The following is a 144,179-nucleotide window of genomic DNA, read 5'->3' on the forward strand; positions in this document are numbered from 1 at the left end:
TGGTCACTGTGAGGGGATGGGGAAGGGGTGGTGTTGGTGCTTAAAGTCTGTCTTTCCTACCCTCTTCCAGTGCCTCTTTCAGTGATTTGAAGTTAAAAGCAAGTACTCTGAATGCTTATCTTGCTTTTGGTTCATAAGAAGATACTTTGTTGTGTGTATATAGTTTTTAAATTGGGGTCCATTCTATTTGGCCATATTGCTCTTAGAAAGATCTAAACTTAAGTTTTAAATGACTGTCTTGTAACTCTTATAAATGTACATATACGTGTGTGTGTGTGTGTATACACACATATATATATCTCTTGCTTTTGATTCCAGTGATTTTTAACCTCTTCAAATGTCTAACATGAATTTTATACCCATCCCTTCTAAATAAAATACTTCCTATGCAGTCAAAAAAATTTCCATTTGTGTAATTTGGATTGAATTTGTTCATTTACAAACAGGCCATTCACTGACTAATTGTACTGTGTAAATTTGTTTTCAAAGTGTAGTTTCCTGGACCATGACCATCTGTTATCAGAATCATTAAAGTGTGGTGAAATATATATACACACATATACACACACATATATGTACACACACACACATATATACACACAAATATATATATACATATACACACACATATATATACACACACATATATATACACATATACACACACATATATATACACACACATATATATACACAAATATATATACACATATACACACACATATATACACACACATATATATCACACAAATATATATACACATATACACATATATATACACACACACACATGTATATATGCAAATATATATATACACATATACACACACATATATATACACACACACATATATATACACAAATATATATACACATATACACACACATATATATACAAATATATATATACACAAATATATACATATACACACACATATATACACACACACATATATATACACAAATATATATACACATATACACACATATATATACACAAATATATATACACAAATATATATATACATATACACACACATATATACACAAATATATATATACATATACACACACATATATGTACACACACATATATATACACAAATATATATACACATATACACACACATATATATACAATATATAGATCCACAAATATACAATACACACACATATATATACACACACATATATACACAAATATATATACACATATACACACACATATATATACACAAATATATATAAACATATATATACATATACACACACATATATACACACACATATATACACAAATATATATATACACAAATATATATACATATACACACACATATATATACACACACATATATACACAAATATACACAAATATATATACATATGCACACACATATATATACACACACATATATACACAAATATATATATACACAAATATATATATACATATACACACACATATATATACACACACATATATATACACAAATATATATATACATATACACACACATATATATACACACACATATATATACACAAATATATATACACATATACACACACATATATATACACACATATATATACACAAATATATATACACATATACACACGTATATATACACATATATATACATATACACACACATATATACACACACACATATATATACACATATATACATATACACACACATATATATACACACACATATATACACAAATATATATACATATACACACACATATATATACACACACATATATATACACAAATATATATACACATATACATACACATATATACACACACATATATACACAAATATATATATACACAAATATATATATACATATACACACATATGTATGCATATATGTGTATATATATGTGTGTGTGCATGTGTGTGTGTGTGTGTATATAAATCCCAGTCCTCTCAATATCTAGATCTGGAATCTACATAGTTAATAAGTATCCAAGTTTGATAACTATTGATCCATGGGTATATAGTTCTTGATATTCATCCTCAAAGAAAAGGAATGTTCTAAATTCATTAAATTCTGAGATACCGGTTGGTTCCCTGTGATGATTAGTGGAGATATCATGCCTTATTTAAAGGTCTAGGGAACTTGGATTTGACCTCTTTTCATATGATTTCATGATGATGCTGAGGTAAAAAGAATGAGATTATCTCTCTTTTTTCCTTCTCTTCTGCTCATTAGCTGTTGAAACTGAGCAAATCCTATGGCTAACTCCTCCAATTTCTAGAGACCCCGACATCTCTTTCTATCTCTACCTTCTCTTCCTATCTTTCACGTCTAAGGATTTTATTAGCTCTACTCTAGGCATTAAAGGAAAAAAATCTTTCTCATTCTCTTTGGATGCTTTATTTCTGACACTCACAGGCATTTCTTAGACCAGCCTATTCTTTTCAGACCAGCCTTTTCTTTTCAAGTAAGACAAGATTCACAATTCAGTTTGGGGTTTATGGCAAACATAACAGTCTAATGACCACTTTTGTTCTGAGGTTCTTTTAGTCTAACTAGTTAGGAAAAAAGGAGAACTCCAAGGGTTCCAGTCTTGCTTATGAGATATTGTTGACATCTTAGCTGCCTATTTAAGCATTCTCTACCCCATTCCCTCCCTAAGAATATTTTAATAATGTTCAGGTAGGCATTCCTCACCCATGTGATTCAGAGGAGGGTGACCTCATCATTAGCTTTAGGAGTAGATCTTGATTTCTTTAACCCAGTGTTTAATTTTTTAAAATAAGTAAAAGGATAATGGAGATGCTGTTAACATTTTGCAGGAAAATTCTTTGTGAGACTATCTAGAACATTGCCAGTAGTTCTTTCCAAGCATCATGACAACCAAAAACACCTCTATACATTTCAAAAATTCCATGGGGTAGTAGTTTGTACCACCGGTACATCTTTTATAGCAGTCCTATTCTCCTTGCTGTTGATTAAGAATGAACTTACAACCCTGTTCTGGCCAATTAATACCTGAAAGAGAATCTGTTGGGGGAGAAAGAGTATTTGTAACTCTCTTTTAAAAAAAAAAAAAAAAAAAAATTGGCCGGGCACAGTGGCTTACACCTGTAATCCCAGCAATTTGGGAGGCCGAGGTGGGCGGATCACTAGGTTAGGAGTTTGAGACCAGCCTGGCCAACACGGTGAAACCCCATCTCTACTTCAAAATACAAAAAGTAGCCGGGTGTGGTGACACATGCCTGTAGACTCAACTACTTGGGAGGCTGAGGTGGGAGAATCACTTGAACCTGGAAGGCGGAGGTTGTAGTGAGCTGAGATCACACCGCTGCACTCCAACCCAGGCGACAGAGCGAGACTCCATCTCAAAATTAATTAATTAATTAATTAATTAATTAAAGTAACACCAGATAAGATAGTACCTTCTTTTACTTTTTTGGACTTTCTCGTGTATGGATATGCCACCAGGAACTATTGCAGTCATCTTGCTACTAGCCTGAGGATGATACCAGCACATGGAAGGGCAGAGAGCCAAAGAATCATGAAGAGTTGAACTTTAGAACTGTGGATGGAGCCTGGCCGACCACTAAACTTGTTAGTTGAGAAGACAAATGTCTTTATTATTTTATTTTTTTGGCTAGTTTGATTCCAGAATGTTTTTGCCCTTTATGTCTGTAAATACTACAACTGATACAGTTGAGATGTACCTTGGAATTTACAGGTCAACATTTTAGTTAACAATAAGTGTTGCTTTGCTTACCCGTGTCTCTTCTGTGCATACTATTCAATTGACTTACGTGGAGATGTGACAATGCCAGCAGGCAAGATTTGGGCTTTCCCTCATTCCTGAATGAACAAGATTATAACGTCACATGAATACAACCCTTTAATAGCTTCATTTTTATTGCCAATCAGCAAGCAGTCTTTCCATTGCTGAAAGAGAATATATAAATTTGCCTTATGACATTTAAAGAGAGGAGACTACCTGGAGTAGCCATTTCATTTACTAATTAATTCACTGATATATTCAGCAAACATTTATTGAGCATCTACTAGGTATCAGGCACTGTGCCCATAGCCAGGGCTACAACAATAAAGAAGTCAGAACAGATTTACATGGATACACATGGAAATATGTAAACAGCATTTGATTACAACTAGTTGATGTACTGTTCAGAGTATATTATGCCTGAGTTTTTCTGGATAATCATTTCCCCTGTGCTCAGGTAGATAGGGCCACACCCTAGCTCTGCCCTGATGGTGCCAGGACTGATCTATCAAATTATAAGAGCAATTATATGGGCAAAAATCTCAGCCCTAATAGATTTTGTATCTAGACAGGAAAATAGAAAGTAATTAAGTAATCAAATAAATATATGATTTCAAATTACAATAGTTATGAAGGAAACTGAGTACAATGGTAAATAATGGGAGAGGAAGAGGTAGTTGGATGGGGAGGCTGCAGGATATGAAGATGCCAGCCGTGTGAGAGCCACGGTGAAAATACTTGAGTACAGAGAAGAGAATGTGCATGGTCCCTGTAACATGAGAGAAGTTGGCATGCTGGAGAGACTGAAATAAAGCACAGTAGGCTTGGGGGAGAGTGGAACTTGATGAAAGGAAAAAGGTAGGTAGTCATTAGTTAATCTTAGAGCATGGATGTTTCTGGGTACCATTTTTCAAGATTACACCTTTAATAGTGGCATTCTAATCCACTTGATTTACATCTCTTTAGTAGGAGTGGAAGGAGAGGGGAAGTGAAGCAGAATGGTTTAAGAGTGTTTATAATGAGCCTGGCAGCCTGTGCTTGAATTCTGACTCAGCCACTTTGTTAACCATGTGACTTTAGGCATGCTATTTCTTCTCTCTGGGCCTCAGTTTCCTGATGTGTAAAATGAGGATAATCATAGTGTCTACTCTGCTATTCTGTAAAGCTGTTGCAAGCATTAAATTGGTCGATGTATGCCAGGTGCTTAGAATAATACCTAATGCAGAGCAAGTACTTAATAAGTGTTGGTTTTTCAAAAGGGAGGAAGGCGTTAGTGGAGGTGCAGCTAGTGTCCCAGGGATTCTTTGAGGGTATTTCATGCATGTGGACTTCATTAGTCATTTGGTCCATGAAAAAAGGAAAGATTGAGAGCTGCTTATTTCCTGCTATGGAGTAAGTGATGTGATAGCCAAGAACTGAATATGCCAGACATATATGACACAAACTAATGGTATTGACAGCTCTTTCATTTGGGTTTGTTTGTGTCAGGAGGATGCATCCCTGTTCCCTCTGAAGTCTGAATCAATTGAGACATAGTTTACAGAAGTAGATACAAATTTTGATTTACAGTGACAATGTCAATAAATATTACACTTTTTTTTCAAGTAATGATTTGTTTCTGTATATCTCTACTATGGCGAATGACCCCCTAAGGTGAGAAACGTTTTTAGATGACGATAAAAGCTTGGTTTGGGAATAGGGGGAAAAGAGTTAAGAGGAACAATTTCAAAGAGTTTTGTTTTAAAAGGGGGTAAAACAATGGGACAGAAGCTGGAAGAGGATGTGGGGGCTGAGATAGCTTTCTTTAAGAAATATGGGTTCTATTGTATAATATTTGGATGCTGAAGGCTATTATCTGGTGAGTAGCAAAATATTGGTGTTGCAGGAGACTGAAGTCAATCGTACCAGCAAAGTTCTTAGGTAGACAAGGAGGCTCCAGTGCCCTGATGAAGTGTTACTTTACTGGGCAGCCAGGACAAATTCGCCCATTATAGCAATAGGGGAAGTGGAATTTATAGAGAAGAGAGAATTTACTAAGGAAATATGGTTAGGTCCCTGAGAAATACAGAATATACAATTCAGAATTGTGGCCCTAAGTTTAATGTAAGATGAGTCAGTCAGTATTATTGCTATTTTTCTGTAGCCACATTTGGCTGCGAAAACAAAAGCTCCAGAGATTTATCTTTGAGTAGTGCTAGAATTTTGTCAATAGAGAGAAAGAAGAGAGACAGAAGGACACGGAGTTTTATTGACACATATTTAACTCCCTTGTGAACAGACGTTGGCCTCTAGAAGCTATGATGGGTAAGAGGAGAAGGAGGTAATAAACAGATTAAAGACGAATAGGTTATTTGTGTTAGAGGTCTTCATATGATCACAAAACTGATGGAATGGATGTAGTATTATCAGGAATCTGGAAAGGCAGAAGATAGTAAGAGATTGTTCATTTATTAGTGATACTAAGGTTTATAAAGTTAGACTTAAAATTTTGCTAAGAATTGATATAATGTAGACCACACAATCAATGAAAATGTAGATGACTAATTGAATTTCATAGGTTTTAAAAATTGAAAGCAAATTCCTGAGTAGTTCATGAGTCCAAGAATAAATAGTGATATTAATTAGAAAATGCCTATGTACAATACGGAAAACATTAAATATGAAAACTAACTGGATGCAGCTCAAGTAGCACATAGAGGGATGTGTATAGTCTTTTTTTAATACTTTATCTTCTAGGGTACATGTGTACAACGTGCAGGTTTGTTACATATGTATACATGTGCCATGTTGGTGTGCTGCACCCATTAACTCATGATTTATATTAGGTATATCTCCTAATGCTATCCCTCCCCCGCTCCCTACCCCACAACAGGCCCCGGTGTGTGATGATCCCCTTCCTGTATCAAAGTGAGCTCATTGTTCAATTCCCACCTATGAGTGAGAACATGTGGTGTTCGGTTTTCTGTTCTTGCGATAGTTTGCTGAGAATGATCGTTTCCAGCTGCATCCATGTCCCTACAAAGGACATGAACTCATCCTTTTTTATGGCTGCATAGTATTCCATGGTGTATATGTGCCACATTTTCTTAATCCAGTCTGTCATTGATGGACATTTGGGTTGGTTCCAAGTCTTTGCTATTGTGAATAGTGTCACAATAAACATATGTGTGCAGGTGTCTTTGGAGCAGCATGATTTATAATCCTTTGGGTATATACCCAGTAATGGGATGGCTGGGTCAAATGGTATTTCTAGTTCTAGATCCTTGAGGAATCACCACACTGTCTTCCACAATGGTTCCACTAGTTTACAGTCCCACCAACAGTGTAAAAGTGTTCCTATTTCTCCACATCCTCTCCAGCACCTGTTGTTTCCTGACTTTTTAATGATCGCCATTCTAACTGGCATGAGATGGTATCTCATTGTGGTTTTGATTTGCATTTCTCTGATGGCCAGTGATGATGAGCATTTTTTCATGTGTCTGTTGGCTGCATAAATATCTTCTTTTGAGAAGTGTCTGTTCATATCCTTTGCCCACTTTTTGATGGGGTTGTTTGTTTTTTCCTTGTAAATTTGTTTGAGTTCTTTGTAGGTTCTGGATATTAGCCCTTTGTCAGATGCATAGATTGCAAAAATTTTCTCCCATTCTGTAGGTTACCTGTTCACTCTGATGGTAGTTTCTTTTGCTGTGCAGAAACTCTTTAGTTTAGTTAGAACCCATTTGTCAAGTTTGGCTTTTGTTGCCATTGCTTTTGGTGTTTTAGACATGAAGTCCTTGCCCATGCCTATGTCCTGAATGGTATTGCCTAGGTTTTCTTCTAGGGTGTTTATGGTTTTAGGTCTAACATTTAAGTCTCTAATCCATCTTGAATTAATTTTGGTGTAAGGTGTAACGAAGGGATCCAGTTTCAACTTTCTACTTATGGCTAGCCAGTTTTCCCAGCACCATTTATTAAATAGGGAATCCTTTCCCCATTTCTTGTTTTTGTCAGGTTTGTCAAAGATCAGATAGTTGTAGATGTGTATTATTATTTCTGAGAGCTCTGCTCTATTCCATTGTTCTATATCTCTGTTTTGGTACCAGTACCATGCTGTTTTGATTACTGTAGCTTTGTAGTATAGTTTGAAGTCAGGTAGCATGATGCCTCCAGCTTTGTTCTTTTGACTTAGGATTGTCTTGGCAATGCGGGCTCTTTTTTGGTTCCATATGAACTTCAAAGTAGTTTTTTTTCCAATTCTATGAAGAAAGTCATTGGTAGCTTAATGGGGATGACGTTGAATCTATGAATTACCTTGGGCAGTATGGCCATTATCACGATATAGATTCTTCCTATCCATGAGCATGGAATGTTATTCCATTTGTTTGTGTCCTCTTTTATTTCATTGAGCAGTGGTTTGTAGTTCTCCTTGAAGAAGTCCTTCACATCCCTTGTAAGTTGGATTCCTAGGTATTTTATTCTCTTTGAAGCAATTGTGAATGGGAGTTCATTCATCATTTGGCTCTCTGTTTGTCTGTTATTGGTGTATAAGAATGCTTATGATTTTTGCACATTGATTTTGTATCCTGAGACTTTGTTGAAGTTGCTCATCAGCTTGAGGAGATTTTGGGCTGAGATGATGGGGTTTTCTAAATATACAATCATGTCATCTGCAAACAGGGACAATTTGACTTCCTCTTTTCCTAACTGAATACCCTTGATTTCTTTCTCTTGCCTGATTGCCCTGGCCAGAACTTCCAACACTATGTTGAATAGGAGTGGTGAGAAAGGGAATCCCTGTCTTGTGGTAGTTTTCAAAGGGAATGCTTCCAGGTTTTGCCCATTCAGTATGATACTGGGTGTGGGTTTCTCATAAGTAGCTCTTATTATTTTGAGATATATTCCATCAATACCGAATTTATTGAGAGTTTTTATCATGAAGGCTGTTGAATTTTGTCAAAGGCCTTTTCTGTATCTATTGAGATAATCATGTGGTTTTTGTCTTTGATTCTGTTTATATGCTGGGTTGCATTTATTGATTTGTGTATATTGAACCAGCCTTGCATCCCAGGGTTGAATCCCACTTGATCATGGTGGATACGCTTTTTGATGTGCTGCTGGATTCAGTTTGCCAGTATTTTATTGAGGATTTTTGCATTGATGTTCATCAGGGATATTGGTCTAAAATTCTCTTTTTTGTTGTTATGTCTCTGCCAGACTTTGGTATCAGGATGATGTTGGCCTCATAAAATGAGTTAGGGAGGATTCCCTCTTTTTCTATTGATTGGAATAGTTTCAAAAGGAATGGTATCAGCTCCTCCTTGTACCTCTGGTAGAATTCGGCTTTGAATCCATCTAGTCCTGGACTTTTTTTGGTTGGTAGGCTATTAATTATTGCCTCAATTTCAGAGTCTGTTATTGGTCTAATCAGGGATTCAACTTCTTCTTGGTTTAGTCTTGGGAGAGTGTATGTGTCTAGGAATTTATCCATTTCTTCTAGGTTTTCTAGTTTATTTTTGTAGAGGTGTTTATAGTATTCTCTGTTGGTAGTTTGTATTTCTGTGGGGTCGGTGGTGATATCCCCTTTATCATTTTTTATTGCATCTGTTTGATTCTTCTCTCTTTTCTTCTTTATTAGTGTTGCTAGCCGTCTATCAATTTTGTTGATCTTTTCAAAAAACTGGCTCCTGGATTCATTGATTTTTTGAAGAGTTTTATGTGTCTCTATGTCCTTCAGTTCTGCTCTGATCTTACTTATTTCTTGCCTTCTGCTAGCTTTTGAATGTGTTTTCTCTTGCTTCTCTAGTTCTTTTAATTGTGATGTTAGGGTGTCATTTTTAGATCTTTCTTGTTTTCTCTTGTGGGCATTTATTACTATAAATTTCCCTCTGCACACTGCTTTAAATAGAGGTACATGTATAGTCTTAAAACTTCCATGAGATGGGTGAGCTGAAAATAATGAGCAAGGTAATGAGTTAGAAAAGTAATATATAAGAAACCCAAATAAAGTAGAAGAAAATAATAAGGATAATAACAGGAATGTATTATGTAGAAACATATATAGAAGAGAGGATCAACCAAGCCAGATGCCTAATATGTAAAGAGATAGTTAAAATTGATAGATCTCAGATAAATTTATCAAGAAAAAAGAAAGAACAAAGAAAACACAATGGGAATGAAAAGGTTATGCAGTGACAGATGTGGTAGAGATGACAAGGGTAAGAGGATATTATAAACAATTTTGTGACAAAGCATTTGAAAATGTATGGTATATAGACAAAATGCTAGAAAAAGAGACATTACCAAATGTATTCAAGAAAAAATAGAAACCTGGATTTGTCTCATAAATATAAAAGAAAAAGAAATCTGCATTTGAAAGTCTTTCTATGAAGAAAACATATATCTCAGGTGGTTTTGTAATGGATTTTTATCAGTAGTTTAAGGGAGAGATAAATTTCCTACTTGCAGAATTCTTCAGTAAATATAAACAAACAAAAAACAAAATATTCTTCTTTTTGTGGTGCTAGCAGAACCACAATAGCAAAGAAAGCAAAGAGTAATATGAAAAAAAATGATAAGTACAGCCCAGCCCACACATACACATAGATGCAAAAATCCTAATATATAGAATGCAGATCTTCAAATATATCCACTAACTGGCCACTTCTCACTGCTTCTTTCATTACCATCCTGAGATAAGCCACCATCACCATTGCCTTGAATTAGTATTCTAATGACATCCCTGCTGTACCTTTGCTCCCAATTCAACACAGCCACCAGAGGGATCCTTCTGAAATGCACATCAGGTCCTATTCTTCAGCTACTCAGAGCTCTCCAGTGGTTCCACATCTCAATCAGTGAAACCTAAAGCCCTCACAATGGTCTTCAAGGCCCTAGAACAGAGGACGGTTAACTGTGACCCATGGGCCAATTCCAGCCTGCTATTTTTGTATGGCCCATGTTTAATAATTTTAATATTTTAATATTAAATTTAATAATTTAAAATTTTTATTTTAATATTTGAAAAAATAAAGAGAAGAAAATTTCATGATGTGAAAACTGTATGATATTCAAATGTTAGTGGTTTCAACTAAAGTCTTATTGGCACACATTGACATCCATTTGTTTATGTACTATCTAAGGCTGCATTGTGTAACAACCAGCAACACTGACACTTTTATTTGTTAAAAATGCAAGGCATGCGTCTGAAATTGCTGTCCTCTCTGCCTGGATTGCTCTTCCAGTTAACAGAATGGGCCAATCCCTCCCTAATTCTTTCAGATCACTTTATCACTGAGCCTTTCTTGGCCACCCGGTATAAAATCGAAACCATTCTGTCCTGACCTAGCTAGTCCCCATTCCATTTTCCCAATTTGTTTTTCTCCATTGTACTTGTCACCATCGAATATCCTTTCTATATTTTACTTATATATCTTGTTTGTTTTTTTGTCTCATGATGGGGAGTATTTTTCTTTTGTTGGCTGTTGGCCTGACATATAGAAAGTGCTCAATAAATGTTAGTAAATGAATAGATAAGTTGGTGATTAATAAAAATAGCCAGAATTATTGCATAGTCGTTATAAGTTAGACACTGTATTTTAAAATATTTGTCTTTAATTCGCAGAATAATAATGCAATGTGGGCATCACTAGCCCTATTTTCTGAAGCAAGTAGCTAAGGTTCAAAGAGGTTATGTAACATACCAAAATCTGAGAAGGAATACAGAAATTCAGGTCACTAGTGAGCATTGCAGACCTTAGAAGAACGGCATTAAGCATCGGAGAGATTATTTTGAGAAGATTCTGGGCTGACATTTTGCTGGTTTGAGGAGTGATTTAAACAGGGACAGGGGTCTTTATTCTATTTGCATTGTATAGCAATTCAAAAGAAATTCGAGTTTGAAAAAGGACCTCTGAATAAATCAGTCCCTAGGCAGGGATGACAAACATGCTTATCGTGTTTTGATAAGTGCCATCTGTCATGGTGATATCATAGATGACGACTATAAAATAAATATCACTTGGAGTTAAAAAAAAGCTATGGGGACAGAATGCATTGCAAAGACCTAATAACTAGTGCAAGTGAAATATTTTGTAGTATTAAAGTGAAACTAATAACAGTCATTATGGATCAACACTGCTGCACTGAGGGATAAATATTCCATTTGCTCTGAGGATTGAGGAGTCTAATTTTATAGTTGGTAATTTTATAGCTGTGCAAAGTTCTTTTATGAAGCCATGTAGCAATATTTAATGTTTCAGAATCAAATATTGTATTTATTTTTTCTCTTTCTTCTAGGGAAAATAAAGTTGCAACAGCTTTTTCCTGGAGTTTATCAAGGTTGACAAGTGAAATTTTATGAATATGATTTCTATATCATCTCTTAAGGTTGCTACAGTAAATATTCATAACGTAAGTCAAACAAGTACATGGAGTTATTTCAGTGACTGATGCTTACCTGTGGGTTCACATTAAAACCACCTGGAAACTTTATAAAAAAGGACTTAAGTCTGCCTGGCACCAGATATTTTAATAAATTTCCAACAACCAGCTTTTTGTTCCCTTTATCTTTTGTGATTTTATTGTTTCAATTTCATTTAGTTCAGCTCTGATCTTTGTTATTTATTTTCTTCTGCTGGGTTTGGATTTGGTTTGTTCTTGTTTCTCCAGTTCCATGAGGGTTTCTGTCTTGATGACCTGTCTAGTGCTGTCAGTGGAGTCTTGGAGTTCCCCACTATTATTGTGTTGCTGTGTATCTCATCTTTTAGGTCTGGTAGTAATTGTTTTATAAATTTGGAAGTGACAGTATTATGCACATAGATATGTAGAATTGTAGTATTTTCCTATTAGACTAGTCCTTTCATCATTATATAATGTTCCTCTTTATCTTTTTTAACTGTTGTTGCTTTAAAGTTTGTTTTGTCTGATATAAGAATAGCTACTCCTACTCATTTTAAGCATCTATTTGAATGGAATATCTTTTCCCACCACTTTAATTTAAGGCCCATGATATGGACCTTCGGGTTTCCCAGTGATGTATTTGGGGGCAGACATTCATCTTCTCAAACTTTTGGCACTCACAGATTTTGGCTGTCTTATGGAGCCTGCAGCAGCAAGCTGCTTTCTGCATAGGGTCTGTGGATTCTCTGGGCTTTTCTGGTATGTTCCTGCAGTAGTTCTTGGAGCAAAAGTTCATGATGTGAGTCTCCACATGCTGCTCTGTCTGTCCAAGCAGGAGCTGCAAGTTAGCCTTGCCCCCATCTGCCATTTTTCTCTGATTTTCAATTCATTATTTTATTCAGCCTTGTAATGAATTGTGATATGAATTACCAGAGACTAAGAATCAAAGTAAGGAATGCAGAGATTTCTCTACTTGGCTCTTCAAAGTGCCAAGAAAAGACCAATAATAGTCGCATGAATGGATTTTATTTCATTTCATCAGATATTAGGTGTTGAAAGGAACTGACTTACAGTGGTTCAGAGTACAGGTACTGTAGACAAACTGTGTAATTTGGGTTCCCAGGTCAGCCACTAATTAACTCTGTGTATTGTGATAAGTTGCATACCTTCTCTGTTCTGTAGTGTTCATAATGGGGTTAACAATAATTTCTAGTGTAAAATAATATATGTTTTCTGTAACAAATATTATTAGAGTTGTTTTGTGCTAAATGAAAGCTATAGCTGAAAGACTCAATGAGGATGATGAAAAGGTTTAGCTTTACAAGGAGTCTGTGGGTTCTGGATCCAAGAAGACTCTGCCACTCTTCCTGGGTAATCTCATTCACTCCAATTAAAAATCATTCTCATCTGTATGTAGACTGTCTTAAATCATTAGTCCCAGCCCAGATTGTCTCTTAAGTTCAGGTTCTATACTGTACTTACAAATTTCTCTGGGTCATCTCCAACGGGAGGTCTCTTAAAAACCTGCAATTCATCATGCCTAAACTCACATTTACTCGATCACATTCCAGTTTACTCTGCCCCTTCCCCTGTCAATATTGGATAATAGCCTCACCATCTGCCTCAGTAAAACCTACTCTTTCAAGCCCTCTTTACCATTCTTATCATGTCTGCTTTATTCCAGGCTTAGAACGCAGCCTGGCAGAGTAAAAAGAGTAATAAGTTACTTATCTTTTTACTTGTAAAATCATCATGTAAAATCTACCTTTGCTAGGCAGAGAAAAAAAGTGGAAAGAGTACAGACTACAAGATCTATTCCCACTCCGCTACTTACATGATGTGTGCCTTGGCAAAATTACTGAATCTTTGATCCTCAGTTTACTCATCTGTAAAATGGTGATCCTAATACCTACCTTGAGTGCAGGTTCCCAGGTCAGCCACTAATTAACTCTGTGTATTGTGATATGTTACATACCTTCTGCGTAATGGAGACAGAAGAAGTTCAAGAAATGTAAGCCTCCTTTTGAATCTGTTGATACATGCCATCTGATCTTGTAAGCAGTTTAGCTCAGCAGTCGAAGAACAGTTTAAAATAATTTTATTCTTTACTAGTATCTCTTGATGAGTGTTAGTATGAGATCTAACTTGCAATCCATTGGACTAAGCCTTAAAGTCTTCTTCTTCCATTCCTTAATTCCCTTTCAGTCACATCTTCCCCAGAGCCATTCCCATGTCTAACTTATCTCTTCAACTCCAAACCTGGTTCAATGTGATTAAAAACAAACATACAATCAGACCAAAAACAATAAAAAACAAACAAAAAACCTTTATTGATTTCATTGTCATCTCTTCTACTTCTTTTACATCCACTCATCCTCTCTCCCAGAAAGCAAGACTCCTTAGGCTTCCAGAGGCTAAAGGAGGAAAGCAAGTTGCTGTGTGTGTTGGTGGTGGGAGAGAAGGACAAGGGAAGAATCCAAGAGAGAAAATATAAAATTCTCTTTTTCTTGGAGTGGGTGGCAGCCTGTAAACCTTCAAAAGTCAACAAAGCAATGCGTATGCTGTCACAGGAGCCATTATTCAAACCATTAACATCTCTTGTCTGTTGCTATCGCCTCCTAACCTGATCTCCATCTCCCTCCAGTCTCTCAATGACCAATTCATCTTTTATACTACCACTAGAGTATTTTTTTTTCTGTAAAAAAAAGCTCTTGAGATAGCAATATTTCTCTGCCACTCCCAGCCCAGGCTCTCTACCAACTGTATGATAAAGTCCAAAGCCTCTAGCACAGTATATAAGCAAAATCTAGCCTTCTATATGTTTTTTTTTTTTTCAAATTGTCCAGTTCCGCTGATGCCCTTCCTGTCCCCACCCCTGCCTCTTAATCAAGATACTAACTAGTGAGAACACATTGTCCTGTTCCAGGTGTCAATCAATCTGCACATATTGTTGTCTTTGACTGGAAGATCATCCTGTCTTTTTCTTTATGTGTGTGTTTGTATATTCATACTTGAGGGCACTAAGTACTAGATTTTTCTCTTTTTTTGGTTATCCATAGGGAAGTCTACTTCTGATATTTTGTACAACACATTTGTTAGATGACAACTAGTTAACAAGTGTCTCTATGCCCCAGGTCACAACATACCTCCTAGAGCAGATCCAGGAGTAGAAATGTTGCTTTTCTTTGTCTTTCATATCCTGTATTCTTTCCACTACATCATGTTGCATTCTTAGTATCAGTTTCTATGTTAGGAATTAAGGATGAAATCATCTTGGAATGTTCATCTGCTTTGAAAATCCCTTAGTAAATATAATGTCTGCTTGACTTAAGTTATAACTAAAGCTTTCTGACATTCCCTAATGACATTAGGGAACAGAGTTCTATCGCTGGTCCCCTTTTGTGTTTTTCCATAACTGTGTCTCACCCTGTTAACCATGACTGAGACACAATTTTTGATATTTTTGCTGGTGCTTACATGCATCCCTTGCCGTGACCACTGAAAGTGTGTCAATAATTATGCTATGCTTTCTGACAACGAAAAAACCGGAATGACCTTGTGAGGCCTCAGGGAGGCAAGTGGATGAAACCCCAGCTGTGTCACAGAGTTCCAATTTACTGCCACTCTGTTGATTATATGCTTGCCTATTTCCTGAAATAGTGAAAAGCTGTCAACTTGTAAAGCAAATAGACCACATGGCCAATGGTGAGGGTTTGTAATGTGAGAATTTGGTGAAGTGAGCATTGAATATCTGCACTGATGCTCTAAACTGTGTGAGGAATGTTTATATCACTAAGGAATCATAAAGTAAGGTATTTTTTTTTTGAAGTCTTCCTATTTCAAGGTGAAGAGGTGAATGTGGCTGATACAACATCAGCTACCAGAAAGCAGACCAAGACATAAAGATACTATCACATCCAACATCACAGTATTTGGAAAGCCTATACTTATGGGATTCAGGTTTACCATGCTTTTTATCTTAGAGGGTGCTTTTATAAACTCTATTTAATTTGATCCTAGTGACAACTGTAATGTAAGGATAGTGGTAATTATCATCATTTTGTCCATGAGGAAACTGAGGCACAGAGTGGCGATGACTTGACCAAAGTCACTCAGCTTGTCAGTAGTAGAGCTCAGGTCTGTCATTTTACGGTATCACACTGCTGTCTTTCTCTTAAATAATGCATTCTTTATAAGACCAGAAGATTGAGAGAGAAGAGTGGAAAAGGGGAGTAGCCAGCTATGAAATTTCACTGTTAGCTAAATGCTGTGCTAGCTGCTTTTTATCTCCTTTTAACCTCTCAAAAACTCTATTAGGTCCTTGTCTTCCTGCAACTGAAGAGGTTGCCAGGAGTTAGGAGTTTCAGTGCTAAAACCAAAAACATGTGGTCAATGTATGTAAAATATTGTGAATTTCATTGAGTGGATATGAAATTTGAGGCTTGACATGATTGGGTAACTTGTACCCAGAAATGTATTATTTTTTGTTTTGTTTTGTTTTCGTTTTTGTTTTTTTGGTTGTTGTTTGTTTGTTTGTGACAGAGTCTTGCTCTTTCGCCAGGCTGGAGTGCAGTGGTGCAATCTCAGCTCACTGCAACCTCTGCCTCCCAGGTTCAATCGATTCCCTTGCCTCAGCCTCCCGAGTAGCTAGGACTACAGTCACGCACCACCATGCCCAGCTAATTTTTTGTGTTTTAGTAGAGATGGGGTTTCACCATGTTGTCCAGGATGGTCTCGATCTCCTGACCTCGTCATCCTCCCGCCTCAGCCTCCCAAAGTGCTGGGATTACAGGCGTGACCCATGCCCAGCCAAAATTTCACTGTTAGCTAAATGCTGTGCTAGCTGCTTTTTGTCTACTTTCAACCTCTCAAAAACCCTATTAGGTCCTTGTCTTTCTGCAACTGAAGAGATTGCCAGGAGTTAGTAGTTTCAGTGCTAAAACCAAAAAGATGTGGTCAACATACGTAAAATATTGTGAATTTAATTGAATGGATATGAAATTTCTGGCAATGTTTGTACATATGAACAAAATAATTTTACAATCATACTCTCAATAAATTCATGTTTTAAGTGCAGGTTTGGTGGAAATTAATATTCTATATTGGAAATATAATAATGAGAAGTAATTTTAGAAAAAAGATGGTTTAAAAATGCATTTAATTAAAACATGAAAATGTACATTATTTAGAATCTGACTTTTTATTACAGTTTACAACTTAATTTACAATAAGATAATAGAGGAAGACATAATATGAAAATTAAACTCTGAAAAGAGAAGGGCTTAAGAAGAGATAAAACTGAAAATGTACAAAGAAACGTCAAAAGGTTATTTTTAATATGAGCTTTAAAATTGTTGGTTGAAGAAAGGTTAGGAAAATGAAAAACCTTATTAAACAGTTACCTGAAAATATAAAAGAAGTCCTGGGCATAGTTACCAGAAAGGGAAAGTTCCGTGACTGAGGAATGATTTGATATCATAATATAGCTGAATCAAAGGATCAGAGAGGAGGCTGGTTGGAAATAAGAGTAATTCTCTGGAACCTGTTGACCTACCTGTTGGAGGATGGGAACAACCGGTGAGGATGGGTTTGGTTTTAAAACTGTTTTTCCAGTAATGAAGTTCTAATTTGCATGGCTACATCGTCAATTTCCATATCTCTGGTTAGAAAACTAAAAAGGCACAAAAGTCAAAAAAGTAATGGTGCATACAATTTGAAATCTTATACATGTAGGGCACAGCCAAAACCTACTTTTTCTTTTAGAGAGGCTGTATATTCAACCTAAACCCTCATTAGGAAAGTTTAACTATGAATGCTAACCCAAGGGCCCCTGACAATGCTGCCGCCAGGAGTCTGCAAGTGTCTCAAAATAGTAGTTTTGCCAGAGTAGTCTAGGCATTGGGATAATTTATACAAAACCTCTTTTCTGAAGGAATTCACGTAAGTGAGAGGAGACTGTCAATCTCTACCAGAAATCAAACTATGTGTAAACCCCAAAATAGTATTTAAACTTACAAATGACTTCAATAATACGTCAATTAATAATATAAAGCCTTATGAGTAAAAAGTACATTGCAAACTCAATTTCAACATGAGATCATGAAATATACAATATAATAGTAAGATGCTTAATATCCTCTTGTCTTTATCCTTGTTTCCTTAAGAGTTGTGGTTAAGACTATTACTCCTCACAATTTTATATATAAACTAATTTTTCTTATTTTCCCATTTTTTCTCCAACTAGTTGCTGGCAAGAGCCTAAATATAGACACTCCCTTAACCTAATTAAGAATGCATTAAGTTAATTAGGTCATGTATAATATACTTTCCATATCAATCAGCCTCAATCCTGGAGACTTATTTTCCCACAGTCAAATTTCTGGCATTTCCTTTACCTGTCATGTCTCTACAGAATCCCTGTCAGTTTTCTTCATCCTGTCAGAAAATGGAGGCCAACCTCCTCTACCTCTTCTTTATCTAAATGTTTACTCAACTTAATGTTACACAAGATTATAAGCATCTAATGTCCCTGCTTTCAAACAATTCCATTGTAAATTATCCAAGGTTTTCATTACCAGTAGGAATGTTGAAAGCACTCAATTAATACTTACTGACTGTGTTCTTATTAAATGCAGAAGTGCTCATCTTGTAAAATCTACCTTTAGCAGCCTGAGAAATTGACTGGACATATATAGGTGCTGTCTTCACCACCTGACAGTATGAAAACAATAAGGAGTGCAGCTATTCTGCTGAAGGATTACATATGAAAATATCACAAACTTGTAACATACTAATATCACACCATGAAGCAAATATAATGCCTGCAATGTAGCCAAAGTTGCATAAACAAATAATGAAATTCTGAATGGCTTCCCTCTGTGAGTTTAGAGTTTAGCAATTGCACTTAGCTATCACATGCATATTTTTTCTAAGGTATTATCACAACAATTTAAATTCCCTTCTTCAAATTCGAAGAAGATAATGTAACATCACTGTAGAGCATGCCTGGCAGAAAACGGGCACACGTAACTGCTGAGTGACCAATCACGACTAGGAAGAGATGTATCTTTCTTAAGATAATTTTTATAAAATTACACCCCATATCATTAATGAACTAGATAAATGAAAGTATGTCAGGCACAGGGTAGTCTGGTCTTCTTGAAGTCATTGAGCTACTTAAAACATTCCCTCAGGAGAAACAGATCAAGATGGCAGAATAGAAGGCTTCACCAAACACCCCCCACACAAAGATACAACGTTAACAACTACACACACACAAAAAGCACTTTCGTAAGAACCAAATACCATGTGAGAACACACAATACGTGGTTTTAACTTCATTTCACTGAAAGAGACACTGAAGAGGTAGGAAAAATAATGTAGAATCACAGGTGCTACCCTTCCCCAGTCACCTGCAGCAGTGGCATAGTGCAGAGAGCAATTCTGTATGCTGGGGATATGGAGACTGTAACAATTGTGAGGCATTGAATTCAGTGCTGCCCTCTTGGGCCAGAAGGGACCCCACTGCCTTGAAGGGAAGGACCCAGTCCTGGTAGGATACATCACCTGTTAACTGAAGAGACCTTGGGTCATGAATAACCAGTAGTGATGAACACCAAGTAAGCTCCTGGGGACTCCAATTCCAGACCTTGGCTCTTTAATAGCATTTCTGGAATGGCTCTGGGCCCAGAATGGAGCCCACTGCTCTGAAGGGTGCATCCCAGGCCAGGCAGCATTCACTGCAAGCTGACTGAAGAGACCTTGGGCATAAAGGGAAAATTGGTACCCTGGGAGAAAAAAAAGTTACCCTGGGAGAACTGCTTGTGGGCCTGTAGGTACTGGTGGTTACAGGGTGAGGCTTCTGTGACACTGGAAAGGGGCAGGAAGAGTAGAAAGGACTGCATCTCGTGCTTTTAGTGCCAGCACAGCGGCAGTACAATAGAACACCAGGTAGACTTCTCAGGTTTTTTACTCTAGTCCTTGACACCCAGAGGATGGCACATCTGGACCCACCTGGGGCTTGATGGAATTCACTGCCATGAAAGGAAGCACACAGGCCTGGCTGGCTTTAGTACCTGCTGATTGCAGAGTCATGGAGCCAGATTTGAGGCTTGTAGACAGGGAGTGATTACAGTGGACCTTGGGTGAGAATCACTACCATGCTGGCTTGAGGTCTGACCCAGTTTAGTCCCAGTGGTGGTGGCCTCAGGGGTGCTTGTGTCACTCCACCCTCAGCTCTAGGCAGTTCAGAAAAGAGAGAGGATACTGTGAGTTTGGGAGAAAGTAAGGGAATAGAACAAGAGTCTCTGCCTGGTAATCCAGAGTATTCTTTCAGATCTTACCCAAAACCATCAAGGTAGTACCTCTACGGGTCCGTAAAAACCACAGCATTTCTGGGATTAGGTGCCTTCTAAAGCAGATACAGCTTAGATCACGCCATAAAAGTCCTTTTGAATACCTGGAAAGTCTTTCCAACCAGAACAGGTACAAACAAGCCCATACTGTGAACACTACAATAAATATCTAACTCTTCAATGCCCAGACACATATGAATATCCACAAGCATCAAGATCATCCCGGAAATCATGACCTCACCAAATGAAATAAGGCACCAGGGTTCAATCCTGGAGAAACAGACATACGTGAACTTTCAAACAGAAAATTCAAAATGGTTGTCTTGACAAAACTCAAAGAAATTCAAGATAACACAGAACGAATTTAGAATTATATTAGATAAATCGAACAGAGATTGAAATAATTAAAAGAAATCAAGCAGAAATTCTTGAGTTAAAAAATGCAATTGGCCTACTGAGGAATGCATCAGTACTCTTTAATAGCAGAATTCATCAAGCAGAAGAAAGAATTGATGAGCTTGAAGGTAGGCTATTTCGAAATACACGTTTCGTGTAGGAGAGAAAAAAAAAAACAAAAAGAATAAAAAACAAGAAGCATACCTACAGGATCTAGAAAGTACCCTCAAAAGGCAAATCTAAGAGTAATTGGCCTTAAAGAGGAGGTAGAGTAAGAGAGGGGGTAGAACGTTTATTCAAAGGGATAATAACAGAGAACTTCTCAAACCTAGAGAAAGATATCAATATTCAAGTACAAGAAGGCTATAGAACACTAAGCAGATTAACCCAAAGAAGACTCCCTCAAGGAATGTATTAATTAAACTTCCAAATATCATGGATAAAGGGTCCTAAAAGCAGCAAGAGAAAAGAAACAAATGACATACAATGGAGCTCTAATACATCTGACTGCAGACTTTTCAGTGGAAACCTTACAGGCAGGAGACAGTGACATGACATATTTAACATGCTGAAGGAAAACTTTTACTCTAGAATAGCATATCCAGTGAAAACATCTTTCAAACCTGAAGGAGAAATAAAAACATTCCCAACTAAAAGCTGAGAGATTTCATCAATACCAGATCTGTCCTAGAAGAAATGCTAAAGGGACTAATTCAATCAGAAAGAAAAGGATGTTAATGAGCAATGAATAGTCATCTGAAGGTACAAAACTCACTGACAATAGTAAGTACACAGAAAAACACAGAATATTATGAAACTGTAACTGTGGTGTGTAAACAATTCTTATCCTACATAGAAAGACTAAATAATGAACCAATAAAAAATAATAAACACAGCAACTTTTCAAGACATGGACAATATAATGAGATATAAATAGGAACAGCAAAAGTCAAAATGCCTGGGAATGAAATCAAGGTGTAGAAGTTTTGTTAGTATTTTTTTGCTTATTTCTTTGATTATGCAAGCAGCATTAAGTTGTTATCACATTAAAATAATGGGTTATGAGATACTATTTGCAAGCCTCATGGTAACGTCAAAGCAAAAATTATACAAGGGATGCATAAGAAATAAAAATAAAAAACTGAATCTTACCACCAGAAAACAATATCAAAGATCAATGAAATAAAAATCAGGTTTTTCAACAAGTTAAACAAAGTTGACACACCTTTAGTAGGACTGACTAAGAAAAAATAAGACCCAAATAAACAAAATCATAGATGAAAAGGAAGACATTACAACTGATACTACAGGAATTCAAAGGATTAGTACTGGCTACTATGAGCAATTGTATGCTAATAAAGTAGAAAATCTAGAAAAAGTGGACAAATTTCTAGATACATACAACTTACCAAGATTTAACCATGAAAAAACCCAAAACTTGAACAAACCTATAAAACGTAACAAGAATGAAACCATAATAAAAAAGTCTCCCAGTAAAGAAAAGCTCAGAACCTGGTGGTTTCACTGCAGAATTGTATCAGACATTTAATGAAATAATACCAATCCTTCTCAAGGTACTCTAAAAACAGAGGGGATGGGAACACTTCCAAACTCATTCTATGAGGCCAATATTACCTTGTTATCAAAACAAAACAAAGACACCTCAAAAAAAGAAAACTTCAGGCCAATCTCTCTGAAAAATATTGCAAAAATCCTCAACAAAATAATAGCAAACTGAATTCAACAATACATTAAAAAGATAATTTATCATGATCAAGTAGGATTTATTCCTGGGATACAAGGATGGTTCAATATATACAGATCAATCAATGTGATACATCATATCAACAAAATGGAGGACACAAAACATGACTATTTCTTTTTTTTTTTTTTTTTTTTTTTTTTTTTGAGAGGGAGTTTTGCTCTGTCACCCAGGCTGGAGTGCAGTGGCACGATCTCGGCTCACTGCAAACTCACCTCCCGAGTTCATGCCATTCTCCTGCCTCAGCCTCCAGAGTAGCTGGGACTACAGGCACTTGCCACCACGCCCGGCTAATATTTTGTATTTTTAGTAGAGACGGGGTTTCACCGTGTTAGCCAGTATGGTCTCGATCTCCTGACCTCGTGATCCGCCAGCCTTGGCCTCCCAAAGTGCTGGGATTACAGGCGTGAGCCACCACGCCTGGCATGACTATTTCAATTAATGATGAAAAACATTTTATAAAATTCAGCGTGCTTTCATGATTAAAAAAAAAAACCCTCAGAAAACTGAGAAGAAACATACTTCAACATAAAAGCCATATACAATAAACTTGCAGCTAGCACTATACTAAATGACAAAAAACTGAAAGCCTTTCCTCTAATGTCTGGAATAATACAAGCACGCCTACTTTCCCCACTGGTATTCAACATAGTACTAGAAGTCCCAGAGGGAGGGAGGGAGGGAGGGAAGGAAGGAAGGAAGGAAGGAAGAAAGGAAGGAAGTAAGGGAGGGAGGGAGGGGGAAGGGAGGAGGGAGAGAGGGAGGGAGGGTTCAAATTGGAAAGGAAGAAGTCAAATTATCCTTGTTTGCAGATGGTATGATCTTATATTTGGAAAAAAACTAAAGACTGCCAGAAAATAGAACTGATCAACAAATTCAGTTGATAAACAATAAAGTTGCAGGATACAAGATTAACATACAAAATTCAGTATCATTTCTATATAGCAACAGTGAACAATCTGAAAAAAAGACAAAACCGTAATGCGATTTATAACAGCCACAAATAAAATCAAATACCTAGGAATTAACCAGAGAAATGGAATATCGCTACAATGAAAACTATAAAATACTGATGAAAGAAATTAAAGAGGACACCAAAAATGAAAGTTACTCAAAACCTTAAATATAGAGATACTATACGATTCAGCAAACCCACTGTAGGTATAGACTCAAAGAAAGGAAATCAGTATATTGAAGAGATATCTGCACTCCAATGTTTGTTGCAGCACTATTCACAATAGTCAAAATTTGGAAGCAACCTAAGTGTCCATCAACAGATGAATAAAGCAAATGTGGTAACCTATACACAATGAAATACTATTCAGCCATAAAAAAGAATGAGGTCCAGTCATATGCAACAACATGGATGGAACGGGAGGTCATTACATTAAGTGAAATAAGCCAAGCATAGAAAGGCAAACATCTCATGTTCTCACTTTAGGATCTAAAAGTCTAAACAATTGAACTCATGGATATAAAAAGTAGAAGGATGCTTACCAGAGACTGGAAAGGGTAGTGGAGGAATAGGGAGTATGTGGGGATGGTTAATGTGTACCAAAAATTAGTTATAATAAATGAATAAGACCTAGTATTTGCTGGGACAACAGGGTGACTATAGTCAATAATAACTTAACTATATATTTTTAAAGAGCTAAAAGAGTATAATTGGATTGTTTGTAACACAAAGGATACATGCCTGAGGGGATGGATATCCCATTTTCCATGATGTGACTATTACATATTGCATGCCTATATCAAAACTTCTCATGTACCCATACGTATATACACCTACTATGTATCCACAAAACTTAAATTTTTAAAAATCCCCTTGGCATGACTGAGCACTATGGTGTCTCAATGCAGCAGCAAATAAATTCCACATGTATCAGTCTGACATGTATACTCTCATGCTCACAATATTTTATAAGTAAAACTGTTCATAAAAAGAAGGGTGCACTGGAAAAGTTATAGACATCTATCTCTCCTGCTGGGATAAATAAAAAGATATGTAAATTTGAAAAAAATGGAAAATAAAGCATAATTCAAATTCTTACTTGCCCATAATTAAACATCATCTATGGGCACTGACTGAGCACTTGGTGCTGTCATTTTTATGTCCCTTCACTACTTGTCTTTCCAATGTAATCTCCCACTAGCCTATATATGTGGCAGGACAATTGTTAATTGTCATTCTTAAGTATCTACAGTAATTTTACACTACGGTTAGGAACTTTTTTGTGTGTATATGTGTTCTCTGCTCCTAAAATAATTAGATCTTGACACCAAATTAGTTAAAACCTGAGAATCAATTCTCTCCTGGTTTTTATTTGTTTGTTTGCTTGCTTTGTTTTTAGTTCATGTTCCTGGTTATGCTTAGGGTTCAAATGTTAAGCTTGGATTAGGTCATTTCGGTTGTCACGTGGATATTCTATTCAGAAGCTGAATACTGTTTTCTATTATTAGGATAAATTTTACTGTTTGCTTTCCCTCTTTTATCATCTAAAATTTTACTTGACTCCTGAGAAAACACAATACCCCAATTCTCTTAGTATTTTTCTACTCTATTAGGATGTAATAGAGTAGAATCTTCCACATTTCCCTAGAATTTTGTCTGTTTAAATTCAAATATGCCTCTTTGGCCTCCTCCTTCCGGAAAAGCTGTGACTCTTATTATAATTTACAACTTCTGGCTTTCAGTTTCCTAGAGACTTTTGTTAAGCTGGCAGGTGATAATGGCTGCCAAATGGTAATGATACAGAGTTGTGGCTCATGCATTAACTATTTCATAACTGTTTAATTCCCTTTTATTTTTAAGTTATGATAACTTTATTATCCCTAATTATCAATTTTTACATGTCTTTTAAATTACAAAGGCCATGAAGAAAACACATTTTAGAAAAGCGCTTTTCTTAGTTCTAGTTTTCTTTCTAAGATGATGTAGTGACAGCAAATTAATTTTTGTTTAGCTATTTCCTGTTTGTTTAGTAACAAAGAGGAGATACTGGAAGCTGTTCAAAAAAGGTAGAGAAATTCTGAAACCAAAAGAACTGAGCAGGTGGATGTATTTCCTCCTAGAGGGATAAGGAAAAAGACATAGAGTATGAAATTAAATGGGACGAGAAAGAAAAATAGCATATGCCAAATAATAAATTAAGAAAATAAAAAAGATGAGGGGTAGGTGAAAAAGACATGTGGGGCTTCTTGGAGAAGAGCTGAAGTCTAGGCCAGTTATCAAACCCTAGAGTGGACATCTAGAGGAGATGAAGATGGAGAGAGAGGAAGGAAGCAGGGTGGGTGGGGTATGGGAAAGAGAGAAAGAGAAGGAGAGGCAGAGGGAGGGAGAAGTAGGAATGGAGAGAAGATGGCACAGGGAGCAAGGAGGGAGAGAGTAAAAGGAAGAGGGGTGTTGAAAGAGGCGAGGTGGGAAGGGGAAGAGAGGGAAAGGGAGCAGAAGAAGGGGGGATATAGATGGAAGAAAAGGTTGGAAAGAAGAGAAACAGAGAGTAAGGGAAACAGTGAGGGATGTAGAGAGGGAAGAAGGGAAAGGAAATGAAAAAGAAAAAGGAGAGTGGGGAGAGAGAGAAAAGGGAAGGTATGAGAAGAAAAAGAAGGGAGAAAGAGGGAAGGAGAGAGGGGAAGAGGTTTTTGCTAGCTACTTTTGGTCCATTCGGTCTTTGGTTGGGCTCTACCAGCTGTATTCTTACCAACCATCCAGTGTATGACATAAGCAAATGTTTAAAGTTCAATTAAACATGCTCCTCATTCATGTTTAACTAGCTGAGTTGGAAGAGGACTGATGTTTCAATCAGAGTAAGTTTCTGCACCTGGTTTTTGGAAGGTCTTATACTACCCAAATATATTTGATGCAATTGCATTTGAGAGGAAGATTTAGTAACCATCAATTGTGATGAAAAATATTGTTTCTTATAGTCCTCTCAAACCTCAAATCCAAAATTTAGTGGCATATTTAAGGAGGGCATTTTGTATATATATTTTAAGTTCATGCCTCCTCTTTTACTAACTTTTTGTGTTTGAAATTCCAGCTGCTACTAAACAAAGCATTAATAAAATCATCATAATGTTAAGGACATTGCTACATATCTCTTTCCCTGGTGATGCACTCCTGGACTGAAATACTTGGATTATCTGCCGTAAAGAGCATCATTTGATTCAAATCAAGATACAGAGTCATGATTGAGTGACTCTACCTGAGGTCAAACTGTCTAGCTTTAGATCCCAGATCACCATTTGTTCTTTTATTGGATGAGGATGACTTCAGAAGATGGGCAATGGAGGAAGATACTTACAATTTTCGCCCAAGTTACTCATCATGAATGTAAAACCTGTTCTTGGGTGTAAATTCTCAGGACACAGGAATACATATTACATATGCTGGTATGACATGGCTTTCAGTTTTTGTTACACAAACACGAGCAAAAGACTAAATGCCATTTTTGTTGTTGTTGTTGTTTTTGAGACGGAGTCTTGCTCTGTCACCAGGCTGGAGTGTAGTGGCGAGATTTCAACTCACTGCAACCTCTGCCTCCCGGGTTCAAGCGATTCTCCTGCCTCAGCCTCCTGAGTAGCTGGGACTACAGGAGCATGCCACTATGCCCAGCTAATTTTTGTATTTTTAATAGAGGCAGGGTTTCACCATATTGGCCAGGCTGGTCTCGAACTCCTGACCTTGTGATCTGCCCACCTCGGCCTCCCAAAGTGCTGGGATTACAGGTGTGAGCCACCATGCCTGGCCAAGAAAATGACTTCTTGAACAAAGAAGCATAGGGCTATTATGGTTATCAAAGCATATCTTTTTATTGCTTTCCGTGGCTGTGCTGTTCATTAAGCAGAAGTGTTATTATCACATAGTATCCACTTTATAGATTAAAAAAATAAAAGCCCAAAGATATTATTTACATCTCAGTCAGCTTTTCTGACTTTTGCTTCATATTATGATGGGGAAGCATGGATTTCTATTGTTTTTTTTTTTTTTTTTTTGAGACGGAGTCTTGCTCTGCCGCCGAGGCTGGAGTGCAGTGGCCGGATCTCAGCTCACTGCAAGCTCCGCCTCCCGGGTTCACGCCATTCTCCTGTCTCAGCCTCCCGAGTAGCTGGGACTACAGGTGCCCACCTCGTCGCCCGGCTAGTTTTTTGTATTTTTTAGTAGAGACGGGGTTTCACCGTATTAGCCAGGATGGTCTCGATCTCCTGACCTCGTGATCCGCCCGTCTCGGCCTCCCAAAGTGCTGGGATTACAGGCTTGAGCCACCGCGCCCGGCCGGATTTCTATTGTTAAGCCTCAATCCTCCTATGACTCAACAAGTTATTTTAAAACTTAGAACCTATAAAAGGGAATATAATATTACCTCACAGGGTAAAGAATGGCAGGAGATGACATATAAAGTATGTAACACTTGTCTGGCACATTTTGTGCAGACAAAAACACTAGGTACTTTTATTTCCAGAACATTGCCCTGCCTTTGATTAAAAGTATCATCTTTTAATGATAACAAGTGTTACTATTTTTCCCTAATCACTTTAAGAGTGTTTTCATCGTCAAAGATGTATAAAACTTAGATAAGAACAAAGAAGAAAATTAAAATCACCTATAATGTCACCACTCAGAGATATGTCATAAAATGTAGGCCTTTGGGTGTATATATTTATAGTCGATGTAATGTGTATATATCTGTGTACATACATACATATAAAACAGAGCATGGGTTCACAACCTATGTAGTTGCACAGAGCCGCATGTTTAGAAGGATACTTGGTTTAATTTACTGCTGTTACCTTCTTGAAATTCTTAATAAGTTTTGAGTAGGAGGCCTCACATTTTCATTTTGCACTCTGCTTCACAAATCATGTCGCTAGTCTGGCACTCATGGCAGAGTTGTTAAAAAATTGGAAAGATGGCCGGGCGCGGTGGCTCAAGCCTGTAATCCCAGCACTTTGGGAGGCCGAGACGGGTGGATCACGAGGTCAGGAGATCGAGACCATCCTGGTCTACACGGTGAAACCCCATCTCTATTAAAAAATACAAAAATCTAGCCGGGCGAGATGGCGGGCGCCTGTAGTCCCAGCTACTCGGGAGGCTGAGGCAGGAGAATGGCGGGAACCCGGGAGGCGGAGCTTGCAGTGAGCTGAGATCACGCCACTGCACTCCAGCCTGGGCTACAGAGCGAGACTCCGTCTCAAAAAAAAAAAAAAAAAAAAAAAAAAAAAAAAAAAAAAAAAAAAAATTGGAAAGATGTTTGAAGTTAGACTGTGAATATATACTGTTTAGTAATCTGACGTTTGCACATAATACATTGTGTCCATTTTCCCATGTCATCAAATATTTTTCTCACATGATTTTCATGAGTGCATTGTGTTTTCTATTGTCCAGTCCATGAAGTCCCAATATTCACAGTTTTTACTCTTGACGCTACTATCGGCTTCAGTTTATAATTATCTGAAAATAAATAATATCAATACATACTTTAAATACACTATCTAGGAAGGTTGTAATGTAAAATTAATTGGTACACTCTGAATTCTCAAAAATGCTGTCTTTTTAGCCACATCAAGAGTCCACTTTACCTGGTAAAATGCACTACCTTTCTATGTTAGTAAAATTCTTAGACTAGGACTCTTAAATGATGTGTTAGGAGATCTTACCTCCATTTACTCATGTAGGTAAGATTTTGCTTGCCTTTCCCAAGCACATTCTAACTGAGGGAGAAGTAAAGAATTTATAAGTGACCTAGCACTTAAACCTAACCCGAAGCACCCTACAAGGTAACTAGAGTAATAATTTATTCTGAGTAGAAACTCCTAAACTTGGTAATAAATCAGATAATATAACTATGTTGACAAATAGTTAAAAAGGAGGATAAATCTTTTTTTTCCAATATCTGAGCAGTATGAAATAAGAGCTCTTGGCAAATGAATCCAATAAAAAATTCCCTAATTGCAGAAAAGCAGTTCGAAAGTGATTTTGCAAATCAAAGGGAGCATTTGGGATTAGCTTTCAAAATGAAGACTGGAGTCCTACATCTTTATTACAGCAAGAATGGTGAGCCGAGCAAGCTTAAAAAGTGGTCACGTGAAAGAGTAAAAAGAATAGAATCTTGATTATAGTAAATTTAAATTTGGCCTGACTAGAAATGGTAAATTTTGCAGAAAGGCAACGGAAATTACACTGGAACTTGGCATAGCTCTCAGAAAGTAGACGAGATGAATAATAACAGCAAATTTCATGGCTTTGAGAGCTCAAAGAATCATCATATGTACATGCACAGTTCCTTTAAAAAGTCATGCTTTCTATCCAGCGTTGATTTTTGAGAATCTCTTTACAGATTAAGTAAGTTATTTTTATTTATTGCAAATGTGATTACTCTTCAGTAATGTGCCCTTATGTCCCTTCAGGATTCTTACTAAACTGAAGCCAATAATAGCATCAAATACCCAAAACTGTGAACACTGGGGTTTCATGGGACATCATTTAGTGGTATATGTTTAATATTTTCACTAACATATAAAGATAATGCCTTTCTTACCACTCAGAATGAGTAGGTAAATTGGACTTTTGATGCAGTTTACAAGATCTAGCATTTTTGAGAATTTGTGGTATGAGAATTAATTTTACCTATCTAACTTCTGAGAGTGAATTTTAAATATAAAATATATACTGCATATATTTAAAAGCAATTTTAACTGATGCATAGTATTTGTACACATTAATGAGGGTTCATGTAATATTTTGTTACATGCATAGCATGATTTCATAAGCCTCTTTGCCATTTGTATATTTTCTGTTGAGAAATATCTATTCATATATTTTGTCTATTGTTTAATTGAATTATTAGATTTTTTTCCTATAGAATTGTTTGTGCTCCTTATATATTCTTATAATTAATCCCTATAATTAATGGGTAGTTTGCAGATATTTTCTTTCATTCTGTGGGTTATCGCTTCATTTTGTTAATTCTTTCTTTTGCTGTGGAGAAACTTTACAACTTGATATGATCCCATTTGGCCACTTTTGCTTTGGATGCCTGTGCTTGTAGGCTACTACTCAGGAAATTTTCTCCCAGATCAATGTCCTGGAGATTTTCCCCAAAGTTTTCTTGTAGTTGTTTCACAGTCTTAGGTCTTAGATACAAGTCTTTAATTCATTTTGGTTTGATTATCATATATGTTGAGAGATAGAGGTCTAGTTCATTCTTCACCATATGAATATTCAGTTTTACCAAAACCATTGATTGAAAAAACTATTTTTTTTTTTTACCAGTGTATGTTTTTGGCCCATTAAAAAGTAAGTTCGCTGTAGCTGTGTGGATGTATTTCTGCATTCTCTATTCTGTTATATTTGTCTTTGTGTAAGTTGTTATACCAGTATCATACCATTTTGGTTACTACAGCTCTGCAGTATAATTTGAAGTCAGGTAATGTGATTCCTCTGGTTTTCTTTTTTCTTAAAATAACTTTGGTTATTCTGGGTCTTTTGTTGTTCCACATATATTTTAAGATAGTTTTTTTCTATTTCTGTGAAGAATGTCGTTGGTATTTTGATAGGAATTGCATTGAATCTGTAGATTGATTTGAGTAGTATAGACATTTTGGTATTGATTCTTCTAATAGATGAACATGGAATATCTTTCCATTTTTGGTGTCCTCTTCAATTTCATTAGTCAGCATTTTATACTTTTTATTATACTAATCTTTCATTTCTTTGATTAAGTTAATTCCTAGGCATTTAATTCTATGTGTGGCTATTGTAAATGGGATTACTTTTATGATTTCTTATTCAAATTTTTCACTGTTGACATATAGAAATGCTACTAATATTTCTATGTTGATTTTTTATCTTGCAATTTTACAGAATTTGTAATTTGTATCAATTTGAATATTTTTCGTGGGTCTTTAGGCTTATCCAAATATGGCATCATATCATCTGCAAACAATGATAATTAGAATTCTGTTTTTCCCATTTGGATACCCTTTACATTTTTCTCTTACATGATTACTCTAAGACTTCCAGTACTGGGTTGAATAACAGTGGTGAAAGGTGGCATCCTTGTTGTGTTCCAGATCTTAGAGAAAAGGCTTTCTGTTTTTCCTCATTTAGTATAGTGCTAGTTGTGTGTCTGTCATATGTGGCTTTTATTATGTTGAGATATGTTCTTTCCATACCCTGTTTTTAGTGTTTTTATCGTGAAGGGATGTTGAATTTTATCAAATGCTTTTCAGCATCAATTTAAGTGATCATATTGATTTTGTCTTTATTCTGTTGTTACAATGTGTCATGTTGATTGATTTGCATATGTTGAACCGTCCTTGAATTCCAAGGACAAATTCCACTTGATTCTGATGAATGATATTTTTAATGTACTGTTGAATTTGGTTTGCTTGTATTTTGGTTCACGATTTTGCATCAATATTCAACAGTTATATTAGCTTGTAGTTTTCTTTTTTTGATGTGTCTTTGTCTGCTTTCAGTTTCAAGGTAATATTGGGCTCATACAATGAGTTTGGAAGTATTCCCTTCTCTATTTTTTGGAATATATTGAGTAGGAATGCTATTAGTTCTTACTAAATGTTTGGTAGAATTCAGTAGTAAAATCATCAGTTCTTGGGAGTTTCTTATCAGGGAGATATTTTTATTATGGTTTTGTTCTTGTAACTTGGTGTTGCTCAGTTTAGGTTTTGGATTTTGTCACGGTTCAGTTTTGGTAAGTTATATAAGCCTAAGAATTTGTCTACTTTTTCTAGATTTCCAAGTTATTGGTGTATAGTCGCTCATAGTAGCCAGTAATAATCCTTTGAATTTATGCAGCATCAACTGTAGTTTCTCCTTTTTCATATCTGATTTTATTTATTTTGATTTTCTTTCTTTATATCTTAGTTAATGTCACTAAAAGTTTGTCAATTTTGTTTAATTTTTCAATAAAATAACTTTTCATTCTTTGACCTTTTGTACTGTTTAGTCATTTCAAATTCATTTATTTCTCCTCTGATCTTTGTATTTCTTCTCCTTCTTCTTTCTTTCTTTTCCTTCCTTCCTTCCTTTTCTTTCTTTCTTCTTTCTTTCTTTCTTTCTTTCTTTCTTTCTTTCTTTCTTTCTTTCTTTCTTTCTTTCTTTCTTTCTTTCGTTCTTTCTTTTCTTCCTTTCTTTCTTCCTTTCTTTCTTTCCTGAAACAGTAGTCATAGTGGTGGTGGCTACAAGGGTGCTTTGCCCTCCCTTCCTTCCTTTCTTCCTTCCTTCCTTCCTTCCTTCCTTCCTTCCTTCCTTCCTTCCTTCCTTCCTTCCTTCCTTCCTTCGTTCCTTCCTTCCTCTCTCTCTCTCTTTCTTTCTTTCTTGAAACAGTAGTCATAGTCTTTCTTTCTTTCTTCCTTTCATTCATTTTTTCTGAGACAGAGTTTCACTATTAAAAGACTTGGATACATTCTTTCACTATGCCAATTTTGTTTTTCTGATCCATAATACCTGCTTGATCCTTTTTAAAATTATTTCAATCTCTTTGAAAAATTTATCTGATAGAATTGAGTTCATTCTCTGTGTTATATTATTTTTTGAGCTATCTCAAAACAAATATTTTGAATGCTCTGAAATGTCACATATTTCTTTTTCCCCAGTGTGGGTCCCTGGTGCCTTAGTTAGTTCATTGGGTGACGTTATTTTCTTCTGGAATGTCTTGATACTTGTAGATGGTCATCTGTGTGAGGGCATTAAAGAGTTTGGCATGTATCGTAGTCATCACTGACTGTACTTCTTTGTACCCATGCTTCTTGGAAAGGCTTTCCACATATTCAAAAGGACTTGGCTGTTGTGATCTAAGATGTGTCTGCTTTAGGGTGCACCCCAAACCTAGTAACACTGTGGTTCTTGCAGACGTATATAGGTACCACTTTCATGATTCTGAACAAGATCCAGGATAATTCACTGGATTACTAAGCACAGACTTTTTGTTCTATTCCCTTACTGTCTCTCAAACAAACGAAATCTCTCTCTGTTCTGAACCACCTGAAGCTGGGGGTAGAGTGAGCAAAGCGCCCTTGTAGCCACCAGCACTATGACTGCTGTTTCAGGATGGTGTAGGAAGGACAACTCAAACACTCCAGTGGGAGGGAGAGGAAAACTAAAACTTTATTACTATAAGCAAATATCCCAACAAAAACAACCTTATAAGAAGAGAAGACAAAATGTAACCAGATTCTCATCAGACTGCAGGAAGAGTCATCACCAGAGTCGAAAGGCAGATGCCTGGGATCCTGCAGTCAAAGTTTTAGGCAAATGTCACAGCAAAAACAGCCTTACAAGAAGAGAAGACAAAATGTAACCAAAGCTTACCAGACCACAGGAAGGTCATTACCAGAGTCACAAGGCACACACTCAGGGTCCTGCAGTCGAACTTGGGTCATCTGCCAACATACGACAACACAGCAGTCTTCAGCTCCTCCTTTGTGTAAGCTCCTTTTATTAGTCCGGTTGTTACCTTGAGCACCCTCTCTTGCTTCCTTGAGAGGGCCCTTCCCGAGCAAGCAACATTTAAACAATTGCTCCAGGAGCGGTGTTTTGGGAGCAGTGTTGCGGGACATGCTCAGGGACTCGAACAATCGTTCCGGGAGCAGTTTCCAGGAACGTGTTCCAGGATTTGACTTAATTTCTAGGCTTTTAGCCAAATCTTACACAAGGTGTTTACCTTTACACTTTAGGTGCCCCTGCCTTTTATAGATGGAGGCGTATTTTAAGATGGCGTTAGCGTGGCCAATTTTTTCTCTTCCTACAACCAAGCTGGATCAGACCTAAAGCCAGCACAGCACTCGATATCTCGCTCAATGCCTGCTGTAACCACTCCCTGGTTACCACCTATGTTTGCTCAAGACCTTGGAGCTCTACAATGAGCAGGTGGCAAAGCCAGCCAGGCTTATGTCATTCCCGTCAGGGTGGTAAGCTACCCCAGTCTTTGGTAGGGTCCAGAAGGGCTATCCAGGAGCCAGGGACTAAAGTTTAAAACCTTAGAAGTCTACCCGGTGTTCTATTTACTGCAGCTGAGCTAGCACTCAAACCACAAGATGCAATTCTTTCCACTCTTTCCTCCACTTTCCAAAGGCAGTGGAGCCTCACCCCGTGACTACCACTAGCACAGGTTTATGGATAGTACTGCCAGACTACTATCAATGTCTCCTTAAGGCTCAAGGCCTCTTAAGTCAACTTGTAGTGAATGCTGCCTTACATGGAACTCATCCTTCAGGGCAGGGAGCTCCCCTCTGTCCCACAACAGGTTCAGAAATGCCATCCAAGAGCCAGGTTCTGGAACTGGAGACCCCATGTGCCCACTTGGTACTCTACTTTGCTGAACTCAATCAGAAGGTGTCTCATTCCATATTCACCACAGCTGTGCATGTGCTGAGTCTCTTCTGAAGCCAGCAGGTCTCAGTGCCTCACCCATGGTCCTTTACATAATACATTTGTATCACATCTGGTTATCCAGTGCCCAAACGCCCTTCAGTTAGCAGGTGACAAATCCTGCCAAAACTGGGTTCTTCAAGGCAGCAGGTTCCCTTCTGGCCCAGAGGCTGCCTAGAAATGTCATCCAGGAACTAGGGCCTTAAAAGCAGGCTTATGGAACACTGAACAGTACCCTGTCCTGCTGTGGCTGAGCTGGTATCCAAGATACAAGACAAAGTCCTCCCCACTCTTTCCTCTTCTTTACTAAAGTGGAAGGAAGCAGTCTGTACTGTAGCCATGAGCTGTGTAACCTGGGTTTGGGGGAAGGGTGATGCAGCACTCCTTTAGCCACCCAAGCTGCTGTTTCTGTAGGTGGCATGCCCACCTGGCCTACTGTCTCTGGGCCCATTTCCACAATAGGTCTTAGATCAAAATTGCAGTCCTTGCTGCCTAGACTGCTTTTCAAGTTTAATAGGACCCCAGAGCACTTTATCCTGTGGTGACAAGGCATGCAGGAACTCAGTTTCTGACCACTGGGATCAGTCATTCTTTTCTGATTTGGGCTGCCTTCAATGCTCTCTCCAAGGGTGTCAGCTGAGTTTCTTCCGAATTGCTTTCTGTTATAACAGACAGCACAGAGTTCAATGTCTCACAATTGCAGTGCTTTCCCTCAGCCAGCATGCAGAAACACTCTCCACACCATGCCACCACTATAGGGACTGGAGGAGAGGTGGCACTAGTGATTCAACACTGTCCTACCTCTTCAGTGCCTCTTTCAGTGGCATACAATTAAAACAAGTTACTGTGAGTGCTCACCTGATTTTTACCTCTTATAAAGGTGCTTTTCTTGTGTAGATGTTTATTAAATTGGTGTCCTTGCAGGACAGATGATCGATGGAGCCTTCTGTTCCACCATCTTGCTCCCTGTGGAGAGTTCTTATCATGAAGAAATGTTGAATTTTATTAAATGCATTTTCTGTTCCTATTAAAATGATCATATAGTTTTTGTCCTATATTCTGTTTATGTGATGTATCACTTTTATTTATTTGTGTATGTTAAATTATCCTTGCCTCCCTGAAATATGTCCCATTTGATCATGGTGTATTATCTTTTTGATGTACAGGTGGATTTGGTTTTCTAGTATATTGTTGTGAACTTTTGCATCTATATTCTTCAGGGATATTGATCTGTAGTGTTTTTTTGTTTATTTTTTATTGTGTGTGTGTGTGGGTCCGTGTGCGCGCGCGCATGTGTGTGTGTGGTATTATTGTCTTCTTTTGATATCAGAGAATGCTGGACTCATAGAATGAGTTAGAAAGAACAATTCTAATTTTGTTTATTTGGGTCTTTTTACTTGGTTACTCTAGCTAATGTTTTATCAATTTTATGGATTTAAAAAAACAGCTTTTCATTTTGTTGATTTTTTGTATTGCCTTTTTAGTCTCTATTTTGTTTAGCTCTCCTCTTCATTATTTCTTTCCTTCTAATGATTTTTAGATTGATAGGTTGTTACTTTTAAACTTCCTTGAAATGCATCTTTAAATTGTTTACTTGAATTTTTTTCAATGTTTATGTAGGCACTTATGGCTATAAACTTCCCTCTTAACACTGCTTTTTGCTGTATCCCATAGGTTTAGTTTGGTTACATTGTGTTTTCACTTTCATTTATATCAAACATATTTTTTATTTTAATCTCAATTTCTTCGTTGACCCAATAGTTATTCAGGTGCATGTTGTTTAATTCTTAGGTATTTGTATAATTTCTGAAGTTCTGTGAAGATACTTAATATAAATTCAACTTCAAAAAATTGATTGAGACTTGTTTTGTGACCTAAAATATGGTCTATTCTCTAGAATGTTTCATGTGCTGATAGAAAGAATGTGTATCTGTAGTTGTTAGATATAATGTTCTGTAAATATCTGTTAAGTCAATTTGGTCTAAAGTGTAGTTTAAACTCAATGTTTCTTTGTTAATTTTCTGTCTAGATGATCTGTCGAATGCCGAGAGTCATGTGTTAAATTTATCCACTATTATTGTAATTGAGTCTTATCTCTTCATTTAGATCTAATAATATTGGATTTCTACATCTGTGTGTTCCAGTGTTGGATACACACACACACACACACACACACACACACACACACACACACACACATATATATATATATAGAGAGAGAGAATTGTTATATCTTTTTGCTAAATGTATTTATTTTCTTTCTTTTAGGTTCAAGGGATACATGCGCAGAATTGTTACATAGGTAAGTTGTGTCTTGTAGGGGTTTGGTGTACAGATAATTTTGTCACCCAGGTAATTAGTGTGGTCCTAACCCTTCTCTCACCCTCCATCTTCAAATAGACCCCAGTGTCTATTATTCCCTTATTTGAGTCCATGTGTACTCAATGAATTGCATCTACTTATAAGTGAGAACATGGGGTATTGGGTTTTCTGTTCCTGAATTAGTATTTCAAACATAATGGCCTCCAGGTCCACCCATGTTTCTGCAGAGGCCATGGTCTTTTTCTTTTTATGGCTTCATAGTGTTCCATGGTATATAATGATGTTCTTTTTTTCTTTTTATTGTTTTTGATTTAAAATTTGTTTTATCTTATATGACAATAGAAACCCCTGCTTGTTTTTGGTTTGTCTTTGCTTGGAATATTTTCTTCCATCTCTCTACTTTCAGTCTATATGTGTCGCTAGTGGTGACATGTGTTTCTTTTCAGCAGCATACAGTTAGGTCTTGTTTTCTGAATCCATTCGTCCATTTGTATAATTGAAGTGGCAAATTTATTTTTATTCAAAGTTATTATTGATATATGAGGTTTTCTTTCTGACATAGTGCAATTTTGATCTGGATGTTCTGAGTATTCTTTGTTCTTTTTTAGCCTATTATTGTTTAGTGTTGTGGTATGGTGGCTTTCTGTAGTGGTAAAATTTGAGACTTTTTATTATTCATTGGTGTGTTTCCTTTAACAGTGACTTTTATACTTTAATGTGTTTTCAAGATAGTAGATTTTGCCCTTTTTCTTCCAGGTTAGGACTTTATTAAGCATTTCTTATAGTGCCAGTCTAATGGTTATGAATTTCCTCAGCTTTTGCTTGCTTGGCAAACATTTACTTAACTTTTTTTTTTTTTTTAAATAAATGATCTGGGTATAGTTTTCCTGGATAACAGTTATTTTCTTTCAGCACTTAACATCTCATGCCATTTTCTCTGGGACAGTAAAATTTTGGCTGAGAAATCCATTCTTAATCTGATGGAGATTTGTTTATATGTGACTAGATGCTTTTATTTTGCTGTTTTTAGAATCATCCCTTTGTCTTTGACTTACGGCAATTTCACTATCATATGCCAGTGAGACATTTTTGAATTGTATTTATTTGGGTTGATATGGTTTGGCTCTGTGTCCCCACCCAAATCTCACCTTGAATTAAATCCCCATAATCCCCATGTGTTAAGGGTGGGACCAGGTAGAGATAGTTGAATCATAAGGGCAGTTTCCTCCATGCTGTTCTCATGATACTAAGCGAGTTCTCACAAGATCGGACACTTTTATAAGTATCTGGCATTTCCCCTGCTTGCACTCCTTTCATCCTGCCACCCTGCGAAAAAAGTGCCTGTTTCTCCTTTGCATTCTGCCGTGATTATAAATGTCTTGAGGCCTCCCAGCCATGTGGAACTTTGAATCAATTAAACTTTTTTTTTTTTTTAATAAATCACCCAGTCTTGGGTATTTCTTCATAGCAGTGTATAAATGGACTTATACAGTAAATTGTTACCTAGGTAGTGGGATGCTGCTATCAGGATACCCAAAAATGTGGAAGCGACTTTGGAACCGGGTAACAGGCAGAGATTGGAACAGTTTGGAGGACTTAGAATAAGAGAGGAAAATGTGGGAAAGATAGAAACTTCCTAGAGATTTGGAGGACTCAGAAGAAAGGAAGATGTGGCAAAGTTTGGAAATTCCTAGAGACTTGTTAAATGGCTTTGACCACAATGCTGATAATGGTATGTGCAATAAAATCCAGGCTGAGGTGGTCTCAGATGGTGATGAGGAACTTGTTAGGAACTGGAGTAAAGGTGACCCTTCCTATGTTTTAGCAAAGAGATTGGCAGCATTTTGGCCCTGCCCTAACGACTTGTGGAATTCTGAACTTGAAGGAGATGGTTTAGGGTGTCTGGCAGAAGAAATTTCTGATCAGCAATACATTCAAGAGGTGACTTGCATTCAGGACATAGGCATGGGCAAGGACTTCATGTCTAAAACACCAAAAGCAACGGCAGCAAAAGCCAAAATTGACAAATGGGATATGATTAAACTAAAGAGCTTCTGCACAGCAAAAGAAACTACCATCAGAGTGAACAGGCAACCTACAGAATGGGAGAAAATTTTTGCAATCTACTCATCTGACAAAGGGCTAATATCCAGAATCTACAAAGAACTCAAACAAATTTACAAGAAAAAAACAAACAACCCCATCAAAAAGTGGGCAAAGGATATGAACAGACATTTCTCAAAAGAAGACATTCATACAGCCAACAGACACATGAAAAAATGCTCATCATCACTCGCCATCAGAGAAATGCAAATCAAAACCGCAATGAGATACCATCTCACACCAGTTAGAATGGCAATCATTAAAAAGTCAGGAAACAACAGGTGCTGGAGAGGATGTGGAGAAATAGGAACACTTTTACACTGTTGGTGGGATTGTAAACTAGTTCAACCATTATGGAAAACAGTATGGCGATTCCTCAAGGATCTAGAACTAGATGTACCATATGACCCAGCCATCCCACTACTGGGTATATACCCAAAGGATTATAAATCATGCTGCTATAAAGACACATGCACACGTATGTTTATTGCGGCACTATTCACAATAGCAAAGACTTGGAATCAACCCAAATGTCCATCTGTGACAGACTGGATTAAGAAAATGTGGCACATATACACCATGGAATACTATGCAGCCATAAAAAAGGATGAGTTTGTGTCCTTTGTAGGGACATGGATGCAGCTGGAAACCATCATTCTTAGCAAACTATCACAAGAAGAGAAAACCAAACACCGCGTGTTCTCACTCATAGGTGGGAACTGAACAATGAGATCACTTGGACTCAGGAAGGGGAACATCACACACCGGGGCCTATCATGGGGATGGGGGAGGGGGGAGGGATTGCATTGGGTAGTTATACATGATATAAATGATGAATTGATGGGTGCTGACGAGTTGATGGGTGCAGCACACCAGCATGGCACAAGTATACATATGTAACAAACCTGCATGTTATGCACATGTACCCTAGAACTTAAAGTATAATAAAAAAAAAAAAAAAAAAGAGGTGCCTTGGGTGCTGTTAAAAGAATTCCATTTTAAAAGGAAGTCAGCATAAAAGTTCAGAAAATTTACTGCCTGACAACGTGATAGAAAAGAAAAACCCCTTTTCTGAGCAGAAATTCAACCTGGCTGCGGAAATTTGCATAAGTAACAAGGAGCCGAATGTTAATTTCCAAGATCATGGGGAAAATGACTCTAGGACATGTCGCAGACCTTTGCAGTTGCCCCTCCCATCACAGGCCCAGAGGCCTAGGACTAAAACATGGTTTCCTGGGCCAGATGCAGGGCCGGCCTGCCTGCTATGTGCAACCTAGGGACTTGGTGCCCTGCGTCTCAGTCACTCCCATCATGGGTAAAAGGGGCCAAGATACAGCTCGGGTTGTTGCTTCAGAGGGTGCAAGCCCCAAGCCTCTGCGGCTTGCATGTGGTGTTGAGCTTGTGGGTGCACAGAAGTCAAGAACTGAGGTTTGGGAACTTCTGCCAAGATTTCACAGGATATCTGGAAACACCTGGATGCCCAGTCAGAAGTTTGCTGCAGGGACAGGGCCCTCATGGAGAACATCTGCTAGGGCAGTGCAGAAGACAAATGTGGGGTTGGAACCTCCACAGAGAGGGCCTACTGGGGATCCACCTAGTGGAGCTGTGAGAAGAGGAGCATCGTCCTCCAGACCCCAGAATGGTAGATCCATTGACAACTTGCACTGTGCACCTGAAAAATCAATAGACACTCAACACCAGCCTGTAAATGCAGCCAGGAGCAGGGCTACACCCTGCAAAGCAACAGGGGCGGAGCTGTCCAAGGCTGTGGGAGCCCACCCCTTGCATCAGAGTAACGCGGTGTGAGACATGGAGTCAAAGGAGATCATTTTGGAGCTTTAAGATTTGACTGCCCCGCTGGATTTTGGACTTGCATGGGGCTTTTAGCTCCTTTATTTTGGCCAATTTCTCCCATTTGGAATAGTTGTATTTACCCAATGCTCATACCCCCATTGTCTAGAGGAAGTAACTAACTTGCTTTTTAATTTTACAGGCTTGTAGGCAGAAAGGGCTTGCCCTGTCTCGGATAACACTTTGGTCTGTGAATTTTTGAGTTAATGCTGAAATGAGTTAAGACTTTAGGGGACTGTTGGGAAGGCATGATTGGTTTTGAAATGTGAGGATGTGAGACTTGGCAAAAGACCAAGGGCGGAATGATATGGTTTGACTCTGTGTCGGCACCTAAATATTATCTTGAATTGTAGTTCCCATAATTCCCACATGTTGTGGGAGGGACCTGGTGAGAGATAATTGATTCTTGGGGGCAGTTACCCCCATGCCATTGTGGTAGTGAATAAGTCTCATGAGATCTGATGATTTTATAAGGGGTTTCCGCTTTGGCTTCTCTCTCATCCTCTCTTGCCACCACGATGAAAGAACTTTTTACCTTCCTTCACGATTGTGAGGCCTCCCCAGTCATGTGGAAGTGTGTGTCCATTAATCCTGTTTCTTCCAAGTCTTAGGTATGTCTTTATCAGCAGGTCTACAGATTTGTCAATGGTTTTGTTAAATTATGCCAAAATTAATAATGTTTATAAGCTGTGTAATCATAGACCAATTTATATATTTTCTGTTTTGTTTTGCTCTTTTTTTGTCATTGGGGAAAATTTAGAAACTGTAAGTGTAAAGAAGAAAATTAAAATTATATGTTTACTTCAAGAGATAACCACTATTTGCATTTTACTTTCCAAGATAATTTAAGCTCTAGGCCCCTTGTTTTATTGAGGCAGTATAATACCTTTACCTGCCAGGATTTAGACAGCAATGCAAGAAATAGATGTGGACCCTCCCTTTATAAGACTTTCAGTCTAGTTGCAAAAGACAAATTCCAAATGACACAAATGAAAATAAAGAAGGTGTTGATAAATTGATTCAGTGAACTGAAGATAAGGACCTGAAAGCCGTAAGATAGAATAATAGAAAGATGGGGAGATGGGTAGTAATTTGACTGTCTTGAGACTTGAAGTTGAACCAGAGTTGATCCATTGAGACCCAAAAGGGAACCAGATGGAATAAAGGACTTTGATGAAATACCCAACCTTAACTTTCTGCAAGAAACCTAAAGCATGAAAAACACCATGCAGCAGAGTTAGCTGGGCTCAGGTGTACAATCTCGACTCAATGTAAAAATCCTGAGCCTGGAAACAAACGTAGAAAGTAGTTTGTAACACTGTCTCCTAGGGGTGTTTCCACAGCTCAAGCCATTCATGAGAGAAAACAGAAGAAAAATATAACTTTCAGGGAAGATGAGCTGTAGGATACAAATTCCTAAATAAGCACACAAAGAAAGAAATGAAAGTACAACACCATGTAAAAGAATTTACAGATAAACTGTACTTGAGAAATTAGAGCCAATAGAGCAATTTAAAGATGTCTGTACATATGTTTATACATTTTAGAGATAAGAAAAGAAGTGACAAATATTTTGTTCATTTAACGGGAAGCTAAGAAGCATATACAAACTAATACGAACAATAATTGAGCATGATATGAACTGATATAAACAGTAACCTTAGAGATAAAAAAGTAGTTAGCATGAAACAAAATATATGAGTTAAATATTACTCCTGACATAACTAAACAAATAATTAATGGACTAGAAGAGAAAGTCAACATTTTCTTTGATCAAAAACTAAGAAAAAAAATTAAAATAGGCTAGGTGCAATGACTCATGCCTGTAATCCTAGCACTTTGGGAGGCTGAGGCAGGTGGATCACAAGGTCAGGAGATCAAGACCATCCTGGCCAACATGGTGAAACCCCTTCTCTACTAAAAATACAAAAATTAGCTGGGCGTGGTGGTGCACACCTGTAGTCCCAGCTACTTGGGAGTCTGAGGCAGAAGAATCACTTGAACACGGGAGGCAGAGGTTGCAGTGAGTCAAGATTGCACCGTTGCACTCCAGCCTGGCAGCAGAGTGAGACTCCATCTCAAAAAAAAAAGTAAGTAAATAAATAAAATATAACCAGAATATTCTGCTACAGGAAGAAGAGAATGAGGAGCTCTACCATAGAGCTTAAAGAGGAGAGATTAAAATGTCGAAGAGGAAATATTTGAAGATATTAAATATTCTGAGAGATTATATTAAATAAATATTATGGCAATATTCAAAGGAATATTTCAAAAATGAGAACTTGAGAAATTCCACAGTGTCAAGTTCACTTTAAAAATAACTGTCCCTAAATACATTGTAATGAAAGCATAAGGAGCATAAATTAAACATTTAACGTACAAAGAAACAACGTAGAACAATGTTCTTCTTGAGGTGAGTTTTCCTATTGCCTTTATATTTAGAGATTTTTCTTCCCTTGAATGTTTTTTATTACCTTTTGAGAGTCCTAGGACCAAACAACACATTTGATGTGATACAAAAGAACACAATCCAAAGATACAATTTGATCAGGAGATTTTTAAAAAGAGATTTTATTTATCTGTGATATACCTCATGCCATAGAAATTTTGCCAGATTTAAGAGAACACTTTCACAAATATGGTTTTTAATTGTTTAAAGTTGAAATACTTCAATACTATAATATCTAATCTTCTTCCAGCAGCTCTCCACTCCTACTGTAATAGCAAAATGGAAGAGTTCTGTTTTTATTTTGCCCCCACTAACTTTGTTCAATCGTTGGAAAGTTTAAGTTTTTATACCACCGCCAATAATTTGTCATTATACCTTTAAAATATCATATTACCTAAATTTATGTATCAGCAGAGATTACACCTATCAGATATATTTGAAAACTAAAAAAATAATAATCAAACACAATTTTCTGGAAATGAAATGAACTGGTAAGTCACTTTACAATCCTGTGGCTAGATGTCCATTATTTTGATTAGAGGAAATAATAGGGATAGAGAACTATCTTAGTCAGTTTGGGCTGTTATAACAAAATGCCATAAACTGGGTGGCTTATAAACAATGGAAACATTTCTCACAGTTCTGAAGTCTGCAAGTTGGGAATCAGGTTCCCAGCATTTTTTATTTCTGATGAGGATTCTCTTATCTTCTGAGTTGCACACTGACTGACTTCTTGTTTAATGTTCACCTGGCGGAGAGTAGACCAAGGAAACATATTCTCTTGACACTTATAAGGGCACTAATCCTATTTATGAGGGCTTCACCCTTATGACCTCATCTAATCCTAATCACTTCACAAAGGCCCCGTCTCCTAATACTATCCCAATGAGAGGTAGGTTGTCAATACAGGAAATTTTGGGGAACTTAAGTATTCAGCCTGATACGGTTTGACTCTGTTCCCACCCAAATCTCACCTTGAATTGTAATCTCCATAATACCCACGTCTGGTAGGAGGGACCGATGGGAGGTAATTGAATCATGGGGTCAGTGTCCCCCAGGCTAATCTCATGGTAGCAAGTTCTCACAACCAAAATCTGATGGTTTGGTAAAGGGCTTCCCCCTTTGCTTGGTTCTCATTCTTCTCCTTCCTGCTGCTATGTGAAGAAGGACATGTTTGCTTTGTCTTTTGCTATGATTGAAAGTTTCCTCGGGCCTCCCCATCCCTGTGGAACTGTATCAATTAAACCTCTTTTCTTTATAATTTATGAAGCCTTGGGCAGCTTTTTATAGCAGCATGAGAATGGAACAATAAAAGTACCAATGCAAAAGGTTTCTGTCCTTTAGAACTCCTCAATTAATATTACACCACTGTAATCATATTATATTAATATTCTTGAACATTATCTTAAATATCCACCTACATGTTCTTTAGAGTTTTCATGGCTTCTGTATTTTACATTCAGCTCTTTAATACATTTGAAATTTACCTTAGTATTTGATTTGAGATGAGGATATACTTAAGAGATTTTCAAATAGTTATCTTCTTTGCTTGACATCATTTAAGGAATATTTTGTTTCAATTGTTTTGTGGTGATTCACTTTTAATTTGCTGATTTTGCTTTTATAATATAGTTCATGCAATTTATCTGTCTATTCATTCTTGCATCAGTACCAAATTCTTAATGCCTGTGACTGACAATCATTTTAATATCTGGTTGAGCAAATCTCTCTGCAATGTCCTTTTTTCACTTCTTCAACATATTCCTTCCTAGCTATTACAAGTAACAAATGTTTATTTTTACAGAAGAATGTTGGAATATAATTTTAATTCAATTTTTCCTATGGTATTTTTATTTGAATTTGGAGGGGTCCGAAGAAGACAGGAAGGTGAGGGAAAGCTTGGAACTTCATAGATACTTGTTTAAAACTATAAACTAATTTTACAAAAATGAATATATTTATGATATGTAATATTCTTATTCAAGATATCATTACAAATCTTGATGGCTCTTTAGTTATTACAATATATTCTAAATAATCTTTCATCTATCTTTTTTTAGTTCCCTTTATTTAGGTTCAATAAATTATTTTAAGATCATTTCTAGATATTGCATGTCTTCTATTTCTATTGTGAATGTAATTCTCTATATAGTTAGTAACACTTACACTTAATTTTTAAAATAATTATTGTCTGTTGCACTGATATTTTCAACTAGAAAAGCTCTAGAACTCCCATATAATTTTATTTTATTATGCTTCCATTTTTTTCTGGTGTACATTCCAGGTAGATCATTAGATCATATAGTACCTTTAACAATTTTTTCCTAGTTCTGTTATTCAGAGCATAAAAGTTCATGGCTGTTACTTCTTCGTGGTGAAATGAAACTTTTATATATGAATGATATCTCAAATTGGTAAAGGTGACTTAGGTCACAACCTTTTCTTTCCTCAGAACTCTGTAGACACTGCTTCATTTTCTGCCAGTGCTCAATATTGCAGAGAAAAGTTCTGATATCAGATTGGGATTTTTGTTCCTTTGTGAGTTGCCTGATTTTTCTACTGAGTTGTATATAGATTTTTTTTTCTACATGTAATTAAAAAATATCACTAGGATTTGTCTACATATTTTTCTCTTTTCATTAACTTTAATTGAAATACAATTAATTTTTTTCATCAGCACACCCTTTATTCAGCTCAGAAAAATGTCCTTCTATTATGCCTTTAGTTATTTTTTGGCTTCATTAATTTTGGTTTCTTCCTTTGGGTAGCCAATTACCTGCAAATCAAATTTTGCCTGTCTCTTGTCCTATCCCTCATTTTCTTTCATTATTTTCATCTCTTCATTGTAGTTTTCTGTAGTTTAGTGTGGAGGACATACTTATAGAGTTCAGGATCTGACAAAGAGTAAGAAACCAGGAAATAATTACTGTATAATTATATCCAAAGTCCTTCTTTACCCAGAATTTATTCAATGAATGAAGGTCTTAACAAATTCCATTGTTGTGCAAATTTAAGACTAATAAATCATTTCACATCCATAATTTTATTTGACCCTCACAACAACACTTAGAAGTGAGATATTATTGTTGCTATTTTATAAATGGAAGAACTGATGTTCAGAAAGGTTAAGTGATTTAAGATTGCACAACTGAGTACTGGTGGATCTAAGAATAGGGACCTCATTCTAGAGAGTGCCCAAATCATTACTTTTTCCTCTGTAGGGCAGCACTGATACTTGGTAACTGTTCCTTCAGAATATAAAACCCTCCAAATAAAGAATTAGCTATGGAATTTCAGCTTGAGGGATTTGTACTTTCAGGAAACAAGAAATCATTATTTGTCATTTTTTTATTTGTTTAAACTGATGTCATGGCATTTTCTGTTCTTCAAACAGATATTCTAATCACTCGAGCAATATAAAGCAATTGTAATCACAGATGAACTTGATCCTTCTTGCTGGCTCTCTTTTCCAAAAATAGAATCTTTGCTTCAGATTCCTCATGAAATAGTACAGTTGAGCCTTTGTGTTTAAAAATCCTCATTATTTGAAAATAGCTTTATCTTCAAACTGCAATACCATAAAAAGAGAATAAAAATATAAGAAAAAAGAAAAACCTTACCACAGTTTTTTGACATATGTCACACATTCATAAAAGCTTTCCTCACACACTAAATGGCAGTTGAATATTTAACTCTGAAATTTAGTATTTCATATTTCGTGGTATAAATATGATTATGCTTTTTGGCTCTAAAATAGTAGATCATTATTTGTTAAGGATCGAGGCATTGCATTTCTAAAACCAGTTATATGAATACTGCATGGTGAATTTATATATAAAATCTATCTCCATCTCAGTTGTGTATAGGCTCATGTTGCTGTACTGGTAGTGGGCCCTGATGCTAGACCATCCTCTGCTCCCCGGGCCTTCTTCACAAACACACACACAATCACAAACACACACAAACATCTACACTAATTGTAACCTCCTAGGGTCCAAGACTAATGGAGACAATACAAAGACTCATCTTCTTTGGGATACTTTCTTACCCCTGTGATGTCAGAAGACCTGCTCGAGAGAGCTCTGTGAGGCATTTTTTTCCATAGTGAATTACAGGAATAGAGTTTTACTCTCTGCTCCTTCTAGGGTAATATCCAGGATTGCACCTCCCTGGCTAAGACTCAAAGGGAGGGCCCAGAAATTTCTCAGCCCTTGAGCTTTTATATTAATTCTAATTCCAAACTACCTTCCTTTTGATTGCATTCTCTATAGCCTTTGACTGCTTCAAGCAGAATGCTTGAAAAAGTAGAGGCATCATACTACTTGTCTTCAAAATACATTACAAAGCAATAGTAATCAAAACAGCATAGTATCGTCATAAAAACAGATACATAGACAAATGAAACAGAATGGAGAACCCAGAAATAAATTCACACATTTACAGCCAACTGGTTTTTCACAAAGGAGCCAAGAACACACACTGGGTAAATGATAGTCTCTTCAAGAAGTGTTGCTGAGAAAACTAGATATCCAGATATCTAGTTTTACTAGATATATACATTATACATAGCATATCTATTTATATATCATATAGATATATACATTATACACACACACAGTGGAATACTAGAGTCCTAAAAACAATTCTCTCATTTGGTATAATAAGCATGAACTCCTAGTAGTCATTATATTAGGTGAGTCAATTAAACCTCTTTTCTTTATAGATTACCCAGTCTCATGTATTTTCTATAGTAGTGTGAGAATTGACTAATACACGAGTTCCAGTTGTTTAAAAGCATGTAGTATCATCTCTTCCTCCTGCTCCAGCCATGTAAGTCATGCTTGCTTCCCCTTCACCTTCCACCATGATTGAAAGTTTCCTGAGGCCTCCCCAGAAGCCATCATGCTTTCTGTACAGCCTGTGAAATTGTGAATGAATTAAACCTCATTTCTTTATAAATTACCCCGTCTCAGTTATTTATTTATAGCAATGTGAGAAAGGACTAGTACACTGATTAAAAATGGTAAAAATATCTGAATAGGCATTTATCCAAAGAAGAAACAGAAATTGCCAACAGATATATGAAAGAAATGTTAAATGTATCTAATAATCAGTAAAATGCAAATCAAAACCACAGTGTGATATCATTTCATCCCAGTTAGAATAAATATTATCATAAAGAATGAAAAAATAAATGCTGGCAAAGATATGGAGAAAAGGGAACTTTAATACCCTGTTGGTGGGAATGTATATTAGTAAAGCCATTATAGAAAACTCTATGGAGTGTCCTCAAAATACTGAAAATAGAATTACTATATAGTACAGCAGTCTCACTTCTGGGTATATATCCAAAAGACATGGAATCAGCACATTGCAGAGATATCTGCACTCTCATGTTCACTGCAGCACTCTTCACAATAGCCAAGAAACAGAATCCACCTAAGTGTCCATCAACACATGAATGCTTAAAGAAAATGTTATGTGTATATATATACGCACACACACACATATTATATATATCGTATATATTTATGTATCATATAGATATATACATTATATACACACACAATAGAATACTATACAGAGTCCTACAAAAATAAAATTATCTCATTTGGGATAATATGGATGAACTCCTAGGAGTCGTTATGTTAGGTGAAGTAAGCCCAGCACAAAACGAAAAATAACATATGATCTCACTCATATGGAATCTTAAAAAGTTTACCTCATGGAAGTAGAGAGTAGAATAGTGGTTACCAGATGCTGGGGAGAAGACGGAGGGACAATGGAGACATGCTGGTTAAAGAATGCATATTGGGAATTCTCTGTGTCCTGGGAACTCTCTGGCTCCTGGATCCAGGAGAATCACTTGAATCCAGGAGGCAGAGGTTGCAGTAAGCTGAGATTGCACCACTGTACTCTGCACTCCTGGGCGACAGAGTGACACTGCCAAAAAACAAACAAACAAACAAACAAAAAAACCTTATTCCGGGCTTGAAGTCAACACTGGGCTAAATGGACCTGCTGGACATCTACAGAACTCTCCACTCAAAAACAACAGAATATACACTCTACTCCTCACTACATGACACATACTGTAAAATAGACCACATGGTTGGACATAAAAGAATCCTCAGCAAATGTAAAAGAATCAAAATCATATCAAACACTCTCTCAGACCAACTGCAATGAAAATAGAATTCAAGACTTAAGAAAATTGCTCAAAACCATACAATTACATGGAAATTAAACAATCTGCTCATGAGTGATTTGGGGTAAAAAATGGAATTAAGGCAGAAATGAAGAAGTTCTTTGAAACTAATGAGAACAAGTATACAACATACCAGAATATCTGGGACAAAGATAAGGCAGTGTTGAAAGGGAAATTTATAGCACTAAATGCACATATCAAAATGTTAGAAAGACCTCAAATTAACAATATAATATTACAACAAAAAGAACTAAGGAAGCAGGAACAAACCAATTCCATAGCTAGCAGAAGACAGGAAACAACCAAAATCAGAGCTGAACTGAAAAAGATTGACTCACAAAAAAATCATTCAAAGGATCAGTGAATCCAGGAGCTGATTTGTTAAAAGAAAGAATAAGATGGATAGACTGCCAGCAAGACTGATAAAGAAGTAGAGATAGAAGATCCAAATAAATACAAGTAGAAACAACCAAGGGGATATTATTACTGACCCCACAGAAATAAAAATAACAATCAGAGACTACTATGAACACCTATGTGCACACAAACTAAAAAATCTGAAAAAAAAGACAAATTCCTGGACACATACACCCTCCTAACCTCCCAAGACTGATCCAGGAAGAAACTGAATCCCTGAACACACCAATATTGAGGTTCAAAATTGAATCAGTAACAAACAGCTGTATTAGTTCATTCTTCCATTGATATAAAGAAATACCTGAGACAGGATCATTTATAAAGAAAAGAGGTTTAATTGGCTCACTGGTCTGCAGGCTGTACAGAAAGTGTAACATTGGCGTCTGCTTCTGGGGCAATCTCTGGAAGCTTAAAATTATGGTGGAAGATGAAGTAAGAGTTTTTGCACCACAAGGCAAAAGCTGGATCAGGAGAGAGAAGGGGGAGATGCTACACACTTTTAAACAACCAGATCTTGTGAGAACGGACTATTTCAAGGACAGTACCAAGGGAATACTAAACCATTCATGAGTAATCCACTAATCATAATTCAATCACCTTTCCCCCAGAAGACCCCATCTTTAACATTGGGGATTACAATTCAACATGAGATTTGAGGGGAACACAGGTCCAGTCCATATCAATAGCCTACCAACCAAAATATGCCCAGGACTGGAAGAATTCTCAGCCAAATTCTACCAGATATACAAAGAAGAGCTGGTACCATTTCTTCTGAAACTATTCCAAAAAATTGAAGAGGAAGCCTCCTCCCCAACTAATTTTATGAAGCCAGCATCATCCTGATACCAAAACCTGGCAAAGACACAACAACAACAAAACTTCAGGCCAATATCCTTGATGAACATTGATGAAAAATTACTCAACAAAATGCTAGCAAACTGAATTCAGCAGCACATTAAAATGCTAATCCACCACGGTCAAGAAAGCTTTATCCCTGGGATGCAAGTTTGGTTCAACATATGCAAATCAATAAGCATGATTCACCACACAAACAGAATTAAAGACATGGACATCATAATCATCTCAATAGATGCAAAAAAGGCTTTCAATAAAATTCAACATCCTTTAATGTTAAAAACTCTGAACAATCTAGGTATTGAAGGAACATACGTCAACATGTAAGAACCATCTATGAAAAACCCACAGCCAATATCATACTGAATAGATAAAAGCTAGAAACATTTCATTTGACAACTGGCACAAGAAAAGGATGCCCTCTCACCAGTTCTACTCAACATAGTATTGGAAGGCCTGGCTAGAGCAATCAGAAAAAAAATAATAAATAAAGGGTGTCCAAATAGAAAGAGAGGAAGTCAAACTATACCTGTTTTGCAGACGACATGATTCTATATCTAGAAAACCCCATAGTCTTGACCCAAAATCTCCTTCAGCTGATAAAAAAAAAAAAAGAACTTCAGCAAAATTTCAGGATACAAAATCAATGTACAAAAATCACCATGATTCCATATACCAACTACAGCCAAGCTGAGAGCCAAATCAGGAATACAATCCCATTCACAGTTACCACTAACATAATAAAATATTTAGGAATACAGCTAACCAGGTAGGTAAATTGTCTCTACAGCGAGAATTAAAAAATAATGCTAAAAGAAAGCAGAAATGACACAAATAAATGAAAAATCATTCCATGCTCATGGACAGGAAGAATAAATATCATTAAAATGACCATACTGTCAAAAAGAATTTACAGATTCAATGCTATTCCTATCAAACTACCAATGACATTTTTCACAGATTAGAAAAAAAAACTATTTTCAAAATCATATGGAACAAGAAAAGACCCCGAATAGCCAAGACAATCTTAAGCAAAAAGAACAAAGCTGCAGGCATCACGCTGACCAACTTTAAACTATTCTACAGGGCTACAGTAACCAAAACAGCATGGTATTGGTACAAGAACAGACACATTGACCAATGGAACAGAATGGAAAACTCAGAAATAAGACCACACACCTATAGCAATCTGACCTTTGACATACTTGACAAAAACAAGCAATGGGGAAAGGATTCACTATTCAATAAATGGTGCTGGGATAAATGGCTAGCCATATGCAGAAGATTGAAACTGGACCCCTTGCTTATACCACATACAAAAATTAACTCAAGACGGATTAAAGACTTAAAATGCTTGCCATGTTTCAGGCTCTAGGCTTAGATTATCTTAAAATAAGAGATCTATACTTTGTAAACTTCACTGTTTTACACTCTTTATATTTTCCTTTATTCATTTCCTTTGAGGATTTTGCCTAACTTCAGCAATGTTTCTTTTGAAAACCCCAGCCAGTATCACTTCCGCTGAGGGTTCTTGGCTTTATCTATACTAAGGTTATCATCTTCAAAGGGCAACAAGGACCTGTGGGAGGACAGGCATGCTGGTAGCAGTAAACATCACATAAGTGGACTTCAAGAAGAATAGAAATCCTCATTGTAGCAAATTACTATTGCTTGATCCTCTTGAACTATCCTTACCCACTAGAGGTTCATTTCAGAACTTGCAGGACTTTGTGCTTTGCTTTAACTAAAAGGATATTTCATTTTATGTGGAAGTTTGTTCCTTTATATATCCTGAATTTATTTGACTTTGTTTTGCAGAATATCTATCGGGTAGAGCTTAGGTCCATACTGGTAATAAGTCATGCAGTACATGTCATTCTTACAGATGTCACCTTGATATGTTGACACTTTTGTTTTCTATAAAAATATAATTAATATGTCCCTGGACTTGAAAATAGTCTCTAGATAAAGACAAAACAGTTACATTTATCCAGGGTGTTCTGGACACCATCAATTATTTCTAGAAAACCTGGCTTTCAGAAATAATTCACCCCAGATGGAGAAACCTCATTTTAAAGGACACCCAAGGCCAAATCAACCATCTTAATTTGACAGATGTTGCTTAGCAAAGTGTTTACAATACCAATTTCCAGATCTGAATTTTGTTGCTTTAAGTAATCATGTACGTACTGGGGAATGAAAGTCAACACAAAACTGATCTGCCATGTGGTTTTAAATAACTGTCAAAGATGAAATTGAATCATAGGTGCTGAACTTCCCTGTAAATTCCTACATCACAAACATATACAGCATTTTTAGACTAGTCCTTCCTCACTCCTGAGTTTCTGCATTTAAAAAGACAATAGTGAAAAACATCAATATATACTTTTGTTCTAAATAAATCTGTTAATATTTTTAAATGGTAACAACAAAATAAGAAATAAGTTGCTTGAATCCGAAATGATTTTAGAGTTCTCTGTAAATATATCAAATGTATGCCAGACTATTTTGAACCAATATGTGTTTTATTCTGATTGATTGTTGTGTTTTATCTTCTATTGTACAATTCACAATTTTCTTGTACCTCAAATATTTAATTTTCCTGCTTATTCTTGAAGTCTATTCTTGAAAGCAGAGATTTCCTCAGTAGTTAAAATAATCAGCCAAGGTACAGTCCCCCTGGGGCCCTGAAAGGCATTATATATTACCTATTATACTCTCTGTTGAGGCACTCTCCTCCCTCTCTAGGTTTATGGTAATAGCACAAACAAGCACAGAAACGAGTAGTAATAGAAAAACAAACATGTACACAAAATCATGGTGTCCCAATCTTCTATTTGCTCTCACCCACATTTCCTTTAGCTAGAAGCTTATGTTATTGAACATGGGAGGAACTGCCATGTATTAAGTATTTAACAATACTTAATACCAATACTGTATTAAGTAGATACAGCTGATTCTTTTGGCTTATGTCTGCATGGTTATATCAAAAAGCATTATAAAAGTATCCATGAGTGGAAATGACCCTTCCAGGGTACTCAAGGAGAAGACTTTTGTAACTGACTAATAACCTAAAACATACTTTTATTTCCTATAAATACTGACAGCATTTATAAAGTTTATAAGGTTGAAATTTAAAAGGTAATTGTAGGCCGGGCACAGTGGCTCACGCCTGTAATCCCAGCACTTTGGGAGGCTGAGGCGGGCGGATCACGAGGTCATGAGATCGAGACCATCCTGGCTAACATGGTGAAACCCCATCTCTACTGAAAATACAAAAAATTAGCCGGCGTGGTTGCGGACGCCTGTAGTCCCAGCTACTCGGGAGGCTGAGGCAGGAGAATGGTGTGAACCCGAGGGGCAGTGAGCCGAGATGCACCACTGCACTCCAGCCTGGGCAACAGAGCATGACTCCGTCTAAAAAAAAAAAAAAAGTAATTGTAAAAAAAAAAAAGAATGAAATAAAAGTGCTTATTGACCGAAAATCACATGGAAAAACGTCTTATCTAAGTGTGTGGGGTACCTGCCATTACTCTGGAAAAATGTCTTATGTAAGTGTGTGGGGCACCTGCCATTACTCTTATCTTTCCAGTAAGTGGTCTCTAAAGTATACACCTTTCTCTAGTTTCTCGACCACTGCCTGGGTGCAACTCTAATGACAATAGTGGAATTTCACATTAATTTGCATGATTCTTGATCAATGTCTTTCTCCTCCAGTATATGATAAATTTCCCATCATAGGGGCCACATCAGGTTTGTTCACTGCCATATCCTCTAGGCCAATCCAAGAATAATATCTGGCTTACGGTAAGTTTTCCATTAATGTAAAGGAAGGCAATACTTCTGTGAAGTGGGAAGTTAGGGAACTATGGTCCACAGTTACTGGAAATTTGAAAGTTTAAAAGTCCAAATGTAGGGGGTTCTGTGGAGGGCAGAATTTGGCCTGCCAAAATGTCCATGTCTTAATCCGGGAAACCTGTGGATAAGTGACCTTACATGCCAAAAGGAGCATGGAAGATGTAATTAATTTAGTAATCCTGAGATCGGGAGATTATCCTGGATTATCCAGGCGAGTCTAATGTGATCACAAATAGAAGAGAGAGGAAGAAGCCAGAGTGATGCGAGAGGGGAGGGTCTGAAGCTCTCCATTGCTGTCTTTGAAGATAGAGGAAGGGATCATAAGCAAAGGAATGCAAAACACAGAGATAAGTTTCATTTGTAAAAGCACAGCACATAGAATAACAAAGCACAGGATAAGTTTTGTTTTAAAAAGCAAAGGTACTTCTGTCATTCAAGATCTCCTGCTCAGTTCTGGCAAAGTGTCACCGGTGACACTAAGCCTCCGTTCTCACAACTAACACTCTTGAAGCTTCACATCTCTTGCCCTATATGTCCCCCAAAAGAAAATTGTATGCAAATACAATTGTGCCACTGCTGACATCAGAGAGGGGTACTGCTTTAAAGTACAGGGAGCATTTGAGTGGAGAAGTACTTAGGTACCAGAAGAGACAAACTAACCCGTTTTTCTTCTTTAATAGAATGAATGCAATGGATTTTTCCATACTATTGCTTCCCAGAAGTGCCAAACTTTGATTTTTTTTTAATTTATATTTCTAGAAATACACACCAATTAGCATGGTATTCTTAACAGTTACATAGCAACTGAAGAACATTTTTCAATATTAAATGACTCATATTTTCATAGCTTTCTATTTATATAGGTTTAGAGCTAATATATATAAAGTGTAATATCATTTCTTTACATGAGCAAGAATAGACATTGAAAACTGGAATGGTTTTATTTTTATAGAACTACTTAATAGCTATTTAAATTTAAAAATTGGCCAGGCACGATGGTTCATGCCTGTTATCCTAGCACTTTGGGAGGCTGAGGCAGGCAAATGACCTGAGGTCAGGAGTTTGAGATCAGCCTGGCCAGCATGTTGAAATCCCATCTCTACTAAAAATACAAAAAATTAGCTGGGCGTGGTGGCAGGTATCTGTAATCCCAGCTACTCGGGAGACTGAGGCAGAAGAATTGCTTGAACCCTGGAGGCGGAGGTTGCAATGAACCAAGATCACACCATTGCATGCCAACCTGGGCGACAGTGTGAGACTCCATCTCAAAAAAAAAAAAATTAAAAAATTAATAATATTAAAAAAATTTCCTCTAAAGATATGTTTTATTTTCCTAACATTGATTTTAGATTTCATATTTATTAATTATAATTCATATATTTTAATTTAATGATGTTTGAAAATTTAAGAGAAAATAACTTTTGTATACAAGGTAACAAATTTTTATTTTTAAAATACAATTTACATTTTTATTAAAATGTACTAAAATTTTGCACACTTTACAATTTAGTTTCCTAAACCTTTATATCATTATTTTCAGTGAATACAAGCTATACAAAAATCTTGACTGTAACAACATAATGAAGAATTTTGATGAAATAAAGGTGAGAAAAACAAATCCCTTTGAATAAACACGTAATAGTTTATTAATAAAGTACAACTTTGTTTTGGTCCCCACCCAAACATTGCCAGTCAATAGAGTAAATCCAGATCTGTGTTATATTTTTAGTTCCTTTTGACATTTTAACAACTTTAAGTGATATAAAAACCATAGCTTTATATTTTTTGATATAGTTATTATGGATCTATAGTTGTCAAGATTAGAGAATACAATACAACGTATTTAATTTAACTGTTTAATAGGTTGATTTAGAATTTTAAAATATTGCCGGGCGTGGTGGCTAACGCCTGTAATCCCACCACTTTGGGAGGCCAAGACAGGCAGATCACAAGGTCAGGAGTTTGAGACCAGCTTGACCAACATGGTGAAATCCCACCTCTACTGAAAATACAAGAATTAGCCGGGTTTGGTGGCACACGCCTGTAATCCCACCTACTCAGGAGGCTGAGGCAGGAGAATTGCTTGAACCCAGGAGGCGGAGGTTGCAGTGAGCCAAGATTGCGCCATTGCACTCCAGCCTGGGTAACAGAGCAAGACGCTGTATTGCAAAAAAAAAAAAAAAAAAAAAAAAAAAAGAATTTTAAAATATTTATACGTAATGACCTCCATTTTCTTTCTTGTTCCAGGGTCTTGGAAGTAGTAGACCTAATTATTATTAATCCCATTTTACAGCTAAGGAATCTAGGGCTTAGAAAGGCAAAGAAAGATGTTCCTCAGCCAGTGGTGTGCTGGTAAAAAGGCTCTCCAAAATGAATGAATGAATGAATCATTTTGAAAAATGCTAATTTGTAGCATTTGATGATTTCTGTGGTGTAAATACTCTCACCAATATTACTTTCAAGCTGTCAATATTTCTTCAACAGCTTAAAAAAAACCTGAAATTTTAATAGGCTTTCACAAATGATATGGTTTGGCTTTGTGTCCCCACCTAACTCTCATCTGGAATTGTAATCCCCACGTGTCAAGGGAGAGACCTGGTTAGAGGTGATTGGATCATGCAGTGGTTTCCCCCATGCTGTTCTCGTGATAGTGAGTGAATTCTTATGAGATCTGATGGTTTTATAAGAGGATCTTTTCCCTTTGCTCTTCCATTCTTCTCTCTGCTGCCTTGTGAAGAGGTGTCTGCTTCCCCTTTGCCTTCCACCATGGCTGTAAGTTTCCTGAGGCCTCCCCAGCCATGTGAAACTGTGAGTCAATTAAACCTTTTTTCTTTATAAATGACCCAGTCTGGGCTAGTTCTTCATGGCAGTGTGAAAATGGACTAATACAATATATCAACATAAAGCTAATTGCAGCACACCACTCCCAAGTCACAGGGCTAGTAAAGTGATTGAAGCAGATGTTTGCTCCTGAGCTGTCCTTGGACAACAGGGTACTGTCCCCCAGCCATGGGCATATGCTTCTTGTGTCTCAGTTCCATGGTCTTCTATTTATTAATTGGGAAATGACCTCATTAGCCTACCTGTGCTGAGACCTTTTAAATCCTACTCACCTACCCACTATGAGTTTAGAGGAACTAAACACAAAATATTCAGTCATGCGTCACTACAGCATTGTTAATGATTTTGTTGTTGTGCGAACATCAGAATATACTTACGTAGACTAGATGGTATAGCTTATTACACATGTAGGCTGTATGCTATAACTTATTGCTTCTAGGCCACAAACCTGTACAGCATGTTACTGTACTGAATACTGTAGACAAGTGCCACACAATGGTAAATATTTGTATATCTGAGGTTTAGATGCTGACCTTAGGGCTGTATCTTATTGGGATTTCAGCTGAGTCCCTTGTTGTTCTTCACCTATGTTGCTACTTCATTTGCATTTCAAATGAAAAGCAGCAACTGCTCCCTTTTATCCAGAATTTTCTTCACCACATATTTACGATTAAAGTCCACCAAGAGCAAGGTCACTTGTGCATGATTTGGAATGCAGAAGATATATAGAGGACATTATTTTCAGGAGGCCGTTACAGGCAGACATGGGAAGACAAGGGGTTTGAAACCACTTAATGGGAGAGTTTCTTCAGAATCACTTGCATCCTGAGGGATTTCCAGGAAAACACTTAAGAACAACCTGCTTTGGTCTATTGTTACTGGCTAGACTGTCTGTAGCGACTTCCTTGGCCTCTTCTCCAGCACTTTTGATTCTTGTATTAATTCTCCTAAGTCTGATAGAAACAAACAAACAAAAAAACAACCTGCACAGTAAGAGTATATCCAGCGGCTTCTATTTTCCTGATTAAACCTTGACTGATACAGAATTCTAGGTGAAAAGGGCTTTCTCCCATTCTCCTCGTATAGTTTCTAAAACAATAACATTTCCAAGACTATTTCGTTTCGTAAGTAATTTTGCTAGATGTGAAATTGTTTTTTTAATTACAGAATATTACAGTCAGCCATCTTATCAATGCATGCATGACATTACTTCACATAGGTACACACCATAGTTTATCTATCCCTGTTGCTATTGATGAACATTTAAAGATATTTTCCAATTTTTGGCTATGTTATGCACCACTGTGATTAACATCTGTGCACTTCAATCTCCGTTTGAATTTTGTATTTTTCCTTAGCACAAATTCTTGTCCTGAATATAACTATTTGGAAACTTTGGTCTCTTCTGCTCAAAATACCTATCAATTGCTTTCTATAGGCCAGACATTGTGTTAGTTACTGGGGATGCTGTACTGAAACAGACATAGACTCCTCCCTAACAGAGTTCACAGTTTAGCTGAACTACAATACAGTGAAAGGGCAAATAACATAGTTTGCAACCGGCCTGGCTAACATGGTGAAACCCCGTTTCTACTGAAAATACAAAAGTTGGTTGGGCGTGGTGGCTCATGCCTGTAATCCCAGCACTTTGGGAGGCCGAGGCGGGTGGATCATGAAGTCAGGAGATCGAGACCATCCTGGCCAACATGGTGAAACCCCATCTGTACTAAAAATACAAAAATTAGCTGAGTATGGTGGTGCACACCTGTAATCCCAGCTAGTCGGGAGGCTGAGGCAGGGGAATCGCTTGAACCAGGGAAGCGGAGGTTACAGTGAGCAGAGATCGCACCACTGCACTCCAGCCTGGGCGACAGAGCAAGACTCTATCTCAAAAAAACAAACAAACAAACAAACAAAAATTTAGCCAAGTGTGGCGGCACATGCCTGTAGTCCCAGCTACCCAGGAGGCTGATGCAGGAGAATCGCTTGAACCTGGGAGATGGAAGTTGCAGTGAGTCGAGATTGCACTGCTGTACTTCAGCCTGGGTGACAGAGCAAGACTCTGTCTTAAAAAAATGCAAATGACAATTGTTATTGAAAGAGATCAAATGAAAAAAGACTAAAAAGGCAGAAATGAAGTCCACAGGCAAACAGCCCGGGTGGCGCCCTGACAGCCCGGGCGGCGCCCTCAGCCTAGTTAAAGATTGACCCTGGACCTAACCGATTAGGTTAATTAGGTTATCTATATACTCCGGACGTTGTAAGGACAAACGTTGTGAAAGTCTCTGTCCTGCTCTAATTACCGGTGTCTGCCACATATCTTAGTCCTGGGCCCAGTACAAACACAATCCTCTATTTTGTCCCAACTTCCTGAGCCCAACACAAACACATCCCCCCCTCACACATCTCAGAAACACCACCTAGAGAGCCCCTGATAAGATCACAACCGTTTGTAGTTTTACTAAAAGCGCGGGAACAAATGGAAAACTGTTAATTGTATTAACCAATTACCAGTTGTAATGCTGCAACCAAAAGAATTCCTTTGTACCTCTGTAACCTTACATATCCTGTATGCATCGGGCTATAAAAAGCGGCCACATGCATCATTCAGGGCCCTCTTGTATGTTGTAGAATGGAGGGACCAAGTTCAAACTTGCATTAAAGATCCTTGCTGCTTGGCTTTGACTCTGGACTCTGGTGGTCTTCTTCGGGGAATAAACGGTCTGGGCATAACATTATGACCCTGATACAGAGGAATATATAGTATTGGGTAGGAAGACCTCCTGGAAGAAGTGACATTTACTGCAATTAAGGAATAGGCAGTAAAGCATGATGGCAGAAGCAAAAGCACGGTAAAGGCCAGCTTATGAAAGAACAGGGTATTTTGATATAATTGAAAGAAGTTCACAATTCTGGGAGTAGAAGACATGAAAGGGAGGCCATGGCACAGGTGAAAGTGGACACGTGCTTAGAAGCCAGCTCATGCAGGGACTGGTAGGCCACCTTAGGTTTTAGATTTTAACTTGAGTGCAACGGGTAGCCATTGGAGAGCTTTCAGCGCTATAATTGGGGACACTGATAAGCAGTACATTGGAGGAGGAGAGATAATAGGCTCACTGTTGAACAAACTGAATTTGAGGTACTTGTGGGACATCCAAGGGAAGCTCCCTAATAGGAAGTTTAAGTACATAAGTCTAGACCTCCAGAAAGGTGATATGATTGGAAATACAGATTTGGAAATTATTCTATATTGAAGCTGGATATGAAGTCGGGAGGCTGGTGGATGAGGGTAATCTGTGGCATACTCTGGCTACTGCCTACATCAGGGTTATCTGCTGTCTCTTAGAAATGTATACACCAAAATAGTACTTCAGACCTGATGAAGCTGACTATCTGTGAGAAGTACTTATGAAATTTCCATTTTTAACAGGCTACTCAAGGTGATTTCTTTGCACACTAAAACATAAAAATCATGATCTACAGATAGTCTATGTCAGGAATCCTCACCCTGGGTGCATATTGGAATTACTTGGACAGATCAACTATATACAGTGTATATGCCAAGGATCATTCCTGAACATTTGGTTTGACTTCTTCCCAGCCACTTGGTCTCAATTTCTCCCCATCTTCTGCTATGTATAGGAATCCACTCCCCAAATTAGCATTAGCGTAGCAATTCTTAATGTTTGAAATTCCTCAGATGTGGATCCTGCTTTACCCTACTAGCTGTCCCTATCCTGTGGTACTGTAAGCAATCCATTTTCACTTGGCTAGCCTCTGCTCAGTCTCTAAGACTCAGCTGAGATATCATCTCTTCCAGGAAGCGTTCCCTGATGCCCCCCGACCCTCTATATTGGTTGACCCTTCTTTGTGCTTCTACTGGGACTTCATATAATGAAGCACTTAGGTCATTGAATTGGAATTAGCAGTTTGCATGTCTGCTTCTCTACTAGTGGATGAGGTCCTCAATATTGTCTTATTTTATTCTTCTTTCTAGTTCCCTAAATTTTATACTGTGATGACCACATAGCAAGCATGTAGGACGTGCTGTGTTTGTTGAACTGAACTGAATTTTGGCTCCTCTACTTATTAGTCCTATGTATTTGTGCAAATCAATTGACGTCTTTGTCAGTTCTTTAATCTGTGACTCAGAGATGTTTTCTGTCCTGCCTGCATTGTATCATGGAATTGTTATGCAGATTACATGCGATTAAAGATGAGAGAATGTTTTGTTTAATATAAAGCACTATTAAGCCATGAGTTAGTTATTACAAAATGATGGTGTTAAGTAGAATATGGTATTTGCATGAGGCTTTTGACTTTGGACAATAAATGATGGTGTCATCATTGCTCGAAATACTTGTGGGATTTCATCTTGTTGCACTGTCTTTGCTGATTTATGATGATGGTAATCTGAATGTTTGAAGGCTGCACCAGTCTTGAATACAATCACACTGATACTTGGCTCTAGGCATCCATGCAGTATTGCGACTGTGTTTCCTTCTTTGTGGGCCTGGGTGGTTTACACTGCTCCTAGGCAGCCATCGCAATTTTCAGATCCTTCAAAATCAGCATCCTTTCATGCAATTCCTACAGCTGTGTTCTATATTCCTGAAGGGGAAGATGGCTTTCTGCCAAGGAATTATAGCCATTTCAATCAACCTTGAGACATTAAATAACTATAGATCTTACAGTCTCAGAAAGATTCCCTGATTCTTTCAACTTTCTGAGCCCCTCTGTGAACAAATGTAAATAAGTTATCTTGGAATATCATCTTGCTGATCTAACTGCTTATGTCCACCATGAACCTTTATTCCAAAGTGGAGACTAACTTTCTCTTTGCTTGAGGTGAGTCCCCAGTATTATCAGAGTATCATTTTCATTTTCCTACTGTGGACGGCATTGGATAAATTTTGATCCCCCAGTTATATGTCTTTTTGTTCCATGTCCTAGGGCTCTCCAAATCCCTTTAAGTCAGAAACTAAAGCTGCAGCCTTTTCTGACTGGCTCAGTGTCTTTCATATAGTAGGTACTCGATAAATATTTGCTGAATTGAATCACTAAAACTCTATTCTCATTATTATACAGTCATACTTCATATACTAGGCCAAAGATCTTCTTCCTTGTTACAGAAATAATTTCAATTACACATATTTTCAAAAACCAAGGTTGAAATGGAATATTTACTTTTCTCCCAAAGCAAGGAACTCTAAGAAAAATGTGTGATACACACTTGCCATACAAATGTGCTCTCCTTATATACTATTCTATCCTTGACCCAGTACAAGGAGGCAAAGTACAGTGAGGGTTTTTTTTTCCAGTAATTAGTTTCAATACATACCAATCCAGACTCTGTTATTTGTCTTCCTTACTTCTGTGGCCTGTAGTTTCAGAGCCAGTATCTAGATATGAAAAGCACTGGAAACCAAATTAATTCAAATGGGGAGTCACAAGTAGGTCAGGTCCAATGTCATGTCCCAAGATTCTTAGATGGAAGAATACACCTAATGTCTGTTCAGATTTCAGGTGGCAAAAGCCTAAAACCTCCACGAAAAGTCTGCTTTTCTGCATAATATAAGCACATCACCTGCAAGTAATCTGAGATGTTAAAAAGCAAGTTAAAAAAGAGTGGGAGAGCAGCTGATCCTGTAGACTTTTTCTTCTGACCAGCTTCACAACCCTTTAGAGGCAGATGAGACACGAAAGAATGTTGAGTCCCATTGTCTGCTTTTACCTACAGGTGACACGGGACTTGAGTGAGCACGGGACAGCAGTTATGAGCATGGACCCAGGAGCCTCATGCAAATCCCAGCTCCAAACCTCACAAACTGTGTGAGCTTGGGAAAGCCCTTCGAGTTGATCCTTATCTCTCAGGTGGATCAAATGAGCTGAAGAGTCTGATGCAAAGCTGGTGGGTGCCTGTCCACAGGGATCTAGCTGTTGCTCTTGTCAGTCTGTTTCCTCAGCTAAGGACTGCGTTCTGGAGTTCCCACCTCTGTGTTCCTTCCCTCTCCTGAACCTCCAGGAACCACAAGCACCTGCCAAGCTTCCTTCCTGAGGTCAGGTTGAGGCACTGCTGCCCGTGCCACAGTCAGCAGGTGACCAGGGAGTAGCGCTGGATGGCCTCTGCATGGGAGAATAACCTCGCCGGGCACTGGAATGCAGGGCTTGAATGAGCCACAGTGGGGCACTTAAGTATAAAAGGAGAGGCAGGTGAGTCTCGGCAACCTGAGGCAGAAACTATCCCTAGAGGGGGAGTTAGCTGTCCAAGTCCCATGAGAGAAAAGTGACAGTGTGCCAGGTGATAGCATGGCAAGGTGACAGTGCGGAGGATAGGGGGAGGGCAGCAGTGTATTGGGGCACAGTACGTGGTGGATGCACGGAGAAGAGTCTTCACTCCACTCTGCTTCAACCACACTGGACTCCTTGCTTCCCCCTGGATCATGCCGGGTTCATTCCCTAATTAGGGCCTTTGCACTGGCTGCTGCTTCATCCTGGGATGATTCTTTTCCATACATCCACAGCACTGACCCTCTTACACCTTTCAGGTCAAATGCCACCTTTTCATTGAGGCCTATGCTGGCCATCTTTTCTAAAATTGCAGGCTTCCCTCACCCCAAGGCACATCCGTTTTGCTCTATCCTACTGTATCTTTTCTTTATTCCACAGAACTTATCACCTCCTAACCTATTATATAATTAACTCATTCTTTGTGCCTATGGTCTCTTGTCTGCCTCATGCCACTAGAAGGTTAGGAAAATAATCTTTCTTTTGTTCACTGATATGTTTCCCACTTCTGGAATAGTGCTTTGTTCAAAGCAGATACTTCAAAAATATTTGCTGAATGAATGAATGAAGACCTATCACAATATAATCCAGGGCTATATATTTTATATAGCCTAGAGTGAATACATACACACATATGTATACACATGCATGTGTGTATATCAAAATTATACCATCTTAAGCTTTGATTTTTTTTAGTCATGTGACCGATTTCACAAGTATTACTTACTCCAATATTTTAGAACTACTTCCGAATGAATGTAGTGGAACTAAATATTAACAGTATGTTCAGTTCAGTGACCACAGATCATAAAAGTTTTGGAAGATCTGGTTATGTAATTGAATAGATTACATTCCATATTAAATAACTGCAACTCTTACATTCTAACACTTTATAATACTAACCATTTATAACAATTCTCATCGTAACTATATACAACTATAGCTATAGCCAAAAACTATAATTATAAATATAACTACCTATAACGAATCTATAACTCTGTATTACTATACCCATAATCAACTTTAACTATAACTACAACCAACCACAAGTACACCAGACCTAAGTATAACTAACCACAACTCCAATTAGCCATAACTAGAAACCACAACTAGTTATTAACCACAGTCAGTAACCACAACTTGTTAACAAGTACACATAGTAACCACAACTACATAGAAACCACAAAACAGCAACTACAAAGTAGAAACCACGAGTACTTAGCACCCACAAAGCAGAATCATTACTAGTTTGTAGTCACAAACTCACCACCACAACTTGTTATCCCCCCAACAAGGTAACCAGCACTAGTCAACAGTCAGAAGTGAGTAACTACAACATTTTAGTAGCAACATATTATAGCCATGACTAGTTAGCAGTCATGAACTGGTAAGTACAAGCTATTTTCAAGCCAGCCACCCCAACTACTTAATGATCACAAACGGGAAAACTTTAACTAGTTAGTAGCCCAACATGGTAACCAGAACTAATTAGCAGTCACAAATTGGCATCAGCTACCAATCTAGTTAGCCACAATCCAGTAACTACCACTAGTTTTTAGCCACAGCACGGTAACCACAACTAGTTAGTAACTATGCCTAGTAACAATGACTAGTTAGCAGTTATAAACCAGAAACTGCAACTAATTTGTTGTAGCTACAACCAGCAACCACAACTGGTTAGAACTTATAATACTAGCCATAATTGATCATAACTATAGCTGGTAACCATAAAAGGTAGTATTTGTAACCAACCATAACAAATCGTAACTAACTATATGACTATAAGTATCATGAAATATAACTACTACTTTAACAAATTTGAAGACAAATCTGATGGTAGAGAAACTGCCTACCTAAAGCATTCTGGAAATACGTTTAGATACATTTGGTATTAGAATATGTAGGCATCCCACATATGTAGGAATGTGAGGAAGAAGGGAATGTCGAGTGCTTTGAGAAAGCTGGACTGTCAATAGTGTGTGTAGGTTCTGCTCTGAGGTTTATGCTCTTTATGAAAGGCTGCTATTCTGGGAGCTACTCCTTGGGTAAAACAAAGGCAAAGTAGTCAACCTAATCAAGTCTATGATTAGTTCAAGGCTGAGAGCTTCAGCTAGTGGGGCGGAAGCAGAGAGAATGACTGTTAGTTCTAAGAATAGGGCCTGGTGAAATGACACAAATAAACGCTGACTGCTCATGTATGTAAGTTTAATTATTGTAAGAGATGGGTTTGGGGAAGTAATAAGATCCATTGAAAAGCATTTATCAACCCAGGGAGGCAGAACAGGGCATACATGTAATTGAGTGTTTTGTTGAAAGAGGGTTTTTTTGTTCTGTTTTTATTTTTATTTGTTTGAGTAGCTAACAATGGAGAAAGAGAGTGAGGAGCAAAGATTTGGATCTATATGGGCATTGCTTTACTCAGCATAGAGCCACTTCAGATTACATGGCTCTTCTCTGTCCTGGGACTAGCTAAGCATACAACAAAAGAGTCTTATGGAATTCTAATTATGTTGGAGCAGAGATTATCAATGGATTATCTGTTGGCCTACTCTTCAACAGGTCCTACTCTTCAAAGTGAATTGGCTCCCATTCAAGGCCAAATAGCACTGGGCTGACATTGGTAAGTCTTCTGGAGAAGTTTTCTGAATATGTGGGAAATCAGACAACTAGTGACTTTTAGCAACCCATGTTGCCTCTACCCTTCCTTTAAACCTGTTTTTTTTTTTTTTTTTTTTTTTTTTTTTTTTTTTTCTGGAACATGCTCTCACCCATGGGTATCAAGTAGATGTAACAATCGGGATGAAGTCATCCTCATGCCCACTAGAGTGAGCTTGTGTCAATACTGTTTTACAGTGGGATGGCCATATTCTCTATGTCTTGACTCTGTGTTAGGGTGGGTTGGGGTTAGGATATGGAGTAATATTTGGGGTGGCATTGGATTCAGTGGTCACTGGTAGGAGTATCTGGGAAGTACCTGGATTGTCTCAGTTGTGCACTATGGAGTAAGGACTGCAGACCAGGTAAACCAATCACAAAGTTGTGCACATCTGGCCTCTAATTAGTTTGGAGAAGGAACTTGCAATGGCTTGGTAACAGAAGAGACCTGAGGTAGGCAGATGCTAACAGATGAGGTTGAGTGACAGCCAATCACAGAACTGTGGTCTGGAGGAGAGGAACCATATTTGGAGGTGGGAGTGGGGAACAATGATCAGAGATCAGGTGCCCTTGAGAGGAGCTTCTTTTACTGTGTGCCATTGAGGAATGGAGTGGTGAGATAAGACAGACCCAAGCAGGATCCCCCTGAACCTGGACAGTGGCTGCTTTGGGGCTATTATCATACTTTCAGATGCCACCCTGAGAAGATTCGTATCTGATGCAAGTTAAAGAATGTGAGATTTTTCAAAAAAACAGAAATGCCTTCTGTATACCTGGCAGCAGTAATTTATATTATGTGACCACAAAAGCAGAACTTTGGATAATAGAAATTAAAATGCACACATATTCAACGCAAGGGACAACTATGACTTCCCCCAAAATGGATTGATTGTCTCACATAGTTGAAAGCAAACTGCCACTGGACATGCTTAAAGAAAGGCTGAACAAACAGTTTTCATGGATTCTGTAATCTCTGTTAAATGTTTGGATGGATGACTTTTGTAGCCTTCTTACTCTGAAATAATATGATCCTTATGTGATGAAAATAATAAAATGATAGATTCACTAAGACAGCCATGTGAGAGTTACCGAATTCCATCCACGTTTCTCCATCCCATAGCACATTCTTATTCCTCTTGTTACTTGCTTTTTTAATAGCAGTGAGCACAGTTGATTACTCTCTACTTTCTGAAATACTATCATCACCTGACTTCTGGAACACTGTTCTCTCCTGGGTTTCCTCCTCCTTTTCTGATTGCTCTTTTTCCATCTCCCTTGCTGGATCCTCCTCATCTCCCCAGCTTGAAAACATTGAAGTGTCCAGGACTTGAATGTTTTCATTTTTCTCCCATCCAAGTACTAACCAGGCCCGACCCTGCTTAGCTTCCAAGATCAGCTGAGATAAGGCACATTCAGAGTGGTACAGCTATAGACTATTTTTACTTTTCTATTTACAGTTCTTATATTGCCTCACCCAGGTTCATGGCTTTACATGCCACGTATATTCTGATGCCCCCTAGAGCTATATCTTCTGCTTAGACCCCTGTACAGAACTCCTGATGCACATATCTAGCTACTCATTTAGCATCTACAACTCGATTTCTGTTAATCTGTCCAAAACCAAAGACCTGATTTTCCCAGCAAAATCTGCTCCTTTCATGGGTTTCCTTATTTCAGGAAATTACGCTGCATTCCTTTCCTTGCTCTGGCCAAGAAAACTTGGAGCCACCCTTGTTTTTTCTCTCTCACACCCCACATCAAACGTGTTAGCAAGTGCCACTGGCTGTAATTTTATAATGTATCTGGAATATGACCACTTTATACTACACCCATTGATTTGATGTGGACGTTCTTATAATGAGCCACAGAGCTCTATTCCATGTGCCACTTTGCTCTGCCACCTCATGTCCTACGACTTTCCTACCTAGTTTCATGGAATCTTGCCGTATTATTCTCTTTTGTTGTTACTCACAGACAATAGGCATGTTACTGCCTCGTGGCTCTTGCTTGCATTTACTGTTCTCTTATTTTGGAATGTTCTTCCTTTAGATATCTACATGGTTCATTTATTCACTTCCTTTACATATTTACTTAAATGTCAGTGAGACCTTCTCAAGCTACCTCATCTAAAATGGCAACTCCCACACCACCCTTCTTCTCCCTGCTATATTTTTCTCCATAGCCTTTTGCACCATCATCTAACATTCTCTGTATTCAACTTCTGTTGCCACTATGTGTCTCCTCTGCTAACATTTAAGCTCCATGAGAGTAAGGATTATTGTTTATTTGTTTATTACTTTAAGGCCTAGAAGAGTGTCTGGTGTATAGTAAGCATGTAATGAATATTTATATTAGTTAGGATCTAGATTTGGTTGCTAGAATAGAGACCCAAAGTTAAGAGTGGCTTAAACAAGATTAAAGTTTTTTGTTTTTTTTTTTTTCCTCACATAACACGCTTGATGTGAGAAATTAATGGCTGCTTGAGTGATACACAGGGTCAGAAACTCAGATTCCTTCTCTCTTATTATCTTCCTGTTTTCAATGTATTAAATCACACAACCTGGTTCAACATGGCTCACCACTTCACCAAGTCTTTATTCCAGTGTGAAGCAAAGGGAAAAGAAGGAGGAGGTGACCTTTCCACTCACATCCCATTGTCCATAACTTTATCACACTGTCACACATTGTCTGAAAGGTGGATGAGGCATAGAGCCTTTATTTCTGGGGAGCTAAATCAGGGGTTCTTTTACTTCAGAAGAGGGAAAGAAGAATTACAAAAATAAGGGATATTGATGATCAACTAGCAATCTCTAGATCTCTGCTATTGTACCCCATCAATGATCTAGGTAAATGACCAAGGGGTTAATTAACATCATTTAATCTGGGAGGGTACCTGGGTGTTTGTAATTCTTTTATGTATCCTTGAAAGGTTCCAAAATGGCTAATAAATATAAATTTAAAAGGAAAAAAAAGAGACACTTTTATTAAACTCTAAGACATTAGTATCTACCTGGGCACAAAAGATATTCATGGCCACATGACACACGGCCTGTGCCTTGAGGCTGGTGGCAGTAGTGTACACAACATTTTATCTCCTCTGGAAATAAGCAATGAGCTACCATCCATGTTTCATCAACTTATGATTTGCCTTCCTCTCCCTACCTTTCTATATCACACATTGACACTCTCTTTCCTCATGTAGCCCAACACACGATATTCTGCGATAAGGAGACCCTGTTTTTCTCCCAGATGGGGCCTGGATGGACCCTCTCCGCTCCTCGGGCATTAAGCCCTTCCTAAAATTTAGTAGCATTTGTAATCACAGGTTTAAAATACACTAATAATTTATATTTCTTTCATCTCTTTCCTCTGAAATCTCTGTTTTGATAAAAAGCATCTTTATTTCTTGTTTCCTAGAAATAAATTGTGGAATGGTTATGATGCTCCCTATTCACTTCAACCTCAGCCTGTTCCCAGTTAATTGATGTAATAACTCAAAATTGCATAAGTGTTTTCAAAGGTATGTTTGTGTGTAGGAGGGATTGAGATCTGTGATTTAAAATATCTACGCCTACTCGGAAACATACCATTATATTAAATTGAAATGGAAAAAATTGGCCAGACACAACTGAAATTCCAGAGAAATATTACAATAAATTCACAAAGCCTGTGATGATAGCTGCGCTAGTTTACGACTGCTACCACAAATCCCAAATAAAATCCCGAATGAAATATTTTACATATGCTTTATTTCTTATGATTCCATTTAATTGTAATTGTGGTGAGGGAGCAGGGCATATACTTAGTGGTAAATATGGAAGACTCAAAGTGAAAGTAATGAACTTTGATCAGCAATGTTCTCTCAACTGCGTTATTAACCAGAATGTCAAGTTACCCTGGCAGTTTTATTTTCCTTTATGCCTACAACTGAAGGAAGACTCAAGGAAAAAAAAAAAAAAAATGCAAAAGCTTCCTCAATGCTCATTTATCAATTCTAGTAAAATCCTGTCCCTCCTACCTGGTTTCATAAACTAATAGAATGCCATTTAATGGCTTCATGTAGTTTGAGTTGATGTGTCATTTGATACCAAAATAATTTTGACTACTGAATCACTGTAATTGCAACCAAAAGCAACAAAAAGAAAAGGATTGATTTTATGTTTCAGTAATAAAGAGGGTACATGAAAATTTCCAATCTCTAGTATTATATACAGACAAATAAGTTTTAATGTTTTGTTGTGCATGATATTCGTGGCCTTCAGAATGAATCAATAATTGAAAAATCTACTTGAAAAGGTAATTACTTTAATAATCTTTAAAAAAATATTAAGCCCTCTCCTTTTCTTGCTCACTGGGGTGCTGACTAGGCATGTTCTTCTCCGCATTGTCTTGCTACTACTACTGTTTTGGTTCTTTTTATCTGCTGCTACACCGATTTTGTTCTGCCTGCTAGGCTGTGTGTGTCTGTGTGTGCATGTGTGCGTGCGTGTGTGTGTGTGTGTGTGTTTGTGTGTGTGCATGCAACAAGGAAGAAATCTCCTTACCTGCAGAACATTTCTTAGATTTACCTGCTTTATCCCATGTAGGTCCTAGCTCTTTCCTATATATTAAGCTATGGTCCTGCCCTGGAGAAAGGGGGCTGGTTTCTTTTTAGGGGCTAAAATACCTTAATTCCCTTGTGAATGAGAAAAGTTACAGTTTTTTGAGTTTTCCCACAGTATAGGTTGTCTGAAATGTAATGAACTAATAATTTTATGGAGATGCAGCCTACATCCAAATTAACAATATACAATTACCCATCATGCCTCCATGCATTTTCTGTCAGCTGTCCACCTCACCACACACAAGGCCATTGTGTGAAATTGGAGCAAAAGTTTCCCACATAAAGAGAAAATAACGCAGCAAGGAAAATAAAGCTGGGCAGGTGAGTTCCACATGCTCATGAGGATATGCTGCTTCCAGAGCCGAATGTGGAGGTTTTGGTTTTATTCCAGAAATTTCTGCTGCTGCCTTCAGAAGCCTAATACAGATTTGAAGATGGACTTGCTCTTTGCATCCACCTTCAAATTATTTTATTCTCGCTCAGGCTTTCTCTGTAAAAATTATAAAAGCTCTTAATAACATTTTTTGACTTGAAAATGGTAATGATACATGATGTGGGGCTTATAATTCATGATGAGGCCACTGTCTCCTCAGTTTTTTATTAAAAAGTAGCATTTTAAAATTTTAAATTTTAAAAATTATGTTATTTGGGAGGCTGAGGCAGGTGGATCACGAGGTCAGGAGATCAAGACCATCCTGGCTAACATAGTGAAACCCCGTCTCTACTAAAAATACAAAAAATTAGCCAGGCATGGTGGTGGGCACCTGTAGTTCCAGCTACTCGGGAGGCTGAGGCAGGAGAATGGCATGAACCCAGGAGGTGGAACTTGCAGTGAGCCGAGATCACGCCACTGCACTCCAGCCTGGGCGACAGAGTGAGACTGTCTCAAAAAAAAAGAAAAAAATTATGTTAAATGAAACTATTTGCAATTTTATTTTCCTTTGACATACACAGAGCTTCTCTGAAATACTATAGAATTAAATTTATACATACCAAGATTGATGCTCAGTATGTCTTGGTAGCTCATCTGTTACCCCTTAAAAATTTTCCAGTTTTTAAAGCCAGGTGTGGTGGCTCACGCCTGTTATCCCAGCACTTTGGTAGGCTAAGGTGGATGGATTCCTTGAGCCCAGGAGTTCAAGACCACCCTGGGCAACATAGTCAATCCCCTTCTCTACCAAAAATACAAAAAATAGCCAGGCATGGCAGACACCTGTAGTCTCTGCTACTCTGGAAGCTGAAGTCAGAGGACCACTGGAGCCAAGGAGGTCGAGGCAATTCTAAGCAAAAAGAACAAAGTTGGAGGCATCATGCTACCTAACTTCAAACTATACAAAAGGGCTACGGTAACCAAAACATGATGGTACTGGTATAAAAACAGGCACATAGACCAATGGAACAGAACAGACAACCCAGAAATAGGACTGTACACCTACAACTATCTGATGCTTGACAAACCTGAGAAAAACAAGCAATGGGGTAAGAACTCCTTGTTTAATAAATGGTGTTGGGATAACTGGTTAGCCATATGAAGAAGATTGAAACCAGACCCCTTCTTACACCATATACAAAAGTTAACTCAAGAGGGATTAAACACTTAAATGTAAAACCCAAAATATGCAAAAAGTGGTAGACAACCTAGGCAATACCATTTAGGACATAGGCATGGGCAAAGATTTTATGAAGAAGACAACAAAAGCAATTGCAATAAAGCAAAAATTGACAAATGGGATCTAGTTAAACTAGAGAGCTTCTGCACAACAAGAGAAACTATCAACAGAATAAACAGACCACCTACAGAATGGGAGAAAATTTTTGCAAACTATACATCCAACAAAGGTCAATTATCCAGCATGTATAAGGAACTTAAACAAATTTACACACAAAACAACAACACCAAACAACCACATTAAAAAGGTGGGCAAAAGACATGAACAGACACTTTTTAAAAGAAGACATACATGTGGCCAACAATCAGATAATAAAATACTCAACATCACTGATCGTTAGAAACATGGAAAGCAAAACTGCCATGAGATACCATCCCACACCAGTCAGGATGACTATCATTAAAAAGTCAAAAAATAACAGATGTGGGCAAGGTTGTGGAGTAAAAGAATGCTTATACACTGTTGGTGGGAGTGTAAATTAGTTCAGCGATTATGGAAGACGGGGTGGTGATTCCTCAATGACAGAAATACCATTCAACCCAGTGATCCCATTACTGGGTATGTACCCAAAGAAATATAAATCATTCTATTATAAAGACACATGCATGCATATGTTCATTGCAGCACTATTTGCAATAGCAAAGACATGGAATGCCCATGAATGATAGACCAGATAAAGAAAATGTGGTACATATACACCATGGAATACTATGCAGCCTTAAAAAAGTATGAGACCCTGTTCTTTGCAGGGGTGTGGATGGCGCTGGATGCCATTATCCTTAGCAAACTAACATAGGAACAGAAAACCGAATACCGCATGTTCTCACTTACAAGTGGGAGCTAAATGATGAAAACACATGAACACATAGAGGGGAATGATACATACTGGGGCCTTTTGTAGGGTGGAGGGTGACAGGAGGGACAATACCAAAAGAAAAAAAAAAACAACTAATGGATACTAGGCTTAATACCTTAGTGATGAAATAATCTATACAACGAACTCCCATGATACAAGTTTACCTATGAAACAAACCTGCACTTGTACCTCTGAACTTCAAATAAAAGTTAAAAAGAGTAATATATATATATATATATATGTAATGTTTCTACATGTGATAGATATAAAATATATATAAATATGCATTATATATGTGCCACTGCTCATGAAGGGGTAGGGGTGGTGTCATTCAAGACTGTTTTCCCACCTCTTCAGTGCCTCTTTCGGTGACATGAATTTAAAACTGTGCACTGTGAGTGCTCACCTGATTTTTGTTTCTTATGAAGGCGACATTTTTGTGTAGGTAGTTGTTAATTTTGTGTCCTTGTGAGGGGGACGACCAGTGGAGCCTTCGATTCTGTGATCTTCCTGTGCTACAAGTTATTTGTGTGTCTCTGTTTCACCAAATTAAAAATTAAAATATGATTCATAGAAGCTTAAACAGTCCTAAAATGCAATAAATGTGTGCCACTTACTGCACCATGTTACCATATTAACATTTGCATTACTCAATATACACATGACAGTGGTTTTGGAGGTAGAAAACTGAGTAGATAGGGTAGCCCTGTAGACACAGGAAGTGGATGAGAGGCAGGAAAACCCACAGAGAGAAGAGTCACTGGATGAATCACAAAAGTAGTGGTTGTTTCACTTCTCTTGGTTTGTGCTTGTCTCTGGTGGAAAATTATATACCTAAGGAGCTACTGTGAGAGACAGAGGCTCAGGTGAAGAATTGCCTAGTCTAGAAAGGTGACATTTTTACTGAAGTGATCAAGAAGACATGACTCAAAAGTGCTAAGTCTTAGAACAAGCAGTGGTGTAATGAGAAAAGTGGGCAGCTGAATATAGGAACAAGAAAATCCAAGATTCAGTGATTTGAACCTGATTAAGATACTTCACTTCCTTGAACATCTATTTTCTTTTGTAAAATGGCAGTAATACCTACTTTGCAAGATTGTTATGAGAATTAAAAATGATTAAAGTCCCTAATATAGTGTCTAGTACAGTGATTATTCCCATGAAAAAGTAATTATTATTTAAAACCATGCTAGAGACTCTACAAGCAGCAGAAACAATATGGGACAAATATGAACCCATTCCAGGAGGTTATTAAAAAGACAAAATGTTGACTAAATAATAGACTAAATAATATCACCGCTATCAGAGAAGGTAAAATCTGTGTCTTAGAGTGATTTATTTTCTGAGCTTTCTACTTCAGTTGTGTATTTTAGTCCATCCAGCAGTTTATTTATAGGATCTTTCTTATACCTTTTTTCTGGTATACCTTTTTTCTTACCAAAGGGTCTTGCAACTCTTCAGGCCAAGTTCACCATTAGCAGTGAGAAAGTACCTGAAGTTGCCTCAGTAACTCTACCCCTTACTTATGGCTGGTGCAGTATATCTGCTTCAGTTTTCTAGTCATCCACCCAACCTCATAAGGCCTGACAATTGACATGGATTTTGGAGGTCCACGTGATGTGACCCTCTAGTATTTATGTCCCCTTAACACTTGTTTATCTGACCTCTTGCCCAAACCCATTTAATGAGTTCAAGTTTCTTTCTGTTCCCTTCAATTCCATTGCTGCCTACATGAATCCAGCATGGCACTGAGATAATAAATTAGTCCAACTAACATTAAACACCTGAGTCACAAACTTGTTCAACCTCCAGAAATCAACGGCAGATGAAAATACTAAGAGTGGATGATTTATTATTAGGCCAGTGGTAAAAAAGTTTTTTACAAGCTTTGGTTTTGTCTGTGCAACAGTTCTGTTATCTCTCCGGTAAATTGTAGAGCTTTTCTGTGCTGAGCAAAATGGGTATATTGTTCTCATTTAGACACTTTTAACTAGAACTCTCACTCAAAATAGGCTCTTAAATAAGCCTGTTTGAACCATTTATGAAAAAGTCATAAGAACATCATTTTGTCATATATATATATATATATATATATATATATATATATATATATCTCTTATCACTTCCATTTTTTCTATACAGGAGCTAATTTGAGATATTTCTTGATAATTTAACAACGTATTTCTGATGTGGACTTTTTAGGTCATTTATAACACATTTATTCTCCACTGGAAAACTTTTACCCACTGCTTACATTACATTTGTCTTCAGAAATAATGTCTGCTGATCCTAGGAAAAAATGGCTTGGATTAAGATGGAAAAGAGAAAAGCAGCCAGTGACATCCAGACGCTGGACTGATATGATCACTGTCTGCGCATTGCTACAAGACAGTATTGCATTCATTGCTAGGCCTTGGTATTCTCCTGTTGAACATAAACAATGTCACAGAACATCAAACAAGGCCACTCTTTGACCATGATGGATCAAGACAAAAAGACAGTTTTGTGAACATTACTGAACACAAGCAAAACACGAACATTGTCCAAGCTAAAAAATATCAAACATTCCCCTACCCTGGCTGATATGAATGGCTGATGCTTCTTTACTATTACAGCTTTAGCCTCACTCTGGGTCTACCTTCCCTATATATTAGATTTATTAAAATATCTAATCATAGAATTAGCCCACTTCCTAACAGCATCCAATCCAGAGTGAAACCCTCATTCCTTAAACCTTCCTCAAAATAATCTAACATGAGCGCAAATTAAGTAAGTTCTTTCTATGATAAATCCTTTCTATGGTTCACATTCTTCCTTCCTGCAGTAAGTAATAAATACAACTTAACTAATTACATGTTCCTGGTGGTCTTTGCTTGGAGGGCATCGACAGAAATGGAGGTTATCCTAAGATTTAGCTGATGTACTACTCTCTGCTTTGAACCAGGAACCTCAACTCAGTCATAATATGTGTGTTGGAGAGTCCATATGTTTCTCTCTGTTTGATATTCTACCTTTCCCATGGCTAAAAAGCAAATTCGTTATGAATTAAGCTCTACTATTTCACTGAAGCTCTTCAACATTGGGTTTGTTTTATTTTCCTAGGAATACAATGAGGTCAGTTGGAATAATTATGTTACCTGATGAGACGTGTATTATTCCTTGGTAAATTGTTTTGAAGCTTTATAATACATGCTCCTGTGGTCTGTCTACTGTTCTAGTGTCTTGAATGATGTTTGCCCATAAGAAGAAAAGTCTATGAACAGAGGACAAGTATAAGTCAAGTCATCCTTGAACTGCTCCCAGGTGTTGAGGTATTCAGAATCCCTCCTCAGACAAGGGTCCTTGGGACAATCATTATCATGGGTCATCATTATGAAATCTGAAAAAGACCTCCTCCTCAGTCCTGCCTTTGGTTCCAGATAATTGTTCTATTTAGTTTCAGCTTCCCAGAATCAGGAGGCTTTGTCTGGCCTCTGATTAGCGATGATCTACCTTTAGTTAAACACCGGATTCACTAAGTTACAAAAACACTGTTCTTACAGATCATTCAGTTTTCATGGGATATTCTACTTCTAAAACTATGCCTTTTACAGACTGAATGCCTGCTTCCTTCATGTTTTCTTATTAGAAGGCTAAATTTTGTGCTTATTTTTCTAACTGGAACCATTTCATCAGGGACAAGGTGGAGTAGTAGTAGCGACTTTGGTGGAGCTTTTGACATGACCAAAATTGTTCATGTGAGTAGTGCCTTAGAATCAAAGCAAATAAACTCTCATGAGGAGACTGTCATGTTTGTCTGAAAGAGGCATCATTTTGTTTAATGTGACAGACTTACCCTTTTTTTCTGTACATTAAAGATTAATAAGTGCTGGCTTTTTAAATGTATGACTTAAAATTGTCAGTGGCCCAACTCATGTCAAAACTGACTGTGTGATATTCTCTTTTGTGTGTGTATATGTCAAATATCTTTTTCTACATCTAAACTTTCTTTCCTCTCTTTGCAGAAATAACATAATCGGCCTTTTACAATGATAATTTCATATTTATCTGAAGCTTCCTTCCTGTCGTAATAATTTCATATTTGTCTGGAGCTGGCTCTCTCCTCATTTTTTCTTTCCCCTCCCTTATGAAACTTGAAAGATTATCTGATCAAAACATAATTCACTTGTTTTTGTGTACTCTAAGAATATGCAATCTAGATAATCAATATTGCCTAAAAAATGAAAACAATAAAGCAAATATATTAAACAGTGTTTCTTTTTGTGGACACTGAAAAGTATATTTACGTAATACCCTTTGTTGCTATAGCTATGAGATAAATAAGAAAGGGTTTTAGTTTCAAGATAAAATAAGACATTTGGCATGATTCAGAGTTTTCATAGTATTAGTTTGCCACGCACAAATAATGTTAGCAAAATATTTTGGATCATTCAAGACCAGGGCTAATTTCCTTGCAATTCACAATTTTATATTTCCCACATTGATTTAATGAGCTTTAAAAAGTTATTGTTTTCACAAATCGTTTAAAATTAAAAATTATATGTATAAAATCCAGCAATTATTTATAATAATGGATATATTTTTAAAAGGTTTAAGTATATGAAAATCTGGACAATTTAAAAAAATAGACACAAAATACTGGTTATTACACATTTTAATTATTTCTTAACATGACAACAGACTAAATAGATGAACAACAAAAATACAAGTGATTTTGGATGATATCTTAGTCCATTGGCATTGCTATCAGGGAATACTCCAGGCTGGGTAATTAATTTATTTAAAAAAGAGGTTTATTTGGCTCAAGATTCTGCCAGCTGTACAAGATGCATGGTGCCAATATCTGTTTCCAGTGAGGCCTCAGGAGCTTTCACTCATTGCAGAAGGCAAGCTTCAGCCAGTGTGTAGAGATCACAGGGCAAGAGATAAGCAAGAGAGAGCAAGGGGAGGGGTGCCACGCTTTTTTAACAACGAGTTCTCACATGAACTTATACAGTGAAAACCCACTCATAACCATGGGGAGGGCACCAAACCATTCATGAGGGATCCTACATCATGACCCAAACACCACCCACTAGACCCAACACCCAACATTGAGGATCACACTTGAACATGAAATTCAGAGAAGACAGACATCCAAACTATATCAGATGATATTTTAAACACCCATGTATGTGTGTATTCATGCATGTGTGTATTTGTTTTTACCTCTAAAAAATTGCTAAAATAATCTCAAATATTTATTCATGGAAAAATAAACAGCAAATTATTTCTTGATTTTTATTCTCTAGTATTTCTTGGTCTGAAGAAAAAAACATTGATTATGTTGGTTAAAGATTATAATTACCATAAAGTGTTAATTATTCTAGGCCAATAATTATAGAAAAATATAAATATGTCTACAAGGCAATCAATATCAATTTCTTTTGCATAAAAGTTGCCAATTTATTCAGAAGGTAAATCTAATATAATATATCGATTTATGTAATATTTTGATAAATTATATTTTAAAACCATAGTTAAAAGCTTTAAAATTTTACGTATTTGTACATGTATACATATGTGGTGCCTAAATACATATATATCAAATTATATTAACAAAGTCTTTACTGCAAATTGTTGCATGCATCATATACCAAATTGCAAAATTGGGACAGAGTACTAAGATTATAAACCAAAATAGAGAAAGTTTCAGGGAGAAATAAGGCTGTTTATGTGTCAAAAGAGCAGAGAAACCTAGAAAAATAAGAACTAAAAATATTGTGTCTTGCAATATGTTGGTCACTGGTGATATTTGAAAATGCAGATTCGTTATAGTGATAGGAGTTGAAATTGCACTGAATTGTGGAGTATGTGGGAAATAAGAACATGTAGATAAAATTTAAATTCATCTTTCTAGGGCCTGGCGTGGTTGCTCAAGCCTGTAATGGTAGCAGTTTGGGAGGCCGAGGTGGGTGGATCACCTTAGCTCAGGGGTTTGAGGCAAGCCTGGGTAACATGGCAATACCCTGTCTCTACAAGAGATACAAAAATTAGCTGGGCTTGATTTAGATGCCTGTAGTCTCAGTTACTCAAGAGACTGAGACAGGAGAATCACTTGAGTCTGAAAGGCAGAGGGTTCAGCGAACCGAGAGATTGTGCCACTGTACTCTAGCCTGAGCAACAGAAAGAGACTCTGTCCCAATTACAATAAATAAATAAATATAGATAGATAGGTAGATAGATAGATAGATGGATGATAGATATACATATGTGTGTGTGTGTGTGTGTGTGTGTGTGTGTGTGTGTGTGTGTGTGTTTCTAAAAGATAATTTGATATTAGGAAGGTAGAGAAAGCATAGTAGGTAGAAGGAGATATCAAATTTATAGTGTAAACAGTATTAATTATTGCTCCTTCAGGCTAATGTAAAAATGTAATTATGAACCCTATTCAAAATCTCTGTTCTGCTTATATGGGGTATACCTGATAATATAAGTTCACCTTTATTTAAAAATTCAGAATTTTAATCATCTATATAGCAATATACAGTTTACAAAGCACCATTACACCTGCTGCAAAGTGTCTTAAGATATTGGTGGGAGTTGTATAACTACTTTGTCACTGTGTTCTGGCTCCAGCTCTGGAGATGACATTTTATATTGTAGACCCCAAATATATGAGACAGGTCTCAGTCAATATAGAAAATTCATTTTACCAAAGTTAAGGATGTGTGCCCATGACATAGCCACAGGAGGTCTTGACCACATGTGCCCAAGGTAGTTGGGGCACAGCTTGGTTTTATATGTTTTATGGAGATATGAGACATCAATCAGTATATGTAAGATGTACATTAGTTCAGTCCAGAAAGGTAGGACAATTCAAAGCAGAGAGAGGGCTTCCAGGTCATAAGTAGATACGAGACAAACAGTTGCATTTTTTTTTTTTTTTTTTTTTTTTTTTAGTTTCTGGTTAGTCTTTCCAAAGGAAGCAATCAGAAATGCATTTATCTCGGTGACAAAAGGGATGACTTTGAAAATAATGCAATTCTTATGAACTGCTTTTACTTTTATCCTTTTCAAAAGGTGGTTTTATAATCAGCATAGGACTCTGACAGGTGCTCTTGAATGCAGGTTTTGGACTCTGTGACACTACAACAGAGAAAAATCTTCCAAGATTCCCATGGAGAGCTGCAGTGTTCATGAATATCAAGCTGAACAGTCAAGCAGTTCCCAGCCTGACTTTTCCCTTTAGCTTAATGATTTTGGGGTCCCAAGATTTATTTTCCTATCACAATTACCGCATTTTTTTCCTGAAATCTTTCAGAGTAAGCATTTTAGAAGAAAATAAGTCCTTGGTCTCAGGTTTCCTCTGATCTCTCATGGCCAGCTAAGATAGTTTATTCCTAAACAGATAAGTCATCCCACGTTATTAGGAAAGCTCATTTTCAGCAGGTTGTGAAGTCTCACGTTCTACAAAGAGAAAATAGGGGGAGGAAGGGAGAGAAACAACAACAAACAAAAAGAGAATAATCCTGGAAAATCAATAGGCCATATTACTCCGAAGTCCATACATCAGGAGGCAGGTATGAAAGTGACTTACGTATGTAAATAGGTTGCTGTTATTTTCTTCTGAAGTTTAAGTTGTCTTATTTCGATTCTCAGGGCTTTAAGAAAACACAACTTAATTTTCAGTGATTTCAAATTGTGAAAAATGGGTGAGGAAGGAAAAAAATGAAAATATTATTTTGGAGTCTTGTAGTCAGGGAAATTTTAAAATTCAGTCCAAACTGTAGAAAATAATAAAAATTTAAAAACATTAGGCAAGACTAGAATCTAAAAACAGGCATCCTATAGTTTATTTTGAAACATAATTTCTCTCTCCAGTCCCTTTTTCACTAAAGACAAATCATAGAAAAATTCATTTGCAAAATAAATTTTAGTCTTATTATACTTGGCTGGAGTATTTGCATAAGGTCAGCAAAAATAATTATTTGTCATATGGTCTCTTCATTTTTAAAAATTAGTTTGCTATAACTTTATAAGGAATCTCGGATTTGACTTTAATGACATAAGCCCAGCCTGTACCTGTAAATACCGTATTCGTTGGGTAAATTTCTCATCTAGAAGTCTCAAGAAGGCTTGGGGCTCCTGGGTCTGTCAGAAAGTGACATTCGTTACTTACCACAGGTCAGGAACCTATACAGGGACTGTGTAGACAAGATATGAGGCCAGCTTTCCCAAGGGGCTTTTATTGGCTCTATAAGTAAATTTTGATTCCTTAAAGGAGTCTTTATCTGATAGTATGCCATTCCAGTCAAAACCCTGGTAAAATAACCAGTGTCTCCAATTGTGTCCTGTTATGAAAGAGAAGTTTCTTATTGCACTTATGCAAATAACTATATTGCTGTAAGTTAAGAATACTCACTAGTTTCCAAATTTCGAAGAAATTATGTAGAGAGAAATATGCTCCATTTTTTTCACAGGATTATCCTTTACTCAGTTATTAAAAGCTGTAAATAGCTCAAGAGAAAAGTTTTATTGGCTCTGAAAAACAAAGAGAGGATCAGCAACATTTTCAGCAAAAAGTCATAAAAGGATTATTTCAGTCTTCTATTAGTTCAGTCCATGCAGCTAACTCCCGTTTTACTTCATATTCATGAACATTTCAGCTCTCCATAGGAGTCTTCGAAGTTTTTTCTCTTTTCGAGTATCACAGTCTCCAAAACCTGCATTCAGGAGCACCTGTCAGAGTCCCATGCTGATTATAAAAACACCTTTTCAAAAGAATAAAAGTAAAACAACTGTGGATGACAAAAGTCTTAAAACGGTCATAGCTAAAGACACAATTGACAAGGAAACTTGGTTACTTCTGGGGCATACAGAAATTTTACATAATAATCATAATTACTATTAGATAGGTGCAAAAATAATTGCAGTTTTATCCATGATAAATAATGGCAAAACCCGCAATTACTTTTACACCAACCTACACTGATAGCATATGCTAAAATGTATCAGAATCACATGAATTTCATATAATTCTGGAACATACACTAATAACACATTTTTATAAATACAATCCAAAGAAGGTCAAACATGATTCATATTTAACAATACTTCCTGTATGATTGTATTATATCAAATAAGCTTAATATGTCTCTTTTGGACTTCAGGAGACTAATATCAAAAATTAATAAGGACCTAAGTTAGAATTTGACTTTGGAAAGTTTGTCAAATATAAAAAATTGAAAACACTTGATATTACAAAATAGTACCAAAGGTCATTGTAAAATAAGTCACTCATTTAGTCAAAGTGATAACTCAAAGATTGCAAGATTGCAAAAAAAGGTGAAAACCTTTATTCTTTGAGAGAAGAGACTTAATTTTTCAAACAATAAGCCCTAATAAAAACAGCATGAAACCAGTTAAACTTGTTTTTCAAAATTTTGTAAACAATCTATAAAGTCCTGATGACACGGCCCACGGTGGTCAGGGCACAGCGTCATTGTATGTATGTTTCATGTGCCCAAGGTGGTTGGGGCACAGTGTAATTTTATATATGTTTTAGGGAGACATGAGACATCAGTCAACATATGTAAGATGTACATTGGTTTGGTCCTGAAAGGCAGGAAAACTCGAAGCTGGGAGGGGACTTCCAGGTCATAGGTAGATATAAGACAAGTGGTTGTATTCTTTTGAGTTTCTGATTAGTCTTTTCAAAGGAAATAATCAGAAATGCATCTATCTCAGTGAGCAGAGGGATGACTTTGAATAGAATGGGAGGAAGGTTGGCCCTAAGCAGTTCCCAGCTTGACTTTTCCCTTTAGCTTATTGATTTTGGACTCTCAAGATTTATTTTCTTTTCACAGTATATATGGGTAGCAATCAATGCTTCATTTAATACTGTCAAAGTTTTTGGTGGACCCAACACCCAGTAATACCTGCTCTCATTCTTCTCATCCAACTTTAATGAGGAATGATTGAAAAATAAAATTGTATATGTTTAGAGTATATAATGAAATGATTATATATATATACACACACACACACACAAAATACAACACACACACACTGTAAAATGATTTCCAGAATCAAGTTAGTTAACACATCTAGCACCTCATATAGTTACTATTTTTTTTGTGTGGTGAGAACACTTAAGTTCTACTCTGTTAGAAAATATCAGATATATAATAAAATATTATCAAATATAGTAACAATATTGTACATTAGGAAGCACAGACAACACAAACAGGGCTACGTCAAACTACAGAGCTTCAGCAAAACTAAGGGAAAAATCATCAAAATAAAAAGACAACCTATGGAATGTAAGAAAATATTTGTAAACCAGACATCTGATAAGGAATTAATATCCAAAATATATAAGGAACTCATGCACCTCAATATCAAAATAACCAAACAAACAATAATTTGATTAAAACAGATCCAAAGGACCTGAATAGACATTCAAAAGAAGACAAACAAATGACCAACAGTTATATAAAAATGAATTCAACAATACTAATCATTCAGGACATTCAAATGAAAATCACAATGAGCTATCACTACACAACTGTTAAAATGACTATTATAAAACCAAACAGAAACAAAAAGAACAAAAGATGCCAAGTGCTGGCAAAAATGTGGATAAGTAAATTTTTGTTCACTGCTGGTTAGAATGTACATTGTCACAGTCATTATGAAAAACAATATGGAGTTTCCTCAAAAAATAAAAACATATAGCTACCATATGGTTAACAAATCTCACTTTTAGAAACAAATACAAAGGAAACAAAATCAGTATTTTGAAGATATCTGCACTCCCATGTTCATTGCAGCATTATTTATAATAGCCAAGATACACACCTGTTTGTGGATCAATGAACAAATAAAGAAAATGTGGTGTATATACAATGGAATATTATTCAGCCATGAAAAGAAGGGAATTTCGTGATTTGTGATGACATAGATGAACCTTGAGGACAGTATGCCCAATAGAATAAACTAGATAAAGACAAATACTGTACAATTTTCACTTACATGTGGAATCAAAAACAGTTGAACTCATAGAAACAGAGAGAAAAATGTGGTTTCTAGGGACTGGGACATAAAGGAAATGGGAGGATGTTGGTCAAGGGGTACCTACTCTTTAAGGTATTAACACACAATCAAAAATCAATAACCTCCATGAAAGCCATGAAAGTTATCCTATGCTTTAATGTAAAATGCATAGTAAGATGTGACTCAGCAGTAATAGATTTTTATAGGAGGAAATTTTAGTAGAAAGTTAGAAGACACAGAAACTCCATCAACTCATACATGAATTATGAATTACCCTAGCAGTAGGGTATTATCTGGAAAAAGTGCGGTATTTACAGTTAGCTAGAATTTTACTTTAATCTTAGATAATTAATAGCTTGGTAACCTTGGGCTACTCAGTTATTCTTGTTGAGGTTCACTTACTTCTCAGGGTTGTTGTAAGGATTATGGACACTCTACAAAAAAATCAGTTATCACACTGCCTAGCTCACAGAAAATATACCATACATACTAGAAGTTGCTTTCTTGGTGGTATTGTAATCACTATTACTACAGCACTTCAGCAAAATATAGAATGTCAGAGTGAAATAAATTTATAGCAGAAACTTCAATATCACATCTCTTTTTAGTACGTGGAATGCCTGATTTATTTATTAATTAAACACATATTTATTGAGTGTTTACTACATGACCAGAATTCTTCCAGACACTATGGAAAGAGCAGTAAACAAAAAGTTTAAACATCCCTATCTCTCTTGAAGATTACTGTTTATGGCATGGAGATATTAAATAAAAATAAAATGGACTTTGGAGGCCATTGTGATGACTACTATTTTCACCTGAGATAGGAAGCCATGACAGACATTTTTTAAAAGAAGACATACAAGTGGCCAACAAACATATGAAAATAATGCTCAACATCACTGACCGTTAGAGAGATGCAAGTTAAAACTACAACAAGATACCATCTTACGCCATTCAGAATGCCTAGTATTAAAAAGTCAAAACACAGCAAATGTTGTTGAGGATGCTGAGAAAAGGGAATGCTTATACAGTGTTGGTGGGTATGTAAATTAGCACAGCCTCCATGGTAAACAGTATGGACACTTCTCAAAGAACTAAAAATAAAACTACTATTTGACCAAGCAATCCTATTCCTGGGTATTTACCACCCAAAGGAAAAGAAATCATTATGTAAAAAGGCACCTTAACTTGTGTGTTCATCACAGCACTATTCACATTGGCAAAGTCATGTAATCAGCCTAAGTACCTATCAATGGATGACTGGGTAAAGAAAATGTAGAATATATATACCATGGGATACTGCTCAGTCACAACAAAGAATGAAATCATGTCATTTCCAGCAACACTTATGGAACTGAAGGTGACTATCTTATTAATCCTTTCTCACATTGCTATAAAAAACTACCTGAGATGGGGTAATTTATGAAGAAAAGAGGTGTAATTGACTCACAGTTCCACAGACTGTACAGGAAGCCTGACTGGGAGCTCTCAGGAAACTTACAATCATGGCAGAAGGCAAAGAGGAAGCAGGCACCGCCTTCACAAGGTGGCAGGGGAGAGAGAGAGTGAAGGGTGAAGTGTCACACACATTTAAACCATCAAATCTTATGAACAGTCATTCACTGTCACGAGAGCAGCAAGGGGGAAGTCCACCCCCATGATCCAATCACCTCCCACCAGGCCCCTCCATGTACACATGGGGACTACAATTCAAGATGAGATTTGCATGTGGACACAGAGCCAAACTATATCATTCTGTACCTGGTCGCTCCTAAATCTCATGTCCGTCTCACATCTCAAAATACAATTATGCTTTCCCAATAGTCCCCCAAAGTCTTAAGTCATTCCAGTGTTAACTCAAAAGTCCAAGTCCAAGTCTCATCTGAGGCAAAGCAGCTACCGTCCACCTATGAGCATTTAAAATAAAATTTAAAAAAGTTAATTACTTCCAAGATACAATAAGGGTACAGGCATTGGGTAAAAGCTCCCATTCCAAATGGGAAAAATTGGCCAAAACAAAGGGGTGCAAGCTGTCAGTGGGTCTACCATTCCGGAGTCTGGAGGATGGTGGCCCTCTTCTCACAGCTTCACAAGGCTTTGCCCCAGTGGAGACTCTATGTGAGGGCTCCAACCCCACACTTCCCTTCCGCACTGCCCTAGCAGAGGTTCTCCACTGACAGCTTGTACCATGTGCCTGGAAAAGCTGCAGGCACTCAACACCAGCCTGTGAAAGCAGCCACAAAGGCTGTACCCTACAGAGCCATAGAGGCAGAGTGACCCAAGGCTGTAGGAGCCTACTGTTTGCATCAGCATGCCCTAAGTATGAGTCATGGAGTCAACAAGGATAATTTCAGAGCTTTAAGGTTTAATGACTGCCCCGCTGGGTTTTGGGCTTGCAGGGCACCTGTGGCCTCTTTGTTTTGGCCAATTTTTCCCATTCGAAATGGAAGTATTTACCTAATGTCTGTACCCTCATTGCATCTTGGAAATAACTAACTTCTTTTTTATTTTACATGCTGGCATGAGTTAAGACTTTGGGGGACTGTTAGGAAGGCATGATTGGTTTTGAAATGTGAGAAGGACATGAGATTTGGGAGGGGCCAGGGTGGAATGATATGGTTTGGCTCTGTGTCGCCAAATCTCGATTTGTAGTCCCCATGTGTCCAGGGAGGGACCTGGGGTGGGAGGTGACTGGATCATGTGGGTGGTTTACTCTATGCTGTTCTCATGATAGTGAGTTCTCACGAGATCTTATGTTTTTACAAGTGGCGGTTTCCCCTGATCCCTCTCTCCTGACACCTTATGAAGATGGTGCCTGCTTCCCCTTCAACTGCTACCATGACTGTAAGTTTCCTGAGGTCTCCCCAGCCATGCAGAACTGAGTCAATTAATCTTCTTTTGTTTATAAATTACCCAGTCTCAGTTATTATCTTTATAGCAGTGTGAAAGGGCAGTAATATGAATTTATTGGAAGGATCATCTATTTGAAGACTGAAATCATTAAGAATTATGATAAGAATCAGTATTGGAGTTAATAAGAGGCTTCTGAGTGCTAAAGTCCTCAAAAATGATAGTCCCTATAGGAGAGGAATATATTCCTCTTGCTCAGCATTGCCCTTCCAGACTGTTATTCCTCCCTCTTTCCTGAGCCTTCCCCAAGCTTTGAACCCCATACCATTAAATTGCCATCCTCAATCTCTCATTGTCAGTCATCTAGAGACTTCAGGCTCAGTGGTATGAGGGAAACAAAACAAGTCCTATGTGGAAGGCCTTCAGGGAAAGCAGTGTCTAGGTTTCAGTTAGGTACTGAAACAAGAAGGGAAAGAAAACATTAAGACAAGAATATCAAGGATTTTGCTGAAGAGTTCCAGAAGACAGTGAAAAAGGCTTCAGGAATTGGAGAGGAGCGAGATATAATGTAAAATAAAGGGTTGTCTAGAGGACATTAGAAGGCAGCTACTGGGAGTGCTGACATATTAATAATATTTGATATAATCTGGGATAAATAGCCATGTGTAAAATAATGATGCACATGTTACTGATAATTTTCTTCAAAAGTATCACCCCTAAACTCCATGTGTGAAACATTATGGAACGAGATAATGGGAATGAAAATATTATGTAAACTCTAAAGCACACTATGAAATCTAAACATTACTATTATTATTGAGATTAGAGTCATCATAATTTCTTGCTACACCTGGAGTCCTAGAAAGCATGATCTTCATTAAACACTGGAGAATTTCAGTTGGCAGAACAATTTTGAGTTGAAACCCTTTAATGTTGAAATTCATTGAGTGTATGATTGCTTAGGGGAGTGCAATAGATGATAAATGACTAGAGGTAGAAAAGCTGTTGGAATCTCACCTTTTGCAAAAATTGCTCTATGAGCCAAAACATCATAGAGTTGGCTGGATATGGTGTTACTAGAGTGTCCTATCAGTAAAGGTTGTAGAGTCTTCAGGGTTTAACTTACCTTTAACAACAGCCTCAGAGTCATAACCTACTGGTCATTGGGTAACTGGTTCTAGGACACCTTTATTGGATACTCCAATTATCTTCTTATTTTTCTCCTTCTGATTTGATTTTCTACCCAATAACAGCTTGTTAAACTCCTGGTAGTAACTTATAGTCAGCTAAATCTCACCTTCTCCCCAAACAAGGATACTATTTTTCACCTTACATGTAGACTCTTTTATTTAATCACTTCTTCATAGATGGGGAAACCAAAGCTCTTAAGATTAAGTGATTAGTGCATTCACTCGGACAATAATTAAGGCACTAGGACAGTAATTTACATGGCTGAGACAGGTTTCCTCTGCTCACACTTTGGAACTCACAGTTTTCTGCCTGTCCCACAAAATTTGCAGCAGTGTGCCACTTCTTTCAAAGGATCTGTGAATTCCTTCAGTTTTCCTGGTATGCTCCTGTGGTGGTTCCTGGAACAAAAGTTCACAGTGTACGTCTACACTTACTGTTCTGTCCATCCCAGTAGGAGATGCACTTTAGCCCTGCCTCCTATCTACCGTCTTCCTCCTGTCTCCAGACTAACATAATTTTGATTGGCAACATTTCATATTTGTAATGGATTCAGTTAATGATTCATTTTTTTTCCCAGAGACATAACTGGGTTATAATTATTTAAAGCATTAGTTTTGATATCAGAGACTTGGGATTTTATTGCAGATCTGTCACTTACTAGCTCTATGGTTGAAAACAAGTTAGTCCCTTACACTTTTGGAGTTTCAGTGTTCTCCCCTGTAAAAAAGAAAAAAAAAAGTAATAAAAATGCCAACTTCATAGGATTGTGGGCATTAAATGTGACTTTGCGAAGAATGAGCTTAGCACGGTGGCTGTTGCATAACAAGTGCTCCACAAATATTATCTCTGGTTATTACAACAGAAAGTGGGCTTAGGGCAACAGGTGAATTTGTGCTTTGGCTGGATGTAAAAGGAATGACACTAGTATAGTGTTGCCAGTAAAACACGGGATACCCAGTTAAATTTGAATTATGTATATGTTTTTCATATAAGTATGTGTAATTTTTTTCATGTAAGTATATGTCATTTGAGTGTATGTTTTTCATGTAAGTATGTGCCATTTAAGTATATGATATTTACAACACATTTGTGCTGAAAATATTTTTGTTTATAGGAAATTCAAATTTAACTAGATGTCTCATGTTTTTATTTACTAAGTATGGCCACCCTACACAGGTTCCTTTTGTGAGCACCCACTTTCTTGAAGACTCCCTTGAGGAATGTGTCAGAAAACTCATGTAATTGGCCTGTAGTTTATTCCTCTTGTGTGAACCACTACTTTTGAGAGTCTACTGAGCTTCCATCTGGCTGTGATAAAGCAGAAATATTCTAGTGTTGTCATCTTAAAGAATACAAATTAATTTTCAGTGTTTACTCTGGGTCATATATGGTATCTTTCATGTTAATTTCATTAATATATTTAGCATCATCCCCCAACAGTCTTATGTGATTAGTGCTATTGATATTGTCATTTTGAAAAATAAGGAAACTGAGGTTCACAGAGGTTAAATGACCTTTCCTATGAGAAGAGTTAGTAAATAAGGGAACATGCACTTGAATTGCAGTCGATTAAATTGCAGTCCCATGTTCTTATGCTGTATGCTGTGCTGCACATATATACCAAATATGCAGTATGGTCTACAACCACCGCAGATAGTTCTGTAAAGATATACTGTAGAAAGTGTTATATTTCCCCAGGCACCAGGTTGAGGAAGCCAGCTGTCATACCTGCTTCAGAGTGAAGGCCTGGTTCGAGCTCCTTCACATGGACATAGCACAGCTTTCTACCTGTCTTCTGTCTTTTAAGTTAAAGCCTAGCTCATTTATCTGAGATTTTTACTAGGTTGTTGGATTCCATTCATGAAATTAAAATCTTGGAAGCAGAAACTATAGTCTTTTGTTATCTCTCTTAATTTCAGTAAGTATATTAGTCTTACATGAAACAGAGTCAGCAACATAAGGTACTATTCTAGCACGTGTTTGGGATCCATTGATAATATGAAATATAAAATATTTGTCTTTTACTGGATAGTCTGTTTGGTTTCCTTAAAGCCAGAATGAAAACCTTTCAGCATAGAAATCCCAGTAAGAGGTTTAACTAGTCTCAGACTCTTCAGGGAGGCCTGAAAAGAGGCATTTTATTTTTAACACAGTTTTCATTGTGGAGGCCATATTCAATTGCTCTTTAGAATTGCATAAGAATGGCTTAATCCTGACCTTGCTGCTAACCATCTTTTTTTTTTTTTTTTTAACAGAATTCTATTCTCTTTGCTAAAAGGTGTTATATCAGGTAGCAATTAAACAGGCAAGGAAGGCAAAGACCCTCAGAAATCCCTTATTAGAATCAGACAAAGCTACTCAACCAAAGCCCTATCCTACACACTGACTTCTGAAATTAGAAGACAACAAAATAGCAAAACAAATATTCAGCCATAGTACCTTCTTTTAAACAACAACTTACTTTCCTTCCAAATTTTGCCCCTCTTTTGTCCTGCATACCACTGATCTATCTTTGACCCCCTTTTATTATTCATGTTTCAGGCCCCGTAAATCCTTGCTTGGATAGATCATACGGTCTTCTTCCCACTCTGAGAAGCAAGTACCTTTAATTTGTTTTAAGAGAATGCCTCATTCTCAGATTACTGGTTTGAGCAAAGAAAGCATGATTAGCTTGCATTGCACACCATACAATCTGAGGATGGTTCCTCACAAGGATTTTTAATAAGGGTTGTTCTGGCTTAGCTCCAAAATCCAAAGTGCCCACAATTGCATGCTCCCGGGCACTTCACTTGCCCTGAAATGTAGGCAATAATTGTTGAATTGAGCTCCGGGAGAGAGAGATGACAGACTGCAGTTCATGTGTAGGGATGCTAGGACCCAGGCATAGAGTGATGTACTTGAATCCAAACAGAGACCCAGTCATACTGCTCTGAGAACTGCATCAGCTGGGGGCCTGGGAAATTTTCAGATATGTACCATGAATCCCCCAAAACGTTATGCATCAGCCCTAGCAGCTTTTACGTTTGTTAATATTTCATTGACTCAGTAATAGGCACTATACAAATCAGAGAGTTCTGTTTCCCAGAACAAAATAGATCTTTGGAATTTAAATTCTCCCTGGTATACTCATAAGAAACAAATTAAACACAAGCATGCAGGACTGGGAGGTTTTGAAACTTAATGTTTTGGGCTGTAAATCTTGTATACATTCAGAATAAATGTGGTTTCTTCTTCTTAATGGTGCCTTTTTCTTACATTCTCTAATATTTACCCTGTGGAAAAAGGCAAGTCAAATACTAAATCGTTTGTGATGCCCTCTTTAAAATTACCTGTGTAAATCCTCAACTGGCCTACGAAGTGCAGTGGTTATTTTAGCCTTTTTTTCCCCAAAGAACTACAGATTACTAAATAGCTCTATACATTCATGGATTTAGAGTTTCCTGTGGTTTCTTGGTCGTCACAGAAAGACATTGAGCACAAGTATCCCTCTGAATGTTAATTTATCTCGGTTTTCTTTGGGCTGGTTTTGATGATATTCATCAATTGAAATGATGCCCTAGCAGACAGATCGCAATTTGTATTTTTTCAAATACTATAGCTTTATTATTCATGATAAAGTCATATGGATGTTTTCTGTGTCTATCATTGATCAATAACATCTTAATATGAAAAAGCATCTTGCCTAAAGTTTCCTTATACATGAAAAATTACCAAAGCTTGCTTTAAACTCCTAATATAGCTATGTGTAAACCTCCAACAACAACTCGGATACCTCTTCCTGCCACTTTATGCATAAATTATCCTATCAAAGAGCTGGTATTTATTCTGAGCTCTTTGAAATTCTAATCACTTGTATACACCTCCCCAGGCCAGTTGTCTTTTGAAATTTGGATTACTTACAATTGGCTATTCATAAGTGCTGGAATATACAATGTGGAGTGCCACCCATTTAGGAGCCTTTAAAGATTCATTGTTCTATTTTCCTTAATGGAAATTTAAATGTTTAATAATGATTCTAAAATGACTCTGCAATTCTCTTTATTTTAATATTAATGTCATTTTTAGTATCTTCTGTGCATGTTGAATAGCTTTTTAATTAAACAGAGATGGTACCCAGAAATCATAGACCAGAAACCACCTAAAGATTCCATCAAGTTATTTTCTCCTGATTTGCCCCACTAGTGGTGAGAATGTGCAGGGACATGCATGAACCCATGTGTACACACACACACACACACACACACACACACACACACACACACTTTTTTCCTAAAAATATCCACAAAAGAGGCTTTATAGTTTTAATGAATTATCAAATTTCTGTTTCACTCAGTACCATTTCAGTAGATTCTTACTCATATCTGCTTTAATCTTCTTTTTTGCAATTTTGGTTCTTGCCCTGTATCTGAGATAAAATATGCTCAAACACGCCTCTATTTTGTGGATTGCTAGAGGACATAATTTGCAATCACTTTGGTTTATCCTGGCTGCTGCCAGAAAACAACAGGAGACCCTTTACTTATGGCATATTTCATATCACTTTCACTTATAACATGAGTTTTTAATGATATATTAGTTCCTGAGTACTGCCATTCTCACCTAGGTTGATTCTCATCATTCTATGCATGGATTGCAACAGCGACTTACTAATATATTGGTCTAATTCCCATTGTAATGGGTCAGCTTCACTTTCATTTACTGTATCAAGCCTGCCTCATCTTTTCCAATTCACAGTTACGTTGCCTTCTTTTGCCCTCTTCCTCATCTTAAATGAGCAATTATTGCCAGTCTAGTCTTGAAAAAGAAGATTGAAATTGATGTTTCTTGTTATTTGCTGGCTGCATATGTATGTCTCATCCTCAGTGTAGGAATATTAGGTCCTCAGAGCCGCAATTATGCTTAATATTTTCTAATATTCCTGAAAACACCTGATACAAGGCTTTAATTGGGATTTTAACTTTCTATTTATATATAAGTGAAGATATGAAACTAAGCTTATAGTAGGCCCTCAATATCTATGTGATATTTTCCTGTATTCACACACACATGCATATATATATATGCCTATATATATATATATATTAAGGTAGGTATATATATATATATATACCTTAATGATTTCTATAGAAATAAGTCATGGTTCTGAGAAATGAGATACTTTCATTTTTTTTTTTTTTTTTTTTTTTTTTTTTGAGACGGGAGTCTCGCTCTGCCGCCCAGACTGGAGTGTAGTGGCCGGATCTCAGCTCACTGCAAGCTCCGCCTCCCAGGTTTACGCCATTCTCCAGCCTCAGCCTTCCGGAGTAGCTGAGACTACAGGCGCCCGCCACCTCGCCCGGCTAGTTTTTTTTGTTTTTTTTTTTTGTTTGTTTGTTTGTTTTTTTGTATTTTTTAGTAGAGACGAGGTTTCACTGTGTTAGCCAGGATGGTCTCGATCTCCTAACCCCGTGATCCGCCCATCCTGGCCTCCCAAAGTGCTGGGATTACAGGCTTGAGCCACCACGCCCGACTGAGATACTTTCATTATCAAATTTTTTGTGTTATGATTTCATTGACCCAAAAACTATAAAAAATATTATTTTCCACCATTTCTGACCTCATTAATAGGTCCTCCCCCCGACCCACAAGCGTACCCTATGAGCTTATAAAGTTCTAGTCATAGGATCATCTGTCTTTGTCCTATTGCATTCATTTTGGTCCACAATTATTCATTTTCATTGTCCCTGGAATTCCTACATTCATTTGACTGTATACCTTGACTCATGAGTTCTGATTTACATACTGGTGGATTGATTACTTCAGTTGGTTAAAATTCTTAGGATTGGCCTGGCACCCGACTATTTGCCCTCTGCCATCATGTAACACATTTAAAGCAAGATAGACTCCCAGAATTTTAGAAAACATCTCTAAAGGAGCTACCTAATCTATACGTGACCTACCTAATATGGGAGAGTAATCAGAGAGTAAGAGTTCATTGCCTATGCTTTGATTAGATACATTCAGAATTAAAACAGAGTTCTTATACTGATATCATTCTACATAATCAGAGTTAGTATGACTTATTTGTGTTATTTTACATCTAAGATACAGTTGACACAGCATTGGTCCATGCAATATTCAAATAAACTTTTATATTTTCTGAAAGATTTATGTTATACGATGTTAAAGAAAAAAGAATTGATTCTGTGAATTATTTACTAAGCTTAAAAGAACTTAGAAGCTGTTTCTGCATTTTTAAATGTATCTCTCCCTTGTGAAAATCAAGAGCTGCTTATTTTGGCATTTGAGGCAAAGGAATGAAGTGTTTTATTTCATTTTGCTTTAGCTAATGATTCTAAACTCAAAAGTTTACTGTTGGTTAATGATTCTACACTAGGATATTTTAGGAGATTACAAAACATTATCTTTTCAGAACATTGTTAATTTTCAGTCAACCCAGTTTAATTTCCCATGAAAAACTAAATTTTGAGCTAGATTTTTAACTTACTAAAGCATCAAAGTAAATCAGAGATAATGCAGCAAAGCATTATATTCTTATTAAAATGTCCATCTTTTGTAATATTATGAGTTCAGCATAATTGCAGAAAAGCAACTAATGTTTTAAGAACTTCATATTGTATTTTTGAAAAATAACAGAAGAATAAGTTCAATAGTCAATTAGGTTTTTGTTGTCCAAGATGGCAGATTGGAGGCTTTCATCATGCCTCTGCCGCTTGGGAAGAGCAAAATCATGCATAAAGATCAACTCTGTAAGTTTTAATTCAACAATGAAAATGGGAATCCACCGCAATACTGAAAGACACTCCAGATCCCACAGAGAAGGTGGACAAGCAGCCCCCATGATGACGTTCAATGAATAAAAGTGAGTGAAGCCCCTTAATAAGAAAGGGGCAGGAAGTCTCTGTGATTCACTTTTCCACTGGGAATCTAAGCAACCTAGAAGAAGGGAGAGAGCATTACTTCTCCCAAGCCTTGGAGCTACCTTACAGACAGGCTGCAAGACTCTGAGAAGGGAAGACCTACCTTACAGACAGGCTAGAAGACCCTGAGAAGGGAAGACCTACCTTACAGACAGGCTAGAAGACACTGAGAAGGGAAGACCTACCTTACAGACAGGCTAGAAGACACTGAGAAGGGAAGACCTACCTTACAGACAGGCTAGAAGACCCTGAGAAGGGAAGACCTACCTTACAGACAGGCTAGAAGACACTGAGAAGGGAAGACAGTGGGGAGAGCTATAAGCATTTTCCCAGACCAGGGATGGAGAGCAGGACACCATTTTTATTCAGGCCCATGCAAAGTCAGTCATTCTTTGGTGACCTGGGAGCATGCCCATGCAGGCATTTGATCTCTTGGGTCAAAGATGGTAGTGCCCACTCTGGAGTGGGTTAGGGGCCTCCATAGCCAGAACTGTGTAAAGCACCTTAGAGCTGTCCCCTATCACAGGTTAAGGGAGTGAGGAGAACTGCTACAGCTGCAGTTTCTCCTTGGTAACAAGACTTGCAGCCAAGACCAGTTTAGCAATCGGGAACTGGCCTGCATGTGACATTGCTCAGCACTGCAGCCTGTTCACCTGGCCTTGTGGTGCACAGGGGCCTTCTCTATTCCAGACCCAGGCAGATCTCCATGCATTCCGAGCACTCACTTGCACAGATTACAGTCTAGTGGGACCCTTTCCACTCTATTCCTCTAGGCAATTAGTACACTCCCTTGCCTGGAGCAGCTGCCTGAACTGCCCCACCCTTCCTGTGCATAGATTGTGGTATAGCCGGGCCCTCTCTGCTCTGTGTCCAGGCAGATTTCCTTGTATTTGGAATGTCTGCTTACTTGGATCTGCAGACTGAATCACCCCGCCATTCTATTGCAGAGATTGTGGTGCAATGTGACCACCTATGCTCCATGCCCAGGCAGATCTGCAGGCATCTGGAGCACCTGCTTTCTTGGATTAGGAGTAAACGCAGACCTCCCTGACCATATAGAAAACATGGGGTAAAGGAGGTTCCCCAGCTCCATGCCTAGGTACACCTCTGAGAAATTGTTGACTGGCCGGTTGACACCCCTCAGTGCTGATGTTTTAGTCTGCCATTGAGTAATCTATAGGCGGGCCTGACTGGTCCAGCCCCACCCATCTTGGTTTCCTGCTATGGGGCTTCTCAGGGAGCTCACACCACTGTGCACTCCACAGATCAGCCCATTTCATAAACAAGTATATACTCATCCACATTAGCTGCAGACAGCTCTTACCTATAAGCACCATCTACTGGCCTGTAGGTTGAACCACACAGCCCAATATAAAACTATAAAACCAGCTAAAGGAAGTGTATAGGCTGTAGAAACAAAGCCAAAAGACAGTACCCAACAGTCTGTAGAGTAAAATATACTCTACAGTCAAACGTCTCCTAGGAAGGGGGTGAAGGGGAAAAATTAATAATAATAACGTAGCAAAAATAGGAAACTATTCCTATACACATGAAAATAATTTCAAAAGTTAGAAGCGCCAGTGTCCCCAGATAAGAAGGAACCAATGTAAGAATTCTGGCACTGTGAAAAATCTGAATGTCGTGACATCACCAAATAATCACACTAACTCCCCAGCAATGGTTCCTAATCAAAATGGAACATTGGAAATGACAGATAAAGAATTCAAAGCATGGATCACAAGGAAGCTTAATAAGATCCAGGAAAAGGTTGAAAACCAACACAAAGAAACTTATAAAGCAATTCAGAAAATAAAGGAAGAGATAAACATCTTGAAGATAAATCAACCAGAGCATTTGGAATTGAAAGATTGACTTAAGGAATTTTAAAACACAGATGAAAGCTTTATTAATAGACTAGACCAAACAGAAGAAAGAATTTCAGAGGTTAAGGAACAGTCTTGCAAATAAACTCAGATAAAAACAAGAAAAAAATTTAAATGAATAAGGCCTTTTAGAAATATGGGATTATGTAAAACAACCAAACCTACAATTTACTGGCATTCCTTAGAGAGAAAGAGAAAAAGTAAACAACCCAGAAAATTTATTTGAAGGAATAATCTAAGAAAATTTCCCTAGTCTTGCTGGAGAGGTAGACATCCAGGCACAAGAAATTTAGAGAACATCTACAAGATACTATACAAAATAAATATCACAAGGAATATATAGTCACTAGACTGTTCAAGGTCAAAACTAAATGAAAGATCTTAAAAGCAGCTAGGGAAAAAGTCAGATCACTTATGAAAGTAACCTCATCAGGCTAACAGCAGACTTCTCGGCAGGAACCTTACAAACCACTAGGGAGTGGGGACCTATTTTCAGTATTCTTGAAGGAAAGAAATCCAACCAAAAATTTCATGCCTTTCCAATCTAAACTTCATGAGTGAAGGAGAAATAAAATATTTTCCAGACAAGCAATCACTAAAGGAGTTCGTTACCAGTAGACTAGGCTTACAAGAGATCCTCAAGAGAGCAATAAATATGGAAACAAAACAATCCCTTACCACAAACCACATTTAAGTATATAGTCTACAGACCCTATCAAGCAACTACATAATAGAAACTACAAAGCAACCAGCTAACAACTTCACGATAGTATCAAAACTTCACCTATCTATATAAACCTTAAGTGTTAATCGTCTAAATACACCACTTAAAAGACACAGAGTGGTAAGCTGTGTATAAAATTAGACCCATCCATCTGTTGTCTTCAAGAAACTCATTTCACAGGTAATGACACCCACAGGCTCATGGTAAAAGGTTGGAGAATGTTATATACAAATAGAAAAAAAGAGCAAGAGTCACAACTCTTGTATCAGATAAAACAGACTTTAAACAAGCAACAGTAAGAACAGACAAAGAAGGACATTACATAAAGTTAAAATATCCAATTCAACAAGAGGACTTAAATATCCTAAATATATACACACTCAGCATTGGAAAACGCAGACACATAAAACAAGTACTTCTAGATCTACAAAAAGACTTAACAACCACACAATCATACTGGGAACTTAGTCACTCCACTGACTGCATTAGACAGATTATTGAGTGAGAAAAGTAACAAAAAATTTTGGACTTAAATTCCATTCTTGACCAATTCTACCTAATAGTCATCTACAGACTACTCTATCCATCAGCCACAGAATATACATTCCTTTCATCTGCACACAGAACACACTCTAAGACTTAGCACGTGCTTGGTCATAAAGCAAGTCCTAATAATTTCATAAAAATCAAAATTATACTAACCATACTCTCAGACCAGTGTGGAATAAACATAGAAGTCAGTAACAAGAAGATCTCTCAAAACCAGGCAATTATATGGAAATTTAAAAGCTTGTTCCTGAATGACTTTTGAGTGAAAAACAAAATTAAGGCAGAAATCAAAAATTGTTTGAAATCAGTCAAAACAGACATTATGTACCAAAATTTCTGGGATATAGCAAAAAGCATTAAGAGAAAACTTTGTAGCACTAAACACTTATATCAAGAAATTAGAAAGATCTCAAATTAACCATGTAACCTCACACTTAGAGGACAAATAAATAAATAAATAAATAATTCCAAAGCTATAGGAAGAAAACAAATAACTAAAATCAGAGCATAACTGAATGAAACTCAGCCTCCCAAATCCATACAAAGGATAAATGAAACCTAAAGTTGGTTCTCTGAAAAGATAAAATGAAGACACTGCCAGCTAGATGAACAAAGAAAAACGGGACAATATCTAAATGCGCGCAATCAGAAAGGACAAAGGAGGTAACATTGTAACTGGTCCTACAGAGATACAAAAAATTCTCAGAGACTATTATGAATATGTCTATGCACACAAATGAGAAAATCTAGATGAAATGGACAGATTCCTAGAAACACATCTTCCCAATATTGAATCCAGAAGAAATGGTAACTAAACAGACCAATATCGAATTCCAAACTTGAATCGGTTATAAAAAATCCACTAAACGAGAAAAGCCTTGCACTGATGCATTTACAGCAAAATTCTACCTGATGTAGAGAGTAGAGCTGACACCAATTTTACTGCAACTATTCCAAAAAATTGAGGAAGTGAGACTCCTCCTTAACTCATTGTATGAAGCCAGCATCACCCTGATTAAAAAATAGATAAATAAAAATAAAACAAAACCTGGCAAAGATACAATGACAAAAGAAAACTTTAGGGCAATATTTCTTCTGAACATAGACACAAAAATTCTAAACAAAATACTAGCAAACAGAATGCAGCAGCACATCAATAAGTTAATTCACTACAGTCAAGTAGGCTTTATTATTGGGATGCAAGGTTGGTTCAACATACACAAATCAATAAATGTGATTCACACATAAACAGAATTAAAAATAAAAACTGTATGATCATCTGAATAGATGCAGAGAAAGCTTTCAATAAAATCCAACATCCCCTCACGATAAAAACCCTCAACCAACTAGGCAATAAAATAATCTACCTCAAAATAATAAGAACCTTCTGTGATAGATCTATAGCAAACATCATACTGAATGGAGAAAACCTGGAGGCACTACCCTTAAGGACAGGATCAAGACAAGGTTGCCTACTCTCACCACTCCTATCCAACATAGTACTCTCTCAAGCAAGAGAAAGAAATAAAAGCCTTTCAAATAGGTAAAGAAGTCAAATTATCTCTCATCTTTGATGATATGATTCTATACCCTGAAAACCCTAAAGACTGCCAAAATTCTCTTAGACCTGACAGACAACTTTAGTGAAGTTTTAGTGTACAAAATCAGCACATAAAAATCAGTAACATTTCTGTACATCAATGTTCTAAGCTAATATCCAAATCATAACACAATCCCATTTACAATAGGCACAAAACGTGAAATATCTAAGAATACAGCTAACCAAGTAGGTGAAAGATCTCTACAAGGATCATCATAAAATACTGCTGAAATGAATCAGAGAAGACACAAACAAATGGAAAAAATATTCTGTTCTCATGGGTTGGAAGAATTAATATGGTTTAAAAGGCCATATTCCCAAAGCAATTTACAGATTCAACACAATTCCTACCAAACTACCAATATCATTTTTCATAGAGTTAGAAAAAAAACACAAACCCACAGCCAATATCATACTGAATGGGCAAAAACTGGAAAAATTCCCTTTGAAAACTGGCACAAGACAGGGATGCCCTCTCTCACCGCTTCTATTCAACATAATGTTGGAAGTTCTGGCTAGGGCAATCAGGCAAGAGAAAGAAATAAAGGGTATTCAGTTAGGAAAAGAAGAAGTCAAATTGTCCCTGTTTGCAGATGACATGATTGTATATTTAGAAAACCCCATCGTCTCAGCCCAAAATCTCCTGAAGCTGATAAGCAACTTCAGCAAAGTCTCAGGATACAAAATTAATGTGCAGAAATCACAAGCATTCTTATACACCAGTAACAGACAAACAGAGAGCCAAATCATGAATGAACTTCCATTCACAATTGCTTCAAAGAGAATAAAATACCTAGGAATCCAACTTACAAGGGATGTCAAGGACCTCTTCAAGGAGAACTACAAACCACTGCTCAGTGAAATCAAAGAGGACACAAACAAATGGAAGAACATACCATGCTCATGGGTAGGAAGAATCAATATCATGAAAATGGCCATACTGCCCAAGGTAATTTATAGATTCAATGCCATCCCCATCAAGCTACCAATGAGTTTCTTCACAGAATTGGAAAAAACTGCTTTAAAGTTCATATGGAACCAAAAAAGAGCCCGCATTGCCAAGACAATCCTAAGTCAAAAGAACAAAGCTGGAGGCATCACACTACCTGACTTCAAACTATACTACAAGGCTACAGTAACCAAAACAGCATGGTACTGGTACCAAAACAGAGCTATAGACCAATGGAACAGAACAGAGTCCTCAGAAATAATACCACACATCTACAGCCATCTGATCTTTGACAAACCTGAGAGAAACAAGAAATGGGGAAAGGATTCCCTATTTAATAAATGGTGCTGGGAAAATTGGCTAGCCATACGTAGAAAGCTGAAACTGGATCCTTTCCTTACTCCTTATACTAAAATTAATTCAAGATGGATTAGAGATTTAAATGTTAGACCTAATACCATAAAAACCCTAGAAGAAAACCTAGGTAGTACCATTCAGGACATAGGCATGGGCAAGGACTTCATGTCTAAAACACCAAAAGCAACAGCAACAAAAGCCAAAATTGACAAATGGGATCTAATTAAACTAAAGAGCTTCTGCACAGCAAAAGAAACTACCATCAGAGTGAACAGGCAACCTACAGAATGGGAGAACATTTTTGCAATCTACTCATCTGACGAAGGGCTGATATCCAGAACCTACAAAGAACTCAAACAAATTTACAAGAAAAAAACAAACAACCCCATCAAAAAGTGGGCAAAGGATATGAACAGACATTTCTCAAAAGAAGACATTCATACAGCCAACAGACACATGAAAAAATGCTCATCATCACTGACCATCAGAGAAATGCAAATCAAAACCACAATGAGGTACCATCTCACACCAGTTAGAATGGCAATCATTAAAAAGTCAGGAAGCAACAGGTGCTGGAGAGGATGTGGAGAAATAGGAACACTTTTACACTGTTGGTGGGATTGTAAACTAGTTCAACCATTATGGAAAAGAGTATGGCAATTCCTCAAGGATCTAGAACTAGATGTACCATATGACCCAGCCATCCCACTACTGGGTATATACCCAAAGGATTATAAATCATGCTGCTATAAAGACACATGCACACATATGTTTATTGCGGCACTATTCACAATAGCAAAGACTTGGAATCAACCCAAATGTCCATCTGTGACAGACTGGATTAAGAAAATGTGGCACATATACACCATGGAATACTATGCAGCCCAAAAAAGGATGAGTTTGCGTCCTTTGTAGGGACATGGATGCAGCTGGAAACCATCATTCTTAGCAAACTATCACAAGAAGAGAAAACCAAACACCGCATGTTCTCACTCATAGGTGGGAACTGAACAATGAGATCACTTGGACTCGGGAAGGGGGACATCACACATCGGGGCCTATCATGGGGAGGGGGGAGGGGGGAGGGATTGCATTGGGAGTTATACCTGATATAAATGACGAATTGATGGGTGCTGACTGGTTGATGGGTGCAGCACACCAACATGGCACAAGTATACATATGTAACAAACCTGCACGTTATGCACATGTACCCTAGAACTTAAAGTATAATAAAAAAAAGTAAAAAAATAAAAAATAAATAAAACTAAAATATGTAAATATTTTTTTAAAATTCTCAAATTCATATGGAATCAACAGAGAATAACCAAAGCACACCTAAGTAAAAAGCACAAATCTGAAGGCATCACATAACCCAGTTTTAAACTCTACTACAAGGCTACGGTAATAAAAACAGCACAGTCCTGGTACAAACACAGACACATAGATCAGTGAAACAGAATGGAGAATTCAGAAATAAACCTGCATGCCTACATCCACCTGTTTTTTTACAAAGTCGACAAAAAAAGCAATGGGGAAAGGAATCCCTATCCAATAATTCGTGCTGGGATAACTGGCTGGTCATATGCAGAAGAATTATACTGGACCCCTACCTTTCATTATATACAAAAATTAACTCAAGATGAATTAAAAATTTAAATGTAAGACTTCAACCTATAAAAATCTTAGATGAAAACCCAGGAAATATTAATACAATTCTGAACGTTGTTCTTGGCAAAGAATTTATGACTAAGTCCTCAAAGCAATTACAACAAAACCAAAAATTGATGAGTGGAACCTAATTAAACTAAAGAGCTTTTGCACAGCGAAATAATCTATCAACAGAATAAACAGACAACACACAATATGGGAGAAAATATTTGCAAACTATGCATCTGACAAAGGTCTAATATGCCTAATCTACACGGAACTTACAGAATTCAAGCAAAAAATAAATAATCCTATTGAAATCTGGCAAAGGACATGAACAGATACTTATCAAAAGAAGATATACAAGCATCCAACAAACATATGAAACAATCTTCATTATCAGTCATCATCAGAGAAATGCAAATAAAAACAACAGTGACACATCGTCTCACACCAGTCAGAATGGCTATTATTAAAAAATAATAATAAAAAATAACAGTTGATGGCAGGGCTCTGGAGAAAGGGAAACACTTATACACCGCTGGTGGGAATGTAAATTAGTTCAGCCACTGTGGAATGCAGTTTTGAGATTTTTCAAAGAAATGAAAACTGCACTACCATTCAACCCAGCGATCTCATTACTGGGTATATAACCAAAGGAAAACAAATTGTTTTACAAAACAAAAAAAGTCGGATGCACTTGTATGTTCATCACAGCACCATTTGCAATAGCAAAGACATGGAATCGACCTAGGTGCCCATGAACAGTGGATTAAAGACAATATGATGCATACACCGCATGGAATACTATGCATTCATTAAAAAAAAAAAAGTGAAATCATGTTCTTTGCAGCAACGTGGATGCAGCTGGAGGCCATCACCCTAAGTGAATGAATGTAGAAACAGAAAACCAAATATTGCTTATTCTAATTTATTAGTGGGAGCTAAACATGGGGTACTCATGGACATAATGACGGCAACAATAGACACTGGGGACTACTAGAGGGGTGAGACGAGAAGGGGAGCGAAGGCTGAAAAACTACCTATTGGGTACTATGCTTACTACCTGGGTGACAGAATTATTTGTACCTCCAACCTCGGTACCACACACTATATCCATGTAACAAACCTGCATATGTACCCCCGAATCTAAAATCAAACTTGAAATTATTTTTTTAACATTGATTTACAATGTTTGAGCTACAGTTATGGCTAGATGAACATCAATATCACAGATGCTAAGGCAGAAACTATCAGGGTGTACTTTAGAAGACATTCTCTTTTTCATTTCAAGAATGAAATTTAAGTGTCTAGAAATATTGGTTTCAATGGAACATTCATGACAATCCTAAACTTAGATGATATGAAGTGTATGAGGATGGTTTTGGCTATAAATAATAGATCAACAAAAATTGGCTTAAAAATAAAGACATTTGTTACCTAATGTAACATGTATGGAAGCAGGTTTGTTTTATTCTGAGGCTAAATGACAACATCAAAAGCCCAGGATCTGTCTCTCTGCTCATCAATCCTTGGCCCAATGACTTTCAACTTCAGATTTGTAACTAGAGTGTTTATATAATGGGTGCGAAGCATTAGACCTTCACTGATAATGTTCACAGGCAGGATCATTTATATTGTTCATGTTAGGGGTAGAAGGTGTCTGAGTTACCAGCAGTGAATCCATATGGTTCTGCAGCAACCTCAATTCTTGTCTCCTCAGAAGAAAGAATTCAACTGAGGGGCATAAAGCAGAAAATGAGTCCAAGGCAAGTCTCAGAGCAGTAATGGAAGTTTATTAAAAAGCTTTAGAGCAGGAAAGAAAGGAAAAGTATGCTTGGAAGAGACCCAAGCAGGCGAATTGAAGGACAAGTGTAGCATTTAACCTTGATCCCAGGACTTTATATGCTGCCCCACTTCTGGCATCCTGTGCCCTTTCTCATGATTCTTCCCTTGGGGTGGGCTGCCTGCATGCACAGTGCCTTCCTTAAACTTGAGAACTGAGCATGCCCAGTGTGTTTAAGAAGTTGTGTTTATGCCCATCTGAGACTTTCTTTCCATTTCCTGTGGAATGCACCCAGAAGGTCATACTCTGCCATTTTATCTCTTAATGTGCACTCTTGAACTCACTTGCCCAACTCCTGAGATTTTATTGGAAGCTGACTACTAATCTCAAGTTTTTTTTTTAATCTGTTTGGAAAGTTGCCTCTTCCTGGAGCCTGTGATCAATTAACACTTTAATGTGACAGCTGTGGACCTTCAGGAGATTGTCTCCCCCTGGCTCCAGCTGCCAAATTATCACTTTTGGAGAGGCAGTATGATAACTGCTGAATCATCCCCTGATGGTCACCTGACATTCCTTGTTGGTGGCAGGGAGAGCCCTCTCCTGCTCCGCTCATGCCTGTTTAGCTACCTGTAATATTCACAGATTTGACTCTTATATCGAGAAGGAAACTCATAACCAAAAACTTCCTAGCAAACTTATCCTCAGAAATCATTATCTAGGATTAAATTACATCCATGCCCTGCTGCAGGGGTAGCTGGGAATGTATCTGGCACTAAAATGGAGGTTGGGGGACTTTGACTTCCACAATGATTGAGTAGTCATACTTTCTTCCTGTTCCTCCCACTAAATACAACTGAAAACCCTAGGCTTATGTATGAAGCAAACAAAAGTAAACTCAGATAGGTGGAAAGAAGGTAGATTAGTTAGAGATCACGGGACACAAGGAATAGCACAGTGACGAATTTCCTGGGTTTTCTTTTTACTTCACACATCTCAGGGTTCTTGCTGAAGAAGTCAGCAACTTGAAACACCAATGAGTGTGGACAAGTATCCCACCCACACACAGAGATGGGCAGACAAGCAAGACAAAAGAACTTTTAGAAAATAACTACCCCACTCCAGTCAAACACCACAGAAAGATATGTGTGTAGAACCTCACCAAGATTAACAAAAACAGTGGTGAACCTAGATGTCTACCCTCACCAAGATTTAATGAGGCACCCCAACTCCTACCTAACCCTGCTAGGGTTATGTCAGAGAAGCTGAGTGTGAAACTGGATTTTCATCTCCTCAAGATATCTCTTCGCTCCATGGTGTCATCAGAGGTCACGTAGAGAGCCAGGACTTTTAACCTCACCCCAAATGTAATGAGGTGGCCCTCTGCCTCTCCGATGGAGTGGCATCAGAGGAGGCCTATTAGAGAGCCAGAACTTTCACCACTTTACAGCAGTGACAAGTCCACTACATCACAGAGTCAGTGGAAGCCACGTGGGGAACAGTAATGAAGCACTCCTACTCCTCTTCCCCAGGGAAATACCTATGGAAGCCTAATGGGGAGACACACATACTACCCTGGGAAACAGGAATCATAAGCCCTTTCAAATGTTGACATTAATATAAGCCCCATGTTCTTGAAAAATCGTAATGGTTAAGAAATTCCCCTCACCCTTTGGTGCTCCGGAAAACAGCTCACTGCAAACTACCCTTCCCCATGTGACTTAGAGAAGACTCATGAATGCTTTCCTTTGTTTACCTGTAACTACGTCAAGTATAGACCCACCAAATTAGTTTTTTTTTTCTTTTCTTTTTTGCCTCACAATTGATTAGTAGAACTTTAATAAAGCTTCTCTGTTTTTATCAGATACAAGAATAGCTACTCCTGCTCATTTTTGATTTCCATTTTTCTTTTTCCACCCCTTTACCTTGAGTCTATATGAATCTTTATGTATTACGTGAATCTTTTGAAGACAGTTGATATTTGGCTTGTGATGTGTTATTCATTTTGCCAATCTGTGTGTTTTAAATGGAGCACTTAGGCCATTTACATTCAATGTTAATATTTAGATGTGAAGTACTGTTCCAGTCCTCAAATTACGTTTTGACTAGATACGTTTTCTTTTTTGTGTTGTTGTTTTATAAGCCCTATGAGTTCTATGCTTTCAAGAGGTTCCATTCCAGTGCATATTGACCTTTTGTTTCAAGATTTATAACTCCCTTTAGAATTTCTTATATGGCTGGTCTGGTAGGGACAAATTTTCTCCGCATTTGTCTGAATATGACTTTTTATCTCCTTCATTTATGAAACTTAGTTTTGCTAGATAAAAAATTTTTGGCTGAAAGTTACTCTGTTTAAGGAGGCTAAAGATGCTACTCTAGTCCCTTCTGGCTGGTAAGCATTTTTCTGAGAAGTCTGCTGAAGTCTGACAGGTTTTTCTTCATAGGTTACCTGATGCTTTTGTCTCATTGCTCTTAGAATTATTTCCTTTATAATAAATACTTTTATTACTACATCCTTTGTTTATATCCTTTTTGCAATGCATCTCCAAAAAGTTCTTTGTACTTCTTGTGTTTGGATATTCCAATGCACTAATAAGGCTGGGGAATTTTTTCTCAATTATTTCCTCAAATAAGTTTCCAACCTTTTTGCTTTCTCTTCTCCCTTAGGAACACCAATTATTATTATGTTTGGCTGTTTTGCATAGTCCTATATTGTTTAGATAATGTGTTCAATTCTTTTGATTCTTTTTTCTTTATTTTTGTCTAATTGGGTTAATTCAAAAGGCTTGTCTTTGAGCTCTGAAATTTTCCTTCTACTTGTAGGCTATTACTAAAACTCTCCACTTCATTTTGTAATTTCCTAAATGTGTCTTTTATTTCAGACACTCTGATTGTTATTTTTTTGTAAATATTGATCTCTTTAGAAAAATTTTCATTCACATCCTGAGTCATATTTTTTATATCTTTATCTTGGTTTTAATTTCTTCTGGTATCTCCTTGAATAGCTTCACAATCAACATTTTTACACTTGATCTTAGCCAAATGGCCAAGAAGCGACCATAATCAACATTTTTAATTCTTTATCTGATACTTCCAAGATTTCAACTTGATTTGTATCCATTTATCGAAAACTAGTGTGACCTTTTCCAGACTGTTCACTCTTGACATACAGAAATGCTACTAATTTTTGTATGTTAATTTTGTATCCTGCAATTTTACTGAATTTGTTTATTATCATAGTTTTTGATAGTGTCTTTAGGTTGTTTCATATATAAGAATTTAAATAACTAATACTAACCCTACTCAAGCTATTCAAAAATGTCAAGGAGAAGGAAATACTCTGAACTAATTAGTATTACCCTAATATGGAAACCAGACAATGACTGAACACAAAAGGAAACTATAGACCAATATCTCTGATGAACATAGATGCAAAACTCAACAAAATATTTGCAAACCAAATTCAAGAACACATTAAAAAGACTATTCGACTTAATCACATGGGATTCATCCCAGGGATGCAAGTATGTCTCAACATATGCAAATCAATAAATATGATACATCACATCAACAGAATAAAGGAATAAACCTGTATGATAATTTCAATAGATGCCAAAAAACCATTTGATAACATTAAACATTCCTACATAATAAAATCTCTCAACAAACTGTATATAGTAGGATCATAGTGTAACACAATAAAAACCATATATGACACATACATAAATAGTACCATACTGAACAAGGAAATGATGAAAACTTTTACTCTAAGATCTGGAATAAGACAAGAATGCCCACTTTCACCACTTTTATTTGACATAGTAATGGAAGTACTAGCCAGAGCAATTATATCAGATAAATAAATAAAAGGCATCAGAATTGGCAAGGAATAAGTCAAATTATCCTTGTTTGCAGATGATATAATCATTCATCATATTCTTTAGCTCCAGAATTTCTATTTGATTCCTTTTAAGAATTTGTCTGTGTTTAATTTCTATTTTTGCTCATGTGTTATTTTTCTTATTTTGTGTGGTTTTATATGTTGTGTTCGCTGTTTGTTTACTGAACTTCCTTAACACAATTATTTGGAGTTCTTTGTCAGGCAATTTATAGATTTCCATTTCCTATGATCAGTTATTTGAAAATTATTGTGTTCCTCTGGTGTCATGTTGCCTTGCTTTTTTTGTTTGTTTCTTGTAACATTTTATTGGCGTCTGCACATCTGATTGAGCAGTCATCTTTTCCAGATTTTTAAAACTAGTGTCAGTGGAGTAAGATCTTCACCTGTGGGTGGTTGCAAAGGAAATGGCTTAGTGAAAGGCTGTAATGTTACCTCTGGAGAGCGCGCAATGGAATAGTCTATATGCAACTCTGTCAGTTAAGGTCAGCATCAGTGAAGATTGTGGGGGTCCTCTGCAATCTTCTACATTCTCCTTCTTGCTGACATCACTCTAACTTCCCCATTATAATTTTTTTAATTATGCATTTTTAAATTAATGTCTTTCTTGTGAAATTTTGGTCATGTGCACCTAAAAGATTGATAGATACTGCCAAATGAATGTTTAAATCTATTGCATCATTTTATATTCCAGTCCATTTTACAACAGAGGAGTTCCTGATTCCCTAGATTGTCATCAATACTGTGAATTATAAGAACTTATAAGAATTATAAGAACATATATTTGCCACTCCGGTAGCTAAAACATGATTTCTAACTTTAATATTTCATTTATTATTGGGATTATTATAATCATATGGTAGTAGTAACATTTTCACATTTTTATATACTTTTTGAAATTTTCTTTTCAAACATCTTAGATGTCGATCATATATTAACTTTCCATTTCATCACCATTGCAAATCCTTAAAATAATAACATTTCTTATATCATTCAAATCACTGTCTTTTTTTAGTAACAATTGAGAGTTGTGATTCCCTTCTTTATATTCATTATTTATTCAGCATCCACTACCCACTTTGTTATAATCACTCTGCAGTGGAGCAATTAATCCATACCCAATACATTTTCCAGTGTTTAGTCTAATAATGCCAAAAGGGAGCAAGAGAATATAAAGAAATTTTAATGGTGCAATGAAACTTTCTAAGTGGAGCAATGTGGCTCTCATAGAGGTCAGAAAACACCTTGAGAGAGCCAGAAGCGATAACTATCTTTGGCTATAATTGTGGTTACGAGGTGGGGCTGGGGTGAATTAGCCAGGCTTGAGAGGTTTGAACTTGTCATCAAATGAGGTAGGATCCAGATTTTCTTATTTTCTTGCTGAATTCCTGGACAAAACCAGAGAGAAGGGTAGAGCTTAAAACGTGTTAGCAAACAGCAAAAATGAAGTCAGACTCTTTATTATACTTCCTCCTAGCATATTATGATACATGTTTATATATCCAGCTCTTCATGAATTGTAGCTCCTGTCTCTCAAAGGAAGCTGACCTAATTCCCAGCTTCAGCAGTCGGTGTGATCAATCTAAAGCAATACCATTTCTTGGCCAATGATGAGTTTATAAGTCTGGCACATGCCAGTAAGCATATAGAATACCCCTGGCCATGAGGTATCTGTATGTGACTAAACTTTAATCTTTAAGATGCAAGAAAATATTTATTTTGGGGGAAAAGGACTAATGAAGGGGGAGGTTTCCAGAGAAGGATTTAGAATATTTTCTCCCTCTTAAGAGAAAGCAAATATAAATGATAAGTTCATTTGCCTTGGACATTGCCATGTGCATATGTGAAGTATGAAAGTAGTATAGTCATTCCACTTTTAGCTTGGAACTCTGGAGAATAAAAAGAAGCAAAGTTGGACTCTTGCTGGCACCATGTCTTTTTATACTTCCAGGTCACCACATTTTAAGTCATTTGAGTCAAGTAATTGCCTGTCTTTATTTATACTAATTTTTATGTAATTTTCTGTTAATTTACCTCAAAACAAACAAAACCCCACTCTGATACACATATTTTTGTCTTCTGAGAGGAAAACAAAATCTTATTGAGGCCGGGTACAGTGGCTCACACCTGTAATCCCAGCACTTTGGGAGGCCGAGGCGGGCGGATCACGAGGTCAGGAGATCGAGACCAGCCTGGCTAACACGGTGAAACCTCATCTCTACTTAAAATACAAAAAATTAGCCAGGCATGGTGACATGTACCTGTAGTCCCAGCTACTAGGGAGTCTAAGGCAGGAGAATCACTTGAATCCGGGAGGTGGAGGTTGCAGTGAACCGAGATGGCACCACTGCCCTCCAGCCTGGGTGACAGAGTGAGACTCTGTCTTAAAAAAAAAAAAAAAATCCTGTTGAGTGCTATGCTTTTAGAAGAATGAGATTCTCCCTGAGGCATAGATAGTTAAATCTCACTGTCATCACTGGTTTTCTTTTTGTGAGGCAGGGCAGTTACTGTACCAGTTTCACGATTTGTACTAGATGTCACTTGCCATATATTATTTCTGCCTCAAGTTTATAATCTAATCTCTTTCATGCTATGACTTTGGTTTTTCTGACTTTATTTTCACCCAAAGGTTCCCTCTGGACCTCGGGTATTTTTTGGAGTGGGGTGGAGAGGGAGAATGGCAAGTGACCATCGTCTGTCATACTTCTTCAACTGCTTATTTTGAATAACATAAATTCTTACTTTGACATTTTTTATTCATGAGTTACATCTTAAGAATTGATCCTTTCCTGCCAGGTTTATTTTATTTTATTTTTGTATTTGTATTTATTTATTTTATTATTTTTTAATTTATTTTTGAGACGGAGTCTCTGTCGCCCAAGTTGGAGTACAGTGGCGCGATCTCGGCTCATTGCAACATTCACCTCCCAGGTTCAAGCGATTCTTCTGCCTCAGGCTCCAGAGTAGCTGAGATTACAGGTGCCTGCCACCACACCTTGCCAATTTTTGTATTTTTAGTAGAGACGGGGTTTCACCATGTTGGCCAGGCTGGTCTTGATTTCCTGATGTAAGCTGATCCGCTGACCTTGGCCACCCAAAGTGCTGGGATTACAGGCATGAGCCACTGCACCTGGCCTCCTGCCAAGTTTAGAGGCCATTTAGAAGTAGGTTGGGGAAAATATGTTAAATAAATTCAACTCGATAATGGTTTTATGTATGTTCAATTGTCTTTATTTTACATTTTTTTCACTCAATAAACTCATTGGCTTCCAATGTCTATAATTATTCCTAGGAGCATTCAATTTTATGTTTTGTACCATTTTCTTTCTACGTTAATGGAACTTTTGGTCATGACAGACAATGTATTAGCTTGTTCATTATGGTTAAAAGTAAATGCCTAAATACTCAGAGAAGCAAAAGGAATATTACAAATTAACTTCAAGAAATAATATTACTTAGTTATTTTTGTTTTTTAAACTATATTTCCACATAAACTTTCATAGAAGCAATGCACTTTAGGAATTATTTGATTCCTGTTGTCCAAGATCATTCTGAGATAAACTTTATCATACTGATTATTTTGTTATACTTAAGAATGTTTGTTTAGTGATGTGTACAGAAGGCATTTAAAGTGTGAAACAATAGTAGTATATTTAATGGCTATTATATTGTTTGGGTGATAAGGAGATATAAGTACTGAATTCCGTTTTCTAGGTAATATAGATATCACTGTTATATAAAACATATTTTATAGCATTTAAGTCAATATCTGCATGTTTGCTTTTAAAATCCTTTTACTTCTCTTTATTTTTTTCATTATTTTGCTAATAAGCATAGGTTTTAGTGCAGGAAAATTGAGTGGATGCTTATGACAATAACACTATTCGTTTTACTCCCGTCTAGCACTCTTACCACATATCACTCTGTGACACGTAATTAGTTCCTGTTGTGTAATTAATTATTAAAATCACCTTATTGCATTTTTAGAACTGACACAAAGATAATGTAAATCACTATAATTGCTATTCTACTAAAGTGTATAATGCTATTCTGTCTATATAAATAAAGTTTATATTTAATGTAAAGGAGATGGATTATTGTCTCAATGTGAATGCCATATAATTTTTTAAGATAATCTCAGCAAATAGTTTAGCAATGCTACCTCTATACCAATGAACATGTTTTTAAACTGAGTAGATGTACGTTTATTGCTAATTGATAAAACCCTAAACCAAATAAATATGTTGATGTTTCTTGATATTTTCAAGGTTTTAAAATTATTAATACAGTTTCTAGCACTGCTTATTTTCAAACATCAGGTACATACTTATCACAATTGGAGGTGATCATCCTTAGAATTAATACCAGAAATCATGCCAGCTATGATACAATTAGAAAGTTAGTTATAGACAGGCCTAAGTACATCTATAATCAACAAGAATTTTTCCAGCTTCTACAATGTGTTGGTCACAGTTCTGGAAAAAATTTAAAGTAATAACATGCTTTAATAGTGAACCCTATTGAGATAGCCTTTTGTAGTGTGGAGCTTTTAACATATTCCCCAGCATTTAATCATTCTCCAGCAAAGAGGCTATACAGATCACATAAATTAGTGACTTATGATGGGTTAAAAGACTGCCAAAATAAAGAGGGTAGACTCTGTCTAAAGGGAGCAATAGCTACCCAACTAGTCTTTTTATTCAAATGAAGATACAGATCCAGTGCTGTAATAACTTCTAATTTTTTAAGTGAATATGTAAATTTAGACTTTTATGTTAACTTACCTACTTTTTAAATATCAAGTCTACTTTTTCCTTTCTAATTCAGAAATAAAACTGTATACAAAGCATCCAGATTTGTATTTTTAAACAGCTCTATTGAGAAAAAATTTACATACCATAAAACATACTCACTTAAAATATACATTCAATGATTTTTAGTGTCTATATAGAGATGTGTTACCGTAACAACAGTGTAATTATTGAATTTTGTCATCGTATCACTCCCCAAATAATTCCTGTGCCTATTAGCAGTCACTTCCCATTCTCCTTTACATCCAGCCCCTGAAAACCACTGACACCATTTGGTGTCTATAAATTTGCCTATTCTGGAAATTTCATGTAGCCAGAATCATACAATGTATGGCCTTTGTTTTGGCCTTTTCCAATTAGCATTACATTTTCAAGGTTCAACCACATTATCACATGTATCAACACTTCATTATTTTTGTGGCTGAATAATATTTTAGAGTATACTATACAGCATGTTGTATATCCATTCATTAGTTGATGGATATTTGCGTTGCTTACATTTTTAATATTAAATATCATGCTGCTATGAATATTCATGTACAGAATTTTGAGTGTATGTATGTTTTCATTTCTTTTGGGTATATACCTAGAAATGTAATTGCTGGATCATATAGTTTCTCCAGGTCGAACATTTTGAAGAAATGCTGGACTGTTTTCAAATTAACTCCATTTTATAACCCCAGCAGCAGTGTACAAGAGTTCAAATTTCTCCACATCCATGCCAACACTTGGTATTATTAGTTCATTTGTTTATATTAATCTTTGAGGGTGTGAAGTATCTCACTGTGGTTTGATTTGCATTTCGCTAATGGCTAATAAGGTTGATAATCATTTCATGAGCTTAATGGCCATATCTGCTTTGGAGAGATGTCAGTTGAAATGCTTTTCCCATGTTTTAGTTGTTTTATTTGTCATTTTAACTTGAGCTGTGAGATATATATATATATATATACACACACACACACACACACACATACACATATACATATACATACACACATATACACACACACATATATACATACATACAAACACGCATATATATATATCTGATTCATTTTATGTGTGTATATATATGTCTGATTCATTTTTAGGTAATTTTTATATACAATATGACATAGGAATTCAACTTCTAACTTTTGCTTGTGGATATTCATTTATTCCAGCACCATTTTCTGAAAAGACTATTCTTGCCCTATTGCATGGTCCTGGCATTTTTGTAAAGGATAAATTAAACAAAAACATAAGGATATGCTTCTGGACACTTGAGGCAATCTCATTAAATGTCTTTTTTTTTTTTTTTTTTTCTTTTTTTGGCCAGTTACATACTTTCTTGTTAATTTATATTGCTTTGTAATGAGTTTTAATTTGAAAGTGTGAGCACTTCAACTTTGTTATTTTTTCAGGATTGGTTTGGCTATTCTGGTTTCCTTGCATTTATAAATGCATTTTAAGACCAGCTTGTTAATTTTGTTTTAAAATTCACCTGGGATATTAACAGGGGTATCACTGAAGCTAAGGATCGATTTGAGGATTACTGCTATCTTACCAATGTTAAGTCTTCCAATTCATGATCATGAATGTCTTTTCATTTATTTAGGTCTTCTTTATTTCAACAATGTTTGTAGCTTTCAGTCTGCAAATCTTGCGCTTGTTTTGATAAATTTTTTCTAAGTATTTTTTCTTTATGATGATACTATGAATTTGCTTTATTGCATTTTCACATTGTTTATTGCTAGGGTATAGAAATACACTTGAGTTTTGTACATTAATCTTTTATCTTGAAACCTTGATGAACTAGTTCCATTTTTCTTCTTTTTGGTGTGTTGTTTAGGGTTTTCTACATACATGATAATGATTGCAAGTAGAGAAAACTTGACTTCTTCCTTTCTAATTTGAGTGGCTTTTCTTTCTTTTTTCCCACTTTTTTTTGGTCTAATGGTCCTAGATAGAGCTTCCAGTACTATTGAATCGGCTAAATTATGTCCCCCTTCCCACATTCATATGTTAAAGCCCTAACACCTAAGTACTTCAGAATGTAACTATATTTGGAGGCAGAGTCTACAGAAGTAATTAAGTGAAAATAAGATCACTGGGGTGGACTCTAGTGTGACTGATGTCCTTATAAATTGAGAAAATTTGAACACAGACACATACAGAGGGAGGACAATGTGAAGTTACAGGGAGAAGATGGTTATCTACAAGCTAAGACTAGAGGCCTGAAACACATTGTTTCCTCCTTACCCTCAGAAAAATATCAGTCCTGCCAACAACACCTTTATTTAAGGCGTCTAGCCACCAGAATTGTGAGAAAATAAATTTATGTTGTTTAAACCACCTATTCTGTGGTACTTTGTTACAGTTGCCCAAGTAAACTAAAACAAGTGACAAGAGAATACATCTTTGCCTTGGGCTTGATCTTATGGAGAAAGCATTAAATCTTTCATCAGTAAAGTTGCGGTGAGTTAGAGGATTTAGGGGCTGATCCAGTAAAAGACATGACTTCAAGATGTCAGTATTGCAGACTGAGTTTTATCGGGCACTGACTGAGCAGAATTGTATAAGAAGGAAAGTTTCTTACAGTGGGAGACCTTCCAGAGACAGGGCTGAAGGGTCATCACCCAAAGAAGAAAGAGGGCAAGGGACTAAACGAGGGAGAGGAGAAATATAGAGAGGACTTATGTGTCTAGATAATGTTGCTCAGCAGCACAGTGGGAAGTCTCGGGGTCACAGAGCTCCAAAGGGCAGAAGCCATTTGGGATCTTTTATAGACAACATAGTTTGTTTTATCAATGGCTAGCAGATGTTGGTGCAATTTTGCAAGACATGCAAAGCAGGCAGGCTCTGAATGGCTAAAAATAGATTTTTGAGAGCTATATTTAAAGCACTTGGAAGTGCAGAATTTTGAGATGGGTGCCACTGAGCTTTGAGCTAATGTTCTTAGCATGCTATAAAGTAAACAAAAAGACCAATTAAAAAACTATCTTTTGCCCAACATATATAATGTTATCTGTGAGTTTTTCTAACTGGTCTGAACATGTTGCTGACTTATTGAGTGTTTTTATCGTGAAAGTTGGTTGAGTGTTTTTAATATAAAGCCTTGTTGAATTTCGTCTAATTACTTTTTTTGCATCTAGAGAGATGATCATGTTGTCCTTTGTTCTACTATATAAAAATAATTATTTAGTGTTAATTGATTTTCAGATCTTGAATCAACCTTCCCTTCCTGGAATAAATACCAGTTGGTCACGGTGTATAATTCTTTTATATATTGCTGGATTTTGTTTGATAGATTTTTTTTAAGATTTATACACCTATATTTGTAAGATTTGTAAGACATTCTGGTCAGTGTTTTCTTTTTCTTTTTCCTTTTTTTTTTTTTTTTACTTGAAACAAATTTTTATTTTGAATGTTGATCTAATTAGTTCATGGCCAGGGGTAGGTGGTAACTAGAAACAGCTAGAAGGAGGGAAGGGGAGGGGACCAGCAGTCGGCAAGCAGGAGGAGAGGAGAGGGGTAGGGGTGTGTGTGTGTGTGTGTGTGTGCACGTGTATGTCACAGGAGTGCCACCCCCAGGGCCCTGTCAGCCTCTGCTTTCTCCTCCATGGCTGTCCACCTGTTTATCTGTCTCTGTGACAATCCTTGGGATGGTCAGGGGATGTCAGGAGCTGAAGGAGCTGTTGGGGATAGGAGGAGGCAAGGCTGAGGAACGACCCAGCCAGTGGGTGTTTGCTCCGGCTAGAGAAGGAACCATCCCGCCCACCAGCCCACCCCACACCTGTGGCTTCAGTGCAGGGTTCAGGCCCATGCCACCATCTCCCGCCTGCACAATTCCACACCAGGCAGGGGTTCTTCCAGAGGACTAAATGCTCTGTGCTGAGCCTGGAAGTGTCCTTTTCACTACTCCCTACCTGCCCCACCGACACTCCAATTGGGACTTTCAAACCTTGAGCTCAGACCTTCACTACTGTGCTCCTGTAGCAGCCACAGGAGTGATGTGGTGGGGAAGGAGGGGTTAAAGTCTCAGCCTAGCTCAGAGGAACATCTCTCCACCCCTCTAACAGGAAGTGCTAGAAAATACAATCCTGAGCAGACCCAGACCCCCCTCTGGTAACCAGTGCCCAAGGCCCAGTGAGAAGCAGGGTTGTGGAGCCTCCATGCTGGGAAGATCAGCAAAAGCCAGGAGCAGTCAGGGCCAGCCTGGGAAAATGAAGGATTGTCTTTGAGAGGAAACCCACCAGCATCTTTGGGTCAATGGCAAGGGTCAGAGTCAGGATCAGGGTGAGGGGCTGGGATGGGGGAGAGTCCTACAATCCCATTGCTACTCCCCTTCACACATCTACAGGTTACAACCAGAGAACTTTTGGCATGACCTGTTTGGGGGCTTAAAGGGAAAAATGAGAGCGAGAAAAGGGGAAGCTACTACTTTTTCTCAGTTAAAATGCCCAAGTCCTAGACTGGGGTTCCTTCTCTGGCAACAGCAAATACCAAATCCCAGAAGCCCCTCCACCCAGTCTGGCTCCATGGAAGGGGCCCCTGAGTGCCCAGAGGAGCAGCATGACAGGGAGGGTGGGCTCCTTCTGCTCCTGATATCCCCTGATGGCCCCAAGGACACTCACAGAGACAAACATCTGGACAGCCATGGAGGCGAAAGGAGAGGCTGACAGGGCCCCGGGAGTGGCACTTGTGTACCACACACACGCACACACGCACAAATACATACACACACACGTGCACACACACACATACACAGGCACACACACACACACATAAACACACCCTCATACACATGCACACACACCCATACTCACATACACACACATACATACACACCCATGCACATACATACACACACATACAAACATACACATACACATACAGATGCATATACACAGACGCATACACACACATACACACATACACCCCCCACACACACACATACACATAAGCACACACATACACACTACACACACACGTAAACACACACACACTCATAGACACACATACACACGCACACATATACGCTCATGCACACACACACACAGACACACAAGCTCACATACACACACATACACACATACTGAATAGAGACAGAGACATATAAGCAGAATAAAAACTAAGGGCCCAGATGTACCAAAAAAATGTAAATGAGGAAGAAGTTGGGGAGGAGAGTGCTTTGTTTTTCCTTGTGATGTCATTGCCTGGTTTAGGTAACAGGACATTACTGGATTCATAGGATGAGTTGGAAAATGACCCAAACTCTTATTATTTCAAAAATTTGTGAAGAATTAGTACTAATTTTTCTGTAAATGTTTAGTAGGAATTACCAATAGATGCATCTGTGTATTAGTCCTTTCTCATGCTGCTATGAAGAAATACCCGAGACTGGGTAATTTGTAAAGAAAAAAAGTTTAATTGACTCACAGTCAGCTTTCCTGGGGAAGCCTCAGGAAACTTACAATCATGGTTGAAGGCACCTGTTCACATGGCAGCAGGAGAGAATGATCACAGAACAATAAGGGGATAAGCCCCTTATAAATCCGTCAGATCTCATGAGAGCTCACTATCAGGAGAGCAGTATGGAGAAGCCACCCCCATGATCTAATCACCTGCCAGGGGGTCCTTCCCCCAACACGTGGGGATTGCAATTTGGATTACAATTCAAGATGAGATTTGGGTGGGGACACAGAGCCAGACCATATCAATCTGGGTCGGGGATTTCCTTGATGGGAAGTTGTGAAATCATGAGTCAATGTCTTTATTTGTTTATTCATATTTTACTTGTTTGTATTCAAATTTCTATTTCATTTTATACCTGTTTTGGTTGTTATTGTCTTTCTAGAAATTTGTCCAGTTGCATCTGTTATCTGATTTGTCGGTGTACAATAGTTTTTTATATTCCTTTATAATTTTTAAATTCTGTATATTTGTTAGCAGTGTCTTCTCTTTTACTCCCGATTTTAGTATTTTGAGTCTTTCTTCTTTTTGTTTTGTCAGTCTAGCTAAAGTTTTGTCAATCTGTTTGTCTTTTCAAAGAACAATTTTTTTTTTGTTTCATTGATTTATTGACTTTCTATATTGTTTGGTACTCTCTATTTCATTGATTTCCACTCTAATTTTTAATATTTTCTTCCTGATTGATTTGTGTTTAGTTTACTTTGTCTAGTTTCCTAATGTAGAAATGTACGGTATTAATTGGAGATTTTTCTTCTAAGATAAGCCTAGATGAATACACTGGTAATTTTTAACTAAACATTTGAAGAAAAATCGATAGCAATCTTCACAACCTTTCCAAAACATAAAAGAGGGTAGGTTCCATCCTGGCTAACACGGTGAAACCCCGTCTCTACTAAAAAATACAAAAAGCTAGCCGGGCGAGGTGGCGGGCACCTGTAATCCCAGCTACTCGGGAGGCTGAGGCAGGAGAATGGCGTAAACCCGGGAGGCGGAGCTTGCAGTGAGCTGAGATCCGGCCACTGCACTCCAGCCCGGGCGACAGAGTGAGACTCCGTCTCAAAAAAAAAAGAGAGTAGGTCATATTCCTATGAAGCTAGTATTGTCCCATTTCCAAAACTAGACAATGACATCACAAGATAGATAGATAGATAGATAGATAGATAGATAGATAGATAGATAGATAGATAGATATGCTTCCCTTTAAACAGTACTTTAGTAGTGCATCCCCTTAATTTGAGTTTCTTAGGTTTTCATTTACATTCATCTCACAGTGTTTTTAAACTTCTAATTTCTTCTTTGAGCCATTGGTTATTTAGAAATTTAATTGTTATTTTTTTAGAGACAGACTCTTACTCTGTCACCCAGGTTGGCATGCAGGGGTGCAATTATAGCTCACTGTAACCTCAAAATCCTGGGCTCAAGCTCAATTGATTCTCTCACCTCAGCCTCCCGAGTAGATGGGAGTACAGGTGCATCCCACCATCCTCGGCAAAATTTTCAAATTTTTTTAGAGATGAGGTCTTGCTATGTTGGCCAGGCTGGTCTCAAACTTCTGGCCTCAAGTAAGTCTCCTGTCTCAGCCTCTCAAAGCACTGGGATTACCAGCATGAGCCACTGCACCCAGCCAAAAATGTGTTGTTTGTATTGTCTACTTTCCACATATTTATGAATTTCTCATATTGCCTTTTCTTATAAATACCTAATTTAATTCCCTTGTTAATTAGAGAACATTGTATGATTTCAATACATTTAAATTTTGAGACTTGTTCTGCAGACCGGCGTATGTTTATTCTTAGGAATATTCTATATATGCTTCAGGAGAATTAGTATTCTGCTGTTATAGGATGGAGTCTTTTACAGATATCTGTTAGATCTAGTTGGTTTAGGCTGTTCTTCACGTCTTCATTATCCACTTTTACCTAATCATTTTATCCATTATTGTACATAGGTTATTGAAATCTAAAGCTATTATTACTGAATTATTTATTTCTCCCTTTGACTTTATAATTCTTGGTTTCCTTTATTTTGGGTCCCTCTTATTAAGTGCATATATATTTATAGTTGTTTTATTTGTTGGTGGTTTGACCATTTTTTTAATGTTCTCCAGTAAATTTTGTGTTTTAAAGTATATTTTATGTGCTATTCATTTAACCACTCCAGATTTCTTATGGTTGGTGTTTGCATGATATATCTATTTTCATCCTTTTACTTTGAACCTATTTCTATTATTTCTACCTTTAAATCCTGTGTCTAGTGAAAACAGCATAGAATTGTGTCTTGCTTTGTTTGTAAACTCAGTATGATAATCTCTCCCTTTAGGATTCTTTAATCCATTCACTTTTACTTTTATTATTGATATGGTTGAATTTATGTCTGCAATTTCAGTTTTCATTTCTCTATGTCTCATATCTATTTTGTTTGTATGTTCTTGCATTAGTGTCTTTTTTACCTTAAGTGAACATTTGATATTGTAAAAATTAATTCCTTTAATAACTTTTAAACTATATGCATTTTTTTCGGTCATTTTCTTAGTCTAGCTCTAGGGCTGATGCTATACATCTTAGTTTGTCTGAATGTACTCCAGATTTATATTAATGTAATTACAGGGAACTGTAGAAAAATTATTCCTGTATGGCTCTATTTTCCTATTTTCCCCACTTTTTGTGCTATTAGCACAATATATTTTACATGTATATATGTTATAAACCCAACAATGCATTACTATAATAATTATTTTACAAATAATTATTATTTTATGACTTTTAAATAAATTATTTTATGACTTTTAAATAAAATATAAAATATGTCTTTTTAAAAAGCTGAGAGAACACAGAACATGTATTAATAGAGGTTGTTATGTTATCTTTTTATTTTCTATTTCTCATTCTCTTAATTTCTTCTTTTAGTTTTGAGAAACCATTTGGTGCGATTTCTTCACTCTAATCCTGATTGTGTGCCCACATGTGTGTGCTGATATCATCAGCTATGTTATATTTATATGTGTTGTAAGCCCAACAATATGTGTGTGCACATCCAATTAATTTATTTTTAATATCTTTTACTTTTTATTGATATTATGTTTTGATTTTTGTGAGTACATAGTAAACATATATCTTTATGGGTTACATAAGGTATTTTGATACAGGTATGCGAAGTGTAATAATCACTTTGGGGTAAATTGGGTATACATTACCTCAAGCATTTATCTTTTGTGTAGCAAACAATTCAATTATACACTCTAAGTTATTTAAAAATGTACAATTAAATTATTTTTGAGTGTATTCAACCTGTTTTGCTATCAAATTTTAGATTGTATTAATTCAATTTATTTTGTATACATGAACCACCCCAATTCCTCCACCCAGCACTCCAGTACACTTCCCAACCTCTGGTAACCATCCTTCTATTCTCTGAATTCAATTATTTCAATTGTTAGCTACCACAAATAACTAAAAGAACATGTGAAGTTTATCTTTCTGTGCCTGGCTTATTTCACTTAACATAATGACCTCTAGTTGTTGCACATGACAGAACCTCATTCTTTTTTATGGTTGAGCAATACTCCATCATGTAAATGTGCAACATTTTTTAAAATACATTCATGTACTAATGGACACTTCGGTTGCTTCCAAATCTTGGTTATTGTAAATATTGCTGCTGTAAGTATAGGAGTGCATACAACTCTTTGATATACTAATTCATTTCTTTGGGTATATATCTAGGAGTGGGATTGCTGAATCATACGGTAGCTTTATTATTAGATTTTTGAGGAATCTCCGAATTGTTCTCCATAGAAGTTTTACTAATTTACACTTCCACCAACAGTGTGTGAGGGTTTCCTATTCTCCACACCCTCACCAACATTTGTTATTGCCTGTCTTTGGATATGAGCCATTTTAACTGAGACAAAATGATATCTCTTTGTAGTTTGGATTTGCATTTGCTGTCCTTGTGGTCTGGACTGCCTTTCAAGTTTATTTAGAGCACCAGAGCTCTTTAGCCTATTGTGGTGAGGCTTGTTGTAACTCAAGTTCTGACCCTGGGATCGGCAATTCCCCTCTGGCTAGGACTGGTTTAAATATTCTGTCCATGACTGGGCATCAGCTGAGTTCAGACTGATTTTGCATTCTGCCATGATGGGGCAGCAGTGAGTTCGATGCAATGTCTCACAATTGCTGTGCTCTCCCTTTCCCAAGCACATGGATTTTTTCTCCGCACCACATAGCTGCTGCCAGGGGTGGGGGGGAAGGATGGCATTGGCAATTCAGGACTCTTTTCTGCCTCTTGTGTGCCTTTTTCCATAATATGAAGTTAAAACCAGGTACTTTGAGTGTTCACCTGATTTTTTGTTCTTATGAAGGTGCTTTTGTTGTGTAGATAGTTGTTAAATTGGTGTCCTTGTGGTAGGAAGGATAATTGGTGGAATCTTCTAATCCACAATCTCGTTCCACCCTCTAATGTACTTTACTTTTTAGAGCAGTTTTTGTTTTTCATGGCAAAATTGAGAGGAAAACACACAGGTTCTTATATTTTCCATCCTCATAAACATACAGTCTCTAGTGTATTCACATTCAACACCAGAGGAGTAAGTTTATTGAAACTGCAATTACTTTTCAAATCACTTATGACAAGAGAATAGTCAATTGTACTGTGCTATAGTTACCTACATCCTCTTCTTCACCAATTCTCTTTGTATTTAATTTTGTGTGTGTGTGTGTGTGTGTGTGTTTGTTTACATATGTAGATTCAAATTACAGTCTTGCATTACTTTAATTCTGGCTGAAGAATTTCCTTTAGTGTTTCCTGTAATCTGCTAGTGATAAATTATCTTGGTTTTTGTTTATGTGAGAATGTATTTATATTGCACTTATTTGTTAATTTTGTTCATAAAACTTTATGAGGTATGTATTAGTCCATTCTCATGCTGCTGTAAAGAAATACCTGAGTCTGGGCAATCTACGAAGGAAAGAGGTTTAATTGACTCACAGTTCAGCATGGCTGGGGAGTCCTCAGGAAACTTATAATCATGATAGAAGGGGAAGCAAATACATCCTTCTTTAAGCAAAATGCATCATTCTTCACATTGGCAGCAGGAGAGAGCAGTGCCAAGTGAAGGGGAAAGGCCCCTATAAAACCATCTCAGAACTCGTGAGAACTCACTCACTATCATGAAAACAGCATAACAACTCCCATGATTCAATTACCTACCACCAGGTCCCTCACATGGCACATGGGGATTATGGGAACAATTCAAAATGAGATTTATGTGGGGACACAGCCAAACCATATCAAGGTATAAGTACAATTTTTTACATGGGTACTAGGCAAGTTAGTGCTTTTAGGCTATCCATCACCTGAATAACATACATTGTGCACAGTAATTTGTCATCATCTACCTCCTCTATGCCCTTAATTTTCTGAGTATCCATAGTTTATCATTCCCCTCTATATATACCTATGTACATCTTTTTTAGCACCCACTTATGAGAGAGAATATGCAATATTTGTGTTTCTGTGTCTAGCTTGTTTCACCTACGTTAATGACCTCCAGTTCCATGCATATTGCTGTGAAGACCATCATGTTATTCATTTTTATGAATGAATATTCCATTGCATATATACCACATTCTCGCTATCCAGTCATCCACTGATAGACACATGTTGATTCCATGTCTTTGCTATTGTGAATAGTGCTGTGATAAACATATTAGTGTGAGTGTCTTTCTGATACAATAATTTCTTTACTTTTGGGTGGATACCCAGTAATGGAATTGCTGTATTAAATGGTAGTTCTATTTGTAGTTCTTTCTGAAATTTCCTTTTCTGTTTTTCACAGAGATTGTGTGTGTAAGAATTAACAGTGTGTAAGAATTTCCCCCATTAACAGTGTGTAAGAATTCCCTTTATTTTCTGAATCTTAGCCCATGTCTGTTGTTTTTAATTTTTTAATATTAGCCATTCTGATTGGTGTGAGGTGGCATCCCATTGTTGTTTTAATTTGCATTTCTCTGATTATTATTAATATTGAGCTTTTCCATATTCCTGTTGACATTGGGATATCCTCTTTTGAAAAATGTCTCCGTATGGTTATTACCCACTTTTTAATGTGATTATTTGTTTTGTATTTGTTGTCACTGTTGTTGTTTGAGTTCCTTGTATATTTTTGAGGTTAGTCCCCATCAGATGAATGGCTTGTAAATATTTTATCCCAGTTCGCAGGTTGACACTTCACTCTGTTTTTTTGTTTTGTTTTATATTGTTTTTTGTTTTGTTTTGTTTTTGCTGTGGAGACCGTTTTCAGTGTAAGTCCCATTTTAAAATTTTTATTTTAGTTGCCTGTGCTTTTAAGGTCTTAGTCATAAATTTTTGTCCTAAAAGCAATGCCCAGAAGAGTTTTCTCTAGGGTTTCTTCTAATATTTTTATAGTGTCAGGTCTTGTGTTTCAGTTTTTAATCCATCTTCAGTTTATTTTTGTACATGGTGAGAGATAGAAGTTCTGTTGAATTTTTCTCCGTACGGCAATCTAGTTTTCCCAGCATCATTTATTGAAAGGGTTTTATATTTTCCAATATATGTTTTAGTCATATTTGTCAAAAATCATTTGGCTGTAAATACGTGGCTTTATTTCTGTGTTCTCTATTATGTGCCATTTATATAAGTGTCAGATTTTTATATAGATATCATGTTATTTTTGGTTAATATGATTTGAATTCAGGTAAGTTGATGCTTCCAGCATTTTTCTTTTAGCGCAGGACTGCTTTGGCTATTCATGCTCTTTTCTGATTCCATATGAATTTTATAATACATATTTATAACCCTGTAAATATGAAATTAATATTTTGATGGAGATTGCATTGAATCTATAGATTGCTTTGGGCAGTATGGTCATTTTAATAACATTAATTCTTGCAATACATGAGCATAGATGTTTTCCCATTTGTTTGGTTTATGTATGATTTCTGTTATCACTGTGTGGTGGTTTTCCTTATAGAGATCTTTCACCTCCTTGGTTGAATTTATTCCTAGGTGACTTTTTATCTATTGTAAATGAGATTGCTTTCTTGATTTTAATCTCAGCTGGATCATTATTGGTGTATAAAAACACTACTGATTTTTTTTTAATTTTTATTATAGTTCAGGAGCACATGTGCCGGTTTGTTATAGAGGTAAATTGCATATTACGGGGCTTTGGTTTATATATTATTTAATCACCCAGGTAGTAGACATAGTTCCCAATAGGTAGTTTTTAAATCATCACTCTCCATCCTTATGTAGGCCCTGGTTTCTGTTGTTTCCTTCTTTGTTTCCAAGTGTACCCAGTGCTTAGCTCCCACTTATAAGTGACAACGTACAGTATATGATTTTCTGTTCCTGTGTTATTTTGCTTAGGATAATGGCCTTCAACACCATCCTCATTGCTGCAAAGGACATGACTTCATTTTTTTTTAATGGCTGCATAGTGTTCCATGGTGTATGTGTACCACATTTTTAAATCCAGTCTACTATTAATAAGCATTTAGGTTGATGTCATGTCTTTGCTATTATGAATACTGCTGCAAAGAACATGTGTGCTCATGTGTCTATGTGGAAGAATTATTTATACATATTCCTTTGGGTATACATCTAAAAGTGGGATTTGCTGGGTAGAATAGTGGTTCTCATTTGATAAATTGCCAAACTGCTTTTCACAATGGCTGAACTAATTTGCATTCCTACCAGCAGTGTTTAAGTGTCCCCCTTTCTCTGCAATCTTGCCAGTATCTCTTAATCTTGACTTATTATAATACCATTCTGACTGGTGTGAGAGTTTTCATTGCGTTTTTCATTTGCATTTCTCTAATGATTAGTGATGTTGAGCATTTTTTTATATGCTTCTTGGCAAAGCTTTTTGATGTGCTTTGAGTCCTGAGACTCTTTCCTCAGCTTGGTCTATTCTGCTCTTAATACTTGCTATTGTATTCTGAAAAATTCACTTCAAGAATTTGGCTATTTTGTCTTGTATCTCCTATATCATTTTATTGTATTCCTTATAATCCTTGGATTGGGTTTAGACTGTCTCCTGAATGTTTATGATCTTCATTCCTGTCCATATTCTTAATTCTATCCCTGTCATTTTAGCAATTTCAGCCTGGTGATTAGCCACTGCTAAGCAATAGTGTGATTGTTTGGAGGGAAAAAGAGAGTTTGGCTTTTTCAGTTGCCAGACTTCTTGCATTGATTCTTTCTCATCAACATGGGTTGATGTTACTTTAGTCTTTGAAGATACAGTTTTTTGGATGTTTTTTTTTTTTTTTTTTTTTTTTTTTTTCTTTTATCTTCTTTGATGTCCTTGCCGGGGAGCTTGTGGTATAAGACGAGTTCAGAGGACTGGTTTCATTTCTGGAAGATTTTAGAGGCCAAGTCTTCACTCAGTACTCTGGGGCTGCATTATCTAACTCTAAAGGCCCAATATTCAGCCCCTGACTTTGTTCTGTAGTTCCTTACGGTTAGGAAACTGCTATGCTGGAGGACCCAGAAGTTTAAGGAGGGTGCTCATGAGCTTGTGTGCATCAGTGGGGGCCACTCTGCTGGAGCTCTCTTACAGTCAGAGGATCCCAGAGGCACCCAAGCTGGTCATCACAGCTGCATTGCAAGTGGGCATCACCAGGCTGGGGCATCAGGAGAGCCAGCAAACAGAGACATGCTTGTATCTGACTGCACCCATCTGACAGGCAAGATGTCCCTGCTCTGTTCCAGACTGACCGCTCCCTCAAGAATAATGTTTCCTAGGATTTCATGGCAAGCCTTGGTGTATGGGCATCCATGGCCTTGACTCGCTTCAGATGTTCCTGCACTAAACACTCTGGGGTCAACAGAGGTTGGACTTCTGCCTTCTACCTCTCTAAGATACTCACCTTGCCAGCTCGAGTGTCCATGGATGTTGTATGGTCTCCTGCTGTGAGGGTTTCAGAGGTCCATGATAAGAGTGGTTTTCTCCTTGCCTGTTCAACTCACATCTTCCTTAGGAGTCACTGAGGGGCAGGAATGAGTCCTGGTGCATGGCAGCCTTGTTCAGGATTACCAGCTTTAGCCCAGCATCTGTGTCCTTTCTCCATTCCCTCTCAATCCCTTCCCTTCAACAATCTTCTCAGAATGCACTAGTCTTCCTGATATCTGGTCCCTCAGTGGCTGATGTTCCTCCTGGGTATGTCTAGTTGACCATCTTGTCATGCTTTCCAGCACTACTGATTTTTGTATGATATATCCTGTAAATTTTCTAAATGTATTTATCAAATCTAAGAGATTTTTTGGTGGAGTCTATAGGTTTCTCCAGACATAAGATCATATCATCACTAAACAGGGATGAATTCACTTGCTATTTTCCAATTTGGCTATCTTTTATTTCTTTCTCTTACTTGATTGCTCTCTCTCAGATTTCATATACTATTTTGAATAGGAGTGTTGAAAGTGTACCATCTAGTCTTGTTCTAGTTCCCATGATAAATTTTGTCAAATTTTCTTTGTTCAGTGTGATGTTGGCTATTTGTCACTTATGGCCTATATTATCTGACATACATTCCTGCTATGACTAGTTTTGAGGGTTTTTATTATGAAGGGATGCTGAATATTATCAAATGCTTTCTTCTGTATTTATTAAGATGATACACATTTTGTTCTTCATTCTGTTGATGTGATGTATCACATTTATTGATTTGCATGCATTGAACCATCCTCACATCCCTGGTATAAAATCTATTTTAAGATAGTATATTATCTATTTAATGTGCTATTGGATTTAGTTTCATAGTATTTTGTTAAGGATTTTTGTGTCTACGTTCATCAGGGATATTGATTTGTAGTTTTCTTTGTGTGTGTGTGTCCTCATCTGGTTTTGGTATCAGGATGATACTGGTGTCACAGAGAAGAATGAGTTAAAAAGCACTCTCTCCTCCCCAATTTTTGAAGCAGTTTAAGAAAGATTAGTTTTAGTTCATTTTTGCACTTCTGATAGAGTTCAGCTGTGAATTCATCTGGTCCTGTTTTTTTTTGTTGTTGTTGTAAGGAAAAAGTTTTATTAATGATTCAGTCATTGCCCTCTTCAAGTTTTCTATTTTTTTCCTTGTTAAATGTTGGAAGGTTGTATATTTACAGAAATGTACACATTTCCTTTAGATCAAGTTATATTTGATTTATGAACATGGGAACTCTAGTGTTGGGTGCGTCTATATTTAGAGTTGTTATATCGTCTTGTACAATTTAAACCTTTAATTGTTACATAATGGCTTTATTTGTCTTTTTTTTACTGTTTTTGATTTAAAGTCTGTTTTATTTCTGATATAAGTGTTGCCTACTCCTTATCACCTTTGGTTTCTATTTGTTTGGAATATTCTTTAGTTTCAGTCTATATGTGTCTTTAAAGGTAAGGTGAATTTCTTGCAAGCATCATATACTTGAAATATGTTTATATTTATCCATTAAGCCAATCTAGATGTTTTGAGGGGGAATTTACGTTAGTCCATTTATGTTTAAGGCTAATATTTTCATGTTAAGGCTGTGCCTGTAATAGTATTAAATATTTTCCTGTTGTTTTATAAATTGTTTCTTTCTTTCTTTTACTCTGACTATTGTTTGGTGGAATTCTGTAGTGGTGCTATTTGATTCATTTATCTTCTTCTTTTGTGTAATTACTGTACCGATGAGTTTTATACCTTTATGTGTTTTTAAGATGGTGATTATGTTCTTTATCTCCCATGTTTAGGACCCTCTTGAACATTTTTGTAGGGTTGGTCTAGTGGCGATGAATTTCCTCAGCATTTGCTTGACCAGGAAGGACATTTTTTATTTTTATTTTTTTATTTTTTTTTTATTTTTTTTTTTGAGACGGAGTCTTGCTCTGCCGCCCAGGCTGGAGTGCAGTGGTCGGCTCTCAGCTCACTGCAAGCTCCACCTCCCGGGTTCACACCATTCTCCTGTCTCAGCCTCCCGAGTAGCTGGGACTACAGGCGCCCGCCTCGTCGCCCGGCTAGTTTTTTGTATTTTTTAGTAGAGACGGGGTTTCACCGTATTAGCCAGGATGGTCTCGATCTCCTGACCTCGTGATCTGCCTGTCTCGGCCTCCCAAAGTGTTGGGATTACAGGCTTGAGCCACCGCGCCCGGCAGGAAGGACATTTTTGTGTTGTATTTTCTTGAGGATTGCTGGAACTCTTAGATGTCGATGTCTAAATCTCTTGCTATACTTAACATTTTTATCTGTTATTTTATTATATAGGTTTTCGAAAGCTGTTACTCTTACTTCTCCCACTTTAATGCTGATACTTCATAAGTGCTGTTGTTTTATGTAGTCCCAAATGTTTAAAAAGCTTTGTTCTTATTTTTATTATTGTTTCTTAGTTTGTCTGACTAGGTTAATTCAAATATTTAAAGTTCTGAATTTTTTATCTGCTTGATCTAGTCGATTATTGAAGCTTTCAAGTATTTTTTGTATTTTTTTCAATAAATTTGTCAGTTTCAAAATTTTTGTTGCTGATTTCTTTTAGAGATATCTGTCTCTTTAGTAGATTTTTTTATTCACATCCTGAGTTGTTTTTCTGAGTTCTTTGTATTGGTTTTTGGATTTCTTTTGCATATCACTGAGCTTTATGAAAAATCAATATTTTGAAGTATTTATCTGGCATTTCAAGGGTTTCTTTTTGGTTAGAGCATTTTAGAGCATTTGGTCCAGCATTCTATTGCTAGGGAATTATTGTGTTCCTGTGAGGATGCCATATTACCTCATTTTTTTCATGTTTCCTTTGTCATTGTCTTGGTTCCTGCACATCTGCATTCATTTGTGGAGAGTTAGTTTTCCTGAATATAAGATTTATAATTGACCTTTTTTTCCCACTTTAAGCACTTTTAATCTGCCAATACTTGACTTTCTGGCACTTTGTTTCTGAGGAAAAGTTATATATTAAACTTATTTGCGTTCCCATGTACATGATGAATTATTTTGTTTTTCTCTCGTTGCTTTCAAGATTTTGTCTCATTTCTGTCCTTTACAAAATTTATTATTTTTAACTGACAAATAGATTCTGTATAAATTTTTTATGTACCACATGTTGAAATATGTTTACATTGTGTGATGTCTCAGTTGAGTTAATTAACCTATATAAAAGTCTGGTATATACACACATCATCATAGTATTCAAACTTAAAAAAAAATTTTGTCATTTGTGTCAATATGAATTAACTTGGAAGATAGTATGTTAAGTGAAATAAGCCAAGCACATAAGGAGCTATATTGCATTATCTCACTTACATGTGGAATGTAAAATAGTTGAACTCATAGAAGTGGACAGTAGAATGGTGATTACCAAAGGCTTGGGTTGTTGGGTTGGGGGTGTAAATGGAGTGATATCTGTCACGGGATGCAAAATTGTAGTTAGATAGGAGATATAGATCAAGTATTCCCCTTGGCTTTCATCAGTTTTACTATGATGTTTCTGCTTATAGATCTCTTTGTGTTTGTCATTTTGTCATATTTGGAGTCTGTTAATTTTTAAGCGAACATTTTTCAACGTATTTAGGAAGTTTTCAGTTGTTTCTCAGTATATATTTTCCCTGGTCTTTTCTCTCTCTCCATTTCTTCTATTCCAATTACATATTTCTTGGTGTTCTTTTTTTTTTTTTTTTCTTGAGACGGAGTCTCGCTCTGTTGCCCAGGCTGGAGGACAGTGGCGCAATCTCGGCTCACTGCTGGCTCTGCCTCCCGGGTTCACGCCATTCTCCTGCCTCAGCCTCCTGAGTAGCTGGGACTACAGGCGCCCACCACTGTGCCCGGCTAATTTTTTGTATTTTCAATAGAGACAGGGTTTCACCGTGTTAGCCAGGATGGTCTCGATCTCCTGGCCTTGTGATCCGCCCGCCTCGGCCTCCCAATTCTTGGTGTTCTTAATTGTGCCTCAAATGTTTCTGAAAACATACTTCATTATTTTTTCTGTTTATCAGATTACAGAATTTCTTCTAATACATATTCAAATTTGTTAATTGTTTTTTCTGCCACATCAAATCTAGTATTGTTGCTTTGTACTGGATGTTTTATTTCAATCAGAATATTGATTTGAGATATTTCAGACATCAGAACTTCCATTTGGTTCTTTAAGTTATCATTTTTATATCTGTATTTACATTTAAGTCTTTAAAGATGGTTTCCTTTAATTATTTGAACATATTTTAAATAGCTGCTTTGAAGTCCAACATTTGTATATCCTCAAAAGCTTCAAATTGTCAGTTCCTGGGTTTTTTGTTGTTGTTTTGTGTTTGCATACTTCACACTTTTAGATATTTTACAATCTTTTATTTAATCAGTGGAAATTTAACATAACATATTTTAGCCTCTTTAGATGGTGGGTCGCCTCATTTCTCAACGCTTACTTTTGTTGTTCGCTTGTTTATTTTTGTTTTTGTTTTGGCGCCTTGGCTGAATTAATTGTGTAAAATTTATTTCACCCAAAGTATACAACCTCTGACTTTGCTCATCATGAAGAGCAGCCATAGACATGTGCATTAGTTTGTTCTCATGCTGATATGAAGAAATACCCAAGACTGGGTACTTTATAAAGAAAAGCGGTTTAATTGACTCACAGTTCTGCATACCTGAAAAGGCCTTAGGAAAGTTACAATCATGACAGACGGCATCCCTTCTCAGGGTGACAGGAAAGGGAATGAGTGCCGAGCAAAGGGGAAAGCCCCTTATAAAACCATCAGATCTCGTGAGAACTCACTTTCATGAGAAGTCACTTTCATGAGAACAGCATAGGAGAAACTGCCCCCACAATTCAGTTATCTCCACCTGGTCCCACCCTTGACATATGGGGATTATTACAATGCAAGGTGAGATATACATGGGAACACGGAGCAAAACCATATCAACATGTATACAGTCACCTTAACAATAAACAGTGACTGGTTTTAGCCAGGCTTTCTCTTTCTCTTTATCTGATATCTCCATCAAGCTCGTTTGCTTTTATTAGTATCATGTCCAGCTGTTAGCCTCCACTAATTGCTAACTGATTGCTATATTGTTCTTCACAAATCTCCGAGGCAAAAATTGTTTCGTGGCCTGATGAAACTGAAGTTGGTCTACTTTTTAGGGGAGGATATTTTTGGTGTTTGAGTCTTGCTCTGACTCCAGGAGGGCTTTTCTTAGATTATTTTTCTCTTGTTCTCTCTGTTAAAATTCTAGCTGAACTACACTTTTATTTGTTGTTTGTTGCTCACTACCAAGATCTCCACTGCTTTCCTGCAATTCTCTCACCTACAAAACCTCCACAGTCTGTTTCAAATATAGTCAGTCTATTTAGCCAGAGTGATAGACTTATATGTTCTTGTGGCCCTGACTCTCCACCTGAACAAAACTTCTGTGCCACTGTACCTGAGATGGATACAATTACAGTGAAATACTTCCCTTGGGACGTAATTCTGCAGTTCTATGAGTGGGTAAGCTTAACTGTGACAGTAGGTCCTTGTATTTTCAACTTGTCCCTACTATTTTGGAATGTTTCCTTATGAACAAGCTTGAACAGAGGTTATTGGGTCCCAGCGTTTTCAGCCTGTCTCACATGGAGTTAATTCTTCCTCTCTACAAATGGGGAATATATAAGGGAAGGAAATTCCAATATCCTAGGTTGTGCCTGTCAGGAAAAAAAACTTGCAACACAGAGCTGTGGGTAGATGACATACTGTCAGCCTAACACTTTATGCCATATAAATTGCAAGATGCAATCAATCGTAGGAGTTTTTAATTGTAATTTGAACTAATACTGGTTTCTTAGAAAAATTAAACTATCATACTAATTTTAGGTTTCAAAAATTTTAATATATTTGGTCCAAAACCTAGTAAAAGAAATGTTGTGAACACTGAGCAAGATGGCAGAATAGAAGTCGACAGCATTCATCCCCCCCACCACTGGAGCACCAAATTTTAACAACTATCTGCACACAGAAATACACCATCACAAGAACCAAAATCAGGTGAGTAATCACAGTACCTGGATTTACATTCATATCACAGAAAGAGGCACTGAAGATAGCAGGACAGACAATCTTGAATCGCCAATACCAGCCTTTCTGTATTCTCCCCTGGCAGCAGCTGTGCACTTTGGGGAGGGACAGCACAGTGACGGAGGGAGTTTACATTGAACTCAGTGCTGCCCTGTCACACTGGTGAGTAAAGTTGTGCTGGGCTTAGCCAATGCCTGGACATTGAGGGGGAGTTTACACCAGCCCTAGCCAGAAAGAAATTGCCCATCCTAGTGGTCAGAACTTGAGTTTCTAGACAAACCTTGCCACTGCATACTGAAGTGCTCTGGGGTCCTAGGTAAACTTGGAAGGCAGTCTAGCACACAAGAACTGCAATTCCTAGGCAATTCCTAGTACTAGGCTGGGCTTAGAGCCAGTGTACTAAGGTGGCACATGACCTAGGGAGATACCAGCTAGCATAGCTAAGGGAGTGCTTTTGCCCTCCCTCCTCCAACGCCAGGCAGTGAAGCTCACAGTTACAAAAGTGATTGTTGCCTTCTGCTTTAGTAGAGGAGAGCAGAGTAAAGAGGATTTTGTCTGGCATCTTAGATACCAGCTTAGCCACAGTAGGATAGTGTACCAGGCAGAGATGTGAGGTACCCTTTCCAGGTCCTATCCCCAAGACAACATTTCTCCTGGGCTAAATGGGAACACACTGCCTTGAAAGCAAGAGCCCAATTCTGGCAGAATTAATCAAATCCTGAATAAACAGCACTTTGGCCTTAAATAACCAGGAGCAATACCGAGGGAGTGCTGTGGGTCTTGGGCTCTGAGACATGCTGGCTTTGGGGTGATGCAGCACATTCCCAGCTGTGGTGGCTAGAGTGAAAGGCTCCTTCTGCCTGAGAAAACACAGGGGAAAATAAAGAGGACTTTGCCTTAAACTTTAGGTACCATCTCAACCACAGTAGGGTACAGCAAAATTAGGCATTGGGGGAACCTCAGTCCAGGCCTAGCCACATAGATAGCATTTCTAATCCTGCCCTCAGTCAGAGTAGAGCACACTGTCCTGAAGAATGAGTCCAAGGTCAGGCAGTATTTACCACAAACTGACAGAAGAGCCATTAGGCTTTTTGTGTGTTTGCTTGTTAGTTTTTGCATGCAGTAAGTATTAAATTGTCATCAATTTAAAACATTGTTTTAGAACATGGTATTTGCAAGCCTTATAGTAACCCCAAATACACATACACACACACACACACACACACACACACACACACACAAGAAGATATCCACACAAAAAAGCAAGTAAAGCAGACCATCAGAGAAAAACGCCTTCACTAAAATGAAGACAGCAAGAAAAGAAAGAAGAAAAAAGACTGCCAAACTACCAAAACTCAAATTAAAAAATGGCAGGAGTAAGTTGCTACTTATCAATAATAACATTAAATTCAAATGAACCAAACTCTCTAATCTAAAGACATAGAGTGACTGAATGAATGAAAAACCAAGACCCAATGATCTGCTGCCTATCAGAAACACATTTCACCTATAAAGGTACACATATATTGAAAATGAAAAAAAGGAAAAAGATATGCTATGGCAATGGAAACCAAAAAAGAGCAGGAGTAATTATACTTGTATCATACAAAATAGATTTCAAGAAAAAACTATAAGAAGATGCAAAGATCATTATATAATGATAAAGGGGTCAATTTAGCAAAAAGGATATAAGAATTGTAAATAAGTATGCACCCAACACTGGAGAACACAGATCTTTAAAGCAAGTATTATCAGAGAATAAGAAAGAGAGAAACCCCAAAACAGTTATATCTGGAGAGTTCAACATCCCACTTTTAGGATTGTACAGATGTCCCAGCAAGAAAATCAAAAAAGAAATTTTGGACTTGATCTGCATTATAGAATAAATGAATCTAATGGATATTTACAAAAAAAAAAAAAAAAATCCAACGGCTGCAGAATAAACATTATGTTCTTTAGCACATGAATGATTATCAAACATATTCCATATGGTAGGTGACAAAACAAGTCTTAAAACATTCAAACATCAAATTAATATCAGGCATCTTCTCTGACCACAATGGAATAAAACAAGAAATAAATAATGAGTGGAATTTTGGAAACTATACACACGGAAATTAAACAATATGCTCCTGAATGACCAGTGGGTCAATAAAGAAATTAAGAAGAAAATTGAAAAATTTCTTGAAACAAATAATAATGAAAACACAACAGACCAAAACCTGTGGGATACAGTAAAAGCAACACTGAGTGGAATTTATAGCTGTAAGTTCCTACATTAAAAAAAGAAGAAAAATTGTGATACTGTTTGGCTATGTCCCCACCCAAATCTCAATTTGAATTGTATCTCCCAGAAAACCCATGTGTTGTAGGAGGGACCCAAGGAGAGGTAATTGAATTATGGGGGCCAATCTTTCCCATGCTATTCTCGTGATAGTGAATAAGTCTCACAAGATCTAATGAGTTTATATGGGGTTTCTGCTTTTGCTTCTTTCTCATTTTTCTCTTGAGGCCACCATGTAAGAGGCTTTTACCTCCCACCATGATTCTGAGGCCTCCCCAGCCATGTGGAACTGTAAGTCCAATTAAACTTCTTTTCCTTCCCAGTCTCGGGTATGTCTTTATCAACAACATGAAAATGAACTAATAGAATAAACTGGTACCAGTAGAGTGGGATGTTGCTGAAAAGATACCTGAAAATGTGAAACCAACTTTGGAACTGGGTAACAGGCAGAGGCTGGAACATTTTGGAGCACTCAGAAGAAGACAGGAAAATGTGGGAAAGTTTGAAACCTCCTAGAGACTTGTTGAATGGCTATGACAAAAATGCTGATAGTGATGAACAATAAAGTTCCAGACTGAGGTGGTCTCGGAGATGAGGAACTTGTTGGGCACTGGAGCAAAGATGACTCTTCTTATGTTTTAGCAAACAGACTGGGGGCATTTTGCCCCTGCCCTGGAGATTTGTGGAACTTTGAACTTGAGAGAGATAGTTTAGGGTATCTGGCGCAATAAATTTCTAAGCAGCAAAGCATTCAAAATCTGACTAGGGTGCTGTTAAAAGGATTCCATTTTAAAAGGGAAACAGAGAGCATAAAGGTTCAGAAAATTTGCAGCCTGATAATGCAGTAGAAAATAAAACCCTGACCGGGTGCGGTGGCTCACGCCTCTAATCCCAGCACTTTGGGATGCCGGGGTGGGCAGATCGTGAGGTCAGAAGATCAAGACCATGCTGGCCAACATGGTGAAACCCCATCTCTACTAAAAATACAAAAAAAATTAGTCAGGTGTGGTGGCGTGTGCCCGTAGTCCCAGCTACTCGGGAGGCTGAGGCAGGAGAATTGCTTGAACCCGGGAGGCGGAGACTGAAGTGAGTCAAGATCGTGCCACTGCACTGCAGCCTGGTGACACAGCGAGACTCCATCTAAGAAAAAAAAGAAAAAGAAAAGAAAAGAGAAAAGAAAAACCCATCGTTTGAGGAGAAATTCAAGCTGACTGCAGAAATTCACATGAGTAGCAAAGAGCCTAATGTTAATCCTCAAGACCATGGGAAAAATGTCTCCAGGCCATGCCAGAGACTTTCACAGCAGCTCCTCCCATCACAGGTCCAGAGGCCCAGGAAGAAAAAGTGGTTTCATGGGCCGCTGTGTGCAGGCTAGGGATTTGGTACCCTGGGTTCCAGCCACTACAGCTGTGGCTGAAAGGGACCAAGGTAGAGCTCGAGCTGTGGCTTCAGAAGGTGGAAGTCCCAAGCCTTGGCAGATTCCAAGTAGTGTTGAGCCTTCAGGTGCACAGAAGTCAATAATTGAGGTTTGGAAACCTCTGCCTTGATTTCAGAAGATGTATGGAAATGCCTGGATGCCCAGACAAAAGTTTGCTGCAAGGGCAGAGTGGCTCATGGAGAACCTCTGCTAGGCTAGTGCAGAAGGAAAATGTATGTGAGGTCGGAGCCCCCACAGAGTCCCTACTGGGGCACTGCCTAGTAGAGCTGTGAGAAGAGGGCCACTGTCCTCCAGAACTCAGAATGGTAGATCCACTGGCAGCTTGCACCATGTGCCTGGAAAAGCCACAGACACTCAATGGCAGCCCATAAAAGTAGCCAGGAGGGAGGCTGGACCCTGCAAAGCCAGAGGTGTGGAGCTGCCCAAGACCATGTGAACCCACCTTTTGCATCAGCATGACATGAGTGTGAGACCAGTAGTCAAAGGAGATCATTTTTGAGCTTCAAAATTTGACTGCCCCACTGAATTTTGGATTTGCCTCGGCACTGTAACCCTTTTGTTTTGGCCAGTTTCTCCCATTTGGAATGCTTGTATTTACCAAATACCTGTACCCTTATTGTATCTAGGAAGAAGCTAGCTTGCTTTTTGATTTTACAGGTTCATAGGTGGAAGGGACGTGCTTGTCTCAGATGAGACTTTGGACTATGGATTTTTGGGTTAATGCTGAAATGAGTTAAGACTGGGGGACTCTTGGGAAAGCATGAGTGGTTTTGAAATGTGAGGACATTAGATTTGGAGAGGCCAGGGATGGAATGACATGGTTTAGCTGTGTCCCCACCCAAATCTCAACTTGAATTGTATCTCCTAGAATTCCCAGGTGTTGTGGGAGGGACCCTGGGGGAGGTAATTGAATCATGGGGGCCAGTCTTTCCCGTGCTAGTCCCATGATAGTGAATAAGACTCGTGAGATCTGATGGATTTATCAGGGGTTTCCACTTTTGCTTTGTCCACATTTTTCTCATCCCACTACCATGTAAGAAGTGCCTTTTGCTTCCTACCATGATTCTGAGGCCTCCCCAGCCACGTGGAACTCTCAGTCCAATTAAACCTGTTTTTCTTCCCAGTCTCGGGCATGTCTTTATCAGCAGCATGAAAATACAACTACAAATAAATAAAATAACAATGTGTCTTAAAGAAGTAGGAATAAAAGAACAAATAAAACTCCAAATCAGGAGAAGAAAATAAATATTAAATATCAGAGCATAAATAAATTAATTTGAAATGAAGAAAATATAAAAGATCAAGGAAACTTAAAGCTGATATTTTGAAATTGTAAACAAAATTGACACAACTTTAGCCAGACTTAGAAAAAAAGTGAGAGAACCCAAATAAATAAAATCAGAGATGAAAAATGATACATTATGACTGATACCACAGCAATTCAAAGATCACTAGTGGCTACTGTGAGCAACTATATGCCAATACAATTAAAAATCATAAATTCATAGACAATAAAATGAAAAATCGTAAATTCATAGACAAAATCTACCAAAATTGAAACAGGAAGAAATAAAAAACCTGAAGAGACCAATAACAACTAACGAGTTCAAAGCCATAATTTAAATATCTCCCAGCAAAGAAAACCATGGGACCCAGAGACATCACTGCACAATTCTACCAAGCACTTAAGGAACGATTACCAATGCTACTCAAAATGTTGTAGAAAATAGTGGATGTGGCTGGGCGCAGTGGGTCACAACTGTAATCCCAGCACTTTAGGAGGCTGAGGCAGGCAGATTACCTGAGGTCAGGAGTTCAAGAACAGCCTGACCAACGTGGAGAAACCCCATCTTTTCTAAAATACAAAATTAGCCAGGTGTGGTGTCGCATGCCTGTAATCCCAGCTACTCGGGAGGCTGAGGCAGGAGAATCACTTGAACCCAGGAGACAGAGGTTGCACTTCAGCCTGGGCAACAAGAGTGAAACTCCGTCTCAAAAACAAAACAAAACAAAACAAAATAGTGGAGGAGGGAATAGTTCTAAAATCATTCTACAAGGCCAGTATTACCCTGATTAAAAAAAATACAAATGAAAGTAAAACTACAGGCCAATATCTCTGATGAGTATTGAGGCAGAAATCCTCAATAGCACAGTAGAAAACTGAATTTAATAATACATAATACATTAAAAAGATCATACACCATGATACTAAGTGGGATTTACCCCTGGGATGCAAGGTTGGTTCAACATATGCAAATCAATCAATATGACACTTTATATCAACAGAATGAAGGACAAAACCATATGATAATTTCAACTGATGCTGAAAAAACATTTGATAAAGTTCAGCTTACTTTCATAATAAAAACCCTCAAAAAACTGGGTATTGAAGTGGTATTCCTCAACATAATAAGAGCCTTTGGTTACAGATACACAAGTAGTATCGTAACAAATGGGGGAAAACTGAAAGCCTTTCCTCTAAGATCTGTAACACAACAAGGATGCCTACTTTCACCCCTGTTATTCAATATGGCACTGAAAGTCTTAGCTAGAGCAATTAGACAAGAGAAAAAAATAAAGGGTATCCAAATTGGAAAGGAAGAAGTCAAATGATTTTGTTTTGCAGATGATATGATCTTATATTTGGAAAAAGCTAAAGACTTCACCAAAATGCTATTAGAACTGATTTAAAAATTCAGTGAAATAGAGGGATATAAAATCAACATACCCAAATCAGTAGCCTTCCTATATGAGAAATGGTGAAACAAATCTCAGGAAGAAATTAAAAACAGCAATCTTATTTACCATAGCCACAAATAAAATTAAATACCTAGAAATTAACTTATCCAAAGAAGTGATAGATCTCTACAGTTAAAACTATAAGACACTGATGAAAGAAATGGAAAAGGACACCACAAAAATGGAAAAATATTCCATGTTCATAGATTTTAAAAATCAGTATTTTTAAATTGTCCATACGATCAAAGGCAGTCTACAGATTCAATGCAATCCCTATTAAAATACCAACTACATTCTTCACAGAAATAGAAAAAAACAATTCTAAAATTTATATGAAACCACAAAAGACCTAGAGTACCCAAAGCTATCCCAAGCAAAATGAACAAAACTGGAAGAATTACGTTACCCGATTTCAAATTATACTACAGAGCAATATTTAGCAAAACAACATGGTACTGGCATAAAAATAGTCAAATAGACAAACAGAACAGAATTGAGAACCCAGTAAGAAATCTATGCACCTACAGTGAATTCATTTACAACAAAGGTGCCAAGAACATACATTGGGAAAAAGCAGTGTCCTCAGTATATGGTGCTGGTGAAACTCGATATCCATATGCAGAAGAATAAAACTAGACCCTTATCTCTCATCATACACAAAATCAAGTCAAAATGGATTAAAGACTTGAAGACCTCAAATTATAAAACCACTGAAAGAAAACATTGGGGAAATTGTCCAGGACATCTGGGCAAATATTTTTTGAGTAACACACCACAAACACAGGAAATGAAAGCAAAAACGGACAAACGGAATAACATCAAGTTAAAAAGCTTCTGAACAGCAAAGGAAACAATCAACAGAGAGAAGAGAAAACCCCCATAATGGGAGAAAATAGTTGCAAAATACCCATCTGACAAGGAATTAATAACAAGAATATACAAGAAGCTAAAAAAAACTGTGTAGAAAAAAATCTAATAATCCCATCAAAAAGTGGGCAAAAGATTTGAAAAGACATTTCTCACAAGAAGGCATACAGATGACAAACAGGAATATGAAAAGGTAATCAACATCACTGATAATCAGAGAAATGAAAATAAAACTGCAATGAGATATCATGTCGCCCGAATTAAAATGGCTTATATCTAAAAGACAGGCAATAACAGATGCTGGCGAGGATGTGGAGAAAAGGAAACTGTCTTACACTGTGAGTGGGAATGTAAATTAGTACAACCACTATTGAGAAAAGTTTGGAAGTTCCTCAAAATACAAAGAATAGAGCTACCATAGGATCCAGCCATCCCACTGCTGGGTATATACTCAAAAGAAAGAAATCAGTACATCAAAGAGAGATCTATACTCCCATGTTTATTGCAGCACTATTCATAATAACTAAGATTTGGAAGCAACCTAAGTGCTTCCCTCAACAGATGAATGGATCAATAAAATGTGATACATATACCCAATGGAGTACTATTCAGCCACAAAAAAGACCGAGATCCTGTCATTTACAACAACATGGATAGAACTGGAGGTCATTTTGCTAAGTGAAATAAGCCAGGCACAGAAGCAAACATCACATATTCTCACTTATTTGTGGATCTAAAAATCAAAACAATTGCACTCATGGAGACAGAGAATAGAAGGATGGTTATCAGAGTCTGGGAAGGGTTTTGGGGGGTTGGGGGAGGTAGCGGGGTTAGTGTGTACAAAAAATATAGTTAGAAAGAATGAATGAGACTTAGTATTTCATTACACAATAGGGGGATTATAGTCAATAATAATCATACATTTAAAAATAACTAAAAGAGTATAATTGGATTGTTGTAACACAGAGGATAAATGCTTGAGGGGATAGATAACCAATTTTCCATGAAGCAATTGCTATGCACTTTATGCCAGTACCAAAATTTCTTATGTACCCCATAAACATATACAACTACTATGTACCCACAAATATTAAAAATAAAAAATTTTTAAAATGTGAGTTTCTGAACCCACATCGTGAAACTAGAACTTCATATAGTAATTGAATGCATAACTAAGGCAGAGTTTTTATGTCAGGAAAAAATTTTGAATTAGCTCCCCTCTCGTGCATGTCCTCCATCTACACTGAAATGATTGCATTTAGGTATCATGGCTGTTGTATTTATGACTGATAATTATCTCAGTTACTCAAAGATTTCATATCTGTGCTTCCTTAATCCAGATGTTTTGTCATTAATTACATAGACTGTAAGATATGTCTCTCTCTTCCAAAATATTCTGTGAAATATCTTCTACCTATTACTATCACCTTAAAAAAGATTTCCCATTGGTCTCTCTCTCCTCCCTTCTCTCTCTGCTCTGTTGTACTCTTTTTTCCACAGTTGGAGGAATTTTATTATCCATGGCTATGTATTATGCTAAGAGAGGTGGGATGTATTGACCAAAGCTTCCTAAGGAGAGTCAGAATATTGCTTCTGTTCAAACTCCATGTCTGTGGTTTCCACAGCTTCCCCAATCACTTCCCTACTGCCATTAGTTTGTCGCTGTGCCATAAGGGGATGTATAAAAGGTGAAAATCTTTTCTGGATGGCCTCCAGTGAAAGCCTATTCAACAGCAGAGAGCTAGAGGGGAGCCTGTGTGTTTCGGTTCTCAGGGTCTTTCTTGCTCTTCCTGCTGATGCTTCCATTCCAGCTGGTTTCTCCACTCCTCTGAAATGTCTGCCTTCACTAAGTTAGCCACTGAAGAATCACAGCTGTGCTCTCTTTTCATAATCCCCAAAACTCTCAAACCAATATTCACTTCAATGATCTTCTATCACTCAGTACAAATACACATGAGAAGCTATTCCTAGGCAAAATGAGTGAAATTGTTCTTTGTTGCTATGACAAGTCCACCGGCCGCCAAAATTCTCCTATCCCATTGAGAAACAGAGGCAGGAAGTTACTAACATTTATGTAAGTACTGAAAACTAACTGATTTCATATTAGATGCCCTTGAGATACCCAGGCCTCCAGCCAACTAA

This window comes from Rhinopithecus roxellana, chromosome 7 (assembly GCF_007565055.1).
Source record: "Rhinopithecus roxellana isolate Shanxi Qingling chromosome 7, ASM756505v1, whole genome shotgun sequence".
NCBI lineage: Eukaryota > Metazoa > Chordata > Mammalia > Primates > Cercopithecidae > Rhinopithecus > Rhinopithecus roxellana.